At 43.6% G+C, this 144,179-nt stretch overlaps 3 protein-coding genes across 13 annotated transcripts in view; all 3 read left to right on the top strand.

The window, feature by feature from the left end:
* ndor1 (NADPH dependent diflavin oxidoreductase 1) overlaps positions 1 to 33,636 on the top strand; it is a 43,825-nt gene extending 10,189 nt beyond the window's left edge. The window contains exons 3-13 of the mRNA XM_059638273.1: positions 624 to 722; positions 4,613 to 4,714; positions 5,523 to 5,732; positions 10,580 to 10,701; positions 14,324 to 14,544; positions 15,807 to 15,914; positions 17,455 to 17,569; positions 18,816 to 18,962; positions 20,420 to 20,538; positions 21,729 to 21,823; positions 31,022 to 33,636. Of these exons, the coding sequence (XP_059494256.1) occupies positions 624 to 722; positions 4,613 to 4,714; positions 5,523 to 5,732; positions 10,580 to 10,701; positions 14,324 to 14,544; positions 15,807 to 15,914; positions 17,455 to 17,569; positions 18,816 to 18,962; positions 20,420 to 20,538; positions 21,729 to 21,823; positions 31,022 to 31,166 (1,483 nt within the window). The 3' untranslated portion in view covers positions 31,167 to 33,636. The remainder of the gene's footprint in view (positions 1 to 623; positions 723 to 4,612; positions 4,715 to 5,522; positions 5,733 to 10,579; positions 10,702 to 14,323; positions 14,545 to 15,806; positions 15,915 to 17,454; positions 17,570 to 18,815; positions 18,963 to 20,419; positions 20,539 to 21,728; positions 21,824 to 31,021) is intronic.
* An 11,979-nt stretch (positions 33,637 to 45,615) lies between these two features.
* alad (aminolevulinate dehydratase) lies at positions 45,616 to 73,093 on the top strand. Of its 3 annotated transcripts, none has more exons than XM_048558794.2 (12): positions 45,616 to 45,732; positions 51,758 to 51,901; positions 52,108 to 52,158; positions 59,677 to 59,773; positions 61,807 to 61,942; positions 62,989 to 63,072; positions 65,062 to 65,150; positions 65,750 to 65,805; positions 66,225 to 66,312; positions 69,689 to 69,775; positions 71,202 to 71,331; positions 72,414 to 73,092. In XM_048558794.2, exons 2-12 carry the CDS (start codon positions 51,789 to 51,791, stop codon positions 72,473 to 72,475), a joined length of 993 nt encoding a protein of 330 aa, XP_048414751.1. In that variant the 5' UTR covers positions 45,616 to 45,732; positions 51,758 to 51,788; the 3' UTR covers positions 72,476 to 73,092. The 3 variants fall into 3 exon arrangements, with proteins under 3 accessions (XP_048414751.1, XP_048414753.1, XP_048414754.1); XM_048558796.2 differs by lacking the exon at positions 45,616 to 45,732 and adding an exon at positions 46,392 to 47,170 and having other exon boundaries at positions 72,414 to 73,093; XM_048558797.2 differs by lacking the exon at positions 45,616 to 45,732 and adding an exon at positions 49,749 to 49,766 and having other exon boundaries at positions 72,414 to 73,093.
* A 4,266-nt stretch (positions 73,094 to 77,359) lies between these two features.
* LOC125465370 (tubulin beta chain-like) lies at positions 77,360 to 142,000 on the top strand. Of its 9 annotated transcripts, none has more exons than XM_048558793.1 (5): positions 77,360 to 77,416; positions 111,692 to 111,800; positions 138,012 to 138,122; positions 140,869 to 140,948; positions 141,807 to 142,000. In XM_048558793.1, the coding sequence occupies exons 1-5, from the start codon at positions 77,360 to 77,362 to the stop codon at positions 141,924 to 141,926; spliced, it is 477 nt and encodes a 158-aa protein (XP_048414750.1). In that variant the 3' UTR covers positions 141,927 to 142,000. The 9 variants fall into 9 exon arrangements, with proteins under 9 accessions (XP_048414750.1, XP_048414748.1, XP_048414749.1 ...); XM_048558791.1 differs by having other exon boundaries at positions 140,869 to 140,960; positions 141,567 to 142,000; XM_048558792.1 differs by having other exon boundaries at positions 140,869 to 140,991; positions 141,718 to 142,000.
* Positions 142,001 to 144,179: the final 2,179 nt, after the last annotated feature.

Below are 144,179 nucleotides of genomic sequence, written 5' to 3'. Positions count from 1 at the left end.
TGAAGAGTTATGGAGAGAAGGCAGGAAAGTGAAGTTGAGGCTGAGATGACATTGCCCCTGATCATATCGAATGGCAGAACAGGTATGAGGAGTTGAATTATGTACTGCAGCTGCTGGATCTGATTATCTTCGTCCTTATCTCAACCTATTAATAGAATGGTCATTCTTTCAGAAATGTTCCTCGCAGACATTTGGCTTGTCTTATTCCTGAGCACAAGATATAGCAATCCTTTCATCCAATTTGGATTGAAAACTACTGGTCAAGAGAGTTCTCCTGAACACGTTTCCTTTTACTTTACTCTGTCATAATCCCAAGTGATATTTGTATCCATAAACGCTCCTGATATTACTGCTACGCATTTCTTGGAAAGTTGAGATTTTTCTGTAGATTTGCTCCCCTATCGCTCAATAATTCTGAGAGGTGAAGAACCCTGAGAGTACAAAGTCTGAGCAGATCTGAGTGATTCTAAAAGTATTTAAATATTAACACTGTAAAGAATATGACTAATACCGTAAGTTGAGGACTTTTTTTTGAGCCTAATCAACTTTTAACATGACTTGAGTTTCTAGAGAACTTATTTCTCATTTATAAAGAATTGATTGTTTTTTGTTCTAAATTAAAGGTTTAACTTTGTTGCCAAGAAGCTGAGTAAGCGGTTGATTCAGCTGGGATCTAATGGATTGTTGCCTGTGGGATTAGGCGATGATCAGCATGACCTGGGGTAAGATTGTTCGATAAGTATCTCCTCCATTTTCATCCAGATCTTTCAAGTACACTGGCTGTTAATGGAATGGGTTTGAAAGCACACTAAAAATAACATACCAAGTAAAAGTGAATATTTAAACATTAAGCCATGTCTTACTTAAATCTTTTTCAGAACTTATTAATTTATCCATAAGTGTCAGTTCCTATCCTATATACTTTTTATGCCATACAGTGACTAAGTTTTAATTTAATTTACTTTGTGAAGTTAAAGACATCAAAGCCTAGAAATAACTGTTCAGTGTTTATTGCCCAAATCTTAACATCTTTACGTGGCTTCCCTTTTCCATTATTCACTGACAGGTTTTGCTTTTCCCTTGTATTTATGTTGTGACGCTGTCTAGTCTGGCCATATTATGTATCCCTATTCTCCTTTGATCATGCTCTCACCATTCATGCTGACTACAGGGAGAGACACATTGTGTAGTGTGGAACGAGCTCCAATCACACAGGGATAAGGAAACTAAAGTTGAGACATGCTAGCAGAATGGGAATTCTAAAAGAGTAATATCAAAATGACAGTAACTCCACACAAGGCTAAAAGATCGCAATGATGCATCTGTATTACTTTGCTAATGTCTTACCACTCTAAAGCTTCTATCATACAGTTTCAGCACAGGCATACGCAGAACAACCATCATGTGGTCTATAAATAAAACAAGGCCATATTTAATGATAATAAAATGTGAGGCTGGATGAACACAGCAGGCCAAGCAGCATCTCAGGAGCACAAAAGCTGACGTTTTGGGCCTAGACCCTTCATCAGAGAGGGGGATGGGGAGATGGAACTGGAATAAATAGGGAGAGAGGGGGAGGCGGACCGAAGATGGAGAGTAAAGAGGATAGATGGAGATAGTATAGGTGGGGAGCTAGGGAGGGGATAGGTCAGTCCAGGGAAGACGGACAGGTCAAGGAGGTGGGATGAGGTTAGTAGGTAGATGGGGGTGCGGCTTGGGGTGGGAGGAAGGGATGGGTGAGAGGAAGAACAAGTTAGGGAGGCAGAGACAGGTTGGACTGGTTTTGGGATGCAGTGGGTGGGGGGGAAGAGCTGGGCTGGTGTGGTGCAGTGGGGGTAGGGGACGAACTGGGCTGGTTTAGGGATGCAGTTGGGGAAGGAGAGATTTTGAAACTGGTGAAGTCCACATTGATACCATTAGGCTTCCCAGGCAGGGTTCCCAGGCGGAATATGAGTTGCTGTTCCTGCAACCTTCGGGTGGCATCATTGTGGCACTGCAGGAGGCCCATGATGGACATGTCGTCTAAAGAATGGGAGGGGGAGTGGAAATGGTTTGCGACTGGGAGGTGCAGTTGTTTGTTGCGAACTGAGCGGAGGTGTTCTGCAAAGCGGTCTCCAAGCCTCCGCTTGGTTTCCCCAATGTAGAGGAAGCCACACCGGGTACAGTGGATGCAGTATACCACATTGGCAGATGTGCAGGTGAACCTCTGCTTAATGTGGAAAGTCATCTTGGGGCCTGGGATAGGGGTGAGGGAGGAGGTGTGGGGGCAAGTGTAGCATTTCCTGCGGTTGCAGGGGAAGGTGCCGGGTGTGGTGGGGTTGGAGGGCAGTGTGGAGCGAACAAGGGAGTCACGGAGAGAGAGGTCACTCCGGAAAGCAGACGGGGTGGGGATGGAAAAATGTCTTGGGTGGTGGGGTCAGATTGTAAATGGCGGAAGTGTCGGAGGATGATGCGTTGTTTCCGGAGGTTGGTAGGGTGGTGTGCGAGAACGAGGGGGATCCTCTTTGGGCGGTTGTGGCGGGGGCGGGGTGTGAGGGATGTGTTGCGGGAAATACGGGAGACGCGGTCAAGGGCGCTCTCGATCTCTGTGGGGGGAAAGTTGCGGTCCTTGAAGAACTTGGAAATCTGGACCGCAACTTTCCCCCCACAGTGATCAAGAACGCCCTTGACCGCGTCTCCCGTATTTCCCGCAACACATCCCTCACACCCCGCCCCCGCCACAACCGCCCAAAGAGGATCCCCCTCGTTCTCACACACCACCCTACCAACCTCCGGATACAACGCATCATCCTCCGACACTTCCGCCATTTACAATCTGACCCCACCACCCAAGACATTTTTCCATCCCCATCCCTGTCTGCTTTCCGGAGAGACCACTCTCTCCGTGACTCCCTTGTTCGCTCCACACTGCTCTCCAACCCCACCACACCCGGCACCTTCCCCTGCAACCGCAGGAAATGCTACACTTGCCCCCACACCTCCTCCCTCACCCCTATCCCAGGCCCCAAGATGACATTCCACATTAAGCAGAGGTTCACCTGCACATCTGCCAATGTGGTATACTGCATCCACTGTACCCGGTGTGGCTGCCTCTACATTGGGGAAACCAAGCGGAGGCTTGGAGACCGCTTTGCAGAACACCTCCGCTCAGTTCGCAACAAACAACTGCACCTCCCAGTCGCAAACCATTTCCACTCCCCCTCCCATTCTTTAGATGACATGTCCATCATGGGCCTCCTGCAGTGCCACAATGATGCCACCCGAAGGTTGCAGGAACAGCAACTCATATTCCGCCTGGGAACCCTGCAGCCTAATGGTATCAATGTGGACTTCACCAGTTTCAAAATCTCCCCTTCCCCAACTGCATCCCTAAACCAGCCCAGTTCGTCCCCTACCCCCACTGCACCACACCAGCCCAGCTCTTCCCCCCCCACCCACTGCATCCCAAAACCAGTCCAACCTGTCTCTGCCTCCCTAACCTGTTCTTCCTCTCACCCATCCCTTCCTCCCACCCCAAGCCGCACCCCCATCTACCTACTAACCTCATCCCACCTCCTTGACCTGTCCGTCTTCCCTGGACTGACCTATCCCCTCCCTACCTCCCCACCTATACTCTCTCCACCTATCTTCTTTACTCTCCATCTTCGGTCCGCCTCCCCCTCTCTCCCTATTTATTCCAGTTCCCTCTCCCCATCCCCCTCTCTGATGAAGGGTCTAGGCCCGAAACGTCAGCTTTTGTGCTCCTGAGATGCTGCTTGGCCTGCTGTGTTCATCCAGCCTCACATTTTATTATCTTGGAATTCTCCAGCATCTGCAGTTCCCATTATCTCCAAGGCCATATTTAATGTTGGCTCCGCACCAACATGACATTCGCTGTCCTGGTTAGTCATGTTACACCAACTAATCACGTGAACACTAGCCTGTAGACTACTGCGTTAATCAAATAGTGGCTGGTTAGATGGCTACCATGTGGTTCAGAGCAATGTCAGCAGCACAGGTCCGATTCCCATGTCAACCAAGCTCCCCTGAGAGTGTAAGCAAGACACCACTGAAAGACAGCCAAGAAAATGGCAGAGTGAAGCATCAGCGAGTAATGTTTCAAGGACCTACCTTTGGGAAAAGCAAATCTGAATGAACAAATATTTTGTCTGTGGAATTTCCCAGTATTGTACAACTCTATGACTATGACTCAATGAGTTAGATTTTTGATTGTTCCCATAAACCTACCTGCCACCATCAGAGAGGAGAGTTGAGTTGAGATCATAACCAGATCAGGCATGATCTTATCAAATGGCAGAGCATGTTTATAGCACTGAATGGCCAACTCTTGCTCCTATGTTTATATTCTGCAACTTTATTTAGACTGTTGCCTAGAGCTCACTCTCACATAAGCATTGTTCCTCATGAAGTATTTGAGCCACATGTTACTAGTGTCTGTCATTGTCTCAATATCCTTGATAAACAGATTGGACCTTACCTCTCAGTGAAGCCTGCCCATTTTGTTTGTTCTGTTTTCTAAAAAAATCTTCACAACACCTCTTAACAGAGTGGTTTATAGCGTTTTCTCCAGTGCAATGTATTGATCTTAATTTAACTTGTTTCCTCTGTTCAGACCCGATGCTGTAATTGATCCCTGGTTAAAGCAGTTTTGGGAGCAAGCCTTGAATCTCTACCCTCTGCCGCCAGGGTTAACCGTGCTTGGTGATGATGTCATGTGAGTATATTGCAGTGAGGAGCTGCAGGAGGGATGCAGACTTTTTCTTCTTGGGCTTGGCAGGTGTAAAACCGCATAGATTCCTGAAAGAACATTGGATCATTATGAGAAAACTGGAAGATTAGAATATGTATGTCTCTGTGCTCCATAATACATGTGGGGTTCAGATAGCTCTCTTTTTGTTTTATTTTCATAATCCACAGTCCAATTTCCCAGCATTAGTCCGTGTACAATGGGTTCAAGTAAAATGTAATTTCTTGTTGCAGTCACTTGTCTTATTATGGGTTACTTGCTCAAGCTGGGCTTTACCAGGAGGACAGCATATAACGGCCAAGGCGTGGGTCCCTAAACCTCTGACCTTCCATCTTCTGCAAGAAGGAAGCTGTGCAGATCCTTGAAGGAAAGATTCTAGACGGGTCAGAGATCATGAAGTAGAAAACATGTTGTTAGAGGGTAGATATGCATTACCATTAGAACAAATCCAGGATTCTGATCTCAGCTTAGCTTTGATGGAAGGTTACCTCCAGCAGGAGACTGTGCAGCAGGTTGTTCGCAGGTGGAGACTATGATGACGTTGCAGTGGATAGTAGCACAGTCACTCCATGACCCACATTGCGATGCTATGGTTTTGCATCAGTGTCATTGGTCCTATGCTGTGTAAGGTATCTACCTTGTGACTAGGATGGCACTGAAGATGGGATTTGTTTCCTTTTTGTCATGGGAAGTGCCATACCCTGTGTGCATTATAGATATATGGTCCTATCTGTACAATATCTATGCAGTGTGCATCATTTTGTTCCTTTGGTAGATTGCCTTCAAAATACAGCTTTCAGTTTGAGGATGATGCAACCAGTGGTGTCTCAGTGGAACCATACGACAAAAATGCTCAAGATAAATATCCACCCTCTCAGCTCCACCCATTTCCTGCTCAGATGATCTCGAATGAAAGGGTCACAGATGAAAAACACTTCCAGGATGTTCGGCTCATCACCTTTGATATCACTGGTTCCAGCATTGAGTAAGAACTGTTTGAATCTCTATTCCAAATGAGCAAATAGAATGCTTAAAAAAACTGCAGAGTACACCCAACGCAGATCAGAAACTGCAGTACGTGAATCTCTATCATTGCAATAGTACTTTCTCCAGGAGCTACTGATTGACAGTAATATTACTAGCTTAATGTTAATCAAGGAAGTTGTTCCATTCTTTACAACTCCCGTTTATCATTTCAAGTATGCTTGACACAGCAGCACTCCCTCAGCACTGACTTTACAATAGTGCAGCACTCCCTCGGTCCCACACCTCTGGTCGTGCAGCAGTCCCTCGGTCCCACGCCTCCAATAGTGCAGCCGTCCCTCGGTGCTGACCCTTGTCGGTTCTAAGGTACAATTCAAACTTAAATCTCAATATTTATTTCTTTGTTTGAGGTTTTAACCAACAGAGGTCACTCTGCAGGGATCTTATGTTATGAATAACAATTATCAGTTCAGGGTAGTTAACTTTCTGAGCATACTGGTGTTCTTACTGTCTGGTTTAGCTTCGGGTGCAGTCAGTATTCAGTGACTGGTCTCTTGCAAACATTTTCTGGGTCTTCCAATTGAGCAGCAGGCTGTTAGTTTTAGTTTCGAACTTGGCACATGCCTTGGTGATGTAGCTTTAGTAATTTTCCAAACCACAACCCATAGCATTAAAAAAAATATAAAATACTGCAGATGCTGGAAATCAGAAACAAAAACTGAAATTGCAGGGAACAAACTCAGCAGGTCTGGCAGCAACAGTGGAAAGAAAACAGAGTTAACATGTCAGGACCAGTGACCCTTATTCAGAACTGACTGTAGCTCGGAAAAGTTTGATAACTATGCTGTAGATTGTGGTGGGGGAGAGGAAGGAGTAAATGATAGGTGGAAATGAAACAGACAGCGAGAGAACAGCAATTGGACAGAGGAAAGATGAGTAAAGGTCAGTTTGGGAGAATGAATACATAGTAATGGGGACCCTTAGTGGCTGACAATGGGTTGGTTGTGGTAGCAGCCCATGTGATGACAAAACCTGTTGGGATTGGGGTAAGAACATGGGTGAAGGTGGTGAGGCCCAAAAATTACTGAATTCCATACTGAGTCCTGAAGGCTTCAGGATCCTCAAGTGGAAACTGAGGTGTTGTTCTTCCAGAATGTGCTGAGCTTCGCAGGAGCACTGCAGCAAGCCAGAGACAGAGATATTCTCCAGGCAACATGACAGTGCGTTGAAGTGGCAGGCAACTGGAATCTCAGGATTTTTTTTTCGCAGATAGAATTTAGATGTTCTGCAAAGTAGTCGGCCAGTCTACAGGAGGAGACCACATTGTGAACAGCGAATACAGTATAGTAGATTGAGGGAAGTGCAGGTAAAGTGCTGTTTCAGCTGGAACGTGTCTGAAACCTTAGATAGTGAGGATGTTGGAAGTAAATGGTCAAGTATTAGACCTTCTGACGTTGCAGGGGAAGGTGCTGTAGGGTATGGGGAGTTGTTGGGAGTGGAGGAGGGAGAGGAGGAATAGACCAGGGTATCCCAGAGGGAATGGTCTTGTGGAAGGCTGACAAGGGAGGGGGAGGGGAATATGTGTCTGATGATAGCATCCCACTGGAGGTGGTGGAAATGGTGGCTAATGATCCTTTGGATATGGATGCTGGTGGGGTGGTAGGTCAGGACAAGGTGGGACAGAAGAGAGGGCGTGAAGGCCGAAGTGCAGAAGATGGGTGGGACACAGCTGAAGACCCTGTCAGCAACAGTGGTGGGAATTCCTGGTTGTGGAAGAAGATGAACATTTTGGAGGCTCCTTTGTAGAAGCTGGCATCATTGGAACAGATGCAACAGAAATGGAGGAACGGGGAGAATGGAATAGAGTCTTTACAAGAAGTCGGGTGTGAGGACGTTTATTCAAGGTAATTTGTGAGAGTTAGAGATAATAGGAACTGCAGATGCTAGAGAATCCGAGATAACAAGGTGTAAAGCTGGATGAACACAGCAGGCCAAGCAGTATCTTAGGAGCAGGAGTGTTGAGTGTTTGTGAGTGTTGGTGGGTTTGCAGTGGATATTGGTGGGCAGTCTGTCCCCAGAAATGGAAATGGGCACGTCAAGGAAGAGAAAGGAGTCCATAATGGACTTGGTGAAGGTAACAAACAATGTTCCATGTACTGCACAAAGACTGGCATAACTGGGGAAGCAAAATTAGAATTAGAATTATTGTCACGTGTACTCAAGTACTGGAGTAGGACTGCTGTGAAAAGTGTACAAAGTCGCTATACCGCAGTATCATAGAATCCCTACAGTGTGAAAGCAGGCCATTCAGCCCTTCAACTCTATACCAAACGTCTGAAAAGCATCCCTTCCAGATTCCCCCGTCCCCTCGTAACCCTCTATTTCCCATGGCTAATCCAGCTAACCTGCGCATCTTTGGACTGTGAGAGGAAACTAAAGCACCCGGAGGAAACCCACGTGGACACAGGGAGAAAGTACAACATAAGCTGTCACCTGAGGGTGGAATTGAACCCATGTCCCTGGTATTGTGAGGCAGTAGTGCTAACCACTGAGCCGCCATGACACTCACTTGGTTAAAAAAATCATAAAATTAAAAGGCAAAAAAACAACAATAATTTCTTTTAAAAGCTAAGACTTTTGCTGAATATTCGGCATCAGATGGGGAAGATCATAAGGTATCATAAATATGTAACACGAAGTGGGGTTAGGAGAGGGGATGGAGACAGAGGGAAGGGGAGTAGTGGCAGAATCTAGAAGGGCACAGGTATCTTGAAGTTGTTGCAACTTCTGTCCCTTAATACCTGAAAGGAAAAGAAAACTTTCTTTTCAATGAACTGGAGCAGGGCAGCTCTAAGCTAGCATGAAGTGGTATTGACGGGGAGAGAGATCAATAGTGTGCATATGATGACTCATGGCACTGAGTGTCGACCTCAGGATGTGGTGAGTGCAGATATCTGAGAAGCATTGTACATCATGGAGGTATCTGTGATCCTGAATGGATTCAAAACACGAAGAATGAATGAAGCCGGAATCCATCTGGGGTGAGCCTGAGACTTGGGCAGTCACAGAGGAATATGATATGGCTGTGGAAGCAAGTTTTGACAAATACTTGTCAAACACCTGAAATGGCAGTGACATGAATGACAATGAATAAGAAAACAGATTGGAATGGATATCCTGACAGAGAGAGGAGCAGAACCTCTTCTGGGTGGGTTTACCTGGAAGAGATGTGGCAGTGGGTTAAACATGAAACAAAACACTAGGAAGGGTCAACAGACCTGAAATGTCAACTCTGATTGTCTTCACAGGTGCTGCAGATCTGCTGAGCTTTTCCAGCAACTTAGCTTCTGTGGCTCTGAATGCCTTAGAATGAGATTTTTTAAAGACAAAGAATATATTAGGAAAGATTGCTTGTAAGTTCAAAACTATGTAAAACTAATACAGATCATCACTAATAACAAAGACTGTGTGTGCAGAAAGAATGAAATTGTGAGAAATCCTTACATATTCAGTCAGCTCAAGTCCTGAGTAACACTTTTAAAGATTATATGTTTACAATTTAAACACATTGCTACGAAGTTAAATATGATAAAAAGGTTAAGGTTAGTCAGAACTAATTGCTTCTCTTCTAAGTCACTACAAATCAAAACCAAGAACTGCAGATGCTGGAAATCTCAAAAAAGCATTAATTGCGAGAGAAATTTAGAAGATCTGGCAGCATCTATGGAGAAAAAGTAGAAACTAGGATCTAGTTCTGAAGAAGTGTCACTGGTCCCAAAATGTTAACCACTGCTTTCACTCCACAGATGCTGCCAGACCTCCTGAGTTTCTCCAGCAAATTCTGTTTTCTTTTCCAATTAAACCAAAGCCAGTGCAGGGCATAGCTGTTATGATTTACTTGGTTCAGTATCTCCGTTTCCTCTGTTCTCCTAAAGGAAGTAACTGGAAGGATGTTAACTCACCTTATTTAACCTTGAAGGTTGCAGATGGTTGCAGTCTGATTCTGTGAATTCGAAATGAGCTGAATAAGGGACCTTTATCTGTTTACAATCCTCTGGTGTATTCTTTCTGATTTGAGTCACATGAAATTAAGGAACTAAAATCTAAATAGTTACAGTTAAGCAGAATAATAATTAATCAATGAAAATACTTTTAGTGAATATAACAGAACTAATTTAATCATGAAATATTATTTTCTCTGCACCTTCAAATAGTGCAATACTCCCTCAGCGCTGGCCCTCTGACAGTGTAACACTTCCTCAGCACTGACCTTCTGACAGTGCAGTGCTCCCTCAGCACTGATCCTGTGACAGCACAGTTGCTTTTAGCCATTCACCATCAACCCTGCAGTCATTTATTCTCTCCTGACTTGTTCCCTTCCATGATTTACCCGTCATTTTTTTTCACCCTTGCCCTCCTACTTCACTTGCTCAAAATTTGTTTCACCTTTAAGTGCTGAAAATTTAACTTCCTTAAATCTGTGTCCTCTGATTAGCCTAATCCGAGTAAAAAGTCGATAGTATCAAAACCCTTTGAAACTCTGAAACCACTTTCAAATCTCCCTTAACTCTCTCCTCTTAAAGGGTAACAACCCTTGCTTCTCTGATCTATCCACATAATTGAATTAGAATTAGATTTTATTGCCATAAGTACTCAAATGAGTACAGTGAAAATTATACAAAATCACCATTCTCTGGCATCGTCACGGTTACAAAACCAGAATTTTTAATAATGACAGAAAAATATCTTAAAAGAAGAGGCAAAAAGTAAGACACCATCTACTTATCTCCGTAAAGGTGTTTGGAACGGATCCTGCTCTCCCAGTTAATTTTTCCTTTTCACCTTCAGGTACTCTGCAGGAGATGTGGCCATGATTGAACCACGAAACTCACTAGACAGTGTTGAACAGTTCTGTCAACTCCTTCGACTCGATCCATGCAAAAAGTTCCTGCTGAAGCCCAATGATTCCGGTTTGATATCTTGCCCATTGATTGTTGCCTAGTATTGTTGATTTTAGTGGGTTTATGATCATAGTTACCTAATGTAGGCAGCCAGTGATTTATAGTAAATATCTGAAGTATATTGAGAAGCAGCAGTTTAGATATGGTACGTTAGTTAATTAGACAAAGGAAGGAAATCTACGACCCAAAACAGATGAGAATGCTTTACTGATTCCAGAGCCGCTCTGTAGAATGGAGGAGAGGCAATGCATTCCTACATTCCTGTGGTCCCTATATGCTGGTCTTTGGCTGTCTCGGTGCAAACAGACTTTGTTCTTCCCTCAGGCTGAGCCCCTGATCTTGCCCCTGGGAGATGGTGTGTTTCTTCTTGCCCTTCCTCTCCTCCTGACCCTGTTAATAAACCTTTATCTTTGGGGCTGGCATTCAAAGCTATGTCAGTCACCCATCTTGGTCAATAGACATGAAACTGTTATTCATGATGGCAGATAACTGCTGTTTCCCTGCCCACGCCTGTCTGAAGATTAGTTTTCATTTCTTTGGAGAACAAAACCTACCTATTTTTGTTCCACTGCATTGATAACGGAGTAGGGTGGTGCCTGATTAATCTTTGATATGAATCAACATCTTCATGATACTTATGACCTCACCTCTGTTTTCATACAGAAATTTCTTTACATTTACAAAAGACAAAGTTACTAATTAGATGAGGTTTCATGCTATACAGGAAGTACTAAAATTTGGAGTGCTGGGGTAACACAGGTTTAAAGAGATCCCTGATTCTTAGTAGTATAGAATTTGCGAGTTAATTGTGGCATCTATTCACAGACACTAAGGTGAATCTTTTTTAAATAAGGAACAGCTGTTTCTGAGAAATAAATTTGCCTCTGCTAACTAATTATTCTTGCAATCTAATCTATCAACAGATGAAAATAAAACCTCTGCCACGTTTTGTTCAGCTTATTAAAATTATATACCTCTTGAGGCATTTCCTTGCCTGGTTGATGCTCTATAATTACAAAGCTAAAAAGAGGAACTTTTTTTTTACTAATCTGTTCCATCTTATTGGCTTTACACCAATCCACATCCAACAACCTGTTCTAGAAACTGAAACTTGCATTTTAATAGCTCAGATCAATTGCACTCCAACAGGTGAGACAATCCACAACATTCTAAATAATACAACCCACAAACTACTTGGGGCAAATTAACTGTTTTCATATCCCCAATGTCAGCAGATGCTGTAAATTCTACAATCCACATCCAGATAAGCATTTTTGCTAAAAACGGACTAGTTTCTCCTAAAGAAAGCTCTATCTATGCCAGGTTTCGTTGAAATAATCCTTTAGTTTTTGAGGTGGCCACGTTTCATAAGAATGCTTTGTCTCAGTGCTGCAATGATCATGTGATGTGGAAACTCCAATTGGCAGTGTTGTGTCACTGCAATGCACAGCTGCCCTCTACTGTGCCAGCTCCGAGGCAATCGGTGAAGGGTGTGTGTGTAAGAGACTGTCTGTCCACAGTGCTGTCAGCAGCTCTCATTTCGCCACCCTGCAATCCCAAAGTCTAGACTTGTTATCTTTGTCTCACCCAGTGTTTGCAGCTGCCCACCTGAACAACTGGTGCTACTTTGTGACATTTGTCCTTGCTTCCAGCTCTGACTTTTGACGGGCTCCTGGCTTGTGCCTCTGCTCCTAGATTCTCCGACCCCAAGACGTAGAGAACCTTGGGCAAAACGAAGAACTGTGGATGATGAAAATCTGGAACAAAAACAAAGTGCTGCAGAAACTCTGCAGATGCAGCAATATCTGTAGAGGATGAAACAGAGTTAATGTTTTGAGTCCAGTTCTGAAAAAGAATCTTTGGACTCGAAACATTAACTCTGCTTTCCCTCCACAGATGCTGCTGAGTTTCTCCAGCAGTTTCTGTTTTTAATACAGAACCTTTGCCTCAGTCTGGTTATCTATGCATACACAACCAGTGTTACATTATTACACCCACAGAATAGTGATGTTGACCACACATATAGCTTAAGGATGTCTATCACCAGTAACTAATGTCACATTTACACATACGCAGGTGGCCGTCTTTGCATTCATGCCAGTCTCTCCATTGTGAGCTATATTGTTTACAGCCAAACAGACGCAAAAACACTGAAGGTGGGAAGATGTACAATTTTACTCATTCGCAGTGTTTGGGTATCTCTCGCTAGGCCAGCACGTATTGCTGATCCCTAATTTTTAAGAGTCAACCACATTGTTGTTGGTCTGGAGTCACATGTAGACTAGACCAAGTAGGGATGGCAGATTTCCTTCCCTAAAGGACATTAGTGAATCAGATGGAGTTTTCCTGGCAGTGGTCACCGTTAGACTTTTAATTCCAGATTTTTTGATTTGCTATAAGTCTTTCAGATAGGATGCAGTCCCTGTGCATATTACCCTTACAGTGTCATCACATCAACTTTTAGGATGTATACATTACAGGTTGACATTTATAATATGAGAATGCTGCATTAACATTTCACTTTCACACTGATTCACATTGCCCAGTTCCTTCTACTCTGCTGACCATGGACCCATGGTTTGCTGTCAGGATAGTTAAATCCAAGTATTCTGTTAACCAATCAAGAACTTTGCACCTCTTTCATTTCTAATCTCTTCAGTTCCTGCTAATTCTTCTTTTGCCTAATTAGCCGAATGGCGACCATTGTCGATTGTTATAAAAACCCATCTAAACCACTAATGCCCCTTTAGGAAAGGAAGTCTGGGGTCCTTTCCTGGTTTGGCTCACATGAAATTCCACACTCACTTTGAAGAGGTTGACTCTAGACTGCCCTTTGAAAGGGTCTGGAGAGCCAATCAGTTCGAGGGCATCTGTGAATGGGGAACAATGCTAAGGTCAGCAGGATCCACATACCATACAAGAATATAAAAATGTTGGGAGACAGCATTCCCATCCTCATTGTGCCAAATGGAGTAACTGTGATTAATAAGGTTCTTTTCCTTCTCACTGTTTGCTTTAATTGCTGGTCTGTCTGCCTTTTATCTGCACTGACCTTTCTGCCAACACGAGGCAATGAAGTATACATCCCTTTGATCTGCACTTCATAGGACAATGTGGTCTATCTCTTACAAATATCCATTGGCTATTGGGCAATTTGAGTAAACGCCCACCCAATTCCCATAGCGACGGAGGTAAACTCAGTCTCTCATTTGTCTAAAGGAAGTAAGTAGTGTTCATTTGTGTTTCATTATCCCACCCTTTACACTTCCTGTTCCCCACCCCCCACTCCAAACTTCTGTTCACTTTGTTGGAATCAGAGTCATTAGTGACATTTAAGCGACTGCTGGACATGCACATGGACAGCAGTGAATTGAGGGGAATGTAGGTTATTTTATTTTTGGATTAGGATTATTCCAAGGCACAACATCGTGGGCTGAAGGGCCTGTACTGTGCTGTACTTTTCTACGTTCTATGACGTATGGTGCATGTACTGCTGTGATTTTTTGACAAAATCTTTCTTGACAATTTAGTCATTGAATGGGAAAAATGATATGGGAGTAGTTTCATTGTGATTTGTGATTGAACTTCCTTCAGCTGCCATTAACTAACATGCCTGGCTCTCTCTGTTCAGCTATTCCACTTCCTGCTCGATTGCCACAGCCCTGTACTGTCAAGTTCCTGGTGGAGCGTTATCTGGATATTAACTGTGTCCCACGACGTTCGTTCTTTGATCTTTTGTCATACTTCTCTCCTGATGAGATGGAGCGGGAGAAGCTAAAGGAATTCAGCTCAGCTGAGGGCCAGGATGAGTTGTATAGTTACTGCAACAGGCTTCGCAGGACTACCTTGGAGGTAAGCCAGATGGTACCACTGGTCTCGTTTCATATTGTGAAATATCCCAAGGTACTTCGCAGGAGTGTTATCAAACAAAATATTTGACACTGAGGCATGTAGAAAGACTTTGGGAATGGGTGGCCAAAAATTTAGTCAAGGAAATAGATTTTGAGCAGCATTTTAATGGAAGAGAGGTCAAGAGGCATAAAAGTTTACATGATCACAGAAGTGCTACAGCGTGGGAGGATGTCATTTGGCCCATCAATTCTGCCCCAGCTCTCCAAATTAAAGTAATAACTGAGTGCCATTCTCCTACCTTTTCCCCATATCCTTGTACATGGTTTCAATTTAAACAATAATCTAATGCCCTCTTCACTACGACCTCTACCTCCATTGAACCTGCCTCCACCATACTGTCAGGCAGTGCATTCTAGACCTGAATCAATCATATGAAAATCTCACAACACATTCGATACTTCTGTACATCACTTCAAATCTGTGCCCTTTTGTTCTCTACCCATTTGCGAGAGGAAACAACTTCTCCTTATCTACCCTTCCCACCATTCATGATTTTGAACACTTCCATCAAATCACTCTTAAGCTGCCTTTTCCCCAAGGACAACAGCTCCAACTTCTCCAATCTATCCTCATAATTGAAGTTTCTCATCCAATGAATTGTTACTTTAAGTATTCAGTAGCTTGTGGACAGACTACATAAATAGAAAGAGTGATTTAGGGAGGGAATTTCAGAGGCCAAGGGAGCTGAAAACTCAGCCAATAATTGAGCAAGAAATCTGGGAACATGTAAGACACAAGAATTTGAGGAGCACCAACACCTCTAAGATTGAGAGAAGGTGGGAAGTACTGTGAAGGTTATGGGTTAAAGTTTCACAGCCCACAGGACTACCCAGTGGACAGTAACTGCTTAAGATATTCCACTGCTGAGAGAGATTGTTCATGTGCCTTGGGCAGCCATGGTAGTACTGTGGGGGGCATCTGTTCACTTGGAGGAAGGGACTGTGCCTTGAGAGAAAGGAGGAATCTGGCAGAGATTGAGGCAACCAACAATTCAGAGCCAAGGAAAGACTCCGGAGATAGAATGTGATGTTTCTTTTACTTCCAGTTTTCTCCTTCAAAATGAATTCAGGACAAAGATAGTATTTTCTAGAATGTTCTTAGAAAAGTATAATACTTTTTAGCCCTGTATTTGTTTTTGTTGTCACTGGGTGCCTGTTACTTATGTAAAGTTCTGGCCAAGAAACTTGTTTGTTCTTTCCTAGATTCTGTATGATTTCCCTCATACCACCTCTGCCATTCCGGCCGACTATCTCTTTGACCTCATTCCCGAAATCCGACCACGAGCATTCTCCATTGCTTCATCACAGCTGGTAAGGTTCCCACTGTTCCACATGATTCATTTCGGTCACTGTTGTTCAGGATGAGTCAGATTTTTCACCTTTCAGTCCATCTATCAAACTGGTTTTGCTCACAATTTATAGAAGCCATCAAAACTAAAGATTGGGTGGTTTCCTGTATTATGGAACCAGGTGATTTATTGTGTAGCAGGTACATCACTGGATTGATTTTTGTTTCAGATAATGGGAGTTCCAATTCTAACAGTGGCTGCTTCAGATTTTGTGTTTGGAGAGGTATAGCGCAGTCAGTTTGATAATGTTGGAAATAAAAAAGCGGGTGGGAGTGAAATTTGTGACAAAGAGTTGCAAAGAGCCAGCCAGTCGACCACTTCAGTGAAGGGAACCTGCCGCCCCTCCTCAGTCTAAACCTGTAGCAGCAAAGTACAGTTTATGTTGAAGGTTAAAGAAAAACAGAGCAAGTCCGAGGGGTTGCATGGCGAACTTCTGCTCTTGTCTCTATGATTCTTATAATGTGACACCACTGAAGTGAAGCTGAATCTCTGAATAAGTCTAGTAAGATCCACATTTTATACTAAAACCCTATTTTGGCAAAGATGGATAGGCCTAATGAAGTGAAGCCTAATGACACTGAAACCCACAGTCTGGGAATGATTACCAACAGAGCAGAAATACTGTAACAGCCAGGCACTGAACAACAAACACCCTGTCCCACCAGCAGAAATGAGAAGTTATAGCATAGGAACCAGTTTCGGCCTCCTGATTGGAAAGTATTGGTATGTTGTGGTGTGTTTGGCTACAGGGACTAGTTTGAATCTGTCACACAAAAGTACTTCTCGTGGACCAAGTGTGAAACTCAGCCACTTTAACTGCAGAGATAGTAGGAACTGCCACTGCTGGAGAATCATCCAGCTCTACACCTTATTATGTCACTTTAACTGCATCTGGAGGAATTTTACCACATTTTATTTCTGCTGTTACCTCTACCTAACCTGTGTGAAGGCAGTGACTCTTCCTAAGCTGCAGATTCCTCAGACCAGCAGCCTCCAAACGTAATTAAGCAGCCATCTGCATGTGCCTGCAGGTAATAGACCATCCCAGAATATCTCACCTGAACTCAGTCTTGTTTTACTTGGATGTCTGTGCGTTTATCCTTCCAACTAGATGTGAATTTCACTGGCTGAGTTATTTTTTCCTTCAACAATCTGTACACTGGCTGCAGAATTTGATCCTATCCCTGTATGTTTTCCATAGATTAGCAATATTCATTTGTTAGTTTGATGCCATGCAACAAAGTTTGGCAGCCTGAGTAATGGTGTGGATGAATGGTAACTGCCCAAGGGGTATTACCTGAGGAATATTATAGTTGAGAGAGATACAGGAACACAAGAGCAAGGGAATTGGCTGATTGCACTGCTACAGAATAGTGTCTCATGATTGCCAGAGGACCTGCACAGAGTTTCTCCCTCCATCCCAAAAGTGCCGTTCAGAACTGCCAGTGATCAGTGGAAATCAATGTGAAGAAAAGATTCTTAGTCCATTGTCTGTTTTCCAGGCTTATCCCAGTCAGATTCAGATTCTGATGGCTGTCGTTCGGTACAGGACCAAGTTGAAAAAGCCTCGTTGTGGCCTTTGTTCCAGTTGGCTAGGATCCCAGAACCCACAGCACAGTAAGTCTCACATATTGATTCTCTAACACCCCCCAGTTTTCAATTGTTACTTGAAAGCTGGCTGTCCCTCCATATCTTGTATTTTGACAGTGGGACTGCACTGTGACGAAAACAGAAATTGCTGGAAAGGCTCAGCAGGGCTGGCAGCATCTGTGGAGAGAAATTAGAGTCAATGTTTCATGGCCTTTTCTGAGAACTCATTTTATTATTTGATTTAAAGTTTATTCAAGTTTATTAGTGATATGATTGCATCCTATGAGGATTTACATCTTAGATGCTTCTCCATCATCCTCCTGTTAGGATCAGGATGTATTGTCCTCTCAACACACAGTGACCTGGTGAGTCTTCAGTTTGTTTTTTCTCTCTGCGGGAAGGAGATTCACACCAACCCTCGGCATTATGCCCGATGTCATCGACGTGGTGGAATAAAGGATCAAACTTATTTTTGTTGTGACTTTCTCTTTGATGTGATATTGACCACGCCATCACTGATGTGAGAGTCCATTCCTGTCTGTTAGGTGTCAGTGGTGACGCACCTCAGTCAGAAAGTTGTGACTCAATCACCTGTATCTTTAAACCCTAGTGTCCGACTCACCTATGGCTCAGTTCTCACTGTATTCCAATACCTGTCTATAAATAAAGACCGAAAGAACTGAGGATACTGAAAATCAGAAACAAAAACAGAAATTGCTGGAAAAGCTGAGCAGGTCTGGCAGCATCTATGGAGAGAAATCGGAGTTAACATTTGGGGTCCAGTGAACCTTCTTGAGACCACCATCTTAGCAATTTCTCTTTTTGCCTCTGATTTCCAGCATCTGTGGTTCTTTTGGGTTTTTATAAATAAACGCAGACTGGTTGGCTCAGGAAGAACTCTGAAATTAAATATTTCCTCCAGTTTTGTCCTTCACAACTGGCCTTATGGATAGAATGTGCTCGGCAAGTATCTATTGCACATGTCTGGTGAAATTCCTTTCTGTGTAGCTGGTAGTAAGCTATTTAAAATATTAAACTTGTGCTGCCGAAGTGCCCTGTTCAAGACGCTTCATTCTGAGTTTAGGAGATTTGTAGAAAGATTGTGTGCAGAAACTCCGTGTTTCCTGAAGCTAACAATCTATGTTTTTCGGATCTAGCAGACTGTGTTTCTTGGTGCTGACTGAAAAAGATCTTAAGTCCCCTGTTTTGAGTACTGACTTCATTTGGGAAAATCAACTGTTGTGACTTAATACACCTTTCGTTCTACATGCAGGTGCTGTGTATGTGCCATTGTGGGTGAAGAAGGGAGTGCTGCAATTTCCTACAGACACCAACACCCCCGTAATTATGGTTGGACCCGGCACAGGAGTGGCACCATTTCGAGCAGTAATCCAGGAACGTGTGGTAGAAAGAAAGAGAGGTCAGAGGTTGTTGGCTCAAACACATGTTTGCTATGTGAACATTGTCATTAGTTCCCTCACAACCTGTTGAGATAGTCAGTGTTCTTTTTTTGGTGGTCCATCAGAGTGAAGCAGGTGCTTACCAAGGGGTCCCAGATTAATGAGAGGTAGAGAGGAAGGCAAGAGGCTGGGAGAGATGGAAGTGAAGTCAGTGAAATTTATGATCAGAGATAATGGGAACTGCAGATGCTGGAGAATCCAAGATAACAAAGTGTGTAGCTGGATGAACACAGCAGGCCAAGCAGCATCTTAGGAGCACAAAAGCTGACGTTTCGGGCCTAGACCCTTCCATGAAGGGTCTAGGCCCGAAACATCAGCTTTTGTGCTCCTAAAATGCTGCTTGGCCTGCTATGTTCATCCAGCTACAGTGAAATTTATGTCTGGTTTTCTGCCTATTTACAGGAAAAGAAAACAAAAATTGCATTTTCATTTCTATAGTTCCTTACACAAACTCAGGATGTCCCAAAACACCTCACAGCCAATGAAATAGTTCTGAAGTGCAGGCGTTGTTTTAATGTAGGGACAGCCAATTTGTACACAACAAAATCCCACAGATTGAAATGACTTCGATATTCTGTTATTAAACTGATATTGCATGTCAGTTGAGGACAATACTAAGTGGGCATCCAGGAAAACTCCCCAGCTGTTTTGGCCATGTCCTCCCAAGAAAACAAATAGGGTTTCAGTTCATCATGTCTAAGAGACAGCCTCTGCAGCAATGCAGTGTTCCCTCAGTTCTGTCAGTTTCAATATTATACTTGAGATTATGGAGTGAGGCTAAAACCCTAACTTGCTAACTCTGAGGTGACAGTGCTTTCCAGAGCGTGGTCACTGCGAACTTGATAGCCAGGGCTAGGCATGTAACAAAGAACTGTTCCTTGGTTTGCAGTGGACCCTGTGTATCCAAGATGAGTGCTCTTTCAGTTGTGCTGAATCACCAAACTGATACTAAAAGTGGTGCTGGTTAGTGAGGCTAATAAGTTACTTTATTTCCCCATCACAACTCTGTTAGTTTCATGTTCAACTATAGCTCACACGCTAAAACACAAATTAACACTTCAGTATGTTCTTAGAGACTGAGCCTCTCCCTCTGCGTGTTCCAGCCTACAGCTCTCTGATTCTTACTGTCCATGGTAAGGCAACTCTTTAAAACAAATTAAGTGACAGAAAAGCACATGATACCTTCTGAGACATTAGTAACCAATGAGATCTGTCCAAGACAATTGCACATTCCACAATTAAACCACCTTTTGTTCACCTATAACTGGCCAAACTCAGCATGGGTTCTGCTTGGGGAGATTAGAGCCCACAGTCACACTTTAATACCATTGGTAAGTTGTTTTGGTGATGGTGGAAAGAGTGGGAGTGAAAATTATCGCAGAATCCCATGTTCTGACACAGTGATTTTCACCATTAGGCAATTACCTATTTTTTGGCTGCCGAGGGAAGTCCAAGGATTTCTTCTGCCAAGCAGAGTGGGAGGAGCTGAACCAGAAGGGCTTGTTGACCCTATTCACAGCCTTCTCTAGGGATCAGGTAAGGTGTGCAACGGGACCGTTCGGAAGAGCTGGAGGCTGCGCCTGGAGTTTTCAGGCTGTTGTGGAAATGGCAAAAAAATCTTTTATATACAGCCGGTGTCTTTGTGTCCAAAACCATCTGCTGCTACCTTTGAGATACTTTTTTATTGCAAACATATACTTTATGCACAAAAAAATCTATAAGCATCCATAAAATGGTTTTCCTTTCTGTTCTGTATCGAGCTACTGTGCAATTGAAGATAACAAAGGCACTTTTAACTCTTGCATGGAAAAAAAGTTATGTTTTGAGGCAATGACGGGTTCTGACAGCTGAACAGAATCTGGTTATACGTTGATAGAAAGGTGTTAGATGGTGGTCTTTCCCTACTGCGACTTAGTGGTAGCTGCCCCAACTTTTAGTGCATCCCTCAGCACACAGTCCCAGACTATTTTATATGATGTTTTAATACTTGTCGGCAGGGTTTGGTGATGAGTCTAATGAACTCCCAAAATCCAAGATAGTTTCAGCTGTTTAAAGGGTTTCCTTAAGGTCTTGTTGATGTGTTGATAATGCAGTAGCTGGCCTCTGCTTCCCTGGAGAGTTTCACCCATCACCCCCGACAGGCTTCAAAGTGAGCTCAAGCAGTCTTGGTCCTGAACTGAGGCCCAGTGAAGTGTACAAGATAAAGTGTGTGGTCATCAGCACATTGTTAACCACTTGGAATGTTAGGGATGTGAGTAAAGACTGTAAAGCCGACTTTACTAAAGCAGAAGGAAACATGTCAGTTCCACAAACAGCAGTAAGATAAATAATCACAGAAAAAGTTTTACTAATATTGGTTTTGAGATAACTGTTAGGCACATAAAGCATGCCCCTGCCCTTATTCAGAATTATGGTTCTGAGATCTTTCATTTCCTTGTTAGAGTTTAGAAGGAGCTTTGGTTTCAGGTGTCGTCTACAAAGACAGTACCTCAGATAGTGCAGTCTCCCTTCAATACTGTGCTGGAATGTGACTTGAACTCTCAATCTCCGGACTCTGACAAAAGCGCAATACAGCCAGCCACAGCTGTCATTGAGACAGAGCCAAAGAAACAAGGTGTATGTGCAGGATTGTTTGTCTCACTCCCATTGTAATCTTTCTCACTCCCTCCTGATGTGTTTCTGCTCTGTGTGAAATAACAACAGCCCTGTGTGTGTTTTCAATGTAGGAGGATAAGATCTACGTCCAACACCGGATAAAGGAGAACGGATCTCTCATCTGGAAACTAATTCAGAATGAACAGGCATATTTCTACATAGCAGGGTGAGTGGGTTAGTGCTGGTCATTGTACTGGACTGTGCCATTGCAAATGTGTCTGTAACACCCATTGGTGAATGGAGAGGGCGAGGGATCAAATTTGGAAAGATGCGGTAAATCAAAACAAACATATTAATATGGAATTCATGAGCAGACAGTGGGAGGAAGGGATAGAAAGTACAAATCTGTAAGTTTAACTAAACAAATTGAGGTTATAGAAATAATAAAAGTATCTAATTAAAGGCACTACATTTGAATATGTCATTTTAATTAATTAGGTGAGCTTCATCTCAAAGAGTTAAAGGAATTGGCTTGAGAGGTAGTACATGCAAATAGAAATAAGTAGTAAGAAATAATGGGAGGCTGTCAGAAAGTTACAACAATAATCATGGGAGTTTTCGTCTACATATGTGCGGAAGTGATGACCTAGTGGGATTATCAATAGACTGTTAATCCAGATACCTGGGTAATATTCTGGGGACCCAAGTTCAAATCTTGCCATGTTAGATGGTGCAATTTGAATTCAATAAAAATCTGTAATTATGAATGTAATGACTTATGAAACTGCTTTCAATTGTCTGTAAAATGCAACTACTTCACACATATCCTTTAAGGAAAGAAATCTGCCATCCTTACCTGGTGTGACCTATGTGTGACTCCAGACCGACAGAAATGTGATTGACTCTTAACTACCTGCTGATATGGCCCAGGATGTATTTATCACTAGACACGTTTTTCTTTTTAAAAAAAAGTGAAACCAGATGGACCTCTTGCTGATTACCATATACCATCCTCCCTCGGCTGATTAATCAATACTTCTCTATGTTGAACAATACTTACAGGAAGCACTGAGGGTGGCAAGGCTGCATGTACTCTGGGTGGAGGATTTCAATGTCTATCACCAAGAATGGCTTGGCAGTAGTACTACTGATCGAGCTGACCAGGTGTTAAAGGACATAGCTGCTAAATTGGGTCTGTGGCAGGTGGTGAGGGAAAAACATACTTGACCTTATCCTTACCAATCTGCCAGCTGCAGATGCATCTGTCCATGACTATCGGTAAGAGTGACCCACTTCATGGTCCTTGTGGAGACGAAGCCCCACCTTCACTTTGAGAATAAGCTCTATCATGTTGTGTGGTATTATCACCGTGCTAAATGGGGCAGCCTTTGAACAGATCTAGCAACTTAAGACTGGGCATCCATGAGCCCAGCACAATCTGCAACCTCATAGCCCGGCATATCCCCCACTCAACAATTACCATCAAGCCAAGGGTTCAAACCTGGCTCAATTAAGAGTACAGAAAACCATGACAGGAGGAACATCAGGCATATCTAAAAATGCAATGTCATTCTGGTGAAGCCATTAAACAGGGCTACTTGTGTGCCACACAGCAAAAGCTGCAAGTCACAGTGATCTTACAACTAACAGATCAGATTTGTTTTTCTTCAACTCGGGACATTTGCAAGAATTTCAATTCAAGTGGAAAAGAGGCATTTATACTGCCAATCAGCACTGTCCTCCCATGCAAGTGGAATTTGATTGGTAGTGGTATTGCCATGGAGAATACTCCCATCAATGCTAACTGACAGTTAACTGCCAGGCTTTGTTTAATTCTTAAATCAGGCACATTGACCGTGATTGGTCAGGGCAAAGCTCTGAGAAGTGCACCAGCTTTTAAACTTAAATAGAGGCAATTATCAGTCCATAGAAGTAGACATAGCTAAAGAATAGACAAACTACAATGAGAAAGGTCCTTGTCATGGAATTCTATCAATGGTTAACTAAAAAAATGTTAAAGAAACTATCAACCTCAAAGAGAAAGTATATGATTATGTAAAGATTGATGCAGGTCAGAAGATTGGAAAATTCTTTTAAAAATTGCAAAGAATGACCAAAGAATTAATGGAGGATAAATTAGTGAATAAGAGCAAGCTGGTTGGAGATAATAAAATGAGCGCTGGTTTGATAGAAATTGAGCTGGAATATTAATAACAGGAAATAAGTAGATGGCAGATGAATTGAACAGATGTTTTGTTTTGCTCTTCAGTATAAGAGGATAAAGTGACATCCCAGAAATAACTATAAATCAGGAAATGATAGGGAAGGAGGAACACAAAATTTAATCACCAGGGAAACGGTACCAAGCAAATTTTAGGCTGACAGGTTCCTGAATCTTGTTGGACTTCAAAGCAGGGTTTACAAACGAGAGATTAATAAGATAGTTGATGTGTTGATTTCAATTTTTCAAAATTTCCTAGATTCTGAGAAGGTTCTGTTAGATTGAAAACCATTGAATGTAACTCCGTTTATTCAAAAAGGGAGGGGCAGAAGGCAAGGAACTATACGCCAGCTAGATTAATATCTGTCCAAGGGAGCACGTCAGAAACTATGCTTAAATATGTATAGCAGGATGCTTAGAAAAGTACAAAGTAACTAGGCAGTAGAACATAGAACATACAACAATACGGCGCAGAACAGGCCCTTCGGCCCTCAATGTTGCGCCGACCTGTGAACTAATCTAAGCCCCTCCCCCTACACTATCCATCATTATCCATATGCTTATCCAAGGACTGTTTAAATGCCCCTAATGTGGCTGAGTTAACTACATTGGCAGGCAGGGCGTTCCACGCACTTAACACTCTCTGAGTAAAGAACCTGCCTCTGACATCTGTCTTAAATCTATCACCCCTCAATTTGTAGCTATGCCCCCTTGTACAAGGTGAAGTCATCATCCTCGGAAAAAGACTCTCACTGTCCACCCTATCTAATCCTGTGGTCAATTGGTTGTATAACCAGTATAAACAAAGTCTTGTGAAAGATAAATCATGCTTAGCAATTAATTAGAGCTATTTGAATTAACATGCTGTGGATAAGGTGCCACATCAAAGATTATTGCAGAAAATAAAATGTCATCGTGTAGGGCATAACATAGAGGCATAGATAGAACCCGAAAGAATTGCGGATGCTGTAAATCAGACAAAAATAGAAATTGCTAGAAAAGCTCAGCAAGACCGGCAACATATGTGGAGAAAAATCAGAGTGACTTTCCCAGACTTTGCTAACAGGGAACAGTGAGGAGGCTCAAATACGTCTTTTATAGATTGTTAAGATGAAACCACTTGGCGTGCTTCGATGACCATAGAGTCATACAGCATGGAAACAGACCCTTTAGCTCACTGACCTATGCTGACCAAGTTTCCCAAACTAAAATAGTCCCATTTGCCTGCGTTTGACCCATATCTCTCTAAACCTTTCCTATTCATGTACTTGTCCAAATGTCTTTTAAAAGTTCTAACTGTACTGCATCTACAACTTCCTCTGTCAGTTTGTTTCACACACAAACCACCTTTTGTGTGAAAAACTTGTCCCATCGCATCCCTTTTAAATCTTTCTCTTCTCACCTTAGAAATATGTCCTCCAGTTTTGAACTCCCCTACCTTTGCTATTCCTCTTATCTATGCCTTTCATGATTTTATAAATCTCTACAAGGTCATCCCTTAACCTTCTCCGCTGTAGTGAAGAAAGGCAGCGTATCCAGCTTCTTCCTGTAACTTAAACCCTCAAGTCCTGGCAACTTCCTTGTAAATCTTTTATAATATTCTACCTCTAGCAGGGAGACTAGAACTGTACACTACTCCAGAAGATGTCTCACCAACATCCTGCATGACCCAAACATGACATACCAACTCCTATACTCAAAGAACAAAAACAGAGTTGCTGAAAAAGTACAGAGTTAAACAAAGTAAACGTTTTGGGTCCAGTGACCCTCCCTCAGGCCTGATACTCAGAACGCCGTTCTGAGCAAGAGTCACCGGACCTGAAATGTTCACTCTGTTTTTTCCTTCACAGATGCTGCCAGACCTGCTGAAGTTTTTCAGCAACTCTGTTTTTGTTCCTGATTTACAGCATCCGCAGTTCTTTCAGCTTTTATCCTATACTCAAACATCTGAGCAATGAAGTCAAGCATGCTTAACCACCTTCTTAACCATCCTCTTTACTTGAGACTTGGCTTTCAACAATCTGTGTACCTGAACCCCCTAGGTCTCTCTGTTGAACAACATTACCCAGGGTCCTACCATTAACTGTATAAGTTGTGCCCTTGTTCCTGTTATCAAAATGCAACACAACATACTTATCCAAATTATATTCCTTCTGCCACTCCTCAGTCCATTGACCCAATTGATCAAGGAGACAATAAGGACTGCACATTCCAGCAACTACAGTCCTTATTGTCTCAAAGTCGATGAAAACCAACACTGCCAAGTCCCTTCTAAGGATGCCTATTGAAGAAGTTTTCCTCCTCCCTCCATAGAGAGCTCAGTGAGTCTCTCTCCCACTGCAATCTCCGATTGTCTCCTCTGCCCTGAAGCTCTTCAACCACATTCTGTAGCAATATCAATACTAAACCCATGTCACCTTCCTCAGTGCCTGTCTGCACAGACAGTCCATCCCCCATGGATTCCTTTCAGACCTTCACAATTTGGACCCAATCATTGTCTACAGTGCCTGTAGAGAAAAACTGCAAGAGGTGCAACACCTGCCCCTACACCTCCCCTCTCAGCTCCAACCAAGGCACCAAACATTCCTTCCAGATCTGGCCGAGATTCACCTGCCCGTCATCCAACCTGATATATTGCATCTGTTGCTTCTGATGTGGCCTCCTTTATATCAGGAGACCTGCACATGTCAAGCAACCTGACTTTCCAGTTGCCATCCATTTTAATTCCCCTTCCCACTCCCCGATAACATATCCATCCTTGGTTGCCTCTACTGTCAGAGTGAGGCCAAATGTAAATTGGAGGAACAACACCTGATATTTTGCCTCGTGGGCTTACAGCCCAGTGGACTCAACATTGACTTAACCAGCTTCAAAATCCCCCCATCCTCAGCCCTATCCCATGTCCAGCCCTCCCCCTCACCTCCCTGACCTAACCCAACCTGTCCATATTCCTACTCACCTATCTGCTTCACCCCTCCCACAGACCAATCACAACAACCCCCTAACCGCATCCATCTATCAGCATCTCTCCTACCCTTCCTCAGCCCCACACCCCTACCTGTGTTTATTTCTGGGCTCCCCTCCCCTGTCCCAGCCCTGAGAAGGGTTTCAGCCCGAAACGTTGACTTCCTTGCTCCTCCGATGCTGTCTGACCTGCTGTGTTTTTCCAGCCACACACCTGTAGACCCAATTGAGCAAGATCCCTTTGTAATCTTAGATAACCTTCTCCACTGTCCACTATACCATCAATTTTGGTGTCATCTGCAAATGTATTAATCATGGCTGCTATATTCTCATCCAAATCAATTATATAAATGAACAGCAAAAGTTGACCCACCACCAACCCCTGTGGAACACCTGGTCACAGGCCTACTATCAAGCCCATTTTGTATCCAGTTGGCAAGCTTTCCCTGAATCCCATGTGATCTAACTTTACTAACCCGTCTACCATGTGGAACCTTGATAAAGGCTTTACTAAAGTCCAGGTAAACTACATATACTGCTCTTTCCTCGTCTGTCTTATTGATCATGTCCTCAAAAATACTGAATTAAGTTTGTGAGACATGACTTCCCACACAGAAAGCCAGGTTGACTATCCCTGATCTCGTCTTGTCTTTCTATCCCTTGTCTTTCCAAATGTGTGTAAATCTTATCTCTCAGAATTTCCTCCAACGACTCATCCACCACTGATGTCAGACTCACCAGTCTGTAGTTCTTGGGCTTCTCCTTAAAGCTTTTCTTAAATAAAGGCCCGACATTAGCCACGCTCCAGTCCTCCAGCACCACACCTAACCAGTGCTGGAGCCTAAACATTTTATAAGTTGCATAAGTAACTCGGATGAAGGGATTTGCTGATTACCTATAGATAGGAAAGTAAATTATGAAGAAGACTTAAAGGAGGCTACATGGGGATGTGAATAGATTAAGTGAGCAGGCAAAGATCTGGTAAGTGGCAGATAATGTGAGAAAATATGAAATCATCTACTTTGGTAAGAAGATTACAAACAGAAGCATATTATCTAAATGATGTGAGATTGCAGAGCTCTTAGATGCATTGGGATATGGGTGTCCTAATGCACGAATTGCAAAAGGTTAGCAACAAGGTACAGCAAGTCATGAGGAAAGCCAATGCCATTGTCAATTGCAAGGGGAATTGAGCACGTTCACAGGGAAGTCATGCTTCAGTTAAAGAAGGCATTAGTGTGTGAAATGAGAAAGCTGAGTTTAGGTGGTAGACAGCTGATCCAGTGTCAGCTGCGCAAATGTGAATCCCACTCCCATCGCTGCTCCCATAAAGCTTATAAGACATTAGTAAGAGCTCTTGTGGTGCAGTGCTAATGGCCCTATGCCTGGACCAGGAGGCCTGGGAATCCAAGTTGGACCTGCTCCAAAGATGTGTAATAACGTCTCTGAACAGGTTAATTAGAAAAGAAAAAATATGTATACAGGGCATTAGTGAGGCCACATCTGGATTGCTGTGTACAGGATTACGTTACTAATTTTCCTTTTTACGTATTCATAGAAGCTTGTACAATCTACTTTATGTTCTTTGCAGCTTGACACGCTACTCTGTTCCCCCTCTTAATCTAAGTCCTGATTCTCATTTATTGAATTCATAAACCATAGAATCCTTATAGTACGGAATTCTAAACTGCTCCTGGTCCTTAAGCTTGCAGTTTCTTTTCCAGCACCTTTATATAACTCCTAAAGTGATACTTGGAATGAATAAGTTGTCATATGACGATAAAATGAACAGGCTAGGCTTGCTTCCACTGGTATTTAGAAGAAAAAAGATGATTTGATTGAAGTGTACAAGATCCTGAACCATCTTAACAAGTGAACATGGAAAATGTGTTTCTTCTTTCTGTGTTACTCTGAACTAGGGTTTTAAAATTAGGAGTTGCCGTTTTTAGGACAGAGATGAGGAGAATTTTTTTTCCTGAGTGTTTTGACACTTTGGAATTTACTACCTCAGAAGACCACAAAAGCAGGGTCATTGAATATTTTTAAGGCAGAGTTGGGTAGATATGTAGTTGAATCAGAAATTAGCAGGGTAGATGGAATTCAAAACATGAACAGATCAGCCGTGATCATATTGAATGGCAGAGCAGGCTTGGAGGGCTGAATAGCCTACTTCTAATATTTTGTATTCACATATGTATGTCTCCTTTTTATAAGAACAGATATAAATACATTGGGAACAGTTGAAAGTTGATTTACTTGAATTTACTTGACCTGACATGGGCAGATTGTCTTATCAGAAATGTTTGGACAGGACAGAGTTGTATCCACTGGAATTCAGAAGTATAAAAACAACTTTCTGTTGTGGGAGAATGTAGATGTAGCGGTTACCGTGTAAAAAGAAGAGATTGCCCATTTAAGACACAGATGAGGAAAATAATTCTCACAATCTCACTCTTTCAGAAGATCTCAGTTAGAGGTCCTTGAATGTTTTTTAAGGGAGATGTAGATCAATTCTTGATAGGGAACTGGGGAGGGCCGGGGTGGGTAGTGAAAGGTTGTTGGAAATGGACAGGAATGTGGAGTAATTGGATCAGCTGTGATCTCATTCAGTTTTGGAGTAGGCTTGAGAAGCTGATCAGCCTACTCCTGTTCCTAATGAGACGTTCATGATTCAGGTTCAATGAATGCTTGTAATGTCGTAGCTAGGTCTGTGTACCTAGCACTGAACCCTCCGTTTACGTCGCCAGCACTGACTCAGATATATACTTTGTTTCAGTCAATTATGGAGATTTGTTTTGTCACTTATCTTTGCCTCTTTGGACACAAGTCCCTTCACAACAGCAGATAGATGGTAGTCTGGGTCACAAACAGAACCAAAAATTGCTGGGCAAACTCAGCAGGCCTGGCAGCATCTGTGGAAAGAAAGCAGAGTTTGTGTTTCAGGTCTAGTGACCCTTCGCAGAACACCACCTTCAGTCGTCTGGGTCTCCTGACATTTGTTGCAATGGGCCAGAATCAAAGCTTCATAAAAATATCAGCTGCAAAGGAATTCATGATCCTTTCGACCTTCAAGGAGATGCTGAAGTTGGGATGATCCTGCTTCATCATGTTCTAGACTATAAAGTATTTATAATGCAAACATGCCATTCTGACCTATAGGTTTGTGTCAGTGCTGACATATTACACGAGGATTCTCCCATCATACACATTTGGGTATTTATTTGCTCTTGAGATGAGGGTATTAGAGGCTGGGTGAGCATTTATTACCCATCCTTAATTTGCCCTGTAGGTGGTGGTGGTAAGCTGCCACCTGGAACCACAGCAGTCTGTGTGGCGTCAGTACAACCCCGAGTGCTGTTCGGGAAGGAGTTTCATGATTTTGAACTAGCAGCACTGAAGAAACAGTGATATATTTCTGAGTCAGGATCATGAGAGGCTTGAGGGGGAACTTGCAAGTGGTGTTCCCACGTATCTGCTGCCGCCTTTATCCTTGAGGTATAGGGGTCATGTGTTTGGATGATCCTGCCAAAGGAGCCTTGGCAGTGTGCTACAGTGTGTCTTGTATATTAATGCACTGCTGCAGTTGTGTGTCAGTGGTGAAGTGAGTGAATATTGAAGGTGGTAGAAGGATTTGCCAATCAAACAGACTGCTTGGCCCAGTATGGTGCTGAGCCTTTTGAGTGTTGTTGAAGCTGCACATGCCCAGGCAAGTGGAGAATATTCCATTACACTCCTAAGTCACTTGCCACTTAATTCCAAGCCACTGATCTGGTTTAATAGCCACAGTATTTAAACTGTTGGTTCAGTTCAGTTTCTGGTCAATGATAACTCCAGGCTATTAATCATGGGGGATTCAGTGATGGTAGTGCCATTGAATATCACGGGATGATGGAAAGATTCTGTCTTGTATGACACAAATATTGCTCGCTGCCTAAGAGCCCAAGAAGCCTGAATATTTGTCCAGGTTTTGTTTTATGAGGGCACACTGCTTCCGTGTCTAAGGACTCCTTTACAGCATGCTGGTTTCCTTTCACGACTCACCTTTCATTTGAGATTCCACTTAAATGCATCTCCACTGTTCCCTTTGCTACTGAGTTCCTCATTCTAAACTACTGTCTGGGAAAAGTTTTTTTTCCTGATTTTCCTATTATATATACTCAAAGCTTGTTGTTTAAGATATTTCTGCTCTTGTATGACTCTTTGCCAAATCCGCATTGTTCTATTTTCTCTTGCCCACAGAAATGCTAAGATGATGCCAACACAGGTCACAGATTCCCTGCAGTCTGTTTTCCAGTCGGAAGGTGGCCTCTCAGAGCCCGAGTCTGAGCAGCTTCTCATGGAACTGGAACGATGTGGTCGATTCCAAACGGAGACCTGGTCCTGACCATCCCAGGGTGTATTGGGTACAGACAGCTGTGTGTCACCCAGACCAGGTTTGGAATCCAAGCTGTACATTCTGTCCTTCTGAAATGGAGTGACAGCGAGTATAGTCCCATTGCATAGAACCTAACTCTGGATTGGTTCCCAACTTGATCGCGCACCTCACCCCCCTGCCAAGGGACTGAAAAGAAAGTGATTGTGTAGTGTTGTAATTTATCATTCACAAAATTGTTTCAGCAAATCACAGATTCCTCAGTCAACTGTGAGGATATTGAAGATTCCAAATAAAATGGAGACATATACCAGTGGGCTGAAGATTGAATACTGATACTTTTTGTATGTGATATTGATGCTGATTATGATAAACTCAAAGACCACATCTTCAAGAAACTCCTCCATACTTCTGCTGCTGGAACCCCAGCCATTCAGGGAAAGCTTCCAAATGAACTGTGGCTTACCTGTCGTGTTTTTTTACCCTGACACAGCTTCCACATAGAGGCTGGAGCTGTGGAGCAATGAAAGGCTGGATCTGATGACAACCTTGTGTTCATTCCTGGAAGTGCATGCTTCTTGTCCTCTCCCATTTCAGGCTACCACTCCACCCTCAACCAGAGTCAACTATTACCCACTCTCTCCAAACAGGTACAACAGTGACACGCTGTTCCAGAGCCAGCAAGCTGCTCCACCCCAGCTGGACTTGCTCCTGTGTCAAATCTCTGTACAGGAGAAGGGAAAAAAACTGAGCACCTGACAGATACCATCATCCCAAGGCAACAGGGTCAAAGACAGCCTGGACACTGAGCTGATGACAAGGTTAATGGCTGCTCTTGAGATCAGAAGACTACAATAACTGAATACTGGAGCAATACGTTGCAACAGAAAGCAAGAATGAGCTAGCCAGTAATGATACACCAGAGATGAATAGACAGATGAAGGGACAATTTAACCTAAAGGAAAGGAAACACAGTGGTTACACAGACACTAAAGACATTGATAACAAAAGGGAATATGAAAAGATTGGGAAGAAAGTCCGAAAAAAAAGTCAAAACTACAAAAATTAATGAAGAGTATAAAAAGAAAAACTAAGATATTCCAAAAAATACCCAAATAGTAAGTAAAATCAGGATGAGTTTTATAGGTCACACATGATAAACTCTTTCATTCTTCCAGCCATTGTGATATCATTATTTATCAATGGATGTTAGAGTCGTAGAGTGATACAGCACAAATTCAGACCCTTCAGTCCAACTAGTCCACTCCGACCATGTTCCCAAACCAAACTAGTCCCATTTGCCTGCGTTTGGTCCATATCCCTCCAAACCTTTCCTATTCAAGTACCTGTCCAAATGTCTGTTTAAATGTTGTAACTGTACCTGCATATGCCATTTCCTCTGCCAGTTCACACACAAACCACCCTCTGTGTATTAAAAAAAAAACTGTCCCTCACCTTAAAAAGTGCCCTCTAGTTTTGAACTCCCCCTCTGTAAAGAAAAGACCCTTGTTATTCACCTTATTTACACCCCTCATGATTTTAGAAACTTCAGTAAGGTCACCCTTCAACCTTCTACGCTCCAGCAAGAAAAGTCCCAGCCTATCCTTATAATACAAACCCTTAATAATGACTAATCAGTAATCTTTGGTGTTTACAAGGGAACTGAGTTGACGGAGCATGACATGAGAATAAAAGATCAAAAATATAACCAGAAGGGAAATAATCAACAAATAATGGAACCTGAAAGCACAGAATGTAAGTATTGCTGTAAATGAAAGAGACGCGCTATCAAATGCTTCAGGAGAGATCTAAGAATACCAAATCTCAAAGGGAACAATATATTGCATGAGAAGAGGGTGCTTGCAAATTCATTGGTAGCTGGACTCTGCTTGGTTGAGGTATTGCCATGGAGAATGCAAAGTTATTAAATTGGGAAAGTTGTTGATCCCAAGGTTTAATTTAAATTGAAAACGGGAAAATTGACTCTGGTTGAGGTGTGGCTAGGGGAATGAAAAAAGGCACAGTTGCCTCTCAGGCCTTTGTTTAATTGAATGAACTTGTTCTTTCTGTTTGCAGAGGACAAGATGGTGTGTGTGAATAAATATAGTTTCTAGCACATGTAAGTGAGTCATTCTGATGATCTTAATTTGGTGTTAGTATAATTCTGGGTACATTTGGGATTGCTGGAGAAGTGATGTTCAGACGTGGAATCACATCTAATGAAGGACCCTAAGTTCTTAGATTTGGAAGCATGGACTGATTGAGTACAATGTGTTGCAAACAGGTTGTTGGGTGTGAGCTACTAGTCGTTGGGGCTCATGGCCTACATATCTGACACCACACTGGCACTGAATTGCATGCACCATATTACTCATTGTGATTCCACGAGTTGACTCTCAGCCTTTCTTGATCCAAAACCATGGATTTTTGTAAATCATTATAAGCTGTGAACAAATAGAATAAATTCTTTTTCATGCCTTTACTGCTTTGCTGTGTTTTAATTCAGCATTTGAATCCAGTGTTTTTGACACTGACTACATTTGTAGGCAAGTTAGGTTACAGGAAGATAACAAAGTGTGTAGCTGGATGAACACAGCAGGCCAAGCAGCATCTCAGGAGCACAAAAGCTGACGTTTTGGGCCTAGACCCTTCATCAGAGAGGGGGATGGGGAGAGGGTTCTGGAATAAATAGGGAGAGAGTGGGAGGCGGACCGAAGATGGAAAGGCACTTTGTTATCTTGGATTCTCCAGCATCTGCAGTTCCCATTATTTCTGATACAATTTTAGGTTACAGGAATCTCTGCTTAGCCCACACTTGGAGACAGTTCCATGGAATTCAACCTGAGATGTTATTATTCTCAAAATCATGCAGGATCTCAACAAAGTAGATTGGAAGAAGTTGTGTGCGTTGGTGGAAATGTTGAGAGTATAAGGGTCAAGCTCAGCTCTAGAGGATTACAGGCAGGCGAGGAAAGAGCTCAAAAATGGTCTGAGGAGAGCCAGGAGGGGGCACGAGAAAGGCTTGGCAGAACGGATTAGGGAGAACACAAAGGCATTTTACACTTATGTGAGGAATAAGAGAATGGTCAAAGAAAGAGTAGGGCCGATCAGGGATAGCATAGGGAACTTGTATGTGGAGTCTGAGGAGGTAGGGGAAGCCCTAAATGAGTTTTTTGTTTCTGTCTTTACGAAAGAAATGAACTTTGTAGTGATTGAAACCTTTGAAGAGCAGGTGTGCATGCTGGAATGGATAGAGATAGAGGAAGCTGATGTGCTGAAAATTTTGTCAAACATTAAGATTGACAAGTCGCCAGGCCCAGACCAGATTTGTTCTCGGCTGCTTTGGGAAACGAGAAATGCAATTGCTTCGCCACTTGCGAAGATCTTTGCATCCTCGCTCTCCACTGGAGTCGTACCCTCGGACTGGAGAGAGGCAAATGTAATTCCTCTCTTCAAGAAAGGAAATAGGGAAATCCCCGGCAATTACAGACCAGTAAGTCTCACGTCTGTCGTCTGCAAGGTGTTGGAAAGGATTTTGAGGGATAGGATTTATGACCATCTGGAAGAGTATGGCTTGATTAAATGCAGTCAACACGGCTTTGTGAGGGGCAGGTCATGCCTCACAAACCTTATCGAGTTTTTTGAGGATGTGACTAGAAAAGTTGATGAGGGTCAAGCTGTGGATGTGGTGTATATGGACTTCAGCAAGGCATTTGATAAGGTTCCCCATGGTAGGCTCATTCAGAAGGTCAGGAGGAATGGGATACAGGGGAACTTAGCTGCTTGGATACAGAATTGGCTGGCCAACAGAAGACAGTGAGTGGTAGTAGAAGGAAAATATTCTGCCTGGAAGTCAGTGGTGAGTGGGGTTCCACAGGGCTCTGTCCTTGGGCCTCTACTGTTTGTAATTTTTATTAATGACCTGGATGAGGGGATTGAAGGATGGGTCAGCAAGTTTGCAGACGACACGAAGGTTGGAGGTGTCATTGACAGTATAGAGGGCTGTTGTAGGCTGCAGCGGGACATTGACAGGATGCAGAGATGGGCTGAGAGGTGGCAGATGGAGTTCAACCTGGATAAATGCGAGGTGATGCATTTTGGAAGGTCGAATTTGAAAGCCTGAGTACAGGATTAAGGATAGGATTCTTGGCAGTGTGGAAGAACAGAGGGATCTTGGTATGCAGATACATAGATCCCTTAAAATGGCCACCCAAGTGGACAGGGTTGTTAAGAAAGCATATGGTGTTTTGGCTTTCATTAACAGGGGGATTGAGTTTAAGAGTCGTGAGATCTTGTTGCAGCTCTATAAAACTTTGGTTAGACCGCACTTGGAATACTGTGTCCAGTTCTGGTCGCCCTATTATAGGAAAGGTGTGGATGCTTTGGAGAAGGTTCAGAGGAGGTTTACCAGGATGCTGCCTGGACTGGAGGGCTTATCTTATGAAGAGAGGTTGACTGAGCTCAGACTCTTTTTATTGGAGAAAACGAGGAGGAGAGGGGACCTAATTGAGGCATACAAGATAATGAGAGGCATAGATAGAGTTGATAGCCAGAGACTATTTCCCAGGGCAGAAAAGGCTAACACGAGGGGTCATAGTTTTAAGCTGGTTGGAGGAAAGTATAGAGGGGATGTCAGAGGCGGGTTCTTTACACAGAGAGTTGTGAGAGCATGAAATGCGTTGCCAGCAGCAGTTGTGGAAGCAAGGTCATTGGGGACATTTAAAAGACTGCTGGACATGCATATGGTCACAGAAATTTGAGGGTGCATACATGAGGATCAATGGTCGGCACAACATCTTGGGCTGAAGGGCCTGTTCTGTGCTGTACTGTTCTATGTTCTATAATTTAAGGTGATTGACAGAAGAACCAGAGACAATAGGGGAAGAACCTTTTTATGCAGTGAGTGGTTTGGATCTCGACTGCACTGCCAGAGACTGAGCGAGACAGGTTCAATTGAGGCTTTCAAAAAAATTGAATATCTGAAGATAAAGATTTGTAAGGCTGTGGAAAAATGCTGGGGAAGTGGGACCAACTCAGTTCCTGTTATGGAGATCTGATGAGGATACACAGTCTAAATGGCTTTATGTATGGAAAGTATTCTATTAATAAAAGTAGAAGCAGTCCCAGAGAACCATCAGATAGTTAATGTGTTTCCTATATAAAGTGATAGAAAAGTTGAACCTATTAACACCTAACACCTTAATTAGTGTTAGGAAAAGCAATATCTGAGTTGACTTTCCTACTAGTTGGGACTCCTTTCTCCCATATAACTGGTAATTGTTGGAAGTTTTGTATTCTTGCATTTGTTCTGATAAGCTCAAGATAACAAGCTTTGACAAAATGTTTATCAGCAAAAACAAGGAGAGGTTATGTTGCATTTATATAAAACACAGTTTGGCTTCATGATATATTATGTGCAGTTCTTGGTGATATACTTTAGGATGGATGTGAAGGCAACACAAAGATTCAGAACAAGATTATGGGAATTGTTTGGAGATGAGGAACTTCCTGAGAGGGAGAAGAGAATGTTACCAAGTCATCCAACAATGCAAATACTGAATTCCTTTTCAATTCACCATGGTGCTCAAAATTGAGTTCTGGACAGAGTGCATGGAGAGAAACCATCCCATTAGAGGAAGAATTGTAAACCAGGGGATACACATTTAAAATAATTGACAAAAGAAGGAAATGCAACATGAGAAACTTCTCGTTGCCATTGGCTTGAATCTTGACTACACTAATCTCTTTGGTATACCTTGACTATCATCATATCTTCCATCTGGAAAAAGACCCATTTATTCCCAATTTCTGTTTTTGGTTTGTCAACAAACTCTCCACTGGGTCAAAATCCTGGAATACCCTCTCAACAGCATTATGGGTATATTTAGCTGCAGCAGTTCAAGAAAGCAGCTCACTGTTACTTTCTCAATTGCAATTAGGAATGGGCTTAAAAAGGCTGGCTCAGTCAACAAAGACCATGTTCTGTGAATGAATAAAAAAATCAGGTATCTGCTGAACAAGCTATGTCTGCCAAGACTCCGGGGCAACCATGTGATGAATGACTTGACTACATGTGCCAAAACATCAGAAATGACAGGCCTCAATGTTCTATGTTATCACTTTTGCTTTCAAGAATAGCCAGAAAGGTTTTTTTAATATTGAACATTTTCATATTACACACTGCGAATGCTAGCCAGATGTTGCATCTTCATTGAATGCATTTTGATTTGATAATAAACCAATTAAATGTCTTTAATAAAGAAACATTGATAACATAGCTTCATAAAATCTAAATAAATAAGGTGTTTAACTGGCCAACTTGGTAACACATTTTTATTTTATATTGTGACCTATGGACGAGAGCTAAAGTGCGTACCTTCATCCTCAGTTGTAATAAGGCTCCTTGTCTCCAATCATTCTTCACAGTCTCCCTGCTAACCCCACTCCCTTTGTGGCATCCACATCTCTCTCACCACCAACATTCCTAGATTCATCAGGCGGATGTCTGATTTATCCTGGCCTTGGGAAAATGGTATATAGCTCCCAGAACTCCTCAACCTCTTACCATCCACATTACTCATCTACGCACTCTGAATACCCACACTACTGCTCCTGTCATACTCCCCAGTCCTGCTCATTGCTTCTCCAATCACAGCTCACTATCTCCCAGTATTTGGTGCTGATAGACTTAGTATTGAGCCTATCAGTAACAAACACAGGAGAAACAGTGGCTCAGTGGTTAGCACTGCAGCCTCACAGCACCAGGGACCCGGGTTCAATTCCTGCCTCGGGTGACTGTCTGTGTGGAGTTTGCACATTCTCCCTGTGTCTGTGTGGGTTTCCTCCGGGTTTGATCCACAGCTGATCCTTATCTTCACTTTTGGGCTCCTGCTGTTTTTCTATTCTGAGACCTTAAGCAGGTAAGATGGAGGGAAGGAGTAAAATAATTTTGCACAACAAAATAAACATAAGAGACACAGCAAGTATACTAGCTATGGTGATGGTAAGATGATCAGAGGATTATGTAGGGTGGACAGTGAGAGTCTTTTTCTGAGGACGATGACGTCAACTTGTACAAGGGGGCATAGCTACAATTTGAGGGGTGATAGATTTAAGACAGATGTCAGAGGCAGGTTCTTTACTCAGAAAGTGGTAAGGGCGTCTGCTAATGTAGTTAACTCAGCCACGTTAGGGGCATTTAAACAGTCCTTGGATAAGCATATGGATGGTGATGGGATAGTGTAGGAGGATGGGCTTAGATTAGTTCACAAGTTGGCGCAACATTGAGGGCCGAAGGGCCTGTTCTGTGCTGTATTGTTCTATGTTCTATGCTCTATGCTCCGGTTTCCTCCACAGCCCAAAGATGTGCAGGTTAGATGGACTGGCATGCTAAATTGCCTGCAGTGTTCAGGGGTGTGTGGGTTATAAGGGGATGGGTCTGGGTGGGATGTTTCAAGGGGCGGTGTGGATTTGTTGGGCCGAAGGGCCTGTTTCCACACTGTAGGTCATCTAATCTAAACCCAGCCTGGGATTGGAAGAGCAGCTCACGCCTGTCTTCTCTGGTCAGAGAGGACTAACGAAGCAAGGGAATACACATTGACTGATGGAACCCCAGGAAGTACAAGGGATCAGAGGGACCTTGGTGATCAAGTCGCGCAGATCATTGAAGGAAGGGTACAGAAAGTGGTTAAAAGGTGCTATAGCATACTTTATTAGTCAGGACATTGAATACATGAGCCAGTATGTTATGATGGATATGAATTATATCATTAGTTAGACCACAGCTGGAGTATGTCTGCAGTTCTGGTTACCACAGTATAGGAAGAATGTGTTTGCACGAGAGAGGGTGCAGAAATTTCTAAGGATATTGCCCCGTTGGAGTAATTCAGCTATGGAGAGAATCTAGTTAGACTAGGAACAAAAACAGAAATTGCTGGAAAAGCTCACTATGTCTGACAGTATCTGTGGAGAGAAATCAGAAGGCCTGGTGCCTGAATTCAAAAAATCTAACCTGGGCTGCAGAGAAACTTGGAGTGGGAGGGAAACTGAAAAGATCCAGTTGACATGATCGAAATAGGTAGACTGAGGAAACATGTTCCGCTGAGGGAATATGAGCAGCTACGAGCTAAATTAAAAATCAGAAACATAGAGGTAATAATCTCCAATTACTACTCGAACCATGACCAGTTGGAATAGGGTCAACATGATTAAAGAGGTAAACATATGGCTCAAAGGTTGGTGTTGGAGAAATGTGTTCAAATTCATGGGACATTGGCATCAGTACCGGGGAAGGAGGGAGCTGTTCCAATGGGCTGGTCTCCATGTGAATCATGCTGAGTCCAGAGGCATGGCAAATTGCATAACTAGGGCTGTGGATAAAGCTTTAAACTGTATAGTGGCATGGGGAGTTCACTTGCATGGAAAATTATGGAAAACTTAAAGGAGGAGGGCTCAGCAGGGGTTATTAACGAGTTTTGAGAAGATTTTTAGCTCAGGTTGAGGTTCTGGACATGAGATTGCTCGCTGAGCTGGAAGGTTAGTTTTCAGACGTTTCGTCACCATTCTAGGTAACATCATCAGTGAGCCTCTGATGAAGCGCTGGTGTTATGTCCCGCTTTCTATTTGTCTGTTTAGGTTTCCTTGGGTTGGTGATGTCATTTCCTGTTCTTTTTCTCAGGGGATGGTAGATTGGCTCCAAATCACTGTGTTTGTTGATGGAGTTCCGGTTGGAATGCCATGCTTCTAGGAATTCTCGTGTGTGTCTCTGTTTGGCTTGTCCTAGGACGGATGTGTTGTCCCAATCAAAGTGGTGTCCTTCCTCATCTGTGTGTAAGGATATGAGTGATAGTGGGTCATGTCGTTTTGTGGCAAGTTGATGTTCATGTATCCTGGTGGCTAGCTTTCTGCCAGTTTGTCCAATGTAGTGTTTGTCACAGTTCTTGCAAGGTATTTTATAGATGACGTTCATTTTGCTTGTTGTCTGTATAGGGTCTTTTAAGTTCATTAGCTGCTGTTTTAGTGTGTTGGTGGGTTTGTGGGCTACCCTGATGCCAAGAGGTCCGAGTAGTCTGGCAGTCATTTCGGAAATGTCTTTGATGTAGGGGAGCGTGGTTATAGTTTCTGTGCCCGTTTTGTCTGTTTGTTCGGGTTTGTTGCTGGACAAACAGGCAGAAAGGTAGCCACCAGGATACATGAACATCAGCTAGCCACAAAACGACATGACCCACTATCACTCGTATCCTTACATACAGATGAGGAAGGACACCACTTTGATTGGGACAACACATCCATCCTAGGACAAGCCAAACAGAGACACGCACGAGAATTCCTAGAAGCATGGCATTCCAACCGGAACTCCATCAACAAACACATTGATTTGGAGCCAATCTACCATCCCCTGAGAAAGAACAGGAAATGACATCACCAACGCAGGAAATGACATCACCAACCCAAGGAAACCTAACCAGATAAATAGAAAGCGGGACATAACACCAGCGTTTCACCAGAGGCTCACTAATGATGTTACCTAGAATGGTGACGAAACGTCTGGGAACGAACCTTCCAGCTCAGTGAACCAGCTTACATCCGGAACAAAATAAAGACCCAGTCTTTTGTGGACGGAGAGGAGGAGTGACTGTGTTGGAGGTGGAAGGAAGACGTCGGGTTGGCTGTGCACCCTTGCAACCGGTGGATCTTAATGCTGGCTTCGGCCTAACACTGGTTCGGGGGAGCAGCCAACCTGCAACGATGGCTGCGGCGAGTGCTCGTGCCCCGGGTCAGAGGGTCCGGAACACCATCCGTGTTTCCGTGAAGAAGGTGGATGAAGGTGCACCTGTGGACCGCACCTTCTTCGTGAAGAGGGTCCTGTTGGACTGTTGTGGGTTCGCTGCTGCAGACATTTACTGCCTGCAGGATTTCCCTGGAGGAGGTTTTTACGATGTAACCTTCAGGAGTGCCAAGCTTTGCGAGCGCTTCCTGGAGGTTTTCAAGGAGAAAGGAGGTGAGGGCCCCCTCTCTGTATTGACCGCTGTCCCACTGTTTGTGATGCCAGCACAGAGGAGCCGTATGGTGACTGTACACATGTACAACCCACATGTGCCAGCAGTTGATTTCCTGACCTTCCTTGGAAGGTACGTGAAGGTAGAAGGGGACCTAACCAACATCATGGACCCCTTCGGGATCTGGACCACTAAGAGGCAGGTCAAGGTGACGCTGAGGATGGACGCGGACAGGAACAACGTACACCCACCGTCCGGCTTCGCGATCGGCAGGAGCAAGGGCTACCTGACCTACGCAGGGCAACCTAAAGTCTGCCAAGCCTGTGGTAGGTCAGGTCACGTGGTGGCCGACTGCGAAGCCACCATCTGCAGGGAGGAGGGACACCTTGCAAAGGATTGCCCAAAAGAAAAAAGCTACAACCTTTGTGGGGAAACGGGTCACCTCTATAGGGCATGCCTGCAGCAGGGGAGCACCTACGCCCAGGTTGCCGGCAGGGGCAATGCAGGGCCAGCCCCCCTGGAGGAGAGGAAGGCACCAGGCCCCTGCAAGGACCCCACTAATGTGCAGGAGGGCCAGGTCGTGCAGGAGGGCCCAGCCCCGCAGGATGGGCCCGAGGCCAGCAAAGCGCCCCTACAGGCTCCGCACCCCCCCCCCCCCCAAACAACCCGGAGTCGATGGAGGAGGCGACAGGTGACCCAGGGGAATGGACAACGGTCCAAAAAGCGAGGAGGAAGGCGCACCGGCGGGCCCCAGCACCGCAACCATCAGGCGGGAAGAGGCAGCTACAGGGGGGCTATAAGAACTCCTCCGACGAGGGAGATTCAGAGGAGGCCCGCCCAAAGCAGAAGCTAAAGATCTCAAGGGAGAAGGAAAGCAGTACCCCGATTCCAGGTGACGGGAGGCGTCCTGAGGCTCCCTCCGACACCCAGCCATGTGCCACTGGGGCCCTAGATGGCCCCCCAGAACTTCCAGGCGGGAAGGAGGAAACAGCACGTCTCCAGCCTGACCCAGAGCCGGACTCTCCTGCCTCCATACCCCCGACGGGGGGGGATGCCACCCGGAAGGCAGCACGGACGGTTTCCTGAGCCCGGAGAGCATCCAGCAGTTAGCCCGGGCAATGGGCATGAAGGGACAGATGGAGGGGCTGGACCTTGGACTCGGGGAGGGTACTGCGGTCACTGCCCACAATGGGGGTTCGCGTTGCGAGCATTAATGTGCGCAGTGTCAAGTCCACTGCAAGATGTGTGTCCACGTTGGCCTACCTGAACACCGTCAAGGCGGACCTCCTGTTTCTGCAGGAGTGCGGGATACCGCACCTCAGCAGGTTCGGGAAATGGTCGGGCGCCTGGACCTGTGGGCCTTCAATCTGGTCGGGGGGTAACGACTGTCGCTCCTCGGGCCTGGCTATTCTGCTGCGGGGGCGCAACTTCACCATCTCTCAAGTTCAGGAGGTGGTCGGGGGGGGCGCCTCCTAGTGGCTGACATCACCTATAGGAACGCTCCCGAGGCTGATCAACGTGTACGCCCCAGTGGTACGGAGTGAGCGGTTGGCCGTCCTGCAGCGGCTTCCACCCCTGCTGGCTACGTCCAGGCCGGTCATCCTAGGCGGAGACTTCAACTGCATCATCGATGCAGATGGAAGATCCGGCGTGGGGACAGCGGGTTGGGGGAGTCAACTGGACGTCACGTCCAGATTCCTGATGGGCACGGTGAAGGATGCCAAGCTGCTCGACGTCTTCAGCACCCCTGCAGACGGAGCACAGCGGAGATACACCTGGTCGCAGCCAGATGGGTCTATCCGCTCAAGGATAGACTTCCTGTTTGTGTCACGGCCGTTCTCGGTCAGGTCCACTGGCGTTGAGCCAGTGTTCTTCCCTGACCACTGCCTCCTGCTGGCCGACTGTTACTTACAGGACGACCAGCAGGCCGGCAAGGGGACGTGGAAGCTCAACACAACTCTGTTGACCCCAGAGAACATCGAGGAGCTTAAGAGGGAGTACGCCGGTTGGAGAACTGTGAAATCCCTCTTTGAGTCTCTGGGCGACTGGTGGGAGACGGTGAAGGAGAACATCAAGAGGTTCTTTGTCCTCAAGGGTGTTCGGAGGGCAAGAGAGAGGCGGGGAAAGCTGTTGCAACTCCAGAAAAGGGTGCAGAACCTGCTCCTTCTGCAGTTGATGGGGATGGATGTCACGGAGGACCTCCACGAAGTAAGGGGCCAGGAAGCCTCGCTCTTCGCCGCGGAGGACTCCAGGATAATCTTCCGGTCAAGGGTCCGCTCCGTGGAGCAGGACGAGACATGCTCGCGTTTCTTCTTTCAGAAGGTGCACAAAGAGAGCTCTGTGCTTAGCCGGCTGAAGGAGGACGACGGCTCGGTGACGTCGTCTCGACCCGACATTTTGAGGATCAGCAGATCCTTCTACGCCGGACTGTACGACGCGAAGCCCACGGACAGCACGGCCTCCGAGTCGTTCCTGTCGTCTATCACGGAGGTCTTAGACGACAGCATGAGGGAGTGGCTGGACCGGCTGATATCCTTGGACGAGCTGACCAGAGCCCTCAACTCCTTTGAGAGGAATAAGACTCCCGGGACCGACGGCTTACCGGTCGAGCTGTATTCCGCTCTGTGGGACCTGGTCGGCCAGGACCTGCTGGAGATGTACGATAGTGCGCTTCGGGCAGGGGAAATGTGCAAGTCCATGAGGAAGGGCATCAACACCCTCATTTACAAGAGGAAGGGGGAGAGGGAAGAAATTAAGAATTAGCGTCCCATTTCACTATTGAACGTGGACTACAAAATCCTGGCCAAGGTCATAGCCAACCGGGTCAGGTCTGTCCTGGAGTCGGTGATTCACCCTGACCAAACCTGTGCTGTGCCGGGCAGGAAGATCGCTGAGAGCCTCGCGCTCATCAGGGATACGATCGCCTACGTGCAGGACAGGCGGGTGGACACCTGCCTCGTCAGCCTGGACCAGGAGAAGGCCTTCGACAGGGTCTCTCATGCTTACATGAGGGGCATCCTCTCCAAATTGGGGTTCGGGGAGGGCATCCGCAATTGGATCCGGCTGCTCTACACAAACATCATTAGTGCAGTCTCGATCAACGGGTGGGAATTGGACAGTTTTCCCGTCAGATCTGGAGTCAGGCAGGGCTGCCCGCTCTCTCCTGCCTTGTTCGTGTGCTGTGTGGAGCCCTTCGCCGCATCCATCAGGAAGGACGTGAACCTGAAGGGCGTGACTATCCCAGGCAGCGGAGGCCTTCAGATCAAGACCTCCCTGTACATGGACGATGTCGCCGTCTTCTGCACTGATCGTTGGTTGGTGAGTAGGCTGTTGGACATCTGCGGCCAGTTTGAACTGGCCTCGGGAGCCAAAGTCAAATAGGGTAAGAGCGAGGCCATGTTCTTCGGGAACTGGGACGACTGCTCCTTCATCCCCTTCGCAGTCAGGACAGACTACCTGAAGGTGCTGGGTGTTTGGTTCGGTGGACCTGGGGCGTGCACTAAGACTTGGGAGGAGCGTATCACCAAACTGAAGCAGAAGTTGGGCAGGCGGACGCTCCGGTCCCTCCCCATTGCGGGTAAGAACCTGCTTGTCACGTGCGAGGGGCTTTCGGTACTGTTGTATGTGGCGCAGACCTGGCCTATTCCCTGGACCTGTGCCGCTGCGGTCACCCGGGCCATCTTCCACTTCATTTGGTGGTCGAGGATGGACCGGGTCCGCAGGGACACCATGTACAAAGACCTGGAAAATAGGGGAAAGGGCGTACCGAACGCCACCCTCGCCCTGACGGCTACCTTTGTGTGTGGCTGCATCAAGCTGTGCATAGATCCTCAGTACGCAAACACCAAGTGTCACTACTTACTGAGGTTCTACCTGTCCCCGGTGTTGCGAAGGATGGACCTGGCCCTGTTGCCGTGGAACACTCCGAGTAGTTGGACCGTCCCGTACCACCTGTCCTTCGTGGAGAAATTTTTGAAGGGAAACACCTTTGACCATAAATGCTGCCAGGCCTGCTGAGCTTTTCCGGCAAATTCTGTTGTTATTCCTGATTTGCAGCATCAGCAGTTCTTTCTGCTTTTAGGTAGGGTGAAACTTCCCTTTGTGGTGGGATCAATAACCAAGGATCAGCGTTTTTAGGTAGTGAGCAGTGGGTTTAGAGAGGTTTTTTTCTCACCCAGAGTTTGGTGGACACGGTCTAAAAGAGTGAAACAGGCAAGAACCACAAGACATGTATTTATTTATCAATTAACATTGATTTAGATTTATTTATTAACATTCATTTACATAACGCTTCAAGTGCCCGTGAAGAGTCTAGGCCCGAAACGTCAGCTTTTGCGCTCCTCAGATGCTGCTTGGCCTGCTTTGTTCATCCAGCTCCACGCTTCGTTATTTTGGATTCTCCAGCATCTGCCGTTCCCGCCCCCGGCCACACCGCTTACCTGATTGGTTAGATCCTGACCCGTGATTTGTACGGAGCCAATCAGCGATGCTTCAGGCCCATTCACAAAAAAACGAAGGCTGGAGGCGGGGCCTGCCCAACATTCCTTCCGGGTTGTGGCAGACAGAGAGAGGCAGTGAAGGTGAGAGAGTGACCTGAATGTTAAGAGAATTAATTATAATTGTTAACGAATGATCTTAGCGATACCGTCACCAACGACAGTACATTTACTGCTGTAACTAACTGCAGGAGCCAATAGAGAGCTGTTTTAGGGCCTGTCACTAGCTGAAATCACCAATGGAGAAAGGATTGTAATATAGAGTTGCTGGAAAATTGAAATAGAAACAGGGAGAGTTTCGTAGAGACTTCGCAGGTCTGGCAGCTTTTGTTGCGTGAGAAATAGTTACCATTTCAGGGTAGAGTTAATGAAAGATATTTTAAACATTTCCTCTTCAATCGGTAAATACTAACGAATATAGGGAGGTAACCTAATTGGTTAGATTCTAACTAATAATGGCTGCAGAGACGGGAACTGCAGGTCCCAAAAGGGAGCTGGGCAGAGAGAGACACTGCTGTAACCAATGAGGACCGGATAAAAGAGATTATAACTATAGGAACCAATAGGGATCAGGGGAACTGAGACTATAACTACCTGCCGGAAATAATAGGGATTAAAACAGAAGTTACTGGAAAAGCTCAGCAGGTAATTGTGTTGCCTTCTGCGGAAGGGTCACTGAACCCGAAAGTTAACTGATTTCTCTTCACAGATGCTGCCAGACCTGCTGTGCTTTTCCAGTAACTTCTATTTTTGTTTCTGATTTCCAGCATCTGCAGTTCTTTTGATATTGTTTACGAAATAATGGGGAGCTTGGTATAGAGCTAGTGACTGTAAACAGTATGGAACTGGGCAGAGACTGTAACTCCAGTAACTAGTAGGGATTTGGGTAAAGAGATGGTAACTTCAGTAACAAATAGCGGCTGGGTACAGAGACTGTAGCCACAGAAACCAACAGGGAAGAGGAAACACAAATTTTATCTACCTACAGCAATCATTAGGGAGCTAGAAAAGAGACTCTAACTACCTGCACCAACCAATTCAGAGTTGTGTCTATGGACTGTAACCACCTACGGGAACCAATAGGGAATAAAGAACACAACTGTAACTACCTAAAATACCCAATAGGAACTGAGTGGAGAGACTGTAATCACCTACAGGTAGCATTAGAGAGCTGGGTTGTCACTGTAACTACCTGCACCAGCCAACTGGGAGCAGGACAGAGGGGACTACAGACACCCATATGGAGCTGAGTATAGAGACTGTAACTACCTGTAGGAACCAATAGGGTGCTGGATACAGAGACTGTATGTACCCACAGGACCCAATAGGGAAATAATAGCAAATTCCTGTGTTGGAAATCTGAAGAAAAACAGGACTTGCTGGAGAAACTCTGCAGGTCTAGCACCGTCTCTGCTGAGAACAGTGTTAATGTTTCAAGGCCAGTTTGACGTCTTTGGAGCAAATACTGCTGTATTGAGCTGGGCACTGAGGACAGAGACTGAGAGACTGCGTCATGCTCCAGGTACTGAGACCATGCTGGAACACCTGTTCCTTGTAGAGAGGTTTACCCAAAAAAATCACCTGGGACCACAAGTCCAACAGACGGTGCTCAGCAATAATACGGTCCTTAAGTTGCATGTGCCAGTTCCAACATACTGTGCATTGTAGTCAGTGTGCCAACGTGGGTCTCTGCATTGACTCCCAGTAAAAAAAGAAGTGCAAACACTTGTCAGCATGTAATGTTGCTAGGCTTTTCAGCAAAAGCAGAACATTGATCCCCAAACAGATGTCAAAGACATTTGGCTGAATGGCTCAGCTTCAGAATTTACAAAGATGTGCAAAGACATTGCTTAGTGAAAAATATACTTTACATATTAACTCTTTATGTATGTACACAGATACTAAAGCAGTTCTGTGCAGTCTTTGAATATCAAGAAAAAACAATATTAGAATTTGTCTTTCCCTGCAGTTACAAAAATCAAAGGCTTTTCCTCCTCATAAAGGATACTATTTACATTGATTTTTGAGGCAAAATGAAGTCCAAAAAACTGAAAAACTCTGTTGTACTTTGGCAGAAAGACCTTAGACATTGATCATGTCCCACAGTGTCTTGGCGGCAGCTGCCCAAGCTTTAGCGCATCCCTCAGCACATAGTCCTGGACCTTGGAATGTGCCAGTCTGCAACACTCAGTCGAGGTCAGCTCCTGAATCTAGAAGACCAACAAATTTTGGGCAGACCAAAGAGCATCTTTCACCAAGTTGATGGCCTACCAGGCACTGTTGATGTTTGTCTCAGTGTGTGTCATGGAACTGTTAAGGACAAACCTCAATAAAAAACACTGCATTTCTTTCTAGACTTCCTTTGCAAAGGCACATTCCAGCAGGAGTAGGGATAATAAGAACTGCTGATGCTGGAGTCAGAGATAACACAGTGTGGAGCTGGAGGAATTTCTGAAGAAGGGTCCTGACCTGAAACGTCAGCTTTCTTGCTCCTCTGATGCTGCCTGGCCTGCTGTGGTTCCACCAGCTCCACACTGTTACATTCCAGCAGGAGATGTGTGACAGTCTGTATCTCCTCACTCAGCCATTTTGAGGACAGCATGTGGTGGCACATAGACTCTGGGCGTACATTAAGGATCTCGTGTGCAGTGCCCTTCTCACCACCAACCAAGGAGGGTCATGGTGCTGGTTGGAAAGTTCTGGCAATGAGGCATTCTGCCAAATGTTTTTGACAGTCTGCTCAGAGAACAACCAAACGGGATCCACCCTCTCCTTGTCCCAGAGGGTCTTGAGGACACTACATGCTGACCACTTCCTGATAGACATGTGATCAAAGATGTTTTTCTTTGCAAATTTCTCCAAGAAGAACGGATGATACAGAATGGTTCAACTACTTTGAGTGTTCTGCAGTAATGAGGGTGTCCCATCCTTCATAATACCGGGGACAGGTGGAACCTGAATACATTTTGACACTTGGTGTTTGCGTACTGAGAGCCTACACACAGCTTGATGCAGCCAAGCACAAAGGTGGCCGTCAGGATGGGGATAGTGTTGGGTACATTCTACGCCTACCCCCCCCCCCCCCCCCCCCCGGCTTAACCAGAGCTCTGTCATGATGTCCCTGCAGACACAGTCCACCTTTGACCTCCAGATGAAGTGGAAGATGGCTCAGGTGACTGCAACAGAGCCGTTTCAGGGAATGGGCCAGACAACACACAAATAAGGCAGGAGAGAGGGGGCAGCCTGCTGCCTGCCTCCAGATCTGATTGTGAAACTTTCTGATTCCCACCCACTGAGGCAAGACATATCTGCTACTTGGAACCCACAGCAATCCAGGAGGATCCTCTTCGTGAAGCGGGTCTGATCAGGCGTTCCTGTCTCGGCCTTCTTCACGGTCATGCTGTTCCAGACAACCTGGCCTGGGGCTCAGGTGATTGCAGTGATTGTAGCTCTGGTTTGCTGTACACTGATTTGGTGTTAGACTGAAGCCAGCGTTAAGGTTAACCGATGATCCTCTGATGACCACTGACAATCCAGCGATGGTCTCAAAATCCTCCGACAATCCGCACCTTGGAACTTACACTTGGTCTGAGTCAAAAGGCTGAGAAGAAGTATCACAATGTGCACAGATTCAGAAAGGCTCTTCCTGTCAGATCCCTCCTGCATGCTTAGAGTCTGCCTCTCCCCACAATTTGCTGTTGAGATAATTGTGGTGGAGAAGATGCCTCTTTGGAAACAGGAACTGGAGAGAGACGCAGTATTTTGATTTGTAGTTTCTCCAAAGCAGCTTCACGAAGTAGGACTTTGTTCTTAACAGGCTGCTCCGAGGGACGCAGAGAGACAAACGTCAACTACTGATGGAGGGCAAACAACGCAGTGAAAGATTCTCTGCGGTCGGTCTAACACTTGCTGATCATCCACTTCAAGGAGTTGACCTTAATGAAATTTTGCAGACTGACACGTTCCAGGGTCCAGCACCATGTGCACTAAGTCTGGAGGCAGCCACTGAAGAGGTTCAATGGTGAAAGTTCGCTACCTGGCACTTTACAGCCATAGTAATTGAGGGGCTGGAAACTTGCCCTAATTCTAACCCTCAGGCTGTGTGCATTACAGAGAATGTACGTTGTAAATCAAGAGTATTGAAAATCTGTCAAGACTCCTCAGTGGAATATCTTGTAGAGAAGAATGTATTATAGCTATTTCACTTTCTGTAATTTCTAATTTGAATTGTTTTGTCCTCAGGCTGAATACCTGACATGGAACATACTTTATACAGATTGTTACAATTACATGTTGAGGGGTAGAAGTTGATCTTCCCTGTAAATTCTGTAGTATTTAAGTCACATATTACAAATTTTGTGAATAAGGTATATTTTTGAAAACAGACTAGCCGGAAGCTGGTACAGTGACTGTAACCTTACTCAGGAGCCTGCCAGCTGCTGGGTATGGTAACCAATTCATTTTACCAAATTTGCAGCTTTGAAGACAGTTGTCAGAGAGCTCCTGGGTTCTGTGCTTGGTTATGGTCCCAGAGAGTGTTCTGATCATGTGCTGAACAGTGCAACCTTATAAACTGAATCCGAGAAGGGTCTAGGCCCGAAGTGTCATTTTTCCTGCCCCTCTGATGCTGTTTGGCCTGCTGTGTTCATCCAGCTTCACACCTTGTTATCTCTGTCAAGAAAACTGCTCTTTATAAAATAATACATTGAGCAGTTCTTTAAACTAATTCAGATCTGGCAGCATTTGTGGAGGGAAAGAAACAGAGTTAACGTTTTGAGTCCAAAGACTCTACGTCAGAACATTCTCATGAAAGGTGACTGGATTCAAACCATTAATTTAATTGTTTCTGTCTCCACAGATGCTACCTGCTGCGTTTCTCCAGCACTTTCTGTTTTTGTTTCACATTTCCAGAGCCTGCAATTCATTGTTTTAACTTCAAAATAATTGCCTGGGCTGTAGCCTGCACCTAAATGACTTCTTGATGTCAGATTTGTCCGATGCTGACAAAGTTGAACTCATTGCCTATCCTGTGTGTACATGTCTTTCTGACTGAGTAGCTTGCTGGATGGATGAAATGGCATTAAGGACCAACTATTATGGTTAGGCCAGACTGAGTGAGAAATAGCAGGTGCCCTTCTCCCCACTGTGCTTTTTAACAAAACAAATTTGAAAGTCTGTAGAGTAATTTTTCAGGCATTAGTTTCTAGAATCACAGAATCCCTACAGTGTGGAAAGAAACTGTTTGGCTCATCAAGTCTGCACTATCCCTCTGAAGAGCATTCCACCCAGACGTCTACCCTATCCCCTAAAGCCCACATTGACCACAGCTAATCCACCTAGTCTGCACATTCCTAAACAGTACAAGGCAATTTAGCAGTGGCCAATCCACCTAACCTGCATATCTTTGGACTGTGGGAGGAAACCCATGCAGGCACAGGGGGAATGTGCAAACTCCACCCAGATAGTCGCCCGAGGGTGAAATCAAACTGGGGTTTGTGGTGCTGTGTGGCAGCAGTGCTGAGTGACTGTGTCGCTGTTCTAGACTGGTCAAAATCCTCAATCTTTTCTGGAAATCCAGAGGTTGCAGGGGTTGTGGTGATTAGAAGCAGAGTTAATGGCATCTTTCAGGACCTTCATCTGACAGGACTGGCTCAATGCAAACTGCTCTGGGACGTGGGTGTCTAACTTTGTGGGAATGATGGCTGTGCTGTTGGAAAGATCTGTGCATGTCCATGACCACGTGACAAAGCGAGAAACTACATTCTGAGCTGGTCTGTGAAAAGGAGGCCCCGAGCGATGAGCAGTGAATTAGACCTTGTCAGCGTTAGTTAGATATGAGCAAGGATTGTATTTTTAAGTTGCAATGCTGATCCTGTTTAGTTGCAGTTGAGCTGGAAATGTCTGGCAGAAGAGAAATAGTGGGAGTGACACATAATGCAGGGTGGGGTGAAGTGATAGTGTTCCTGATTAGTGGACTGCTTTCTGCTGAGGAATTTAAAGACCTCCCTCTGGTGGATTTGAGAATCTGAACATTGCTCCTTGCAGTGTGGCTCTAGGCTCTGTCTGTCTGTAGTTTGTCGTTTCCTCATCGCAGTTTCCTTAATTCTAGATTCCTGAGTTCCCTGCCGAGCACAAGGACAATGCAGACTGAATCCCTCTTACACAGCGGCTACTCTCACCCTCTGCTCCGTGCCTGGCAGACCTGCACTGCCACCTTCAATGCAAGCAACCTCATCTACCCCATCTTTGTAACGTAAGTGTGGGTGAAAGGAACTGTGATCCTGAAGTTTGTCTGATTTTAAAACGAAAGTGAGTTGATGGAATATTCACAGGGAACCACATCTGCTGCTCCATCATAAATGGCTGCTCCAAGATTGAGCTCTGTTTAAACCAGGGCCCAGGATGCGTGATAATTCTGTGACATTGTCCAAACCAATCTTTACGGCCTTTCTATTTCAGTGATGATGCCAATGCGGACGAACCTATCGCCAGCCTCCCAGGACAGGCCAGGTAGGACTGACTCTCTTACAGAGTGAGCGAAGGAGTGAATCGGACGGAGAGGGGAGAAAATGGGGAGGGGAAGTAGCAAAATGAAGACAGTAACAGTGTGGTCCTGATAAGAATCCTCAATAATAAGAGAAAATTTAAGGGCAGCACGGTGGCTCAGTGGTTAGCATTGCAGCCTCACAGTGCCAGGGACCCGGGTTTGATTCCAGCCTTGGGCAACTGTCTGTGTGGAGTTTGGACGTTCTCCTCATGTCTGCGTGGGTTTCCTCCTGGTGTTCCGGTTTCTTCCCACAATCCAAAGATGTGGAAGATTGGCCATGCTAAATTTCCTGTATTGTCCAGGGATGTGCAAGCTAGGTGGGTTAGCCATGGGGAATGCAGGGTTACGGGGATTGGGTATGAGGGATGGTCTGGATGGAGGGTTATTGTGAACTCACTGGGTTTGAATGGCCTGCTTCCACACTGTAGGGATTCTATAACAGGCTGTAGTTTCATAAGAGTTTTAGAGATTAAAGATGTTTCCCTGAAAAATGATGAAAAAAAAGACAAACTAGTTTTTGTGAGCAACTGTGTCTTAGGGACTTTCCTGAAATTTCCACCAGGAGTCAAAGCACATCTCCTGAGTAGATTCCATTTTAAATCATGAAAATGATTTATATTTCTTTTGTACAGTTTATAATTGGGAGACAATTTTGGGCTTCTGCTGTCTTGGGGCAGGTTTTCACTGAACTAGTCCTGTCAGGGTCTGGGATCCTGAGAGATGGCTGTTAACTGTTGCTTTCGTCTACAGCAATTTCCGGATTCAGTGCAAAATATATTGGAAGACATTGTGTGTCCACACTGAATAAATCTCACTAACCCTCCTCTTACACACGCTCTCACTTAAACCCCCTGTCTGCCCTGAGACCCTTTCTCTGATATGTCTCTGCTATCCCCCTTTCTGAAAACCCCCCTCACACGTGTCACACCCCACCCCTGTTGTGAGACCCTATCTCGCTGACCTTCTCACTCCTGCCCCTTCTCTTTCAGCATCCCCTCCTCTTTCTAGGCCTTCCCTCACCACTGTCTTACCCCTTTTTCTATCTCTCTTTCTTTGCCTCTTTCTCTGTGCCTCTCTCTCTGTCTCCCTCCTCCCTCCCTCTTGTGTCACCTTCTCTGTTCTTTCTCTCTTTCTCTCTGCCACTTTGTCTCTTTTTTATATCTCTCTCCCTCTGTGTCCCTCCTACTTGTGTCAACCTCTCTGTTCTCTCTCTTTCTGACTGCCTCAGATTTTCACCATATACTTCCTAACACACGAGCTGTGGTTTAATCTGAGGCTTTAGAGTTGAAGTAAAGCCTTTTATATTCCACTTCTTGAGATATAACACTCCACTAGCTGTTTGAGTTATGTTTTTTGAAGTATGTACAACTTGATTATTTTACAGGAGTCAGTGAGCAATGGGTTTTGTGTTTTTGCTGTGCAAGTGGTTTACTGCTTGTTCACATAATGTATGCAATACTGCCCAGTGAACTTGTGAAGATAACAGCAAAGCCTATCAGGAGTGGGACACATGGTGTAGGAACAGTCTCACAATCAATCAAACAATGAATTGTGTGAGGCTGTCCCAGTGGGTGACTGTCTGTGTAGGAGTTGATATACCTTCACACTGTGGTCCCTTGTGCTGTTTAGTGTGTGTGGCTAACTGCAGTTAGATGTGGGCAGTGAGATAGCAGAGCTCCCTTCCTGTCAGTCTCGGTAACCTTGGAGCAGGGCAACTCTATGCTGATCTCCAGATCCTGATTTTCTGAGTGACATGCTCCTGATATGACACTGCATCTCCTGAAAAGGATATGACCACCCCAAGCCAGATAGTAAACTGCTGCGCAGCCAAAACTGCAGAGAATGAGCAAACTCTGCTGTTGTGTTCACTGTGAGCTGCTGGGTCTCCAGTAATTTGATTAAAAATTGGATCTAGTGGCAAACTGTTTCCAGATAGTTCACTGATCTGGATCTAAAGTTTCAAAAAGATAAACTTACTCTGCAAATATGATTTAAATATTTTTACTGTTGCAAACAAAGCTACACAATAACTTTAGTTTTACACAGACCTGAGTTAATTCCCCCAGACCCCTGAACCTGTGTCTTCACCAGCTCAGAGGTCCCCCAGCCTAGTCTCCATTTGGAACCCCATGTTGAAATCTGGAAGAAGCTGCCATTGTGCCAGCTCCCACCTCCATCCAACTCCTCCTAATCTAGAAGACTCCACTGCTCCCGTGCCACAAAGATCCCCATTTAATTCACCTGGAGTCAAATCAGGTTGAGCAAAACTGGTCGTAAGGGTGCTCAGTGAATTGCTTCAACAGCTCAGTGAACAGCTTGCCTCTCCTTGGGTGGAGGGGTGAGTGTACATGGTAATCTACCATTGCTGATAGCTTGTGCTGGGAGAGCAGGTACAGTGATGGATATAGACTTGATGGTATATTGTTGGGGCAAAGTGAAAGAAGTCTTACTTGGCCGTGCCTAATGCTGACCATGGCTCAGTGACATGAGGTTTCCTTTCCAGAAAGACCATTCCTCCCTTTGGTAGCTATAAATCTCTGAGAGAGCTGTTTAATTCCAAAATTCCATAGATTCTTTCTGGCTTTATGAGTGGAGGAGCTTTGATTCTCATTCACTTGTGATCTGATTGGTATCAATGAATGCTGTAGAGTTCAAGCTGATGACATAGAGTAATACAGCATGGAAACAGGCCCTTTGGCCCAAACTGCTTCATGTTGATCATGGTGCCCACTCAGCTCGTTCCAATTGCTCACATTTGGTCCATATCTCCAAACCCTTCCCATCCATGTACCTATTCAAATGTTTTTTAAAATGTTGCCATTGTACCTGCCTCAACCACTTTCTCTGGCAGCTCATTCCATATATGCACCACTGTCTGTGCGAAGAAGTTGCCCTCAGTTCCTTCTTAAGTCATTCCCCTCTCACCTTAAACCTATGCCCTCTAGTTTTCAATTCCCCATCCCTGGACAAGAAGACTGGATGCATTCATATCCCTATGCCGCTCATGATATTATACACCTCAATAAGATCACCCCTCATTCTCCTACATACCAAGGAATAAAGTCCTATCCTGGCCAGCCTCTCCCTCTAACTCAGGCCTATTGGTCCTGGCAACATCCTTGTAAATCTTCTTTGCACACTTTGCAGTTTAACTATGTCTTTCCTAAAACAGGGTGACCAAACCTGTACACAATACTCCAAGTGCAACCTTACCAATGTCTTATACAACTGTAACATAATGTCCCAGCTCCAATACTCAGTGCCTCGACTGATGAAGGCCAGCATGCTAAATGCCTTCTTCATCACCCTGTCCACCTGTGATGCCGCTTTCACCGAACTATATACTTGTACTCCTATGTCCCTCTGTTCCACAACACTCCCAAGGACCTTACCATTTACTGTTTTAAACATACCTTGGTTTGACTTTCCAAAGTACAGCACCTCATATTTATCTATATTGAATTACATTTACAAATCCTCAGCCCATTTTCCCATCTGATCAAAATCCCTCTGTAATTTTTGATAACCTTTCTTGCTATCAATGATACCTCCTAATTTTGTATCATCAGCTAATATACTAATCATGCCTTGTACATCACATCCACATCATTTATGTAAATAGCAAATAACAAAGGCCACAGCATGAACCCCTATGGCACACCACTAGCACGGGCTTCCACTTCGAGAAACAATCTTCAACCATTACCTTCTGCTTCATACTGCTGTGCCAATTTTGAATCTAATTAGCTAGCTCTCTCTGGATCCAAAGCATCCTAACTTTACTGACTAGCCTGCTGTGCAGGACCTTGTCAAAGGCCTTACTAAAGTCCATAGAGACAACATCCATCGCCCTACCTTCATCTATCCTCTTGGCTACTTCTTCAAAAAACTCTAAAAGATTTATCAGACATGACTTACCGCACACAAATCCATGCTGGCTATCCCTAATCAGACCATGACTATCCAAGTGTCAGTCAATCCTGTCCCTCAGTATCCTCTCCAATAACTTGCCTATCACTGGTGTCAGGCTGACTGGCCTGTAGTTCTCTGGCTTGTCTTTGCTACCTTTCTTAAACAACAGAACAACATTAGCCACCCTCCAGTGTTCTGGAACTTCCCCAGTGGCTAAAGATGAAGCAAAAATCTCTGCAAGATCCTCTGCAATTTCTTCCCTTGCCTCCCACAATGTCAAAGATTGGATTTGATCAGACACGGGAAATTTATTCACCTGAATGCGCTTTAAGGGTGCAGGCACCTCCTCTCTGGTAATTTGTGTGCGGTCCAAAACATCTCCACTTGTTACCCTTATTTCTTTAGCAGCCATGATTCATTCATCAGTAGACACTGAGGAGAAATATTCATTAAAAATCTCCCACCAATCTCCTGTGGCTCCACACTGATCTTTAAGGGGACCTGCTCCTTCCCTAGCCACCCATTTAGTTTTAATATAGCTACATATTATAGAATTTTCCTTAACAGCCTCTCGCTTTGAGTGTGCAACCGTTTGCAATCAGAGCATGAGTAGGCTATTTGGCCCTCGAACCTGCTCCTTTATTCAATAAGGTCATGGTTGAATTTTCATTACTATTTGTTCATGAGGTGTGGGCCCCACTGGCTGAGCCAGCACCTAGAGTCACAGAGCATGGAAACAGATCCTTTGGTCCAACCAGCTCATGCCGAACATAATCCCAAACCAAAATAGTCCCACCCACCTGCTCCTAGCCAATATCCCTCCAAACCCTTCCTATTCATGCACTTCCAGTAGTGTCTTTTAAGCATTGTAACTGTATCTGTATCCACTATTTCCTCAGGAAGTTCATTCCACACACTAACCATGCTCCATAAAAATATTGCCCCCTGTGTCTTTTTCAAATCTCTCTCCTCTTACCTTAGAAATACACCCCCCCCCCACTCTCTAAAGAGCCCGTCCTAGAGAAAAGACCCTGATCATTGACCCTATCTGTACCCCTAATGATTTTATAAACCTCTATAAGGTTACCTCTCAACCTCCGACACTCCAGTGAGAAAAGTCCCAGCCTCTCCAGCCTTTCTTTATAACTCAAACCTCCCATACCCTGCCACGGCTTGGTAAATTTCTTCTGAAGTCTCTCTACCTTAACAATATCCTTTCTATAACGGAGCGACCAGAACTTATTGATTATCCCTAATTGTCCTGAAAAGGTAATGGTGAGCTGCCTTCTCAAACTTATGCATAAGAAAATCGCACCTCAATTCCACTTTCTCACCCAATCCCCATGACACTCGATTCCCTTGGAGACCAGAATTCCACGAACTTTGTCCCGAATTCACTCAACGATTAAAGCAGTCACAGCTCTCTGAGGTAGAGAATTACAAAGTTACGTGTCTCTGAGGGAAGATGTTTTTCCTCATCCCAATGCTAAATGGCTGACTACTTACTCTGAGACTATCACAGTAGCTGTAGGGGAAACAGCCTCTTGGCATCTATCCTGTCAAGTCCTCTAGTTACAGTGAGATTACCTACATTTTACTAACCCACAAAAAATGAGAGCCCATTCTATTCCATCAGCATCTCCCAAAAAGCCTCTAGGTATCATCACTCCTAACAGCACCGTGGTTGAACCCACACCCAATGAAACCTCAGTGGCACTAGAAGGCAGGCAATTGCCAGCTGCTCCAGGGCAATTAGAGATGGACATTAGTGATCCCATGCATAAATAACACAAAGTGGTGATGCCACTCAACTGGTAATCCAGAGGTAATGATCTAGGGGGAAAAGAAGAACTGCTAATGCTGGAAATCTGAAACAGAAACAGAAATTGCCAGAGAAACTCAGAAGGGCTGGCTGCATCTGTGGAGAGAAAGCAGATCTACACAGATGATGAAGGGTCTGGGCCCGAAACGTCAGTTTTTGTGCTCCTAAGATGCTGCTTGGCCTGCTGTGTTCATCCAGCTCCACACTTTGTTATCTCTACACAGAAGCTGCCAGATCTGCTGAGTTTCTTCAGCAATTTCTGTTAACGTTCTGGAGACATGAGCTTAAGCCCCACAACAGTTTATGTACCGTGGAGAAAGAAATCTGCCACACTTACCCAGTTTGGCTTACATGTGACTGTCTGTCCACAGAAAATTGATTGACTCTTAACTGCTCTCTGAAATGGCCAGGTAAGGCATTCAGTTCAGGAGCAATTAGCGTTGGGCACAATTGATGCTAACATTATACGAAAACAGGAAAAGTCCCTCACTATGTTGAAGAATATTTTTTTCCTCTGTTGTTCCTCTCAAAATTAATAATCTCCTAATTACCCACATTATATTCCATTTACCACATGCATGGGAATATAAGAACAGGAGCAGGAGTAGGTAATCCGTGTCCTAGCATTTATCACACTGTGGGATAGTAGATTCCACAGATTCACAACCCTTTGAGAGAAGTAATTTCTCGTTTCTGTTTAAAATCTGCTCCCCAGTATCCCAAAACTATGACCTCTCTTCTAGATTGTCACATGTGAGGAAACATCCTTTCTATGTTGTCAGTCTCCTTTAGCACTTTATACACCTCGATTAAGATTCCTCTTTTTTTCTAAACTTCAGAGAGTATCGGCCTAAACCACTCAATCTCTCTCCATAAGAAAAACCCCTAATAGTCATACAACACAGAAACAGACCCTTCGGCCCAACGTGTCCATGCCAACTGGGTTCCCCAAACTAAACTAGTCTCATTTACCTGTATTTGGCCCATATCCTTACAAACCTCTCCTATTCGTGTACCTGTCCAAATGTTTTTTAAATGTGATAAATGAACACTGCAAATAGTGCTCAAAGTCGCCATTCAGTTGGGTCCAGTTGGTTACAAAAACCAAAACTAAAACTTTTAACAGAGCCAAAAGGTAAACAAGGGAAAGAAAACCCAGATCTCAGAGTCCCAGGTCCCATCTCCATAATGGTGCAGGCCCTGCTCCAATTGCTAGGCTGCTGGGAGCTTTACTGTCCTGGCTCTCACCGCCCACTGATCCCGGCTCTCAGCGCCCACTTGGCCCACTGTCCTGGCTCTCACTGCCCACTCTCTCCACCCACTCACCCCCGCTCTCACCGCCCACTGTCCCACTCACTGTCCCGGCTCTCACCGCCCACTGTCCCCCTCACTGCCCCCGCCCACTGTCCCCCTCACTGGCTTCACTCTCACCACCCACTGCGCCCTCATCAGCCCCAGTGTCACCACCAATGTTGCTCTGGCTCGCACTAGATCCACTGTGGCTACAGGACACGGGTCCTGTGACGTCATTCCCAATCGCAACCCGACTCCTCCTCGATTCAGTATCTCTGCGGGCGCCTCTCTTAGAAACCTCCTAATATTAATCACTTTAAATTCCTTCACATTTTGTAGGATGGCGGAGCAGTTCATTTCTCAGTTTGTTTAAACAGAGCTGATGTGTGCTAGGGTCAGGCTAGGTGTAATCAGAAAGTATTTGTCTCGGCCTCATCATATGCTCATTTCCCAGGTATGGTGTCAACAAACTGGAAGAGAAGCTGAGGCCCCTGCTGAACGATGGCCTTGGTTGTGTGTTGATCTTTGGAGTTCCAACTAAAATCGCTAAGGTAGGACTAGGAACCATCGTATGAAGTCTGAGCTTGGACTGGGGGTCAGATTACTGGGGAGGCGATGGCCTGGTGGTATAATTGCTGGACTGTTAACCCAGAAACCAAGGTAACAATCTGGGGACCAAGGTTCAAATCCTGCCACAGCAGATGGTGGAATTTGAATTCGATAAAATATCTCGAAGGAATGATGAATCCATTGTCAATTGTCTTGAAAAACCCATCTGGTTCACTAATGCCCGTTAGAGACGAAACTGCCATCCTTACCTGGATTGGCCTACATGTGAATCCAGATCCACAGCAATGTGGTTAATTCTGAACTGTCGTCTAGGCAATTAGGGATGGGCAATAAATGCTGCCTAGCCAGTGACAACCTCATCCCATTAATGAATTTTTAAAAAATCACACTTTGATTTCTATCACACCTTTCCAACCTTAGGATTTCCCTCCAAACCAATCAACAATGCCTTTGAAATGTTTGTAATATAGCAGGCAGTTGATGCAAAGTGAGATCTTATGTGCAGCATTTTAAAGGGATCTTTAGTCTGTATCTAACCCTCATGCAGCTCCTGTCCGAGGAGTGTTTGATAGTAACACTGTGGAGAGAGCTTTACTCTGTATCTAACTCATGCTGCACGTGTCCAGGGAGTGTTTGTGGGGACAGTGTAGAGAGGACTTTACTTTCAGTTTAAAAGAGTAGAGGAATCCTTACACTGTATCTGACCTTGTGTTTTATCTGTTCAGGGAATTTTTTATGGAAACAGTGTACAGGAGGTTTTCCTTACAGTCTTCTTTCAGTTTGAGATTAGAGAGAGCTCTAGTCTATTATCTTATCCCATGCTGCCCGTGTCCTGGGAGTGTTTGGTGGGGATATTAACTTTCAGTTCAAAAGAGTCGAAAGAGTTTTTTTGGTTTATTAGATTAGAAGGAGCTTTACTGTGTATCTAACCTCATGCTTTACCTGTCCTGGGAGTGTTTGACAGGGACAGTATTGAGGTAACTTTACTTTCTGTTTACTTCTAGTTTTAAAAGAGTAGAAAGAGCTTTATGCTAAATCTAATCTGTTTGAGGGGGCTCAACTTACAGTGTTCTTTCATTTTACAGTAGAGGCAGCTTTACTCCATATCTAACCCCATGCTGCACCTGTCCTGAGTATTTAATAGGGACAGTATCCAGGGAACTTTACTTTCAGTTTACTTCCTGTTTAAAAGAGTAGAGGAACTTGTACTCAGTATCTCATTCCTGTAAAGTACCTGTCCAGGAGGAGAACAGTGTAAAAGTAGAATTACTTTCAGTTTAAAAGAATAAATAGAACTTTATGCTCAGATTGCATAATAGAGGAAGCTTTTCCCTGCATCTTACCCTGTTTGTACCTGTCATTTGAGTGTTGATAAGCAAAGTGTAGAGAAAGCTTTATTTTGTTTAGAAGAGTAGAGGGAACTTTATTGTATAGTTAACCCTGTGCTCTGAGTGTTTGATGGGGAAAGTGTCAAGGCGGCTTTGCCCTGAATCTAAGGCAAAGGTAAAGTTAAAGTTGCCGTAGTCTTAAGGGCCGCGCTGTCATTAGAGAGATGACTGGTGATGGTTTAACCTGAGGGTCACTGCACCTCAGACACTGGGAGAGGCTGAGAAGGAGAATCCTTCATGGTGACCTCAGCCAGAGTGGGAATGAACCCACACTGTCGGCATCATTCTGCATCACAAACCAGCTATCCATATAACTCAGCTAATCAGCCTCCTATCCATATCTAACTCTGTGCTGTACCTCTCTTGGAGGTGTTTGATGGGGGAAATGTAAAAGGAGGTTTATTTTTGTATCTAACTCTGTGCTAGTCCCTGTCCTGGGGGTGTTTGATGGGGACAGTGTAGAGGAACATTTACTCTGTGGGTCTGTGCATATGTGAGATAGGATCGTCTCAAATTCTTTCTTTCAGAAGTGTTTTTGTGGGGATTACGTAGAGTCCCACTGGGTAATGGATTGAGGTTAGTGATTTGCTGGTAGTTATCTCATGAAGTTATGTTCTCCCTGCCAGGATGAGAGGGGGTCTGGAGCTGACTTGGAGGATACACCAGTCATCCTGGCCATTAAAAAGCTGCGGAAGATGTTCCCAACATTGGTAATTGCCTGCGACGTCTGCCTCTGTCCATACACGTCCCACGGGCACTGTGGTAAGCAAACACTGGGGGTTAAAACCTTCTTCTACGCTGACCCCCACCAGTTGCAAGCCACTGTGACCTCTGAGCTCACTGTTACAGAATGGTATATTTCAGAAGCAGAGAGTTATCTTAGGTCAGATGATCAGTGAGGGATACTGCGTGTCTGGGTTGAGCCAAAATAGTTTGCTTTTTCATGGGATATGGCATTGCTGGCTGAGCTGCATTTTCTACCCATCCCTAATTATCATTATAGAGGTTGGCGCTATGCTGCTCCTGTGCTGGTAGGGGGTTCCAGGATTTTGACCCAGCCATAGTGAAGGAACAGCAATACAATTCCAATAATCCTTTGTCTCCTGCCCTTTTCTTCCTAGTTGGTAGATTTTGGAAGTGTAGTTGTGCGAGACAGTGGCTGGAGTTGTACAGGGGTGTGGGGTGGGTTTGGCCAAGGGTGGGTACAGTGAGTTTGATTCTCAGAGTAACTAGCACAATTGAGGAGGCTGGGAAACATGAATAGTTAGCCCATCTTAATGATCAGTGTTCACTGCTGTAACCTCTATCAGAGTCCTTTTCAAATCGGACCTGAGCTACAAACACACGGAACTGCAAGTTTGGTGGCAAGATGCCACAGCAGGCAGCTGGACGTATACTGTAGCTGGGGGATGGACATAGCTCTGGTGTCAAGGAGGGGAGGGGGGAAGCCCAGGGCAATGTGGTCCCACAGCCTCCATATGAGGCTAACAGCACTCTTGCACTTCCCAACCAACAATGAATTAAATTTGTCAGATTTGCCAGATAGGGTATCTTTGGATCCTTGATCCTGTCTTGATTGCTTTAGCCTGATGGTGAAGCCATATTCCAGGTCCTTACTGACCACCAGGCATAGAGACAGGTGATGGACATGGGATAATAGGCAGAAAATAGACCAAAGTTTGGGGTAGGAGTAGGTAATGTGCACCATAACCAGGGATAATAGGCAGGTAACACACTCTATACCAGGAGGTAACAGCAGGTAATAGGCACCATACTCAGTGGTAATATGTTTGGTTTGTTTATTCTAGGAATACTGCGGAAGGATGAGACATTGAATAATGAAGCAAGCTGCCAGAGGCTGGCAGAGGTGGCACTGGCGTATGCCAAGGCAGGTGCGTGCAGAAACTGACAGCAATAAATTCTCCAAAATCAGTATTTTTATAACATGGCAAAACACAGGGTGGCAGGACAATCAGGAAATCCCTCCTGTATTTCTCAAATATTAACATGTTCATGGATATGTGGGGCTTGAGTGTAGGAGTAGGCTATTTAGCCTATCAATATTGCTGCACCATTCTGGAAGATCATGGCTAATCTCAGCTCCATTTTTCAGTCTATTTCCCATATCCCTTGATTCTGTTTTTTGCCAAAAATCCATAAAAACAAATTCAATGACTGAGCTTCCACTACTGTCTGGGGTTGAGAATTCCACAGTGTAATGACCCTCTGGGTAAGTTCTCTTCATCTCCAACTTAAAAATGAGACTTCTTATTCTTAAACTGTTCATCTAGTTCTAATCTTTCCCTAAAATAAGCCACCTTCCTGGTATCCACCATATTATAGATTTATTATGTTTCAATGAGCTCGCATTTCATTTTCTAAACCTCAGTGGATGCAGGCCTGTCCAATTTAGCTTTTCCTCTTTAAATAGCTCCCTTAATAAGCTCTACCCTCATTGACCGCCTTCGTCACCATCTCAAAAAAGATCAATCAAGTTCCTAACACATGACCCACCCCTCTCAAAGCCGTGATGACTGTCGTTAATTAGGCTGTGCTTTTCCAAATGTGCATAAAACCTATCCCTAAGAATCCTCCTCAATAGCTTCCCAACCACCGATGTTGAGACTCACTGGTCTCTTGATACAGAAGCAGTGAGAAATAAATGGTGAAATTGAAGACCCTGTTGATGTTTTGCAGTGAGTCTGAAATTGGTATCAGCTCAATATTTATACAGGGAGGTACTGGTCATGTGAGGTTCCGCTGAAAGACATCCTATTATGGGTCATTCCAAAAGCCTGCTGTGCAATTCAGTTGAACAAAGGGAAAGAGTTTCATTATAAAACCAGTGAAGGGGCACTAAGCTACTGAGAGGCTTTAAATAGTCATAATAGCAGGCTTAATATTTTAGTTCTGTACTGACAGCTTTAAAACTTTAATGTCCCCCACTTTTGCTAGAATCCAGCCCAGACCTAGACAAGGACAGATGCTCCGCCCTCTGATGACAAACTGGGCACCACGAGGGTCCTACAACAGTGGCATTTGAGACGTTGGTGTGGTGTGAATATCACTGGATTAGCAATCTTGAGGTCCAGGCTAATGTTCTGTGGACATGGGTTCAAATGCTACTAACAGCATTTACTGGAATTTAAATTCGGTTAATCAATCTGGAATTGAAAGCTGATTTCAGTTAATGTGACTGTAACCATTTGTCATTAAACCCTTCTGACTCACGAATGGAAGGAAATCTTGCCTGGTCTAGCCTATGTGTGACTCCAGGCACACAGCAATGCAATTGACTCTTAAATGCCCCCTGAAATAACCTAGCAACTCCCTCAGTTCATGTGCAATTAGAGACAGGCAATACATGCTGGCCTTGCTAGTGATACACATCATGTGAAAGAATAAAGAAGAAAATATCTTGGACATGGGAATGAATCCAATAGGAGGGAACAAGTGTCTCCTGATTCTGTAAAGGAGCTGACAGAGTGTTGGCAGCCAGGCCAAGGATTAGCGCCAGGCAGAATAGGGGAATGCCATCAGTGTAATGAGACTGGATCATCTCAATCTAGTTCTCAATGGACAGAAATCCATTGTTCAAATTCCTGTCATTCACTGAGGGTACTAAACAAACACCACATGTGCTCCATTGGCTAGAGAAACCCAATTATTCAAAGATTTTGACTAAATTGTATGAATCTGGATGAAGATCTAATCCATTACTTGTGTGCACATTCTTTCTGCCCAAGCCAGCCTTGAAATCCCTGTGTTTTTAAAAAGACAGCTACGCTACAAATGGATTGCACTGTCTGCTCAAGTGTCCCCTTATGTGGAAAAGTTCCTCACTATGTGTGACTAAGAATTTGCAATCGGTATGCTTTCAGGATGCCATATTGTAGCTCCGTCAGATATGATGGATGGCAGAGTTGGAACAATAAAACAGGCTCTGATTGCCAATGAGCTGGGAAACAAGGTAAAGAAGCTCTTAATTCAAATCCAACTGGGCTATGTATACATGTCATTGCTTGCCCCTCATTCTGAGATTTTTATCCTGGTAGACTGCAAGTTCCAAATATGAGGATTTATTTATGTTGATGTGTAGTGCTGTTTGTTCAATGCCCAACTGTCCCCTCCTCTCCTGAACACAACAGATTTTACAGAGGAATGGTTTTATATATATAGTCTTCACTATATCACTAATAATGGATTCCCAAACTTTCAACCAGTGATCGTGGCTAAACTCCTATCTTATTTATCATTGTTCACAACTGCAAACTCTCCAGCAAAACCATTCAGTGGTGAGCAATGGTAGTTATGGATAATTTTCCCCCTTTCCCAGCATGATGTCACTGAGTCCAGTGTGACCTCAGCCAAGAACACAGCTCAGTAAGGAGCAAGGAGTGAACTTGTGGCTTTAAGTTTTAGTGTTTAATTTAGGACATTGGTCAGGACATTAGGTCAGGGCAAGGGGTCGACATTGATTATGTTACATGGGGTCCAGTGGGAATGGGACATTGAAATGTGAAATCTGTGGTGTTGGATCTTTAATACTGTTGAGCTGTTTCCCTGTAGGTTGCATTGATGAGCTACAGTGCAAAGTTTGCTTCATGTTTTTATGGACCTTTCCGGTGAGTCACAGCACTTTAAATCTCAGTTTGAGTTAATTCAGCTACGTGAGCTGCAGTGTGGGTCTGTTTGGATCTATGAGTTGCAGTGTTGGTCATAGGCTGCATTAGTCTGTGCGCTGCACTGTTGGTCTATACGATGCAGGGTGGCTTTGTCCACCATTGAGAGATCAACTGAAGAATTTACGACGTATTTCTTTACACAAATCAACTATGAGGAAGCTGTTGTCATGTGGACCATGTGTAACCAAGAGCATTCACAATTTAATAGATATGCTTATTTGCATACATGAAGGTTAATGGAGACAGAGGTATTAGGTTTGGGTATAGTGTGGACAGTTAAGCTTGCACAGACCTGTTGAGTGAAATGACCTTTTAGATTGAATGCAGATTCTTTGTAATTTTGTGCCCTTTGTCCCCAGTGATGCTGCCCAGTCTAAACCAGCCTTTGGAGATCGGAGGTGTTACCAGTTGCCACCAGGTGCCAGGGGACTGGCGATTCGAGCTGTGGTAAGTCTACATCTGTGTCATTAATTCAGTAAACATACAAGATGTGTTTCAAAGTTAAAGCCCTACGTTTTGGGTAGAATCATAGACAATGTATGACCAGAAGGAGCCATTTAGCTCATTGCTGGGCGTTGAAGATGGGTGGCCTCCTTCTGCATCATAAGAATTTTGTGTCAGGCCTCCCAGTCTAATCCCACATTCCTGCACTCGATCTGCAGCTCAAGTACCAGGGTCATGACTCTTCAAATGAGATTCATCCACGTGCTGAGAGTTTCTGCCTCTACCATCCTTTCAGGCAGTGATTCCATGTACCACAAACCTCAAATTAAAATAAAAATCCTCTTACTTTCCCTCAAATCCTTCCAATTATTTTTCCCCCGGTTTTGATCCCTATGCTGAGCTAAGTAGATCATCCCTCTCTAACTAGGCCTAGCATCACTTTATACACCTCAATTCTCTATTCCAATCTCTAAAATTTCCAGCCTAGCAATATTTTCCTAACCTTATTATGAACCCTGTGCAGTGCAGTTACATCTGTCCAAGAATGTGACTAAATCTTTGATCTCACTATCGTGTACAATTTTGGTGTAACCTTTACATTCTCATATTCAGTGCCTTGACAAATAAGGGAAAGTAGAGCATATATCTTCCTAACTTCTTACTGACCCATCTTGCTACTTTTAAGGATCTATGGGGGCATGCGGTCGAAGGTCTCCATGTTCCTCCATAATTTCCTCCTATTTATTGCTTGTTGCACCTCCAAAAATGCATCATCTCACCTTCTCCAGATTGTATTGCATTTTTCACTTTCCTGTCCATCACACAGTCTAATGTTTTCTTCCCACGGCCAATGCATCTGCAGATCGCTTTATCATACTCTCTACTTTTGAGTCCAAATTATTACAAGAAGCTTACATCCGTGTACTGAGCTCTGTGAAACTCCACTGAAAATATCCTTCCAATTGCAAAGCATCCAGCAATCATTACCCTTTGTTTCCTAACACTAAGCCAATTTGCCTCTCCTGCTTGGAACCCAATTGCTTTTACTTTCTGCCATGTGGGACCTTGCGAAAATTCATGTCAAGCACATCCACCATACTTTCCTCATCAATTTTAATTGTTACCTCCTCAAAAAAAATTCAGGCAAGTTAGTTAGACATGACCTTCACAGAACAAATCAATGCTGACCTTACTTGGTGACTAATACCTTTTTAAATGAAGGTTTAGATTATGTCTCAAAATTGATCTTGATAAATTTGCTGACAACCAAAATTAAGCTAACTAGCCTATAGTTACAAGTTTATCCCTCCTTCCACTTTAACAATGATACTGTCTAAGATGTTATGAGTACAGGTCTGTAATGTCCATGCCAATAATACCAAGATAACAACTTCACCACATGGAATGTGAAAGTAGGAGTGTGAGAACAAAACCCTGTTGTCATTCCTTCAGCAAACACAGTTGAGCAGGATATTACCTGCCTTGCAACCAACACCAATATCCCTACAATTAATTGTAAAATAATTGCAAGGGTATGGCAGGGAAAGATCATGTCTGATGGGAAAGTTTTTGACAGGGTCTTGCATGGAAGACTGGACAAGAAGGTAAATGGCTCATGGGATCCAGGGCAATTTGGCAAATTAAATCCAAAATTGGCTTAGTGGTAGGAAACAGAGGGTGTTGGAGGGTGTACCACCAGGTTTGGTACTGGGTCCCTCACTGTTTTTGGTATACATTAAAGATCTAGAATTGAATGTAGTAAATTTGATTAGTAAGTTTACAGATGACACAGAAATTGGTGCGGTAAATAGCAAGGAGGAAAGCCTTAAACTCAAGGGTGATATAGATGGGCTGATCAGATGAACAGAACAAATAGAATAGAATTTAATTCTGAAAAGTGAGAGATGATGCATTTGGGAGGGCTAACAAGGCAAGAGAGAACAAAATGAAGGTTAGGACCCTAGGAACTAGAGAATCAGAGCTACCTTGTTGTGCAGGTCCACAGATCCTTGAAGGCAATAGGCCAGGCAGTTAAGGTGGTTATAAAGGAATATGGGATACCTACCTTTATTAGGCAAAGCATTGAATACTGAAGCAAGGAGATAATGATGGAGCTGTATGTAATGTTAGTTAGATCAGAGCCAGAGTACTGTATGCAGTTCTGATTGCCACACTATAGAAAGGATGTGATTGCACTAGAGAGGGTACAGAGGAGGTTCACCAGGATGTTGCCTGGGCTAGAGCAATTCAGCAATGAAGACAGGCTGGGGTTGTGTGCGTTACAGCAGAGAAGGCCAAGGGAGGACCTGATTGAGATGTACAAAGTTCTGGGGGGCATAGATAGGGTAGATAAGAAGGAACATTTCTCCTTAGAGGCATCAATAAACGGGGCCATTGATGTAAGCTTACAGAAGAATTCTTTCACCCAGAGAGTGGTGGGAGGTGGATGGTGGATATCTGAAATTCATTCCCTGGAAGGGTATTCAAGGCTGGAACTGTCACAACATTTAATAAGTAATCTGCTGACCACTTGAAGTGCCAAAAGCATAGAAGGCTACAGGCCTAGGGCTGGAAAATGGGACTAGAGCAGATAGCTGCTTGTTGATTGACGCAGACACAAAGGGCTTCTTTTGTGCTGTAAAATTCTAAAATTTATGTTGGGTGTAGAGAGTTTTAGGGTGCAGGTTGTGTGGTTGTAAAGGTTATTGTGCGATTGTAGTCGTGCTTTTTGTACTTTTGCCAGGTAATATACATCATATACAATTTTGCAGGTTTAGTAGTTGTGATTTCAGACTGCCAGTCTGAGCTTTGCGTGTTGAAATCTCACCATGGTAGATTGTGCAGTTGAATGCATTAAATCTGAAGAATAGAATATGCACAGAAGGAGCCGATTTGCTCATGTCTGAGACCAGCTGTTCTAAGTTAATCCTAATGCCCCCTGAAATGAGTTAGTAACTGCTAAAGCCCTTCATAGTTTTTAAGGACACCAATGATTGGCAAAGAGATATTCTGCTAAAACTGGGATTACTATCTCAGTTTTTTTGAGAATATGGGTTGTAATCTCTTCAGAATTTTGGGTAAGTGGGCAGTCATCCACAGCTGTCTAGTTACTGGGTATATGGACAGTGATCCATAGCTGGCTCTGATTATTAGAAATGTGAGCACTGATCCACAGCTGTCTGATTCCTGGGAATGCAGATTGTGATTCCCAGCTCTCTGGTTTTTGGGAATACAGGCAGCAGCTATTGACTCTTTCTGGTTATCGAGAATGTGGGCAATTATCCTGGGATTTGTCTTGTTATTAGAATTGTACACAATTGAGATGTGAGTCTATCTGTATATCAGTGCGTGACTAGAATCAACCGATTGCTTGGTGCAGGACCGTGACGTGCGTGAGGGAGCAGATATGCTGATGGTCAAACCAGGAATGCCGTACCTGGACATCGTCCGAGAGGTGAAAAACAAAGTAAGTTTGTGTACATACCTAATCCATTAGTTGCATCAGGGTGACTGGTTGAGAAAAGTTTGAGTCGGTTGAGCTTCTATACATTTGCAGTTTAGAAGAACAAGAAACCTTGCTGAAATATATACAATTCCTGAGAAGACATCATAGGATAGATGCAGAGAGGTTGTTTCCCCTTGTAACAGAGTGCATAATCTCAGAGTGAGGTGTTCATCCATTTAAGACAGAGATGAGGCAGAATCTTTTCTCTGAGGGTAGTGAATCTGGAATTCTTTACCACAAAGGGCTATAGAGGTTGGGTATTAAGTATATTTAAGGTAGAGATAGATTTTTTTAACAGCAAGGTAATTAAGGGTTATGGGAATAAGGCAGGAAAGTGGACTTGAGGATGATTAGATCAACCATGATCTAATTGAATTGTGGAGCAGACTCAGGAGGCCAAATGGTCTATTTTTGCTCCCAGACCTTATGGTCTAATAGGTTCCAAGTGTTTTGGACCCCTCAGTTGACAGTGGGATTAGCTACAAAAGTTTTTTTTCTTCAATAACTTATTCTGTGTTCTCAATAATACTGATTGATGGAATGACAGAAGGAGCGTATTGGCCCATCCCAGCAACGTTGAGGAATTTGACACAAGATGTTGGTTTCACAGGCACCACAATTAGTTATATCTTGTCCAAGTGATCTTTTCAATGCCTGAGTTGGTCAGCACTGGCTCAGAATTCTGTCTGCTCCACATAAACCAAAAGCTGTATATGGTCTAGAACTATCAGGCCAAGAAACTCTTCTCATCACATGCCTCACTGATGTTAACATATTCAAAACCTTCAAAGTTGCTGGGAAAAGATATTTTAACTTTAATTTTAGGAAGTTTTGTGGCATTGGGCAGTGAACAGAGCATGCACGTTAGTCAGAGGAAAAGGTTATCTTCAGAGCTGCTGTTCTTCTGGCCTTGGAACATTGAGTCCCGTTGCTATGGTTTTTATTAAGCAGGCAGACTCTTACAGCATATTTTAATTTGTTTCTGAGTGACTTGTTTTGTCACCTTACTAAGTCAGGAGTATTCTCGTCATGATGAAGTGACACTGAGCAACATTCTAATTGGCTTCCTTCTAGTCTGGCCCAAATGATGTCAGTTTTTACTTATGAATTCAGCGTTCTGTGTGCTTCTTTCTCACTTTACCTGCTGAAGGGACTACACTCTGAAAGCTTGTGTTTTCAAATAAATCTGTTGGATTATAACCTGGTGTCATGTGATTTCTACCACTGACTGTGAAGTAAGGCTCACTACAGCCACTTGGGTATGCTTTCTGGGATATGGGTTGCACAATGCATCAGAACATCATGATGATTTCGCTGAATTTAGTAACTCGTTGCAGTTACTGAATGCTTGGCTTTAGCAGTTAGTTATCTCTGTCATTCCTTTCAGCACCCCTCATATCCACTAGCAATTTACCATGTCTCAGGAGAGTTTGCGATGCTGTGGCATGGATCACAGGCGGGAGCGTTTGACCTTAGGACAGCTGTCATGGAGGCTCTGACCAGCTTCAGGAGGGCAGGTAACAGTCTTCACTACATAATGAGTATTTCTTACAACTGTAATTTTATTGATGTTTGCTTTTGTTTTCTATTAGCTATGGCTCTACGGCTCTTTAAATGGATGTGCTTCAGCTTGTTTTTATATCGATGATACTGGAGCAGTTCCCCTTAAGATGTCCACCTAGGGAATCTGCTAGAGAAGGATATAATATCTGTGGCCTAACAAATAGAACAAAGGCAATGCGGTTTTCTGCCGATCAGAAAGCTTCTATTGGGTACTGCTGATATGCTGCTTACCCCGACTATTTCCTCTCCTCACTCCTAAAGAACAGTTGCTGGGTGATGGTTGATTGGCTGTGACAATGGGCACCTTGACCACTTTACCTTTCACCAGATGTGAATCTGGCCAACACAATTTAAACAGCCATTCAACTGTCTACACATCACCACTAAGGCAGGACCCATACCCAATATGCATGCACACTGACAGGGTTAAGTGGACTGAAGAGAAACTCTGATTTACTTTTTTTACTCTTCAATGTTTTGAAGTTGGCATTTGCCACTGGGTTACTTAGCTCCGTATTGTGCCGAGTTTTAGAATCTTTGCAAATATCTTTTGGGTGTCCAGGAGCCAGGGAGTGGTTGGTTTACATATATAAAAGTTTACCAGTGCTCCCTGAAAAGATTTTACATGTTCTCTAGGTGGGACAATGGACAGGTTGGCTGGGGCCAAGGGTTGGAAGGGCAGGCTGAGCCAGTGACTAGTCCCGCATACCATTATGTCAATGCAGCACTTAGCCAGACAAACTAGTAAGTTATTTTACACATTTCATAAAATGATTTTTCCTGCCATGGCAGTGTATAATACTGACCAGTTTTGGATAGCCAGATTTGAGACATCTATGCAGTGGACTGGTCTGGATGGGATTTTCTGTAGCAGATTGATTTTTTTTTGTGGGATCAATTGCAGTGATATTCCCATCATTTCCTATACATCTTCAGCACACGAGGATGTTGAGGTAGATGGCTTGTGGTATGGGTTTATCAAGTCCAATATTTACTGTAGTATAAAGTTAACATACCTGTGTGTTGTGCTTTATAGGTGCTGATATCATCATCACGTACTATGTGCCACAGATCTTGAAATGGCTGAAGGATATTTAATGCAGCCTCCACTGGGATACAGAATATACAGGGTTAAGCTTTAAACTATTCCCGCAGACCGCTTTCTCCTGTTCATGTATGCCATGTCCCCCATTCACCCCTCTCCCATGCAACATTCCTGTTCACTTGCTCCTTCCTTTTTTGTTCTTGTCTACTATCACAGCTGATATTATACCAAAAACATGCTTTTAAACCCGTACTCTTGTGCTAGACCAAAAATGGATTTTTACAGAAATGTTTAGCATCTTTTCTGATGTTTAGTTACATAACGTGTGTAAATTGAAGAGAAAGTGAGAAAGTCAATGAAGTGAGCTGTAAGTGGTTTAAAGATTGTTCAGCTGATTATTTAGTTGATTGACTGTATTTATGTTCAAGTGTCTGATTTTTAAAATATTGGATCTGTTGTGCATTGCAAGCACACAGAGCATCAGGGATCTTAAACTAAATAAATTGACAGAATTTGTGAATAAATCATGTGACAAAGATTTTATTGTAACCGCTGTTGCCATGTGCCTTTGATGCGTTCTGACATGCATTATCAATATTAACTATAATTGAAATGTGAAACCCTGTGAATAATTGCAAATTAAATAGAATTTTCTGTTTTAATAAAACAAATTAAAGATCTGAATACTATTCAATCTGCCTCTTGCAGCTGGATTGTGTCACTTTTTTTGAGTTTCATCCTAATAATTCTCTGCTCCATTTATATAACTGCAGCTATGTTTGTAATTGTCATAAAATCATGGAATCATACAGCATAGAACAGACCCTTCAGTTCAACTTGTCCATGCTGACCATATTTCCCAAACTATACTAGTCCCACATGCCTACATTTGGCCCACATCCCTCTAAACCTTTCCTATTCATGTACTTGTCCAAATGACTTAAATGTTATAAATGTACCTGCACCTACCACTCCCTCTGGCAGTTCATTCCATACACGCACCACCCTCTGTGTGAAGATGTGGCCTCTCAGGTCCCTTTTAAATCTGTTCCCTCTCACCTTAAACCTATGCCCTCTAGTCTTGAAATGCCCCACCCTAGAGGAAAGACTTTTGCTGTTCACTTTTGAGGATGGAGTTTTTTTTTGATGTCCATTGGGAAATTTGGGTAATAAAAATGAAAATATGTATTTCCCTCCACGGTGCGATTATTATTTATTCGCAGAGAGTTGGTCCTGTACAGCCAGCTGTTACGTTGAATCTTTACAAGACAGTAGATTGGTTTCAATTGGAATATTGTGTTCAATTCTGGACTACACCTGAGCTGGAAGGATTTGTAAAGTGTGCAGAAAAGATTTAAGAAGCAGGTTTCAGTCATGTGGATAGATTAGAGAAGAGCAAATTGAGAAATTTGATAAAGGTGTTCAGATTGAAAGAAGCAGTTTTGATTGGTGGAAGGTTTCAGAAGTAAAGAATACAGATTTCAAGTGATTGCCATAAGCAATTTAAGCAAAATGCAGAGAAACATTTTCATGCAACTGTTCGTTAAGATCCAGAATCTGCTGACTATGAGTGTGCTGGAGGCACTTTGAAATTAAGTTTTCAAAAGGCAATTAGATAATGCTTTGCTGGACCCTGGTGAAAGAGCCAGGGAGTGAAACAATTAGTTGAAGAGTTTGGGATGGGTTTGATAGGTGGAATGGCTTCGTTCAGTGCTGTAAAAATGCTGTGATTTTGTCCTGACAGTGAGATCTCTGAGCAATGCCATGATTTCCCTGTCTGAATAATCTAGATCTCAGAAACATATTCTGGGGTAAGGTACTGGCTATTTAGAACTAACTTGAAGAATTCTCTTCATGTAAAAGGGCTTGTGAAACTTTGGAATTCTCTGACTGAGTTGCATGAATCCAATGCCGAGATTGATTGAGAGATTTTTGAACATTACGAAAAATCAAAAAAGATATAGGATAGAGAACTGGAGTTGAAGATGAGTGAGGATTTTAATAAATGAAGAAGTGGGATATGCATCATTCTCTACTTTGCTCCTGCCTTAATTTTTTACATTCTTATGGAAATTTGTCAAAAGTTAGGTGCAGTACACAGTGATACAGAAATATACATGAAACAGAAGAGATATCGAGTTTTGAGAAGATTTGTAGCTCAGGTTGAGGTTCTGGATGTGAGATTGCTCGCTGAGCTGCAAGGTTAGTTTTCAGACGTTTCGTCACCATTCTAGGTAACATCATCAGTGAGCCTCCGACAAAGCGCTGGTGTTATGTCCCGCTTTCTATTTATCTGGTTAGGTTTCCTTGGGTTGGTGATGTCATTTCCTGCAACACATCCATCCTAGGACAAGCCAAACAGAGACACACACGAGAATTCCTAGAAGCATGGCATTCCAACCGGAACTCCATCAAAAAAAACATTGATTTGGAGCCAATCTACCCATCCCCTGAGAAAAAGAACAGGAAATGACATCACCAACGCAGGAGATGACATTACCAACCCAAGGAAACCTAACCAGATAGATAGAAAGCGGGACATAACACCAGCACTTCGTCAGAGGCTCACTGATGATGTTACCTAGAATGGTGACAAAACGTCTGAAAACTAACCTTCCAGCTCAGCGAGCAAACTCACATACAAAAGAGGTATAAAAGAGAATGAGAGGGAAAGAATAAATGAAATAGATTAGTGGTTAATGAGAGGGAACACACAAATAGTCTAAGGAAAATTTGGGCTAACTGATTTCCAAAAGAGAGGTGATTTTTTTGAGGCAGAGAGCATAGCTGATCTACTGAATGATGTATTGAATTTTATATCTGTCTTCACTACAGGAGAGGATACTGCTAATGCAGCAATAAAGTTGAACAAAATAGGTTCAGGGGTGACACTAAAACTCTCAAAGGACTCAAAACAGCAGTCTAAATGAATTGCATCCAGGGATACTAAGGGAAGTAAGGGTGGAAACTATGCAGGCTGTGACAACATTCTTTCAGTCTTCTGGTCACAGGAGTGGGATTAAGAGGGGAGACAGATGAATTCTGTATCTCCTCCTTTGGGCCCAATCAGGCCCAAAACACATGAAATGGTAAATAAAAGTAACATTCTGTGGATGCTGGAAATCTAAAATAAAACAGAAAATGATAGGGAATCACAGCAGGTCAGGCAGCGTCTGCAGAGAGATACAGAATTGAGGTTTTGAATGCATATGAGTTCACAGGAATTGAAAGGGGCTGAAAAATGCTATTTTTTATGCTGTAGGCAGACCACCAGGAGGAGCAAGAGGAACATATTGTGAGAATGTTGAGAGCAAAAGTCAAAGGCAATGATAGTGGTGGTAAAGGAAAATAAATATATAAAATATGTGTGAAGCCAGTTTATTTTCCCTCACCAGTTGCTATAAGCTATGCCCTTTAAACAGTAACTAAGAGATTTTTCAGTTAGTGTACCAATTATTGTATCTCCTGTGAAGAAGTGAGAAGAATCTGGAGAAGAGAAACTTAAAAACAGAAGATCCTGACAAGTAAAAAGGACTTTCACAGCTAACCAAAAGTGCTCTTACATACAATTACATGTTTTTATTTCCATCACTGAATCACCTGTGACACTTTTCACCCATTATCCACCACAACTCGATCACCCATGTTTCCAGTACATGGCAAGGGTCACAGCACCATTCTAGTGTTTTTCAAATCAATCTGTTTAGCGACCTTATTATCTGTTTCTGGAACAGGTGGGATTGAACCCAAGTCTCCTTGGTAAAAGGGGTAGGAACACTCTAACTGCATTACAGGAGCCTTTAAAACATTTAAATTTCCTTTTTATTTAACCTACTTTTTAGTCAACCCATTCAGAGTTAACACTTCTACAGTAGGTGGGACTTGACCTGGGTCTTTAACAACATTCAAAAAAAAACTTTGCATAAATTCCAAGCACCTGGTAATTGTTCAATCACCACTTTTGAGCATTGAGAAAGAGTCACCCAACCCGAAACGTTAACTCTGATCTCTGTCCATTTATGCTGCCAGGCCTGCTAAGCTTTTCCAGCAATTTGTTTTTTTTCCACTTTACATGTTGTTTATTGTAGTCACATATTGCTGGGTAGATTAGATAGTAATTCATATGACCGGGTATGAATCGGAAGCAAGTCAAATTCCTGCTCATACGCAGATATTCAATGTTACTTATTAAGCATGCAGTGAAATAGTACATCTCAGTAACTGAACTGTCAATGGAAAAAGTCTGCACACACTGACCAACATTTGTATATGGTGCAATGGGACTGTGTCAGATAGTTCTGGAAAGCAAACAAAAAGGATAAAACTGAGGAGGCTAAAATGCTTGATGTAATTTCGTGCAATTAATGAACACATAATAAACTTCTATATTAACCAAAAGAAACGATATTATTCGCATGTTAATAAGTAGCTCTGACATCATAATCTCTTTGCTCAATATATCATGTTTCATCAGGGATGGTAGCTTCCTAACTGCTAACTATCAGAACTGTGTTCAGTGGTCAGTACCAGAGAGATATCAGTGAACATTTCACTCTTCACCATTTACACATCAGATTCTTCGCAGCTCCCAAACATTGCAAACTAATGATGATTTTTATTTTGTTTTGAGAATTTGAACCTTGAGGCAGTTGAGTTGTTTTATGAGATGATGAAAAGGACTTTGTGAAATCACAACAGTTATTATGACGGACTGGGGGAGGCACCTGTTACCAGGCAACAGTCACTCAAAACTAATCAAGTCAAGCCCCCGCGGACCTAAACCAATGGGAATGCGAGATCGTTGATTGACAGGGGACATTGACCAATAGGAAGTAGGTGGCAATGACGCAGCAGAACATAAACAATACAGCAAGCGTTGGCCGCTCATTTGAGCGAACAGCTTTCCCGGTTAGAGTAGTTTAGGCAGAGCTTTCAGTATGCGAGAGATCGTGCATCTTCAGGCGGGCCAGTGTGGCAACCAGATCGGGGCCAAGGTTTGTACAGTTAGCCACCTCAGGATTAGGGCGTCTCGGGCATTGGGGAAGGGGTGGAGAAATCGAGGTTATGGCCTGACCCGCCCAGGGACGTGCCGCACACTTTCCTTACCCCGAGCGATCCCGGATCTGAAGCGCGGTTCCGATGAAAGCCCTATTTGTGGAGGTCCCTCGGGCCAGGGTGACCGTTACATGGGGAGGCAGTGGCCGGATGCCGACGACGTGCCGCTTGAGCCGTGCTGCCAGGACGCGCATGCGCGATATCGGCCCCGCCTCCCGCCAGGCGCGCATGTGCATTGGCTGCAGCTCCAGGGGAGTGAGAGCCTGATGGTCTTTTCAGAAAGTCAGACTTCTCATCGCGGGCTGCAGGGTCTCCCACCCATCTAACCTCACTTGGACATGACTGACACACAGATATTCAGGTTGATGCTCCACACGTCAGTCAGGATCATGACCAGGCACACTGCTGGAGGGTCAGGGCTGAGGGAGTGAGCATTATCGGATAGTGCTGAGAGTGTGGAGGTGGTCAGAAGGTCAGTGCTAAGGGAGCGCCGCACTGTCGGAGGGTCAGTGCTGAGGGAGCGGGCACTGTCGGAGGGTCAGTGCTGAGGGAGCGGGCACTGTCGGAGGGTCAGTGCTGAGGGAGCGCCGCACTGTCGGAGGGTCAGTGCTGAGGGAGCGCCGCACTGTCGGAGGGTCAGTGCTGAGGGAGCGGGCACTGTCGGAGGGTCAGTGTTGAGGGAGCGGGCACTGTCGGAGGGTCAGTGCTGAGGGAGCGGGCACTGTCGGAGGGTCAGTGCTGAGGGAGCGGGCACTGTCGGAAGGTCAGTGCTGAGGGAGCGGGCACTGTCGGAGGGTCAGTGCTGGGGGAGCGGGCACTGTCGGAGGGTCAGTGCTGAGGGAGCGGGCACTGTCGGAGGGTCAGTGCTGGGGAAGCGCCGCACTGTCGGAGGGTCAGTGCTGAGGGAGTGCCACACTGTCGGAGGATCAGTGCTGAGGGAGCGGGCACTGTTGGAGGGTCTGTGCTGAGGAAGGGCCGCACTGTCGGAGGGTCAGTGCTGGGGAAGCGCTGCACTGTCGGAGGGTCACTGCTGAGGGAGTGCCACACTGTCGGAGGGTCAGTAGCTGAGGGAGAGCTGCAGTGTTGGAGGGTTAGTGCTGTGGGAGTGGGCACTGTCGGAGGGTCTGTGCTGAGGGAGCAGGCACTGTCGGAGGGTCAACGCTGCGGGAGTGCTGCACTGTTGGAGGGTCAGCGCTGAGGGAGAGCTGCAGTGTCGGAAGATCAGTGCTGAGGGAGTGGGCATTGTCGGAGGGTCAGTGCTGAGGGAGTGCCGCACTGTCGGAGGGTCAGCGCTGAGGGAGAGCTGCAGTGTCGGAAGATCAGTGCTGAGGGAGTGGGCACTGTCAGAGGGTCAGTGCTGAGGGAGTGCCGCACTGTCGGAGGGTCAGCGCTGAGGGAGAGCTGCAGTGTCGGAGGGTCAGTGCTGAGGGAGTGGGCACTGTCAGAGGGTCAGTGCTGAGGGAGAGCTGCAGTGTCGGAGGGTCAGTGCTGAGGGAGCGGGCACTGTCGGAGGGTCAGTGCTGAGGGAGCGGGCACTGTCGGAGGGTCAGTGCTGAGGGAGCGGGCACTGTCGGAGGGTCAGTGCTGGGGAAGCGCCGCACTGTCGGAGGGTCAGTGCTGAGGGAGTGCCGCACTGTCGGAGGATCAGTGCTGAGGGAGCGGGCACTGTCGGAGGGTCTGTGCTGAGGGAGCGGGCACTGTCAGAGGGTCAGTGCTGGGGAAGCGCCGCACTGTCGGAGGGTCAGTGCTGAGGGAGTGCCGCACTGTCGGAGGATCAGTGCTGAGGGAGCGGGCACTGTCGGAGGGTCTGTGCTGAGGGTGCGGGCACTGTCGGAGGGTCAGTGCTGGGGAAGCGCCGCACTGTCGGAGGGTCAGTGCTGAGGGAGTGCCGCACTGTCGGAGGATCAGTGCTGAGGGAGCGGGCACTGTCGGAGGGTCTGTGCTGAGGGAGCGGGCACTGTCAGAGGGTCAGTGCTGGGGAAGCGCCGCACTGTCGGAGGGTCACTGCTGAGGGAGTGCCACCCTGTCGGAGGGTCAGTAGCTGAGGGAGAGCTGCAGTGTCGGAGGGTCAGTGCTGAGGGAGAGCTGCAGTGTCGGAGGGTCAGCGCTGAGGGAGTGGGTGCTATCGGAGGGTCAGAGCTGAGGGAGTGCCGCACTGTCGAAGGGTCAGTGCTGAGTGAATGCCGTGCTGGAGGGTCAGTACTGATGGAGTGGCGCATTGTCGGCAGATCAGCGGGTGCTGAGGGAGCGCCACTCTGTCATAGAGTCAGTGCTGTGGGAACCTTGCACTTTTTAAGGGATTTCTTTAAGGACTAGTATAGCTGAATATAAGGTGGGAGTCAAGCATTAACTTTTCAAGTGAGTCAGTATTAAATATATACAGTAGAATGTGATAAGTACTCTTCTTAAAAACGATGTGTTGGGATATTTGCAAGGGGTACAGTTGGATGAGTGAAGTTTGAGTGGAGCTCCAAGGGATGGTGCTTACTTCCTCTACATTATTTATTTAAACCATCTGTATAAGGTTCTAGTCTGAATCCAGGCCTCTGTAATATGTCATTTGGCATTTACCACAGCATCCAAAAGCTGTACCTCTTTACTTGATTATAAGGATCTAAAATTTATATTGAACCATTGCAGTGCACTGGCACAACAATGCTGGAAGTACAATTGAAGAAGCCACATAAATGATGCATACGTCTTCGACAGGAGCCCTGCTTATTTACACACTCTGAGTGTCCTCTAAATCATGGCTGATATTACCATGGTCAGCAGAATTTCTCTACTCCTGAGTGGAAGTACTGTACATAAACAAAACACACCAGTTAACTTCAAGCAAAGTATTTCACCAGGAGCGTCTCAGGGCTGTCCATGTCTTCCCAGAGCAAAGACCTGAGCCATCCTCACCCTCCACCACCATCTTCTGCTTTGCTGAGCTTGACCTCACCCTCAACAACTTCTCTTTCCACTCCTCTCATTTTCTTTAGGTAAGCGGGGTTGCCATGGTACCCACGTGGGCCCTAGTTATGCCTGTCGTGTCATGGGGTACCTGGAACATTCCTTGCTCCAGTCCTATTCCAGTTCCCACCCACAACTCTTTCTCCAATACATCAATGATACCATTGGTGCTGCCTCCCTCTCTTGACTGAAATTGGAAAACTTAATCAATTTCGCCTCCGATATCCACCCTACCCTCACCTTCATCTGGTCTGTCTCTGACACCTCCCTTCCCTTCCTCGACATTTCTATTTCTGTATCTGGGGATAGACTGGCCACTAAAATCCATTACAAACTCACCGTCTCCCACAGCTATCTGGACTGTACATCCTCACACCACACTTCCTGTAAAGACTCCATCCCATTCTCTCAGTTCCTCTGTCTCCGTCACATATGTTCAGATGAGGCCAACTTCGACAAAGGAGCTTCTGAAATGTCCACTTTCTTCCTCAGTTCTGTTGTCGACAGGGCCCTCAACCAGGTCCGACCTATCACTCACACTTCCTCCCTCACCCCTTCTCTTCCGTCCCACAACAGCGATAGGGTTCCCCTTATCCTGACCTACCATCCCACCAGCATCCACATCCAGAAGATCATTAGACGCCATTTCCACCACCTCCAGTGGGATGCAACCACCAGACATATATTCCCCTTTCCTCCCTTGTCTGCCTTCCACAGGGACCGTTCCCTCTGGGACATCCTAGTCCACACTTCCTTCACCCCCCACACCTCCCCACAGCCCTACGGCACCTTCCCCTGTAACCAGCTACACCTGCCCATTTACTTCCTCCCTCCCCTGTATCCAAGGGCAACACTACACCTGCACTTCCCAGAATCTAGTCTACTGCATTTGCATGCTGCATACTCACAATGTGGTCTCCTGTACATTGAGGAATCGAAGTGTTGACTTGGCAAGAGCTTCGCAGAACATCTACATTCTGCTTGCAAAAAGGACCCTGAACTGCCTGTTGCCTGCTATTTAACGCACCACCCTGCTCCCTAGCCAGCATCTCTGTGTCTGGCTTGCTGCAGTGTTCTAGCAAAGCCCAACACAAGCTGGAGGAACAACACCTCATTTTCCACCAGGGGACCCTACAGCCATCAGGACTCAATACTGAGTTCAATAATTTTAGGGCCTAAACTCTCCCATATCCCAATCCCCTACCCCATACACCATGCCTTGTTACCACATAGCTTGCCATTACATATCCTCTATTAGTCACTAACAGTCTCCATTAACAACTATTCACCCTCCCAGCCTGATCATTAGCAACTCCTTTGTCTGTCCAACTGTCTTTCTCTCTCTTTTGGCTCTACCCTATCATTTTACTCCCTACCCCACCCATCTCCCTATTTTCTGCATACAAACTGACGTTTTCCCAGCCACCATCAGTTCTGAGGAAGGGTCACCAGACCTGAAATGTTAACTCTGTTTTTTCCTTCATAGATGCCAGACCTACTGAACTTTATCAAAAACTTTGTTTTTATTCCAAATATCAGTTAGTGCAAAGTAAATTCCACAAGCCCTGTTGCACAGGAAAGAATGGTTAAATGTTACATTAATCAGGTGACGGGAAAATCAATTATATCTTACAGGTATCAGATATGTATTTTCAATCTTCTACCCCCACAACAATTAATGTAGTTACTTTATGGGTTAGCTACTGTTAGGGAGCCTGTTACACAACTCTGAAAAGTGACCCCTTGCCTTTATCATTCCCTATCTCATCTACAGATTGCTTCTATTTACTGAATTTAGGTCATCTGTCTCTTGTGTGCTAATGCTATCTTTAATTATCAGAGCCATTCATCCATCATTTCCTAGCTTCCTGTCCTTCCTCAACGTTTTGTATTCAGATCCCAGCCTAGGTCATCCTGCAGTCATGTCTCATTAATGGCTACTAGATCATAGTTATTTATCTAAATTTGTGCTACTAGTTCCTCTTTTTTGTTTCGAATGCTACGTGCATTCAAATATAGTGCCTGAAGTTTTCTCCTTTCATTACTTTTGTAACGTCTAGTCTTAACTAATGATTTGCTCTGAGGATCTCAATATTGTGTCAAGCGTGATCATAATGTCTGGTGGAGCAGCTTTGAGGAGCAGTAGTTTGCTTTCATTCTTTATTAATAGGGCTTGTATTTATATTTCCTCTGACCAAGCTGTTTATCATCTGCCCTAATGCCTTTTGATATCATTTTGCTTCGAGATGCTTCTGTTAAATGCCTTTGGATGTTTTATAACATTCATAGATGTTCTTGTTTAAGTTGGATCTGCTTTGGTGAGGAAGATACCAGGAAAATATGATTGCCTTGTGCTTCTCTGCTTAGCATTTTTTTTTTACTGACCTGGTCTAGAAGTATGAGATATAGCAGAGCAATGCTGAGAATTGTACATCATGGAAGATCATTGTGCTACCTCTTTGCAAGACTGATCCAATTTGCCAGTCTCCCCTTTTCTCCATTATGCTATGATTTGTCTTAGTGTGTGCACATGAATGAACCCAGTATCCTGCTGAAATCACTGTTGAATTTGCAACTGTCACCCCACGAGACAGGGTATTCCAGATTACAGTTTGCTGCATTTAAAACAAAAAAGATTGTTCCTCTTCACCCCTAGCTCTTTGATAATTAATACTATCCAATTTACAGCACAGGAACATGCCCTTCAGTCCACCAAGACTGCACTGATTCCTATTCCTTATTTACAACCACTACTTATTGCCCATATATGGTTTCTATCGCTCTGTTTGTCTGCCATTCATGTGTTTATCAAGGTACATCTTAAACGTTGCTAGCATGCCTGCTTCCACCATTTCTACTAGTTCTAAGCACTCACCAGCCTCTGTGAAAAATTTGCCCCACACTACTCCCCTAAACTTTCTCCCTGTCACCTTGAATCTGTCAACTTTCATAGTTGACCTTTCCATCTTGGGAAGATGCCTCTGACTTTCCACCCTATCCATGCCTCTTATAATTCTGTAGGCCCCTCAGCCTCTGTCTTTGCAGAGAAAACAATCCAAGTTTATCCAACCTTTCCTCATAACTAAAACCATCCAGACCAGGTAACATCCTGGTAAACCTTCTCTGCAAACCTCTCCAAAGCATCCACATCCTTCTGGGAGTGTGGCGGCATGCTATTTCCAAATGTGGCCTAACATTTGTTGAAACATAACTTGCTAACTTTTACTTCTGATGCAGTGGCCGATGAAGGAAAGTGTGCTGTATGCCTTCTTGACCACCTTAGCCACCAGTGTTGTCACTTCCAGGGATCTGTGGACCTGTATGCCCAGATCACTCTGTATTCCAGTGCTCCTAAGGGATTGCCATTTATTGTATAATTCACACTTGAATTTGATTCTCCAGAATGCATTACTTTGCATTTATCTGGATTAAACTCCTTCTGCTATTTCTCCGCCCAAATCTGCAATCTATCTATATCCCGCTTTATCCTTAGATAAACCTCCTCACTATCTGCAACTCCACTAATTTTGGTATCATCTGCAAACTTACAAATCAGACCACCTACATCTTCCTCCAGATCATTTATTTAACAAACAACAAAGGTCCCAGCAGAACTAATCGCTGCAGAACATACTAGTTACTGATTTCCATTCTGAAATGCGCCCTTCCACCACTCTGTCTTCTATGACCAAGCCAGTTCTGTGTCTGTCTAACCAGCATACCCCAGATGCTATGAGACTCTACCTTTTCTACCAGTCTGCTTTGATGTTCCTTATCAGATGCCTTACTCAAGTCCACGAAGACAACATCCACTGCCCTTCCCTTATCAATCATTGTTGTCAGCTCCTCAAAAAACTCAATCATGTCGGTGAGACATGACCTTCCCTGCACATGTTGCTTATCACTAACGAATCCATATGCTTCCAAATGTGAATACATCCTGTCTCTCAGTATCTTCTTCAGCAGCTTCCTCGCCATTGACATCAGGCTCCCCAACCTGTAATTACCCGGATTATCTCTGCTTGCCTTCTTAAAGGAACAATATTAGCCATTCGCCAGTCCTCTGGAACCTTGCCTGAGGTTAAAGAGGATGCAATGATATCTGTCAAGGCCCCAGCTATTACACCCCTTGCCGCCTACGTAATCCTGGAATAGATCCCATCTGGTCCTGGGGACTTGTCTATCTTAATGCATTTCAAGACATGCGACACTTACTCCTTCATTATGTTGACCTAACCTCAACATCCCTCTCTTAAACTCATTAAGGATCTCACCCATCATACACATCCCAGAACATTAAGCTGCTAATCTTGTCCCTCTTTCAATCATGTCTCTGTGATAGTAATAACATCATAATTGAAAGCTTTGATCCAGGCTGTAAATTCATCTGTTTTACTTGTTATACTTCTTATACTGAAGTAAATATAGTCCAAGCCTGCAGTTCTGCTGAGCTCTGCAATCTCTCCTTGACTGTTCGCCCTCTTAGCGATATTTACATTCGTCTCAAGCACTTCCCCAGTCTCTATACTTACCTGACCTGCTGCTCCAGTTCCCACTCTCCTGCCACACTAGTTTAAACCCTTCTGAGGTTTTGTGTCCATCAGTGCTGGTCCCTGACCATCGTGCCATGAGAAACCGTTTATCTCCATATACTTTGTCAAAATAGCCCTTCCACCATCTTTCCAAACTCTTCTAAATAGAACAATTCAAGCTTCACCAATATTCCCACATAAGTGATTCCCTTATCTTTCAGGTCAATCTATAAGCAATAAAAATAACATCACCTGGAAGCCTATCACTTGATTATTTTCAGCACTTGAATTTGAAAACATCAAATAAAGATTTATGGGTGGTGGAAGTAAGACATGAGTCCTGTTCAACCCAGTGGACTCCCTTTTTAAAAATGTTAATTAGCAAGTCACATATAGCACAGTGTACATAATAAATTGAATTGAAAAATGCCTTTTAGTAACCACACAAAATACTTTAATCGCAAGATTAAAGAAATGGATGTTGAAGTATCTGAATCTTGAAGCTATGGATGGGATGTTAGGCTGTAGAATGTCACTGGCATACGTTTAGCAAGAGTACACAAAGCTGTTCAAATGCGGTACCTGTAGTTAGTATCTTTTCAGGCAGTACAGTTTATTCATAGGTATATTATGAAACAAGATTACATAAGGTACTGAAGCAGATGAACAAAAAGCTGGTCTCACAGACAGTTTTTAAGGAGCACCTGACAGAGTAAGGGAACAAGTAGAGGTTTATGGAGGGAGTTCCAGAGCTTAGGGTTTTGGCAGTTGATGGCATGGCCATCACTGATGGACTAATTTGATATGCAAGAGGCTGGAATTGAGCAGTGCAGATATCTCAGAGGGTAATTGGTGGAGGAAGGAGTTAAGTGGTAAGAACAGATGAGGTCATGAATGGCTTTGAAAATGAGGCTGAGAATTTTAAGGTTGAGGTTTTGCTCAAACAGACAATGTAGATCAACGGGCAATGGATCGGTAAGTGAGAATTGGTGTGAATTAGGACTCTGTCATCAGATTGAACCTGGTAGAGTGTGGGACACCAACTAGGAGTGTGTGTGTGTGTGTGTGTGTGTGTGTGTGTGTGTGTGTGTGTGTGTAAGTCTAGGGACAACCAGTGCATGTTGAGCTGAGGCACAGCAGCATCAAGTGATATTACATTTGTGGGAATGGATCGTCTTAGGGTTGTGGTTGAAAGCTTGACCCTAAATGTGACATGGTGCAGAAATTGGAAACCATCTGGTTCAGCCTCAGTCTGTTACCAGGGAGAGCATGGAGTCATAAGCTGTTGAATAGATTTTGTGGCATATACTTAAAACAATGCTTTTGGTTGTCCCAGCATTGTAATTGGACAAAACTTATACTCATCCAGTAGTGGATGTCTGATAAGCCATCTGATTGAGAGTGGAAGGGATGAGAGAAAAGGTGTGTGTGACAAAATGTTCAAAGATTTTCGAGAGCAAAAGGATATTTTGAGATGGGATGACAGTTTATAAAGAATGGTGGTGTAATGGATTAATTTATTCAGAAGTGGAAGAGTGATAATGGCAGATTTATAAAGGTGGAGCAGTACTTGAGAAAATTTAATCTTTACTAATATGGAATACAGGCAGGAAGATGAGTAGTCAGTAGTTTAGAGGGAATAGTGTTGATAGAGGGAGATAGGGTTTCATGGCAATATGTGCTCAGAGAATGCATGATGGAAGTTAGAGTATTGTGAGATCAGGACCTTTATTGTTTCTGGATTTAACCATTGTAATATACATTCTACTCTCCATAAATGCGAAATCAATCAAAATCCCACTACTGGGGTTCTAGTTCATGCTAAATCCTGTTCACCAAATATAGGGAAAATGGGGAAAAATTTAAACCATTACTTTGTCTGTGGCCATGCAGGAAGATAAAGAAAAATTCCAGAAGTGCTAGGGAACCAAGATCTTGTGAAATTGAGAAATGGAACGACACTAATATGAATAAAGAGCTAGCACTTAAAAAATATAACTAGTTCAAAGATCGATAAACCTTTCCAGAGTATTGAAGGAGGTGACTACAGAGATGGTGCCTACATTGGCAGTTATCTTTTAAAAATTTCATTGATTGTGGAAAGGTTCCTGTCGTCCAGCAAATAGCAAGTATAACTCCACACAGAAAATGGGGAACTACATTCCTGTCAATTTGATGTCAGGAATACCATTATGCCATTGGGATAGGAAACCAGACCAAATCAAACTCATAACACTGGATTTACATCACAGTGAAATTAAAACATTTGATGCCTCTCAAAATTGCTCAATTGTTCGTAACCAGACTTTACAAATAACTGATCTTGGACACCAAGTTTATAACTTGATCAAAATGAACATTTTATCGTTAAAAATGTAACTTTAGCAGAACACAGATTAACTATAAGGCAACCTAATAAATATCTATGATCTACGCCCAATTTTCTTTGTTCATCAACCCCACACTCACACTGACAGACACAGTTAAGGATAAAAAAGAATTGTAAGTTGCCAGTTCAATACCATTTCAGCTGATGAATGCCAAACTTTTTGAAATCTAATGGGTTATATTACAGGTACAGAGGATTGTATCTTGCTTGAATTCTGAAGTCACCAGTCAGTGCAAACAGCTTCTGCAGACATCTGGAGACTTTTCTTTGTCTTAAGACAGGGGTTCTTTTTGCAGAACTTTAAATAACTGGATAATAACAAGAAAGGGCAAAACCTAAAAAAACCCCTGCAATTTCAAAAGTAACACTGTCTCCTGCCCAAAACCCCTGTCAAAACCAGATCATCTTTTGATTTCTCTTCCTTATTCAATATTTTCTGTGGTTATTTGGCCAGCACAGTCCTCTCTTGATTGACCAACTGAACATCCAACCAGCTACCAATCCCTGAGCATGACCACATCCCAATGCTGGCCTCTCTGTAGAGTTTTGAGAGCAGTACTTAACCTGCATTATCCTTCTAGGCCAGTTCCCAACAGCAAAGCTCAGTCTTTTATATTTATTTTTTAACAAAAGTGAATTGTTGTTCAAGGTTCAGTTCTCAACTGCAACTTTCAATTCCAAACCAAAAAAGGGAAAAATAAAGAAGATCTCAACAGTAAGGAAATGTCAACATGGATTTATGGAAGGGAAATTTAAGTTTTATAAATCTGCTTGGATTTTCAGAAGGCTTTTGAGAAGGTCTAACATGGGAGGGGTTAGTAAGCAACATTAGAACACCTGGATTGGAGTAGTCTACTGGTATAGGTTGAGATTGATTGACTGTCATAAAGCAGACTAGGATTAATCTGGTTATTCTCAATATGGCAGGCTGTGACTGGGGGATACCAGAAGGAATGCTGGAGCCACAGCTGTTCAATGATTTGGATATAGGTTTGAGATGTGATATTTTCAAATTTGCTGATGACACAAAACTAAGTGGGAATGTAAGGAAGGTACAAGGGTGTCACAAATGGACATTGGCAGGCTAAGGAAATTGGCAAGAACATGGCGCATGGAATATAACAGAACAAGTGAAGATTTTCCACTTTGTTAGAAAAACCACAAGGAGGAATATAAATGGTGGGAGGTTGATAAATGCTGGTGTCCAAAGGGACCTGGTGTGCTTGTACATGAGCTACTAAAAGCAGTGCAGCAAGCAATTAGGAAGGTGTGGTATATTGGCCTCCTTTGGAAGGAATTTAAGGACAAAAATTTCACTGCAGCTGTAGACAGCCTTGGTGAGTCTGTATTAGAGTACTGTGTACAGTTTAATCTCCTTACTTAAGAAATAATACTTGACAAAGAGGGAATGCAACAGAGGTTCACCAACCAATCCCTGGGATATTAGCATTGTTTTCTGAGTAGAGGTTGAGGTACCTGGATCTGTACTCCTACAATTTCAACGAATGAGGTGATCTCGCCTGGCAAACTAACGTCATATAGGCTGTGACAGGATTGATGTGGGTAGGATGTGGCTGGTGACTAGAACCAGAGTAGACAATCTCTGGATAAGTGGCAGGTCATTTTAATACTGGGATGAGGAGGAATTTCTTCACTGAGGGTGGTGAATTCTTGGATTTCTCTATCCCTGAGGTATGTGGAATCAATCACTGCAAGTGTTCAACATAAAAATCAACAATATTTTTGAGATTAAAGATATAAAGAATAAAGGGCAGCAGCTACATCTGCTCCAAGCCTCATAATATCCTGACATGAAAATATATCTCTGTCCTCAGTGTCCCTGGGTCAGTATCCTGAAACACCCTCGCTAACAGCACTGTGGGTGGACCTATACTGTGGAATGCGGTGGTTCAAGGACGCACCTGACTACTACCATTTCATGGACGAGAAGTGCTTGCTGAGCCGTTGATGCCCATCTTGTGAATGAGTAAAAAGATAAGGAGATAGCACAGGAAAGTGATGTTGAGGTAGATGATAAATCATGATCTAACTGAATGGCAGAGCAGGCTGGATGGACTGAATAGCCTGCTTCGACCTCCTGTGTTGCTGGCCCTAGGTTCACTGATCTACATGGCTTCTGGCTTAGCAACAACTCAATTTCAAACTCTCATCATTGTAGAAGAGGAAAGGGTTGTGAGAGAGCAGAGTACCTGACAGGCAAATGAAAGGACAGGTTCAAGAGGATAAATAGGCAGGCGAGTAAAAGAGTAGAAGGGAAAAAACAGCAAATAAAATAGGGGAAGAGTAAACCAGTCCAAATTGGGAAGAATTACTGATTGTGCAAGACAAGATATGGCAAGTGGGGTTTTGGAAAGTCTGGATCTCTGAAAGATAGAGGGCCAAAAAAGATGATATTGAGAAAGGTGAAAGTGGGTACTGTACAGACACATGAGCCTTCTGAGTAAGATATCTTGGTGATCAATATGGTTGAGTCAGTATCACTTTGCAATAAATAGGCCTGCATGGTTTTGTTCTACCGATGTGCAGGACAGGCATGTATGTCATGGAAGTGAAGTTTCGGCTCATGGCTGAAAACAAAGTTTTAGAGGTCTTTAATGACATGAAGTCTGAGATCCAGACAGCACTGTAAGCTGGCAACATACAGAGCATAAAAATTGTGCTTTTCATGTGGAAGATGTCACCTGAAGGACAACGTGCATTTGATATGCTTGCTTTTTTGGACAATGCATTGAGTATAGGAGTTGGGAGATCATGTGCTGGCTGTACAAGACATTAGTTAAGCCACTTTTGGAATACTGTGCGGAGTTCTGGTCACCCTGCCTTAGGAAGGATGTTGTGAAACTTTTGAAACAGTTCAGGATGTTGCCAGGGTTGAAGGTTTGAACTAATAGGGAGAGGCTGAATAGGCTGGGGCTATTCTCCCTGGAGCATCAAAGGCTGAGGGGTGACCTTATTGAGGTTTATAAAATCATGAGGGGCATGGATAGAGTAAATAGATAAGGTCCTTTCCCCTGAGTGGGGAAGTTCACTAGAAGGCATAGGTTTAAGGTGAGAGGGGCAACTTTTTCATGCAGAGGGTGGCATGTGTATGGAATGAGCTGCCAGAGAAAGTGGTGGAGACTGGTACAATTACAACATTTAAAAGGCACCTGGATGGTTATATCAATAGGAAGGATTTAGAAGGATATGGCCCAAATTATGGCAAATAGAAATAGATTTATCTAGGATATCTGGTCAGCATGGGCGAGCTGGACTAAGAGTCTGTTTCCATGCTGTACGTCTCTATAACTCTATGTAGACAGCCAATTTTCCAGGTTGAAAAGATAAACTTTTGCTGGAGATATGTTGATTTCATTGACCAATATAGTGAAACAATTCTGTTGATCTGTAAAATAGAACGGGAGTGAAGGACACAAATGAGTCTAATCATATACTGAAGAGAAATTGTGAATAAGTGAGGATGAAGCACTGTGACTGGTAAATGTGCTTGAGCATCTGAGAACAGTTGGGCTTGGAGAGAATAGATGGAAAAATAAAGAGAAGGCCTTGAGTGGGTGCAGAAGAAATTTACTGGAATGGTTCTAGAAATGAGGAATATTAGAACATGATTAGATGAGAGAAGATGGGGTTATTCACCTTAGGGCAAAAGAGATTGAGTGGAAATTATTTGCTAAGCCAAATTTGGATAAAGTAGATAAAGAAAGGTGTTCCCAGTCGCTGATGGCGTGTGGATTAGGGAACTTAGAATTAAGGTTTAAAATACAAGATGGGAATTGAGGCAAAGGTGTCTATGAAATGAATGGGGTTGGGTTTGAACTTTCTGCTGATAAGGATGGTGGAAGTGGAGACAATCAATGATATCAAACAATGATTAAACTTGCAGAGTTTAATCATTGGTCTAACAGCAAAGGAATTGGACTGACTAGATTGCTGCAGAGTTTTGTCATGGATTTGATGTGATGAATGGCCTCGTCTGCTGTAATGACTGACACTAAGCTGCAGTATGGCAGAAGTGAATGCTAGATTGCTAGGAAGATCATGATAGAGACATCTCTAAATATGGTCTCAAATGCTTTAAAACATTTGTAATCACTTTACACTTATGTAGGGTAAGAAATTTGCGCAGACATTCTGTATTGAATTAGGAGCCTTGGAATAGCTTTTCTGTTCAAAATGAGACTGAAGTATTAGGATTCAGCCAATTATAATAATGAGCTGCTGAGTTTTAAAATGTCTACCTTTTAATGTACAAGGTGCATATCCATTTACAACTCTTGAGATTGAATTAAGTGAAAGTGTAAATAGTTGTGTAGGTTAGCAGTGGCAGGGGTATTGTGATGGGTTAGGGAATAGTGGCATTTTGGAGTTTGAATTCGGGAGAGAGCTGGGTTTTTTCTCTGAATGAGGCTATTGGAATTAGGGGAGGGATTTTTAGCTACGATGATGTCTTCTGGCCACCTTAAATGTCTTTTTTGTTACTGCACAATTTTAGGCAACTTTTTTTTTCAATGATACGAAACAAGTAATGTTAAACATTGCAAGAAGTACCATGCTTTCATTCACAGAAAAGAATATGTTTATGCGTGGTCTCTTGTTTTTGTATTACCTGGGTGTCAGGGACCTTTCTCCATGGTGGCAATTTGATCAATCAAGCAGCACCATCTTTCCTGTAGTAAAAATTGTGATCATTTGAAATTTGGCTTTCTTGTGTTTGTCCTGATGAACACAAGATGAAAAGTTTTGGCAACATGTTCCTCTTTACAGCAGTCTTCCTTGCTTGTCTGGTATGATTTGGGGTATAGAGGAGGAGTTGGTGGTGAGTGACAGTTTTGTGAAGGATGAGTTAAGTAAGCAGAGGGTTACTGAATTTGGAGGTGGGTTTGAGGGATTTTAGGTGTCAGTGAAAGCTGTTGAGGATGAGTCGCTGGTCATAAAGGAGTGTCTCTCTGAGATTTTTATGTGATCATGCTCTTTTTCTAGGAGTTTGCTCAGTACACATTCATTCATCTAAAGTCGATGAGAATGTGCTTATGAATATTTTTTCCATTTGAACTTGCAAATGGACATTTGATAATATTCAATTTCAGTTGTTTGGCAATAGAGGGAACACAGAATTGAAGGGAACCTTTTGTCTTTGGTTGGTAATTATTTAGGAGGTTGGGAAGCAGCACTTGAAGGGTACTAACTGGATGATAAGTGGTCCCCAGGGATCTGTACTCAGTTCTCTGTTTTTCATTCTTTATTAATAATTTTGACAAAGGAATAACTGTATATCTAATACAACATGAAACTGCTAAGGGAAATGGATGGATTAAATGTGGCCAAACCTGGTAATTTAATTGAGGACAAATGTGAGGTCATTCATTTGAATACAAAAAGAGAAATCCAAGTATTTTCTAATTCATTCACTATGAGAATGTGGAGATGGTGATTTTAGAATCCCAAGTACACGTCATTAGTCGGGATTGAAGTGTGATGAATTTACTCGTCCTAAAAGTTCCGTGTCAAATACTCAGAACCTTGCAATAATGTAGAAAAAAGGAATTTGGATGTAAATTGCATCTTTTTCAGAAAAGAGGCTTTCTGCCTGTTTCTGCTACATTCCCATGGCATCACTCTGACCAATCAGAATCTACCTGCCTGTTCTGAGAATTAAGATGGACTGTTCTAGCTGCATTCTGATGCCAGTGATGGCCCAACCAATCTGCATCCTATTCATATGCCGGATAAATGGTACCCCGTTCTCAAGTCTGTTTCTTGTGTAATGGTTCTGATGAGTGCAAGATGAAGAGCTCAACTTCCTGGATCCTTTTAGCAATTTAGACAGAATCAGAAAGCAATCAAAAAATGGAGGATTGGCCTTTACCGCAAGAGGCTGGAACAGAAAGTGGATAATATTAGTTAATTCTTGAGTGTTTTTGTCAGTTACCATATGAAGTACTATACTCAACTCTGGACAAGGGACCAAACAAGGAATACCCATTTACCTTAGGGTGCAAAGCAATTTCATTTGCATAATGATGTAGTTTACACGATTAAATTATGAGGACAGGTTTCATAAATGTGGCTTGTAAAACCTCTCGAGTACTGGTGATTGAGAAGTGATCCAATCAAGATGTTTAAAATGTTAAAAGAATTTCATGCAGAGAAACTACTTTTCTGCGATTAAGAACAAAATAACAATCTAGTTACAACGATACCATACCAAAGGGAAGAGACAGTAGGAACTGCAGATGCTGGAAATCTGAGATAACAAGGTGTAGAGCTGGATGAACACAGCAGGCCAAGCAGCATCAGACGAGCAGAAAAACTGACGTTTTAGGCCGAGACCCTTCCCCTGAAATGGGAGAGGGGAAAGGGGCCTTCCTGCTCTTCTGATGCTGCTTGGCCTGCTGTGTTCATCCAGCTGTACACCTTGTTATCTCAGTCCAAAGGGAACTTCTTTTCACCATCATTATCTGAGCATGGAGGACTTGTTTTATGTATTTTCGAAGCAGAAAGAGTTAAATATGTATGATGCTGAGAAATATTCCAAAGTAGAAGGAGTTTGAAGCTGGGAACTAAATATTCAAGGGTATGAGACTGTTGAGTGCCAAGAAGGACCAGGACACTGAAGCATTAAACAGCAGGAGCTTTATTATGGAGGTGTTCACTCTGTAGACAGTAAGGTTTGAGAAGTGTCTGCCCAAAACAACTGATAACATCATTGTTAAATCACATGATTGGACTCTTGAAATGGTAGCCCACTGAACTTACATACATGCATAATAGTCCTCCCCCTTTATCGTAAGTTCTGCAATGAAAATATTCACAATGTTTACAATCACGTATACAACAGTCAGTAGGTAAGACACTCGGAAGGAAATCGCTTCTTGTGGACCCCTCAAAACACCTGTTTACCTTTTCCATGGAATTGAACCTCCAAACAATGTCGTGGTGATATGTCCGATATTCTACACTCAAAATGTCATAAGAAATAGGGCAGGTGTACGCCATTATGCCTATTAAGTCAATTAGATCACAGCTGATTAGATTGTGATTAAAAGTCTAAATATATTTGAACCCAGCCTCCACTGCTTGCTGGTGCAGAAAACTGCAAAAATTAATGACCCGAGAGAAGACCAGATCTGCTCACCTTTTTGTCACAAGACAATCTCTACATCCAGGAATCTGTCTAGTGAAACTTTTCTGAAGCTGTTTTCAATCCAAGTATATCCTTCCTTCAGCAAGGAGACTCCTTGGATCTTCCTTACAACTTACTTCCTTACCTATGTTTGGATTATAACCAAATCCAACTAAGTGCCATTAGTCTCTTCATCTGTGTCATTTATAAAGATTGTGAACAGTTAAACCTCACACCAGTGCTGCACTCCACTGGTTAATGTTCGACAATCTTAAACCAATCCACTGGACCACAATGAGATTAAATGATCATTTAACCTCCCTTTGTTTCTGCAATAGTGGGTGTGAGCAAAAGAGATTACCACATCTGTTATTATTATAATACATAAGATAGATCATATAACATTTGGACAAAAGAATGCCCAGTAGGGTCCACTCTAAGTAAAGGATTCCACAGATTCACTACCTTCAGAAAAACATCCTCATTAGTCTTAAATGGATAAATACATCAAACCTATCAAATCCCCTAAAGAATCTTATTTGTTTCGTTCTTCTAAATTCCAATAAGCACAACCCCAAGCTATTCAACCCCTCCTCAAAAGAAATTTCCTCCATACCTGGGATCAGTCGAGTGAACCTTCTCCAGAATACCTCCAATGTCAACGTATCTTTCCTGAGATAAGAGGATCAAAACTGCTCACATTATTACAGCTCTGATCAACTGGTGCCTTGTATAGTGAAATAAGTCCCATCCTATCCCAACCTTTCCTTAAAACTCAAACCCTCCATCCCTGGCAACATCCTGTTAAATCTTTTTTGAACCCCCTTCAGCTTAATAGTATCCTTTCTATAACACGGCGGCCAGAACTGAACATAATACTCCAGAAGAAGCCTGTACAACGTCCTGTACAAACTCAACATGATGTCTCCAGTGCCTATACTCAAAGGTGTCAGCAGTGAGGTGTGAACAATTAACAAGTGCTGAACATGTCCTTAACTACCCTGTCTACAAGTGAAAAAAAATTCAAAGAATTATGTTCCTGAACCCCAAGATCTGTCTGTTCTACAACACTACCCAAGGCCCTACTTTTAATTGTGTAAGTCTTGCCCTTGTTTGATTTACCAAAATGCAATATCTTGCATTTATCCAACCTAAACTCCATTTGCCACTCATCAGCCATTGATCCAATTGATCAGGAGCTCTGTAATCTTAGATAACCTTCTTCACTATTCACTATACCACCAATTTTGGTGTCATCCACAGAATTACTAACCATGCCTTCGATATTTTCATCCAAATCATTTATATAAATGACAAATAGCACCGATCTTTGTGGAACACCACCAGTAACAGGCCTCCAGTCAAAAAAAACCCCTTCACCACCACTCTAAGTCTCCTGCTGTTAAGACAATAGAACAGCAGTTTCCTTTTTTCTGACAATAGACCATGACTCATGGTCTTTGGTACAGTCTTAATTCCAATTTTTTTTAAAAAATTGAATTCAAATTTCGTTTTTTGAACTCAAGTCCTCTGCATATTTTCTGGGTCTCCGGTTTAAACACTCTAGCAATAATGTCACCACACCACTGTCTTCCCACATATGTTGTAAATAGTTGTGGTCCTAGCACTGATCCCTGTAGAAATCCACCCCTCAGGGTTACATCCTGTAAGTGTCCCCTTTAACCCCAGATCTGTCTTCTATTAGTTAGCCAATCTTCATTCCACGCTAACACAAATCTGCAACACCTCAGGCTCTTATCTTAGTAAGCAGCTTTATATATGATTCCTTATTGTTGAGGAGGGTTTGTCTACTGATTCAGTATGAGTGGAAGTCAGAAACAGGAAAGGGAGTTTTCCACAATCGCAACAGAGACTGTGACGAGCAGATTGGGAGGCAGATTTTGGAAAGGTACAGACGTAATAATGTTGTTGTCATGGGTGACTTCAACTTCCCTAATATCAACTGGAACCTCCTTAGTGAAAATAGTTTGGATGGAGCAGATTTTGTATGCCCAGGAAGGATTTCTGACTCAATATGTAGATAGCCTGACAAGAGGGAAGGCCACATTGGATTTGGTGATTGGCAACGAACTAGGCCAAGTGTCAGATCTCTTGGTGGGAGAACATTTCAGTGATAGTGATCACAACTTTCTGACCTTTACTATTCACGGACAGGGTTAGGAGCAGACAGTATGGGAAAGTAATTGGGGGAGGGGCAATTGCAATACTATCAGGCAGGAACTGTGGAGCATAAATTAGGAATAGATGTTCTCAGGGAAATGCACAACAGAAATGTGGAGGTTGATTAGGGAGCACTTGCTATGAGTACTGGACAGGCTTGTCATACTGAGGCAAGGAAGGGATGGTAAGGTGAAGGAACCTTAGATAACAAGACATATGGAACATCTAGTCAAGAGGAAGAAGGAAGCTTACGTAAGATTCTGGGAGCAAGGACCAGACAGCACTCTACAGGGTTGCAAGGTAGCCAGAAAGAACCTGAAGAATGGACTTCTAGCTCACCTAAGGGGGCATGAAAAAGCCTTGGTGGATAGGATTAAGGAAAACTCCAAGGCATTCCATACTTATGTGAGGAACGGATGGCCTGGTGAGGGCAGGGCTGATCAGGGATGGTGGACAGAACTTGTGTCTGGAGTCAGAGGAGGTCATCAATGAATACTTTGCTTCAGTATTCACTAGTGAGAGGGACCTTGAAGTTTGTGAGGACAACGTGAAATGGGCTGATATGCTCCAACAGGTTGATGTTAGAATGGAGGATGTGCTAAAATTTTGAAAAACATGAGGACAGACAAGTTCTCTGGGCCAGATGGGACATACCCAAGGTTACTACTGGACGTGAGGCAAGAGATTGCTGCCCTTTGGCGATGAGCTTTATATCCCCACTGTCCACTGGAGTAGTTTCAGATTATTGGAGGATGGCAAATGTTATTCCTTTGTTCAAAAAAGGAAGTAGGGATATCCAGGGAATTACAGACCAGTCAGTCTTACTTCTGTGGTGGGGAAATTATTAGAGAGGATTCTGAAAGATAGTATTTATGATTATTTGGAAAAGCACTGTTTCATCAGAAATAGTCAGCACAGTTTTGTGATGGGCAGGCCGTGCCTCACAAGCTTTACTGAATTCTTTGAAAATGTGACAAAAGATATTAATGAAGTTAGAGCAGTGGATGTAGTGTATATGGATTTTAGCAACACATTTGATAAAGTTCCCCACGGTAGGCTCATTCAGAAAGTATGGAGACATGGGATTCAGGGAAATTTGGCTGTCTGGATACAGAACTGGCTGTCCAATAGAAGAGGGTGGTAATAGATGGGAAGTATTCAACCTGAGGCTTGGTGACCAGTGATGTTCCACAGGGATCTGTTCTGGGACCTCTGCTCTCTGTGATCTTCATAAATAACTTGGATCAGGAAGTAGAAAGATGGGTTAGTAAGTTTGCCAATGACACAAAATTTTGGTGGAGCTGTGGACAGTGTGGAGGACTGTTATAGGTTCCAGTGGGACACTAATAGGATGCAGAACTGGGCAAAGAAGTGGAAGATGGAATTCAATCTGGAAAAGTGTGAAGTGATTCATTTTGGAATGTCGAATTTGAATGCAGAATACAGGGTTAGTGGCAGGATTCTTGGCAGTGTGGAGGAAGAGAGGGATCTTGGGGTCCACGTCCATAGATCCCTCAAAGTTGAGAGGGTTGTTAACAAGACGTATGGTGTGTTGGCAATCATTGGGAGGGGTGTTGAGTTCAAGAGCTACAAAGTTATGCTACAGCTCTATAAAACCCTGGTTTGACCACACAGGGAATATTGTGTTCAGTTCTGGCCGCCTCATAATAGGAAGGATGTGGAAGTTTTAGAGAGGGTGCAGAGGGGATTCACCAGGATGTTGCCAGGACTGCAGGGCAGATCTTATGAGGAAAGGTTGAGGGAGCTAGGGCTTTTCTCATTGGAGTGAAGAAGGATGAGAAGTGATTTGATAGAGGCATAGATAGAATGGATAGCCACTTTTTCCCAGGGTAGAAATGACTATCATGAGGAGGCATAATTTTAAGGCGATTGGAGGAAGGTATGGGGAGATGTCAAAGGTAGGTTCTTCACACAGAAAGTGGTGGATGTGTAGAATGCATTGCCAGCAGTGGTAGTGCAGTCAGATACATTAGGGACATTTATGTGACCCTTGGACAGGCATGATAGTAAAATGAAGGGTATGCAGGTTAGTTAATCTTAGAGTAGGATAATAGGTCGGCACAACATTGTGGGCCAAAGGGCCTGTACTGTGCTGTTCTATGTTCTTATCGACTGCCTTGTGGAAATCAAATATATTACATCTCCTGTTCATCTTTACCTATCCTGCTTGTTACTTCCTCAAAGAACTGAAATATATTTGTCAGGCATGATTTCCCCTCCATGAGGCCATGCTCACTGTGCTGATTATATTACATATTTCTAAATATTCTGCAATTCCATCTTTCATAATAGCCTCTAATGTTTTCTCAGTGGCAGGCATTTTATGACTGTCAATTTTTGAATAAATGTATTATATGGGCAGATTTTCAGTCCTCTGGGACTTTTCCAGAAGCTAAGGATTCCTGGAAGCTTGCAATACTAAGCTCTGTAGCTACTTCCTTTAAAATCCTAAGATGCAACCTATCAGGTCCAGGGCACTAATTATTCTTTTTTTTAAGTCTCTGCGTGGGACATGGGCTTTGCTGGCTAGCCAACATTTACTGCCTGTCCTTAGTTGCCCTTGAGAAGTTGGTGATGAACTGTAGCTAGACTATGATTTTGACCTAGTGACACGGAAGAAATTGCCATATATTTCCAAGTCAAGTTGGTGAGTGGCTTGGAGGGGATCTTGTAGGTGATGGTGTTCCCATATATCTGCTGCCTTTGTCCTTGTGGATGATAGGTTGTGAGTTTGGAAGGTGCTCTCTAAGGGTCTTTGGTGAATTTTTGCAGTACATCTTGGAGATAGTACACACTGCTACATCCACTTGTGGATGTGGTGCCAATCAAGTGAGCTGCTTTGTCCTTGACCTAGATGGTGTCAGGCTCCTTGAATGTTGTTGGAGCCACACTTATCCAGGCAAATGGGGAGTATTCCATCACACTCCTCCTTGTGCCTTATAGATAACGGACAGGCTTTGGAGAGTCAAGAGGTGAGTTACCTGCCACAGTATTCCTAGCCTGTGACCTGCTCTTGTGGTCACTGTGTTTGTGGTGAGTCCGGTTGAGTTTCTGGTCAGTAGTGATCTCCAGGTCGTTCAGAGTGGGAGATTCAGTGATGGTAACATCATTGAATGTCGAAGGGCAGTGGTTAGATTATCTCTTGTGGGAGGAAGTTACTGCCTTGCATTGTATGGCACTTAGGTTACTTGCCTCTTGTCAGCACAGGTCTAGTTACTGTGCAGATCTTGTTGCATTTAAACGTGGATTACTTCAGGTTCTGAGGAGTGGTGAATGGTGCTGAATGTGGTGTAATCATTGGCAAACATCCCACTTCTGACCTTATGATGGAAGGATTGTCATTGATAAAGCAGCTGAAGATGGTTAGACCTAGGACACTACCCTGAGGAATTCCTGCAGTCATATCCTGGAGCTGAGATGACTGACTTACAACAACCACAACCATTTTCCTATGTGTCAGCTATGACTCCAACCAGCAGAGAGCTTTTCCCCTGATTCGCATTAATTCAAGATTTTTTGGGGCTCCTTGATGCCACACTCAGTCAAATGTGACCCTGATGTTAAAGGCTGTCAGTCTCACCTCACCTTACCTCAGCAATTTTTAGCCCCATAATTTCCCGAAGTACTTTTTCCTTCATGTTATTGTGTTTATTTCTTCCAAACCCCACCCTTGATAATTTTGTTGATTTTGAACGTTATGGGAACTTCTGTCGTAAAGGGATAGAAAGATTTGTTGAACATCTGTCATTTCCTGGTTCCCTAATATTTCCCCTGCATCATTCTCAGTAGGAACTCTGTTAGGTTGAAACTCAGGTTATATAGCACTGTCAATTTCTAAGGCAATCTACAGATCTTGTACCATCAAACAATGACTTGGACGTAATTCTGTTAGGTGAAAATCCATTCTTCTCCTCACTGCTTATCAAGAGTCCATGTTGAACCTTTTTCTTGTGACTACCCTCTGGAGTAGTTGACTATTGACAGATGGGATTATCTGACCACATGATTGAAAGCAAAGATGGTAAAACTCCTAGTAGCTAGCCTTTCCGTTGCTTCCTTGTTATCAATTTTTAATCAATGCATACATCCTTGCACAACATTTTGCAACATTGTCTTCCTTGATAAAGACAAACACAAAACATACATTTAGTATCTCAGCCACGCCCTCCGTCTCCAGGCATAGGTTCCTTTTTTGGGCCTTATGAGCTATCATTTACTTTTTCCATGCCTATTGAAGATTTCTGGATCTCCTTTTAAGTAAGCTGCTAGTCTCTTCTTATACTGTCTTTGTGTCGCATTTCCTTCTTCACTCTCTGCTGAACATTCTACATTCAAGAATGTTTTCACTTGCAAGTACAATCTGGAAAACGCTCTTGTTTCAGCTTTTTCTGTCGTTTTGACTGTGGTTGGTCTATCTTACCCTCTTGTGGTAAAGTACCTTGACTGTACCTGAACCATTATTTTCTAAAGGCAGTCCACTATTCTGTTATAATTTTTCCTGCCAATCTTTGATTTCAGTTTAATAAAAGCAAAATACTGTAGACACTGGAAATCTGAAACAAACACCAAGAATGTTGGAGAAACTGAGCAGGTCTGGCTGACCATAAGATAATAGCAGCAAAATTAGGCCATTTCAGCCCAATGCATCTGTTCCACCACTCAGTCATGGCTGATATGTTCATCAACCTCATTCTTCAACTTTCTCCCTGTAACTCTTGATCCCCTTACCAATAGGGGAGGCAATGGCCTGGTGGTATTATTCCTAGTGGTATTAATCCAGAAACTCAGCTTATATTTTAGGGACCTACATTCAAATACTGCTATGGCAGATGGTAGAATTTGAATTATCTTGAATTAAGGGTCTAATGATGACCATTGTTGATTATCAGGAAAAACTCATCTGGTTCACTAATGTCCTTTATGGAAGGAATTCCATCATCCTTATCTGGTCTGGCCTATCTGTGACTCCAGATCCATTGCAATGTGTTCGACTCTTAACTGCCCTCTCGACAATTCAGGATGGGCAAAAATGCTGGCCAAACCAGAGACGCCCAGAGACGTGAGAAAAATAATCAAAAACCTATCTATCTCTCTTAAATACACTTAAATGGCTTGGCCTCCATAGCCCTCTAAGGCAATGAGTTTTACAGATTAAGTACCATCTGGCTGAATAAATTCCTCCTCATTTTAGTTCTAAGGGGTCTCCCTTCATTCCAAGGCTGTGCCCTTGGGTTTTAGTCTCTCCTACCAGTGGAAACATCTTCTCTATGTCCAGTCTATCCCGGGCCTATCAGTTTCAGTAAGATGTCGCCTCATACATCTAACCTCCATGACGTACAGACCCAGAGTGTTCAACTTATATGATAAGCTCTGCATTCCTTGGGATATTCTTGTAAACCTCCTCTGGATCCCTTCCAAGGCCAGCACATCCTTCCTTAGAAATAGGACCTAAAACTGCTCACAATATTGCAAATGCAATCTGACAGCCTCAGCAGTACATCTCTACTCTTGTTTTCTAGCCCTCTTGAAATGAATGCTAACATAACATTTGGCTTCCTAACTGCCAGCTGAACCTGCATATTAACCTGAAGAGAATTCTGAACGAGGATTCCTTAGTGCTTCGGATTTTTGAAGCCTTTCTCTGTTCAGAAGATAGTCTACACCTCTATTCTTCCTAGCAAGCATACACTCTAGGTACATAATTGCCTGGTACAACAACTATTCTGCACAGGACTGTAAAACTACAGAAAATTGTGTGCACAGCCCAGACCATCACAGAAGCCAGCCTCTATCCATGGACTCCACTTACAACTCTGGAAGCTGCAGACAGGCTGCCAACATCATCAAAGACCCCTCAGACCCAGTAATGCACTCCTACAACCTCTTCAGAAGCTTGATCACATGCACGAATGGGTTCAAGCACAGCTTCATCCCTACCATTATCAGACTGATGAATGGACTATCTACTTCAAACAATGTTGATCTTCATGTTGATCTTGTTTCGTGTACCTCATGTGTAGTGTAACCTGTATGCCTTGCCTTGTCTAAGCAACCTATGATCTGAATATCCTTGCTTACTATGATCTACCTGTGCTGCTTGCAAACAAAGCTTTTAACTGGAGTTACACGTGACTACAATAAATCAAGTCAAAGTGCATAACCTCACAGTTTTCCACATTACATTCCATCTGTGACTTCTTTTCCTGCTCTCCTAGCCTATCAATAGACAATAGACAATAGATGCTGGAGTCGGCCATTCGGCCCTTCGAGCCAGCACCACCATTCATTATGATCATGGCTGATCATCCACAATCAGTAACCTGTTCCTGCCTTATCCCCATAACCCTTGATTCCACTATCTTTAAGAGCTGTATCTATCTTTTTCTTGAAACTATCCAGAGAGTTGGCCTCCACTGCCTTCTGGGGCAGAGCATTCCATATATGCACCACTCTCTGGGTGAAGACGTTTTTCCTCAACTCTGTTCTAAATGGCCTACCCCTTATTTTTAAACTGTGTCCTCTGGTTATGGACTCACCCATCAGCGGAAACACGCTTCCTGCCTCCAGAGTGTCCAATCCCTTAATAATCTTATACGTCTCAATCAGATCCCCTGTCATCCTTCTAAACTCCAGTGTATACAAGCCCAGTTGCTCCAATCTTTCAACATATGATAGTCCCGCCATTCTGGGAATTGCCCTCGTGAACCTACAGTGCACTCCATCAATAGCAAGAATGTCCTTCCTCAAATTTGGAGACCAAAACTGCACACAATGCTCCAGGTGCGGTCTCACCTGGGCCCTGTACAGCTGCAGAAGGACCTCTTTGCTCCTATACTCAATTCTTCTTGTTATGAAGGCCAGCATGCTATTAACTTTCTTCTGCTGTACCTGCATGCTTACTTTCATTGACTGATGTACAAGAACACCTAGATCTCGTTGTGCTTCCCCTTTACCTAACTTGACTCCATTGAGATAGTAATCTGCCCTCCTGTTCTTGCCACCAAAGTGTATAACCGCACATTTATCCACATTAAACTGCATCTGCCATGCATCCATCCACTCACCTAGCCTGTCCAAGTCACCCTGTATTCTCATAACATCCTCCTCAGATTTCAAACTGCCACCCAACTTTGTGTCATCAGCAAATTTGCTAATATTACTTTTAATGCCTTCGTCTATATCATTAACATATATCGTAAACAGCTGCGGTCCCAGCACCGAACCTTGTGGTACCCCACTGATCACTGCCTACCATTCCGAAAGGGGCCCGTTTATCACTACTCTTTGCTTCTTGTCAGCCAGCCAATTTTCGAACCAAGTCAGTATTTTGCCCCCAATACCATGTGCCCTAATTTAGTTCACCAATCTCCTATGCGGGACTTTATCAAAGGCTCTCTGAAAGTCCAGGTACACTATATCCACTGGTTCTCCCTTATCCATCTTCATAGATACATCCTCAAAAAATTCCAGAAGATTCGTCAAGCACAATTTCCCCTTCGTAAATCCATGCTGACTCTGACCTATTCTGTTACTGCTATCCAAAGGAGTCATAATTTCAGCTTTTATAATTGACTCCAACATCTTTCCCACCACTGACGTCAGGCTAACCGGTCTATAATTTCCTGTTTTCTCTCTCCTTCTTTCTTGAAAAGTGGGACAACATTTGCCACTCTCCAATCTGCAGGAACTGATCCTGAATCTATAGAACCTTGGAAAATAATTACCAATGCATCCACAATTTCTAGAGCCACCTCCTTAAGTACCCTGGGATGCAGACCATCAGGTCCCAGGGACTTATCGGCCTTCAGACTTAACAGTCTACCCAACACCATTTCCTGCCTAATATAAATGCCCTTCAGTTCGTCCATTACCCTAGGTCCTTCAGCCACTATTACATCTGAGCGTTTGCTTGTGTCTTCCCTAGTGAAGACAGATCCAAAGTACCTATTCAACTCTTCTGCCATTTCCTTGCTCCCCATAAGAAATTCACCCGTTTCTGATTTCAAGGGCCCAATTTTAGTCTTAACCATTTTTTTTCTTTTCACATACCTAAAAAAGCTTTTACTATCCTCCTTTATATTTTTGGCCAGTTTTCCTTCATAGCTCATTTTTTTCTCTGTGTATTGCCTTTTTAGTTATCCGCAGTTGGTCTTCAAAAGCTTCCCAGTCCTCCGGCTTCCCACTCATCTTTGCTATGTTATACTTCTTCTCTTTTGTCTTTATACAGTCCTTAACTTCCCTCATCAGCCACGGCCGCCCCTGCCTCCCCTTAGGATCTTTCTTCCTCTTTGGTATGAACTGATCCTGCACATTCTGCATTATATCCAGAAATGCCTGCCATTGTTGTTCCACTGCCATCCCTGCTAGGGTATTGAACCATTGAACTTTGGCCAGCTCCTCCCTCATAGGTCCATAGTTCCCTTTATTCAACTGTAATACTGACACTTCCGATTCTCCCTTCTCCCTCTCAAACTGCAGATTAAAACTTACCATATTATGGTCACTACCTCCTAATGGCTCCTTTACTTTGAGGTCCCTGATCAAATCTGGTTCATTGCACAACACCAGATCCAGAATTGCCTCCTCCCTGGTAGGCTCCAGTACAAGCCGTTCTAAGAATCCATCTCGGAGGCACTCCACAAACTCCCTTTCTTGGGGCCCAGTACCATCCTGTTTCTCCAAGTCTTATCCGCATGTTGAAATCTCCCATAACTACTGTAGTGACAGGCCAATTTCAACTCCTGATTCAACTTACACCCACATCCTGACTACTGTTTGGGGGCCTGTAGATAACTCCCAGTAGGGACTTTCTAACCCTTAGAATTTCACAGCTCTATCCACACTGACTCTACATCTCCTGATTCTATGTCCCCCCTCGCAAGGGACTGAATATCATTCCTCACCAACAGGGCTACCCCACCCCCTCTGCCCATCAGTCTCTCCTTTCGATAGCATGTATAGCCTTGAATATTCATTTCCCAGGCCCTGTCCACTTGAAGCCACATCTCAGTTATCCCCACAACATCATACTTGCCAACTTCCAACTGAACCTCAAGCTCATCCACCTTATTTCTTATGCTTTGTGCATTCATATATAATATTTTTAATTTGTTTCTCCCCTCACCCTTCCTATCAATCCCTATTTCACTTGGCCATACTGTACGATCCCTTCTTGAGTTTTCTGCTCTGTTGATTCTGTTGTCCTTCTTAACTTCTCTTATTCTCACTTTCCCTTTAACTTCATTCTTAAGTTTCCAGTTTGCCCCCCCCCCCCCCCGCCCCCGTTACTTAGCTTAAACACACCTGTGTTGCAGTGGCAAACCTGCCTGCCAGAAAGCTGGTCCCCCGATTATTAAGATGCAAACCATCCCTCCTGTACAATTTATTCTTACCCCAAAATATACCCCAGTGATCCAAGAATTTAAATCCTTGCTTCCAGCACCAGTCCCTCAGCCACACGTTCATGTCCATTATCTCTCTGTTCCTGCCCTCTCCAGTCCGAGGAACTGGAAGCAAACCGGAGATAACCACCCTGGAAGTCCTGCTTTTCAGCCTTCTTCCAAGTTCTCTGAAGTCCCGCTGTAGAATGCTCCTCCTTTTCTTCCCGACGTCATTCGTGCCAACATGCACCACCACCTCTGGGTCTTCACCTTCACCCTTGAGGATTCTCTGCACTCTATCAGTGATGTCCTGGATCCTGGCAACAGGAAGGCAACACACCATCTTCAAATCTCGCCTGTTGCTGCAGAAACCCCTGTCAGTCCCTCTCACTATGGAGTCCCCTATTACCACAGCTCTCCGTGATGTCTGACTTCTCGGCTCTGCCTCTACACCAATTTTTGTCTCGCAGACCTGTCCACCTCTCGGACTGGCAGTGTCATCTGTCTCGACAGTTTCCAAGACAGTCAGCCTGTTTACAATAGGTGCTTCCCCTAGGGTCTCTTGTACTTCATTCATGTCTTCCTTCGTCATCGACATTCCCCTTCTCTCTTCAGGTATCATCGACTATCCTAGTCCTTCTGCAGCCTCCAGCTTCCTCAACACTACCTGACCCTCCAGCTACCTTAGTGTCATCTGCAAATTTAGCAATAGTGCCCTCAGTTCTTTATCCACATTTTTAATATATAACTCCACTAGTCATCAGCTGCCCTGAATCTGAGACCTCCCTTTCAGACCATCATGCATCAACTGTTTCAGTCTCCTATTTCTGCACTCACCAGTGCCTGGCACTGGCATAATTTGGAGATAACTGAACTAAAGAACTGTGGATGCTAAAGATCTGAAATAAAAACAGAAATTGCTAGTAAAACTCAGCAGGTTTGGCAGCATCTCTGGGAATAAAGCGGTTCTGATGAATCACTGGACTCAATACATCAACTCTGGTTTCTTTCCACAATGCTCCCAGGCCTCCTAAGTTTCACCAGCAATTTCTGTTTTTATTCTAGAGAATTGCCTTTGTGGCCGTAATTTTTGGCTTTCTTTGAAATCCTACTATAGGATCTCATCCATCTTCTCATCCATGTCATGGGTACTGATGTAGACCACAAACTCTGTCTGTTCTCCATCTTCTACCCACCCCATCCACCACCCTAGCCTGGTATTCTAAAGATGTTCAATGGCAACATTGATCTCGGCACTAATGAGGAAACATACCAGGTTTCATCGTGTTTGCTGGCACAGAAATGCTTGGTCAATAAGTGAGGTGGATTCCTGTGGATTCTCACACTAACTGTAAGATCCTCCTTGGGAATGGAACTACTAAGCAATTCAGAAAGAAGCAAAAATAAGCATTTAAGGCCAATGGTTAGAAATTAAAATTGATTCAATACTAAAAGGCATGCCTTGGGGCTAAGATGAGCATCAAAATAGCAAAAAACACTTGTATTCATTTGTACTAAGTAAGGGCAGAGAGGTTAATGACTTTTTTTTGTATCCAAGAGTAGGGCCTCTGGGTGTGAAACTGAGTGAGATTGGGATAATTGATGCTACACAGACTACAAAGGTGCTAAATAATTCTTTTACTTAGGGAGATGAACAACCTATTTAGACCTGGAAAATGATCCATAGTGTATTTCTGAGGTAAGTTGTGACACTTTCCACGTTGCCACCACCTCATTTGCACATCTGTTTGTAAATCTCTAGTGAATGCGAGCTAGATAAAGCCCATATTTGGATCATTAAGGGATGATATTTCGGGAACTCTGGAACAAATATTTCAGAAATTACTGAATACTGGTAAAGGTAGCTGTAGAAAGTTAGCCAAGTGAGTTACGCAACTACAGTCTAGTTTGATATCCATTGTGGGTAAAGTTATGAAAATCCAACTTAAAGATAAAAATTGTTATGCATCTTGTTGGAAATACAATGTGTGTGCATAAGAGGCTACCTCCTAAATCTAGTCTTTGTTTTAGGGTGAACATAAGAGATCGATAAGCATAAAGCAGTAGAGAGGTTCTATACAGTGAAATATTTATGTAGAAATAGATTCTGACGAGTTTTGAGAAGATTTGTAGCTCAGGTTGAGGTTCTGGATGTGAGTTTGCTCGCATTATTTATATAAATAGAAAGCGGGACATAACTCCAGTGCTTCACCGGAGGCTCACTGATGATGTTACCTGGAATGGTGACGAAACGTCTGAAAACAAAACTTCCAGCTCAGCGAGCAAACTCACATCCAGAAATAGATTCTGCTGACTAATCAAAAATGCCACTTAAAAGTTACATTTACCAATAGATATTGCACAAATACTTTTAGGATGAACTTCAAAAGAATGAAATATAAAATTATATGTAAATATTCAGGAAGTTAAGAAAATTTTCTTTTACTTCTAAGCTTCAACAGTACTTTAAAACACAAAGTAATGACAACATACAAATACTCGAAAGGAACTAATCCTTAGCTTCTCTTACAACTGTTCCTGAACATGTCAAAGGAGGAATTAGGCACTAATACAAGCCCTAGAACATTTATTGAATAAACTACTGACATTCCTGTTCCAATTTTTCTTCTACCTTTACTCAAAGTGCCACAATTCTTCTCCATTTCCATCTCAAGGAGGAGTTTGAGAAGATAGGATATGTAACTCTTGTGGCTAAAGGGATAAAAGGATTGGGGGGGGGGGGTGGATTTGGATATTCAGCTTGATGATCAGCCATGATTATACTGAATGGGGGAGCAAGCTCAAGGTGCTGAATGGCCTACTCCTGCTTCATAGATACTTCAGAATTCCTACAGTGTGGAAGTACCATTCAGCCCATCAAGTCCATAATGACCCGCCAAAGTGCATGCCTCACAGACCCAACCCCCTCTACCCTATCCTTGTAACCCTGTATTCCGCATGTCTAATCCACCAGCTTGCCTGGATACTGTGGACAACAGGGCAGCACAGTGGCTCAGTCGTTAGTACTGCTGCCTCACAGCGCCAGGGACCCAAGTTCAATTCCACCTTTGGGTGACTGTCTGTGTGGAGTTTGCACATTCTCCCTGTGTTTCCAGGGTTTCCTCCCACAGTCCAAAGATGTGCAGGTAGGTGGATTGGCTATGCTAAATTGCCCATAGTGTTCAAGGGATACCTAGATTAGGAGAGGTTAGAGGGGTGATGGATCTGGGTGGGATGCTATGAGGGTCAGTGTGGACTTGTTGGGTCAAAGAGCCTGTTTCCACACTGTAGGGATTCTATGAACTTGGCATGACCAATCCACTTAACCTGCACAACGATGACTGCCCAAGGCTGAAATTATATCCAAGTTCCTGGCACTGTGAGGCAGCAGAGCTAACTACTGAGTCACCATTGCTGACCCTTTACGTTTCCGTTACAACTTTTCTCTGATTTAATTGATGTTAATAATGGCAGGCTGAACTTAAGCATTAACAATTATAGTGGTGGCTGTCATTAGAAAAGATTACCATCACCTCTACCACGAGCTTGCAGAGCAACACCAAGGTGATTTAGGACATCTTTGGGTTCTAGATAGCTCTCAAAATGATAAAGTGATGATTCGCATTAGGGGAATATCAGAAATTCTGTTGTTAGAGTACCAGATAACAAAGTTTACTGTGCTTGGATTTTGCTAAAATTTAAAATATAGCTCCTCTGGAAAGGCTGAGATTTAAAATAAAGCAGGATCAGTGCTAATATTTTATAATGAATACATAATTTGTTGATCAATGGAGGCCAGAGGTTAGTGATACAGCAATTGCTCTGATCTTGGGAGTCTAGTGTTTTCCCACAGACACTTCTACTTCACCCTCTTATTTAACTTTTTTTCTGGAGTTTTTTGGAGTCACAAACAATGGATACATTTGCAAATATTACAAAGCTGATGAAAGTATTAAACTAAGACTGAACTGAATAAACAAAAAGAGAAATTGAATCTCCTTGGGAAAATTAGGTGTCATGTACAAATTGTAGAGAAATGCAAGAGTGTTTCATATAGGGACAAAAATTGAGAAAGGATCCAGTTGCTGAATGGAAAAAAAATGCTGGGGCCCTGGACTGACAACCAATTCAATTCCCAAGAAATGGTAGAAAGCAATTCATAAATAATTGGCAGCCAGGCTTGAAATAATGTACAGCTTTAGTTACTGTAGTATGAATTAGATTTCACAGTACTTAAATGGGTGTGCAAGAGAATAACCAGAATTATTGAGGGGATTGAATTAAGTGGCTATGTAAATTGGTCTCACTGGAAAAATAATCAGCAATCACTGCCTACCACTAATTACTCTTGAGAAGGTATTCATGAGTTGTTACTTTAAAGTGCTACAGTTCATGTGATGCAATCCATCCCATCCCTAAAATGAGATTGGAAGGGAAATATCGCTTGAATAATATTGTAACAGTACTGCTACAGACCAGTGATGGATGGATATTAGACACTTAATTTGTGTTTGGCAAGTGGAAGATGAGTTTGTGGAATCAGAAACAGCCATTCACAAAGAATACTGAGTCTCTGACCTGCGTGAGTAGCTCTGACACTCAAGTGACTGGATCTGTGCAGTTTCTGGTCTCAAGCCATTTGGTCCACAGGCTGTTGATGATGGGAATGAGATGTCATTGGTAGATGATTAGACTTGTTGGAGATAGTTATTGTCCAGTGCAAATGTTACTTTGCCACTTAGCATTCCCAGTTTGGATGTTTGTCCAGGTCTTGGTGCATTTAGGAATGGACTCTTTCGTGTCTGAGGAATTGCATGTCACAGTTGGGTTTGAATATAGTACATTAATAATCATCATCAGGTCAGAAATGAAGCAGCTGAAGGTACTCGAACACAGTATGCTGTTCTTCAGTGACTGCCTGACTCTGAAATAATTGGCCTCCAATAACCACAGTCATATTTCATAATGGTACACGTAACACCAGTCACTGGAGACTGTGCGCCAGAGTTCTTGAATTCAGCTCTTTCTCCATTGTAGCAGTGGGGTTGAGATCTATGTAGTTCTAATGGACTGTAAACTGAGCAGCAGCAAGCAGGTAATTGTTGAGTAAGGGAGGAAAAGCATTCTCATATGAGCAAATGAAATTTAATAATTTGATCCAGGAAGAGGTTTCTTCCTGCTGTTTTCCTGATAATAATTGTTCCAACTTCATAGTAATATTGCTTATTGAATCACATTATGAAATAAACTTGGCTGAAGAAAGTCTTTCAGTTCATTTTATCCATTTCAGCGTAACATCCTGGCTGTTTTTCCATTTAGCTACTCCCTATTGGCGTTCACTATTCAGGCCTCAATCTTCCTGTGTCATCCTTTTCACCTTGAACCTGTACTTGATTCCTTTTTATTTGAAGCGCACATGGTAGATATTGTTTCATTTGTTCAGATGGTATGGTGAGAAAAGTAAATTAGAATGAAGGAGCAAAATCCTCCAGGGATCAGAGATAAGTGTGCCCCTCTTAATGATAGTATCCATGCATACTAAAGTTAGTCCTCTTAAATTATGTTGAACCAATTTACATATGTTAATATTGACTTTATACTCTTTTTAGTTCTGGGAAGTTATCAGTGATGAGCATGGCATCGATCCTACCGGAACCTACCATGGAGACAGTGATCTCCAACTGGAGAGAATTAATGTCTATTATAATGAGGCTACAGGTATTAATTGGCATATTTTATATATTTTAGGTTGTATAATATAGATAAGAGTAGTTATTTCTCCCAACATGCCATTCTTGTCTCAATACCACCTCTTTAAAAAAATTGCTTTATAGGGAGTTTCTGTTTAAAACACTGTTGAAATTAATAAGTCTGGTCCTTAATTTCTGGCTTGTGAAAACAAGTGCTGGTATCAGCTGGAGAACTGTAACATGGCTGTATGGTATCAGATGGAGTTTGGCACACTGTTAATCTAAGTGCACTGTGAGTCTCTGCTATCTTTAAATTGTAGAATTTCACAAACAAATTTTTAGCCAATGGAATTTTAAAAACGTATAGCTTTCAATAGTATAGGCAGGGATGTTTTCAGTGACAATCACAAGTTTGTGAATTAGATCAAAGCTTCCAATTTTGCTGTTGAATAAACCACAGTTATATCGCTGAGGTATCTATTAAACTTAAGTGGTATGCTTTCAAAGGAGATAATGAGTGTGGAAATTCCTCCTATTGACAAGCGTATTTCCGAGTAGTGTAATCGAGGAAATCAGTGGTTTGATATTAAATTAATGGGTTTGTAAAAAATTCCTCTATTTTAATTGAAACACAAGATGGCTTAATATGTCAGAATCTAAACAAACGCAATGATTGTCAGAAGATGAATTTGGATGTTGAGCAATATTTTTTGATGCCAAATAGTAAATGTGTCAGTCTGGTGGACAGGGAAATAAGATGCTGGATGGGCATTGAACAGTTCACAGGTGCAAATAAAGATGCCTAACGCCTGTCTGAGGCCTCCCCTGCTAAGACAGGTTTGCCTTGAGCCAGTTGGTGTCTACTATGCACAGTAAACCAACTTTGGACTAATTGCTCCCAAAAATGGTATTTTGAAATTGACTTTAGCTGAAATTAGAGCCAAGAGGAGCAATAGTGTGATCCCAAACTGACATTTAAGGAATCTGGGCTGTAGCTCCCTAATCCACTTCCCTCTCTCCAAGTCCAGCTGTTCCACCTAGGGCTGTTATGACACAAACCTCATCTTTTAAGTCAGGCTTTTGTATCATATCAGCTTAATATTATTGAAGAGTAAGCCTAAATAAAAAGGGTTATTATCTCATGCTGGGATTTTAGCTTCCACCTCCTGCAAGCTGAAGGCAGGTATGTCCACATTTCTACCCCAAGGCTATATTTTTAAGCTGTGCAGAAATATTACTGCCTGTATGAAATTACCTTTCAAACATGAATTGCCTCAGTGTTTCCAAATTATCTGGAAATTCTAAACCCCATCAGTGACATCAAAATTGACATCCAGTTTGAATTTTACTTGCTGACCAGAGATCTTTAGAGCTGTATCCTGCCCTTTTTGTCTTTCCTTTGAATTATTTGACATTCAGATTTTTTTATGATTTTGTTGCTCTGTGGACTGAATATTCCAAATGGACAAAAATCTAACTAGAGGTAGGTTGCATCATGTCACCAGAATAGTGGGAATTGAACATATGATCCCAGCTGATGGTACTACTGAACATGTCAGATCCCAGAACAAGATCTGTCTGATAGGTTTTCCAGGCACGTGAATGAATATTAAAATTAAAGAGCTGGAGGATTAAATGCCAATGAAACTGCCATTAGAACTTATCTTGAAATTTTTCCAAAGGAAAAAAAATCAAAGAATGTGTAAACAACAGTTTAGATTCAAACTGATGAAAAGTCAACACAAGATGTAATATTTTTCTCTACTGTCAAACATTTCTGTTAATGTACATTCATTTACTTCAAAATAAAACCGACAGGCTGTTCAAACCCCATTTTGAAATCTTAAGAGTAAAACAGCACCCACGACTATGTTGCTAGCCTCAACAGGTCAACTAATTGGCTAACTAATAGAAGACAGAGAATTGAGGTAAGGAAGACATTTCTAAGATAGCAACCTCTAGCAAGTGGAGTACCACAGGGATCAGTGCTGGAGGCACAATTATGTATTAGATACAATATATATTAATGACTTGGATTTCACAACGCTTGGAACTTATGCTGTCTGGTCCATTATGGTGAATAGTGTCATTTCCGGTTTTGATCTGTATGGTTTTGTATATAGGGTCCAATTCTGTAGGTTGATTGCATTACGGGTGGAGAACCATGCCTCTAGGAATTCCCGTGAGAGTCTATGTGGAACGCCCTGCCTGCCAATGTAGTTAACTCAGCCACATTAGGGGCATTTAAACAGTCCTTGGATAAGCATGTGGATGATGATGATGTAGGGGGAGGGGCTTAGATTAGTTCACAGGTCAGCGCAACATCGAGGGCCGAAGGGCCTGTTCCGTGCTGTATTGTTCTACGTTCTATGTTTGGCTTGGGTAACTATGGCTACCATGTCCCAGTTAAACTGATGGCCTTCATTGTCTGAGTGCACTGACATTAAGGAGAGTTTGTCTAGCCGTTTTGCTGCTAGCTATGTTCATCGGATGGACAGGAAGGAACCTAGCCTTCAGAATACACAAAGACTGCAACAAACACTACATTGGATAAACAGGATAGAAATCAACCACAAATGTACACGAACATTAACTGGCAACAAAAAGACACGACGAATACCCACTCATCTCCATCCACATGGATAAGGAAAAATTTGATTGGGACAACACCAGGATCCTAGGACAGGCATGGCAGAGACAAGCACGGGAAGTCCTAGAAGCCTGGTACTCCACTAAGAAAACCATCAATAAAACACACAGAGCTAGACCCCATATATACTCCATTGCAAAGGAAAACTGGAAGTGAGGTAATCCAGCTCAACGAACACCAGAGTTTAAATAACAGGTGGGAAAACACAACAGCACTTCATCAGAGACTACACTGATGATGTTACCCGGCAGAGTAATGAAACATCTGCAGAACAATGAACCAGCTTGGTGAGCCAACCAATCACAACATCCACAACCCAAGCTACCAATCTACTCTAAAACCTTAGAAACTTCACATAGACAGATTAAATGAATAAACAAAAAACTTGGCAGATTTATTATAATGTGGGAGACTGTAAAGTATGCACTTTAGCAGGAAAAACAGAAGAGCTGAATATTATTAAAATGGAAAAAGACTAAAGCTGCAGCACAGAGGACTCATCCATAAATCTGGCTGGAGTCATATGTGGCACATAGTAAGTTGGTTGTGGTTATTGGAGGTCAGTCATCTCAGCTCCTGGACATCTCTGCAGGAGTTCCTCATTTTAATGTCCTTAACACAACCATCTTGAGCTGCTTTATCAAGGTCAGAACTGGGGATGTTTGCTGATGATTGCACAATGTCCAGCACCATTTGTGACTCCTTTGACATGGACTGCTTCAGAATCTAAGTGCAACAAGACCTGGACAAAATCAGGCCATGGGCTGAAAAATGGCAAGTAACAAACGTACCTCACTGATGCAAGGCAATGATAATCTCCAATAAGAAATACGCTAACCATAAGAACATCACCCCCTGACATTCAAAGGTGCTACCAACACCGAATCCTTCACTATGAACATCCTGAGGCTTACCATTGATCAGAAACTGAGGTAGACTAGTTATTTCAATAGAGTGGCTACAAGAACAAGTCAGAGACTAGGAGAATTGCAGAAAGTAACTCAGTTCCTGACTCTCCAAAGCCACCATCTACAAGGCACAAGTGAGGAGTCTGATGGAATACTCCATACTTGCCTGGAAGAGTGCAGTTCCAACAATACTGAAGACGTTTGACACTATCTTTGACACAAAGTAGCCTGCTTAATTGGCAGCACATCTACAAACAGTTCAGTGCCTCTACCACTGATGCCCAGTAGCAGCAGTGTGTACCATCCGTAAGATGCTCTTCAGAAATTCATCAAAGCTCTTTAGACTGCACCTTCCAAATCTCCGGAGGCTATCATCTTGAAGAACAAGGACAAACAGATACAAGGGAACACCACCACCTGTATGTTCACCTCCAAGCCCCTTAACCATATTGACTTGGAAGTACATTGTTGTTCTTTCATGGTTGCTGGATCAAAATCCGGAATTACCCTCCCTAATGACACTGTGGGTCAACCTGCAGCTCATGGAGTGTAGGAGTTCAAGAAGGCTGTTCACCACCACCTTCTCAAGGGCAGCTAGGGACAGGCATTAAATGCTGGTCCAGCCACTGATGCCCACATTTCAAGGATGAATAAAAAATTTACAAAAAGCTAACATCCAAATTCAGTGGGTAATGGGCCTTTATTACAAAGGGAATAGATTATAAAAACAATGAAATTTTGCTAAAACTATACAGGGCACAAGTTAAACCATACCTGAAATATTGTGAATAATTTTCATCTGTTTATTTAAGGAAAGAAGTATTGGCATTGGAGACAGTCCAGAAATGGTCTACTAAGTTGATCACAGGTGTGCAGGGATTCTCTTATGAGGAGGTTGGAATTCAGAAGAATGAGATGTGATATAATTGAAACATTTGAGATTTTCAGAAGACTTGATAAGGTTGATGCAACAAGGTTGTTACCCCTTGTGAAAGAGTCTAGTACCAGAAGGCACTGGATTCACCCATTGAAAACAGAGATTAAGAGAAATTTCTTCTGAGGGTCGTGAATCAGTGGAATTCTTCTTTTCAGAAGCTTGCTTATGTATTTTCAAGGCTGAGATAGATTTGTAATCAAAGGGAATTAAGCGTTATGGAGGAAAGACAGTTAACTGGAGTTGAGGATTGTCAGATCAGTTGTGATTTTGTTGAACGGCCTTCTTATTGCTTCTATATCCTATGGTCTTGGAGTCTGAATGGTTTTAGTACCACTGATCTACAAGAAACCTGTGTGATTGCTAGCACAGCTTTAGGTTGTCAAAGGCACTCTGACATTCCTATATCCAAATTTTCTTTCTTCACCAAATCTGTGAAAGGAAAAACTTCCAACAAAATCCACTTGGCCTTGTCACACAATGAGGCCCAACCTTTGCTCTGGAAAATTACTTTTCACCAGGTTTATACTAAATTGTCTATTTTCAGCTGATTAAACAGTTCAGTCAGGTGATGTAAATGGTCCTGCCAGATGTGGCTGAACACAATTTAGGCATTGATGTAAATAATAATTACATAGTTCCTTGATGACTTTACTGTTTAATCATTGGAACATTGTTGCTGCCTTTTTTATTTTACACAGTATCACTTTACATTGATATGGTTAATCCAATGTTACAATAGCAGTCAATGCAGCTTATCAGTATCCTATTAGTAAATCAATTTTGATGATGAATCACACATTCAGTTCCTTCAATACAGTCCTCCAGTCTTTAATTAGGGCATGTTTTGTGTGTTGGTTGTTTGATAATCAATAGAAGCTTTTAGCGACCCATCCAGTTTAGACACCATCACAGTTGTAGACCTCCAGGTGCTCTGGCTTGATTCAGTAATGCCATCGTATATCATGGATTTAGTCCCTTCCCTCATGCGGCTGATCTTCTGGATGGACTCTATAAGGGAGCTGTTTTATAGGTAATACATCAAGAACAGCCAGAGACATTGTGGCTTTCCTGTTCATATAAATCAATGAATTAGTCTGTAAAAGCCTTTGTAAGGCATTTCAGTTGTTTTTGGGAAGATTAAATATTATGCTCCCTCACCTTATTATCCAATGTGATTGCCAGGGGATCAGCTTTTGAATTTTCAATTTCTGATTCATTCACCAATTTTTCTCATTTTCATTTCACTCTCTACTTCATCCAATAATTTTCTCTTGGCTTTAATCCCCACTCCCTCATCAAAATATCTCTTTAACATATAAACATAACAGACTAGTGACTCTTGTTCCTTCTGTCTGGAGTTTGTGATTTGATACAGTCCAGAAAGAGTTGCATTCAGTGACCCTCCCTGAGGCAGGTAACAATACTAACAGTAGCAAAATGTTGAGTTTGTGCCTTGTTATCTGCTCTAGATTTCATTATTTGTTGAGCATTCCTCAAATATTTTTGGCCAACTCACATCATTTAGTTAGTTTTTCTCTGAAACTCAAAACAGAGGCTGGAAGCATACTCTCTAAACTTTGGTTGATCATTTCTTTAATTAGTTTGAGTGGTCAAAACCTTGAGTTCATATCAATTCCAAAGATCGATGCACTCATTAGGAACATCCCCAATGGCAAAGCATGACTGGGGAATTCCTTCATTGCAATAAAAATCATTAGAAATTCCTGACAATAAGCTATAATCACAGTCTTCAAAGTTTGATATAACACGGTGAAGCTGGATAAACACAGCAGGCCAAGCAGCATCAGAGGTGCAGGAAAGTTTGACGTTTTGGGTCAGGACCCTTCTTCAAAAAACTTGTTCAAAGTTTGATGGCAGCTTCCCAACATACATTGAGATAAGCAGGAGATGAAAATTATTTGATGCCAAACAGGTCATAATTTCTTTGAGTAATTTGTACTTTGTAAAGTAAATTGAACTTTTCCATTCTCACATTAGCAGCATTTTTTCTGAAAGACACTGCTTCTGAAAATCTTGTGCAAACATGCAAAATTGTTTAAAGATTCCTGGTTTTCAGCTGGGGTCCTATGCATTCTGTTAAGACCACGGTAAAAAGGTTCTTAGAAATTTCACATTGGGGTGAAAGACAAAGGTTTAGATAATGATAATGTGTTTTCCCACTACTTGACATGTATGGAATGTCAGGCAAAATATGACCATATCTTTATGCATTCTGGCCAATAACAATATAAGTATTTTAGTCTGTGTTTTCCTAATACCCAAGTGATGTGTTATTGGAATTTTGTGAGCCAATTGCAAAGATTTGCTGCCACTCTTGAACAGAACTAGCACATTCCATAACTCATTTGCTGGTATCTGGTACATGAGGTGGTCTCCCATTTCCTCATTAGTGTGTGTTTTTAAAGAAATAACATTGGGTATCGGCTGTGATTCAGATTCTGAGCAAGCTGTAGATGTAACTCTTTTCAATTCAGTATCCATTGCATTCTGTTAAAGAAAATGGGGTAACACTGTCAGCCCCACACTCTTCACCTTTAACACTTCTCTTTACATTTTTGAAAATTGTATCTAATGACTGAATTATCAAATCATCTCTCTTTTTCATAGACTTTGCTTCTCTCAGTCTAATTTTATGTGATCAGATCTCGTCACAATACAATTAGGAAACAATCTGGGATGTTCCTTCTCAGTTTCTTTTCTTTTCCTACTAGTTTTTTCACTACTTCAGTAAAGCTAATCTGGATGGGAGTTTGGTCGCTGAGCTGGAAGGTTAGTTTTCAGACGTTTCGTCACTTTTTTTTTATTTGAAAAAACATACTTTATTCATAGAATGTACAAAAAATAAAACATTTATACACCTACCCAGTCATGCAAGCCACTCCGGGTTACCCGGGGGTACGTACACCAACTAAAGGAAAAAAAACAAAACAGGGAAAAAAAAACAAAGCAAAGAAACCGCCCCGGCAGTCGTCACCCCGCACAGTCCCAGTTGGCCCCCTGACCAGTTGGGGAAGGCGCCAGCTGGGCCCAGTTACCAGATAGGATTCTTTTCCCTTTTCTGGACGAGGGGGCTCATACGGTGGTCTTTCCCCACCGCGCCTTGGCGGCGGCTGCCCCAAGCTTTAGCGCGTCCCTCAGCACGTAGCCCTGGACCTTGGAGTGCGCCAGTCTGCAACACTCGGTCGGGGTCAGTTCTTTCAGCTGGCAGACCAGCAAGTTGCGAGCAGACCAAAGAGCGTCTTTCACCGCATTGATGGTCCTCCAGGCGCAGTTGATGTTGGTCTCGGTGTGCGTCCCCGGAAACAGCCCGTAGAGCACGGAGTCCCGCGTCACGGAGCTGCTTGGGACGAACCTCGACAAATACCACTGCATCCCCCTCCAGACCACCTGCGCATAGGCACACTCCAGAAGGAGGTGATCAACAGTCTCGTCCCCCCCGCAGCCACCTCGAGGGCAGCGTGCAGTGGTGCAGAGATTCCGGGCATGCATAAAGGATCTCACTGGCAGAGCCCCTCTCACCGCCAGCCAAGCAATGTCCTTGTGCTTGTTTGAAAGTTCTGGCGATGAGGCATTCTGCCAAACGACTTTGGCAGTCTGCGTGGGGAACCACACGACGGGATCCACCCTCTCCTTTTCCCGAAGGGTCCTGAGGATACTACGTGCTGACCACTGCCTGAGGGCCTTGTGGTCAAAGGTGTTTCCTTTCAAAACTTTCTCCACGAAGGACAGGTGGTACGGAACGGTCCAACTACTCGGAGCGTTCCGCGGCAACGAGGCCAGGCCCATCCTTCGCAACACCGGGGACAGGTAGAACCTCAGTAAGTAGTGACACTTGGTGTTTGCGTACTGAGGATCTACGCACAGCTTGATGCAGCCACACACAAAGGTAGCCGTCAGGGCGAGGGTGGCGTTCGGTACGCCCTTTCCCCCCCATTTCCCAGGTCTTTGTACATGGTGTCTCTGCGGACCCGGTCCATCCTCGACCCCCAAATGAAGTGGAAGATGGCCCGGGTGACCGCAGCGGCGCAGGTCCAGGTAATAGGCCAGGCCTGCGCCACATACAACAGTACCGAAAGCCCCTCGCACCTGACAACCAGGTTCTTACCCGCGATGGAGGGGGACCGGAACGTCCACCTGCCCAGCTTCTGCTTAAATTTGGCAATACGCTCCTCCCAAGTCTTAGTGCATGCCCCAGCTCCACCAAACCAAACACCCAGCACCTTCAGGTAGTCTGTCCTGACGGTGAAGGGGAAGAAGGAGCGGTCGTCCCAGTTCCCGAAGAACATGACCTCGCTCTTACCCCTATTGACTTTGGCACCCGAGGCCAGTTCAAACTGGCCGCAGATGTCCAACAGCCTACCCACCGACCGACGATCGGTGCAGAAGACGGCGACATCGTCCATGTACAAGGAGGTCTTGACCTGAAGGCCTCCGCTGCCTGGGATAGTCACGCCCTTCAGGCTCACGTCCTTCCTGATGGAGGCGGCGAAGGGCTCCACACAGCACACGAACAAGGCAGGAGAGAGCGGGCAGCCCTGCCTGACTCCAGATCTAACAGGACAACTGTCTGATTCCCACCCGTTGATCGAGACTGCGCTAACGATGTTAGTGTAGAGCAGCCGGATCCAATTGCGGATGCCCTCCCCGAACCCCAATTTGGAGAGGACGTCCCTCATGTAAGCATGAGAGACCCTGTCGAAGGCCTTCTCCTGGTCCAGGCTGACGAGGCAGGTGTCCACGCGCCTGTCCTGTACGTAGGCGATCGTATCCCTGATGAGCGCGAGGCTCTCAGCGATCTTCCTGCCAGGCACAGCACGGGTTTGGTCAGGGTGAATCACTGACTCCAGGACAGACCTGACCCGGTTGGCAATGACCTTGGCCAGGATTTTGTAGTCCACGTTCAAAAGTGAAATGGAACGCCAATTCTTAATTTCTTCCCTCTCCCCCTTCCTCTTGTAAATGAGGGTGATGATGCCCTTCCTCATGGACTTGCACATTTCCCCTGCCCGAAGCGCACTATCGTACACCTCCAGCAGGTCCTGGCCGACCAGGCCCCACAGAGCAGAATACAGCTCGACCAGTAAGCCATCACTTCCGGGAGTCCTATTCCTCTGCAAGGACTTGAGGGCTCTGGCCAGCTCGTCCAGGGATATCGGCCGGTCCAGCCACTCCCTCGTGCCGTCGTCTAAGACCTCCGTGATAGACGACAGGAACGACTCGGAGGCCGTGCTGTCCGTGGGCTTCGTGTCTTACAGTCCGGCATAGAAGGATCTGCTGATCCTCAAAACGTCGGGCCGAGACGACGTCACCGAGCCGTCGTCCTCCTTCAGCCGGCTAAGCACAGAGCTCTCTTTGTGCACCTTCTGAAAGAAGAAACGCGAGCACGTCTCGTCCTGCTCCACGGAGCGGACCCTGGACCGGAAGATTATCCCGGAGGCCTCCACGGCGAAGAGCGAGGCTTGCTGGCCCCTCACCTCGCGGAGGTCCTCCGTGACATCGACCCCCATCAACTGCAGAAGGAGCAGGTTCTGCACCCTTTTCTGGAGTCGCGACAGCTTTCCCCGCCTCTCTCTTGCCTTCTGAACACCCTTGAGGACAAAGAACCTCTTGATGTTCTCCTTCACCGTCTCCCACCAGTCGCCTGGAGACTCAAAGAGGGGTTTCACGGTTCTCCAACGGGCGTACTCCCTCTTAAGCTCCTCGACGTTCTCTGGGGTCAACAGAGTCGTGTTGAGCTTCCACGTCCCCTTGCCGGCCGGCTGGTCGTCCTGTAAGTGACAGTCGGCCAACAGGAGGCAGTGGTCAGAGAAGAACACCGGCTCGACACCGGTGGACCTGACCGAGAACGTCCGTGACACAAACAGGAAGTCTATCCTTGAGCGGATAGACCCGTCTGGCCGCGACCAGGTGTACCTCTGCTGCGCTCCGTCTGCAGGGGTGCTGAAGACGTCGAGCAGCTTGGCGTCCTTCACAGTGCCCATCAGGAATCTGGACGTGACGTCCAGTTGAATCCCCCCACCCGCTGTCCCCACGCCGGATCTTCCATCTGCATCAATGATGCAGTTGAAGTCTCCGCCTAGGATGACCGGCCTGGACGTAGCCAGCAGGGGTGGAAGCCGCTGCAGGACGGCCAACCGCTCACTCCGTACCGCTGGGGCGTACACGTTGATCAGCCTCAGGGGAGCGTTCCTGTAGGTGATGTCACCACTAGGAGGCGCCCCCCCACCACCTCCTGAACTTGAGAGATGGTGAAGTTGCACCCCCGCAGCAGAATAGCCAGGCCTGAGGAGCGACAGTCGTTACCCCCCGATCAGATCGAAGGCCCACAGGTCCAGGCGCCGGACCATTTCCCGTACCTGCCGAGGTGCGGTATCCCGCACTCCTGCAGAAACAGGAGGTCCGCCTTGACAGTGGTCAGGTAGGCCAACGTGGACACACATCTCGCGGTTGACTTGACGCTGCGCACATTAATGCTCGCAATTCGTACCCCCATTGTGGGCAGTGACCGCAGTACCCTCCCCAAGTCCAAGGTCCAGCCCCTCCATGCCCATTGCCCGGGCTAACTGCTGGACGCTCTCCGGGCTCAGGAAACCGTCCGTGCTGCCTTCCGGGTGGCATCCCCCCCGTCAGGGGTGCGGAGGCAGGAGGGTCCGGCTCCGGGGTCAGGCTGGGGACGCGCTGTTTCCTCCTTCCCGCCTGGAAGTTCCGGCGGGCCCTCCAGTGCTCCAGCGGCACTTGACTGGGTGTCGGAGTGAGCCTCAGGACGCCTCCCATCACCTGGAAGCGGGGTGCTGCTTTCCTTCCCCCTCGAGACCTTTAACTTCTGCTTCGGGTGGGCCCTCTCCGAATCCTCCTCGTCAGAGGAGCTCTTATAGCCCCCCTGTAGCTGCCTCTTCCCGCCTGATTGTTGCGGTTCCTGGGCCCGTCGACGCACCTTCCTCCTCGCTTTCCGGACTGTTGTCCACTCCCCTGGGTCGCCTGTCGCCGCCTCCATTGGCTCCGGGTTGTCGGGGGAGATCGGAGCCTGCAGGGGTGCTTTGCTGGCCTCGGGACCATCCTGCACGGCCTGGCCCTCCTGCACATTAGTGGGGTCCTTGCTGGGCCCTGGTGCCTTCCCCTCCTCCGGGGGGGCTGGCCCCGCATTTCCCCTGCCAGCGACCTGGGCATAGGTGGCACCCCACTGCGGGCATGCCGTATAGAAGTGGCCCGCTTCCCCGCAAAGGTTGCAGCTTCTCTCTCGTGGGCAATCCTTTGCAAGGTGCCCCTCCTCCCTGCAGTTCCTGCAGATGGTGGCTTTGCAGTCGGCCGCCATGTGACCTGACCTACCACAGGCGTGGCAGACTTTAGGTTACCCTGCATAGGTCAGGTAGCCCCTGCTCCCGCCGATCGCGAAGCTGGACGGTGGGTGTGCGACATTCCCGTCTGCGCCCATCCTCAGCGTCACCTTGACCTGCCTCTTACTCGTCCAGATGCCAAAGGGGTCCACGATGTCAGTTAGGTCCCCTTCCACCTTCACATACCTTCCGAGGAAGGTCAGGCCATCAACTGCTGGCACATGCGGGTTGTACATGTGTACAGTCACCATACGGCTCCTCTGTGCTGGCATCACAAACAGTGGGATAGCGGTCAATACAGAGAGGGGGCCCTCACCTCCTTTCTCCTTGAAAACCTCCAGGAAGCGCTCACAAAGCTTGGCACTCCGGGAGGTCACGTCGTAAAAACCTCCTCCGGGGAAATCCTGCAGGCAGTAAATGTCCGCAGCAGCGAACCCACAACAGTCCAACAGGACCCTCTTCACGAAGAAGGTGCGGTCCACAGGTGCACCTTCATCCACCTTCTTTACAGAAACACGGATGGTGTTCCGGACCCTCTGACCCGGGGCACGAGCACTCGCCGCAGCCATCGTTGCAGGTTGGCTGCTCCCCTGAACCAGCGTTAGGCCGAAGCCAGCATTAAGATCCACTGGTCGCAAGGGTGCACAGCCAACCCGACGTCCTCCTTTCACCTCCAAGACAGCACTCTCCTCCTCTCGGTCCACAAGAGAGTGGGTCTTTATTGTGTTCGAGATGTAAGCTAGTTAACCGAGCTTGCCGGTTTGTTCCCAGATGTCTCGTCACCATTCTAGGTAACATCAACAGTGAGCCTCTGGTGAAACGCTGGTGTTATGTCCCACTTTCTATTTATCTGTTTAGGTTTCCTTGGGTTGGTGATGTCATTTCCTGTTCTTTTTCTCAGGGGATGGTAGATTGGCTCCAAATCAATGTGTTTGTTGATGGAGTTCCGGTTGGAATGCCATGCTTCTAGGAATTCCTGTGCATGTCTCTGTTTGGCTTGTCCTAGGATGGATGTGTTGTCCCAATCAAAGTGGTGTCCTTCCACATCTGTAAGTAAGGATACGAGTGATAGTGGGTCATGTCGTTTTGTGGCTAGTTGATGTTCATGAACATCCATCCTAGGACAAGCCAAACAGACAAACAGAGACACGCACGAGAATTCCTAGAAGCATGGCATTCCAACCAGAACTCCATCAACAAACACACTGATTTGGAGCCAATCTACCATCCCCTGAGAAAAAGAACAGGAAATGACATCGCCAACACAGGAAATGACATCGCCAACCTAAGGAAACCTAACCAGATGAATAGAAAGCAGGACATAACACCAGCGCTTCGTCGGAGGCTCACTGATGATGTTACCTAGAATGGTGACGAAACGTCTGAAAACTAACCTTCCAGCTCAGCGAGCAAACTCCCATCCAGAACCTCAGCCTGAGCTACAAATCTTCTCAAAATTCGCTAGTAGAGCTAATGTTTTCAAGCCATCCACATAATTTCAAGATAAAAATCAATTTCTTTTACAGGGATTTATTTTATTACTCCAACTACAATTTCTCTGTTTACTAAGTCACTCTAATCTCACTCTCTAAAATGACAATGTTTTGTAATCTTTACACATACCTGCAATTAATAGACTTGCATTTTCTCCTCCATTAACATCCCCCAACACCACCGCCCCCCCCCCCCGAAGACAAACAATATCATCAACCAGAATCAATGACTGACATGGTCCAGTATCTCTCAATAACTTTATTGGTTCACCTTCGTAAGTGTAAGGAAATGTAAGGGAATAGAACATAGAACAATATAGCGCGGAACAGGCCCTTCGGCCCTCGATGTTGCGCCGACCTGTGAACTAATCTAAGCCCCTCCCCCACACTATCCCATCATCATCCATATGCTTATCCAAGGATTGTTTAAATGCCCCTAATGTGGCTGCGTTAACTACATTGGCAGGCAGGGCGTTCCACAACCTTACCACTCTCTGCGTAAAGAACCTGCGTACTTCCCCTTCGGAGATAAAATTTTGAGAACATCCTGTTGACCTCTTCTTTTTATCAATATTCAAGGAAGAATTTTCATGACTGACTGCAGTCATCTCCCCCTTCTTTGTACATTATAAGGAAACATTCTTTTGGTACTACCATTGCAGTTTTAATTCCCAGTATCCTGATCACTGTTTTTCATTTTTTTAAAGTATGTCCAGTTTTTTTTAATATCAGTTCTTAGTTCTAGTCTTTCTCCTTCATTGCTTTGATATCCTTCTGTTTGTTTCCCCCAAACCTGTACTATTTCTATTGCAGATTTTATATTGCTCCAATTTCCTCAGATTTCCATGTGATCCCAGTTGTAACCATGTCAGATATCATAGGTATCAGCCAGAACTGCTGCTTCTCTGATCATTTATTCTTGATGCACATCTAGGTAAGTTCTTAGGTTTGCAGGAATTACTATTTCTGAATTTTTGCATAATCATAATTTATTTTACTTTCTCAAACTTTTCCTCAAACTTCAGTGAATGAAACCACAAATTCTGCAAATGTCCAATTTAAGTTTCTATCTTGTTGTTCTAAATTTTCATTAATAGACCACAGGGACAAGTCCATGAGGTTTTTTTCAAATCTGTTTCATAATTGGCAGGTTGTTCTTCTGACAAATTTGCATACATGATCATAGCTGTATTTGTTGAAACACTTCATAAGATTTGGATCCAAACATCTTCAGTCACTTTATTTGCCCAACTACCTTTTCAAATAAGTTGAAATACCTTTCAACTCATCCTCAGTAAATTTAAGCACTAAGTGCGAATTTTTAGTTAAATCAATTCATTGGAATCCAAATAATTTTCTAGCTGCTACCTTGTATCTCTAAGTTTTAAGCTAATAAAATGTGAGGCTGATGAACACAGCAGGCCAAGCAGCATCTCAGGAGCACAAAAGCTGACGTTTTGGGCCTAGACCCTTCAGAGAGGGGGATGGGGTGAGGGTTCTGGAATAAATAGGGAGAGATGGGGAGGCAGACCGAAGATGGAGAGAAAAGAAGATAGGTGGAGAGAGTATAGGTGGGGAGGTAGGGAGGGGATAGGTCAGCCCAGGGAAGACGGACAGGTCAAGGAGGTGGGATGAGGTTAGTAGGTAGATGGGGGTGTGGCTTGGGGTGGGAGGAAGGGATGGGTGAGAGGAAGAACAGGTTAGGGAGGCAGAGACAGGTTGGACTGGTTTTGGGATGCAGTGGGTGGAGGGGAAGAGCTGGGCCTGTTGTGTGGTGCAGTGGGGGGAGGGGACGAACTGGGCTGGTTTAGGGATGCAGTTGGGGAAGGGGAGATTTTGAAACTGGTGAAGTCCACATTGATACCATTAGGCTGCAGGGTTCCCAAGCGGAATATGAGTTGCTGTTCCTGCAACCTTCGGGTGGCATCATTGTGGCACTGCAGGAGGCCCAAGATGACGTTCCACATTAAGCAGAGGTTCACCTGCACATCTGCCAATGTGGTATACTGCATCCACTGTACCCAGTGTGGCTTCCTCTACATTGGGGAAACCAAGCGGAGGCTTGGAGACCGCTTTGCAGAACACCTCCGCTCAGTTCGCAACAAACAACTGCACCTCCCAGTCGCAAACCATTTCCACTCCCCCTCCCATTCTTTAGATGACATGTCCATCATGGGCCTCCTGCAGTGCCACAATGATGCCACCCGAAGGTTGCAGGAACAGCAGTGTAGAGTGATGCCAGGAATGTGAGTTTAATTCTTGAACTGGCTGTGGTTACCATGAAAACAGGGAATCTGGTGCCAATCAAAAGGGTTGTTTTTGTCTTGGATAATGTTAAGCATCTTGAGAGTTGTTGAAACTCCAATCATCCAGGCAAGTGGACAATATTCCATCATACTCCTGACTTTTGGCTTGTAGATAGTGGGCAGGCATTGGAAAGTCAGGAGGTGAGTTACATGCTGCAGGATGCCTGGCCTCTTTCTTGTTCTTATAGCCACTGTATTTATACAGCCAGTTCAATTTTTGCGAGACCATGTGTGAATATAAAACAGAATTGCTGGAATCTGTGATAAATGATTTCCAGAACTCTTGAGTCAGCAGTAATGAAGGAATGGCAAAACTATTTCTACATCAGGATGGTGTGTGACTTGGAGATGGTGAGTCTACAATATTCTACAGAGTTGAAAGAGGACAGAGGTGCTGTTAACATGTGCATCCTTGCTGATGAGCTGCAGTCAGTGTTTCAGGGAAGGGGCAGATGCCAAGCTTCCAGGATGCTATTCCAGGATTTTCCTAGGTGCTTATGAAGGAAGGTGTTATATAGTCACATCAGGATGGTGTGTGACTTGGAGAGGAACTGGGAAACTGTGGAGAGGTGTTTCTTTTGCATCTGCTGCCCAAGTCATACAAGTTAGAGATCTACTAGCTGCTTTGGAAAACTGCTGCAGTGCATGTTGTTGGAAATGTCTCATCCTCTTATAGCAATTTTGTATGCTGGAGAATGTCATTCCACATATCAACTCTAGCCTCCAGCAGGCCCTGCTACATGTGGCCATTTCATAATCTGCTTCATTAACTGAGGAATTGCCAATGAAACTGAATTCTACAATAATCAGCAAACAGCAGCCAAGTCTGACCTTACGATGGAGGGAAGATCATTGGGCGAAATAGCTAAAGATGGTTGAAGCTAGCATACGATTACATTGCTAACCATCTTTTTACCAAAGCAAGAATCTGTCTGTCTCCCACAACTGTATTACATATTTATATAATATTACTCGTATTTCATAGTTCAATACAAACTCCAGTTTGTTCTCTCCTCTTCCTGAGCAACTCTTACTGGAGAAAACCAAACCTTAATTATGCGCTGCACTGAGAATCAGCTTCTCGCTTGAACATGGCTTTGTTCTCTCTTAAAGGGACTATTATTTACAACATTCTCAGATACTATCCACCTTTGCATAGGTTTCCTGCAGCTGGGATAACTACAACAATAGTAACTTTGTTCTAGGTATGAACTAGTAGACTCCTTCATCCTTGATAATGTTAAGAACATGAGAAATAGGAGCAGAAGGAAGTCTTTAGCCCTTTAAGCCCACAATGCCTGATCTTCTACTTCCATATCATTTTCTTGTAATACCCTCATATCCCTTGATATGTTAATATTTAGAAATCTATTGATTTCTGTCTTGAACAGATTCAGCAACTGGGCCTCCCAACCCTCTGGGGTAGAGAGGGTTCTGAAGATTTACTGTGAATGAATGAATGTATTCACATTATCTCATCCTATATGGCTTATATTTTGTTCAGAGACTGTACCTTTGGATTTAGATGCTTTCAGTCAGGGAAAACATCCTTCTTGCATCAATCCTGTCAAGGCTTGTAAGTATTTTGTATATTCAAATTAAATCGCCTCTCATTCTTCTAAACTCTGAAGAATAAACAATGATTTAATCTTTCCTCTTAGACTAATTCCAGGGATGGAGGAATTGGATTGATGAATCTTCATTGCATTTCCTCTATGGAAAATCTTTCTGTAGAATAAGAAACCAAACTGAACACAAAACTCCAGATCTGGTGTATATGTAGCACAGATCTATACAAGTGCAGTAAGGTATCTTTACTCCTCATCCAGTTACAGCAAAGGCCAACACACCATTTGCCTTTTTAATTGCTTTCTGCACCTGGATGTCAATTTTCAATGCCTCATGATCAAAAATACCCAAGTCCCTTGAAATTCATTGCTTCCCAATCCCTCTTCATAAAAAAAAATTTTGTTTTCCTAACAAAATTAATAACACCTCACGTTTTCCCACACTGTAGTCCATCTGCCAAATTCTTTCCAGTCAGTCACTTAGCCACTCCAAGTCACATTGAAGTGTCTTTGCACCCCTAAAAACTCTTCTGCCACCTAGTTTTGTATCATCTGCAGACTTGGAAATATTACATTTCATCCTAAAATCTAAATCATTGATACAGATTGTGAATGGTTGGGACCTAAGCGCTGATACTTGCATACTTTCACAGCCTGCCAACCTGAAAATGACTGATGTTTTCTTACTTTCACGTTTTCTATCCATTCACCAGTTCTTGGTCCATGCCTTTTCAGAAGTTCTAAACGTACCACATCCACTGGTTTTCCTTCATGTATTCTGCTAGTTACATCCTCAAAAAACTCCCGACAAGATTAAACATGATTTCCCATTTATCAGTCTGTGTTGACACTACCCAATTCCCTCCCTGTTTCTTAAGTGTCCCATTATCACAGAATCACTGAGATGTTATGGCACAGAAGGAGGCCCTTTGACCCACTGTATCTGCGCTACTTGTTAATGATCATCATAAGCTAGTTCCAGTCTTCTGCATTTCTGTCCCTTACCCTTGCACATTCATTTTTATCTAAATGATCATCCAGTGCCTCATTTGAACCTGTCTCCATCTCATTTCCAGGTAGTGCATTCGGTACCCTAATTACTTGCATAGTAAAAAAAGTTTTTTCCTCACTTCACCCTTTTTTAAAACAGATCATTTTAAATCGATACCCTCTTGTTCCTCTTACAAGCAGAAACAGTTTCTCCCTTTCTGCTCTGTCCAGCCCACTCATGATTTTGTAAACTTCTATCAGATCTTTTTCCAACAGTCCCAACTTCTTCAGTTTATCCTTATGCCTGAAGTTTCTCATTCCTGGAACCATCCTGGTAAACTGCTTTTTCCACTGTCCAATGCATTCACATTCTCCATATAATGTGATTCCCAGAACTGGACACAATACTGCAGCTGTGGTCTAATGAGTGTCTTATACAAGTTTAACCTCACCTCCTCGCTTTTGTACTCAGTGCTATCAATAAAGCCAAAGATACTGTCAGCTTTACTTACTGATCTCTTGACCAGTCTTGCCAATTTTAATGACCAGTGCACGTTTACACTTAGGTCCCCCACTCCTGCACCACCCTTTTAAAATTGTAGCCCCTATCTTATGTTGTCTTTCAATATTCCTCCAAAGTGCATCATCTAGTACTTGTGTGTGTGTGCGCGCGTCTCTCAACTCACCTGGTACCCATCTGCCCATTCCAACTTGTCTGTGTCCGTCTGGAGCTCTACACTGCCTTCCTCGCAGTTTAAAATTTTTCCAAGTTTTGCATCATCTGTAACCTTTATAAGGCTTTCTGTACACCCAAGTCAAGGTGATAATGTTTAATCAAGGCCTCAGTTAAAACTGGCACAGTTTAAATCAACACAGATAACAACACATCTTAGATAACAAAGTGTGGGGCTGGATGAACACAGCAGGCCGAGCACCATAGTAAGAGCACAAAAGCTAAAGTTTTGGGCCTACACCCTTCATTAGAAAAGGTCATTTTCTGACGAAGGGTCTAGACCCGAAACATCAGCTTTTGTGCTCCTAACATGCTGCTTGGCCTGCTGTGTTCAGCCAGCTCCACACTTTGTTATCTTGGATTCTCCAGCATCTGCAGTTCCCATTATCTCTGATAACAACACATCTTATTGGGGTGGAAATAGATACGGTCCACTGTCCAGGCATGTCTGATTGCTATAAATTTAATAGAGATGGATGTAGTGTTAATCTTTTGAGGAAGCAGCACATCGATCTCTGCTACGAACAGATGGGATCACTTCAGTGCTGAGAGGTTTCTTCTGGAATACAGCAGTGAATCATTTCATATAATTCTACCACTTGAGTTAGCACTCTGATATTGAATACCCTGACATCAAAATTGGATTTTGGCTACCCTGACATCAAAACAAATTATGATGGACATTTGGCAAACAAAATTTGATTTTTAATTAAAACTGTGGTTGCTCTAAACTTTTAGTTATGCTTGCACAAATTTGTAAGTAGCTTTCATCTGGTGACATAATTGGGAGCCATTTGAGTTGATGTGCGCAGAGAATAGTTTGCATTTGATATCAACTTTGGTATAGATGGAGAAGATAAACTGTAATGCGGCAAGTTTGGAAGGCAGTGTTCTTCTGCAAGAGACTGAGACAATTAGCCTGGTATCAGAGGAGTGTCTTTCACATCCTTTTTGGTTGCTTTTCCTGCTGATCCTATTACAGCCTTCTTCTTCCACTGCTTATCTAAATGGCAGAGTTGTGCACAATACAGTCTCTGACCAGCCTGCTTAATAATTTCTAGCTGCATTGTCCAATGTCCCAAGATTGAACCATGCACATCAAGCGTGTCTTCATCATGTTGGTGATATTTCATTAGTTGTCAACTGTGCTAACAGCCCTCCTTCTCTTGGAGGTAAGCTAACATCCTGACATGTTAGATAGTTATCAGGAGCCATGAACATAGATAAAGTCCGAAAGAACTGTGGATGCTGTAAATCAGGAACAAAAACAGAAGTTGCTGGAAAAGCTCAGCAGGTCTGCCAGAGTATCTGTGAAGAAAATAAATCAGAGTTAACGTTTTGGGTCTGGTGACCCTTCCTCGGAATTTCTGTTTTTATTCATGAACACAAATAACCCTAGTGTTTCAGAGACTATGCTGAGATTGGTTTCCAAGCCGTAGAGTGCTACATTATGCACTCCTTTCAAATGGAAGTATTGTAAATGCTTGAGGAAGTTGTTTGAATTGACTTGCATAATTAGTGGAATCATTTGCTATTTTAGTAGGTAAAAACATAGGGAGAATGTAGGTTCTATAAACATGGGCTAATGAATATTTGGACTGTTACATATCCTGCAAATCTAAAATTGCAGTGTCCTGCACCTTGTTGTTATTGTCAATGGAGAAGAAGATGAAGCCATTTTCAATGACAGCAGTTTGCGATCATCCCAGGAGTCAACCAATTCAGGCCACTAATATTAATCACTGGCTGTGCTCCCACACAGAGATTTTCAAATAGCAATTGAGACAACCCATGTTCACTGTATCCAATCTCACCACCTGTCCAAACTGACACTATAATGATATTTGGACCGACATCGTACAAGGATAGGGAGAGCCTTTTTCCTAGGATGGTGACGGCGAGCACAGCTTTAAATGGAGGGGTGAAAGATATAGGACAGATGTCAGAGTTAGTTTCTTTACTCAGAGAGTAGTAAGGGAATGGAACGCTTTGCCTGCAATGTAGATTTGCCAACTTTAGATACATTTAAGTCGTCATTGGACAAGCATATGGACGTACATGGAATAGTGTAGGTTAGATGGGCTTGAGATCGGTACGACAGGTCGCACAACATCGAGGGCCGAAGGGCCTGTACTGTGCTGTAATGTTCTATGTTCTATAATAATTAGACTGACACTGTATGATGCTCAGGCTGACATTATTATCATGCTTAGACTGATACTGTGTGATATGTAGACTAACCACTGTATGACACTTGACTGACACAATATGATGCTGTAATTGATCCTGTATGATATTAGATTCCCTACAGTGTGGAAACAGGCCCTTCGGCCCAACAAGTCCACACCGCCCCTTGAAGCGTACCATCCAGACCCATCCCCTATAACCCACACACCCCTGAACACTACGGGCAATTTAGCATGGCCAATCCACCTAAACTGCACAGCTTTGGACTGTGGGAGGAAACCAGAGCACCCAGAGAAAACCCACGCAGATGCAGGGAGAATGTGCAAACTCCGAGGCTGGAATCAAACCCAGGTCCCCGGTGCTGTGAGGCTGCAGTGCTAACCACTGAGCCACTGTGCCGCCCCAGACTAACTGCTGTTCAATATCAAACTGAAAGGACTGCAGATGCTGTAAATTAGAAACAAAAACAAAAGTTTCTGGAGGAGCCTGGTGACCCTTCCTCAGAATGATACAATGCTGTACAATGGTCAGTCTGATGCCATATGATAACAATGTCTAATATGCAGACTAAACGCTGTATGGTACTTGGACTGACACAACATAATGCTCAAACAGACATTGTACAAGGCTGAGACCAACTGATTTATTATACTCAGAATGACAGTACACTACTTTAATGGTGTATGATATGCAGACTCTCTGTACAATGGTCAGTTTGATGCTGTATGATACTCAGAGTGACACTGTATGATGCTCTGACTGATACAGTACAATGCAGCTTCCCTGCTTCCTCAACACTATCTGTCCCTCGACTTATCTTTATGTCATCTGCAAACTTAGCAACAATGTCCTCAGTTCCTTCATCTAGATCATTAATATATAACATGAATAGATGTGGCACCAAACCTGACCCCTATGGAACTCCACTCATAACTGGCTCCCACACTAAAAATGAACCCTTTGTTCCCACTCTCTGCCTTCTGCCTGTCAGCCAATCCTCAATCCATGCCAGTACTGTGGCTCTTATTTAGCAGCATTCTGCACAGCATTTTGACAAAGACCTTCTGGAAATCTAAGTAGATCACATCTACTGCCTCTTTGTCTCACTTGCTCATTACCTCCCCTAAAGAATTCCAACAGATTTCTCAGCCATGACCTCCCATTGACAAAGCTATATTGACTCAGCCCACCAAATAGGTCTGAGTCAGCACAGCTACATCAAGGGAGGTAATCAAAGGTCCTTTCTTTTGTGGTTCCTCAACTCTACCCACATAGTTCCTACACCTTCTAACTCTATATCACTTTTTGATATTGATTTAATTTCATTTCTTATTAAGAAGTTAACCCTGCCCCCTCTACCCATCCCATCTGTCTTTTCAACCGTCCCACAAATGAAAACAATCACTTCACATTCAGCCTGTCAAACCCTTAAAGAAGCATGTATTTTTCAATAATGTCTCCTCTCACTCTTATAAATGCAAGTGAGTACTCAACCTCTCCTCATAAGAAAATTCCACCATACACAGGATCAGCCTCATGAAACTTCTCTGGACTGCTTCCAATGCCTGTATATCTTTCCTTAGACAAGGGTCTAAAACCGTTCACTGTGGTCTAACTCTTGCCTTGTACAGTTTAGCGAGATTTCTCTATTTTTGCACTCATTTCCTTTGAAATAAAAGCCAACATTTACTTTCCTTATTGACTACTGAATCTGTATATTAACTTTGTGTAATTTTGCGTAAGGACTAGATGCCTATGCTACAGCTTCTGCTGGCTCCCTCTATTTAAATAATATTCAACTCCTCTATTCTTTCTGCCAAAGCGCATGACCTCACGTCTTACCATTTTATATTCCACTTGCCATGGTTTTCCCCACTCAAACTGTCTATAACTCTGCAGGCTCCTTGCGTCATTTTCGTCATTTGCCTTCCCATCTATTTTGTGTCATGTACAAACTTGGTAATGGTACATTCACTTCCTTCAAACTAAATTAGCAAATAACTGTGGCCCCAGCACTGATCCCTGTGACACTGCTTACAGATTTGTATTCTGAAAATGCCTCCCTTATCTCAACCCTCTGTCTTCCATGAGCCAGTTCACTATCCAAATATATTACCATCACCACCATGGACTTCTAAAAAATGAAGTTGTGTTACGGACAGTAACTTAGAGAGAGCCAAATATGACATCAATTGGTTTATGTTGTCACACTAGTTACCGCCTCAAAGAATTCTCGTAACTTTGTCAGGCGTGATTTTTCCCTTCATGCAGCCATGCTGACTCTGCTTCATCATATTATGCATTTCTAAATGTTCTGCTATCACATCCTTTTTAATGGACTCTAATATGTTCTTTCCCTTCCCTACTGAATAACTTCAGCAGTTTTCCACTCCTCTGGCACTCTTCCAGAATTTACATGTGTTTAGAAGATTACAACCAATGCACGCACTATTTCTTCTAACATCCGAGGAAGCAATCCATCCTGAGGGCTTATATAGAGTCACAGTCTTATCAGCTTTTAACCTCATTAGTTCTCCTAGTACTTTTTCTCCAGATTGTTATTGTATTTATTTACTCCTCGCTTTTGCCCCTTAATTATTCAGTAATTTTAGAATCCTATTAGACACCTGTATCATGAGGCAAGTATTTATTCAACTCCTCTACCATATTCTGGTTCCCCATTACAATTTTCCAAGTCTCATTCTCTAAAAGCCCTAAGAAAACTTTGGCCTCTCCCTTCTTTTTTTATATTTAAAGAAGGTCTTACTTTTTTAAAAATATACTATTGCTAGTTTAGCTTGAATGTTTATTTTTTTCCCTGTATTATTTTTGGTCATCTTTTGTTGGTTTTTAAAACTGTCCCTGTCCTCTAGCTTGCTACTGATTAATCTTTGCTGCATTGCATGTTTTCGTTTTCAATTTGACGCTATCCTTAACTTCTTTAGTTTGCTATGCAGTCCATTAAACTCCTTGCTTATTCAATTCATCAAGTATGAGCCCCCCTTTTTTTAAAAATTACCTATATTTAAGTTTAACATGGATATCTCTGACTCAGATTCATCACTCTTAAACTGAATGCTGGATTATGTTATCATTCGATGGAACTAATTCTTTTCATGGTAACATAGAACATTAGAACAATACAGCGCAGAACAGGCCCTTCGGCCCTCAATGTTGCGCCGATGTGTGAACTAATCTAAGCCCCTCCCCCTACACTAACCCACCATCATCCATATGCTTATCCAAGGATTGTTTAAATGCCCCTAATGTGGCTGAGTTAACTACATTGGCAGGCAGGGCATTCCACGGCCTTACCACTCTGAGTAAAGAGCCTGTCTCTGACATCTGTCTTAAATCTATCACCCCTCTATTTATAGCTATGCCCCCTTGTACAAGTTGAAGTCATCATCCTCAGAAAAAGACTCTCACTGTCCACCCTATCTAATCCTCTGATCATCTTGTATGTCTCCATTAAATCCCCTCACAGCCTCCTTCTCTCCAATGAGAACAGACCCAAATCCCTCAGCCTTTCTTCATAGGGCCTGCGCTCCAGACCAGGCAACATCCTGGTAAATCTCCTCTGCACCTTTTCCAATGCTTCCACATCCTTCCTATAATGGGGGGACCACAACTGCATGCAATATTTCAAATGACGCTGCACTAGCATTTTGTACAGTCGCAGCATAACATCACAGCTCCTGAACTCAATTCATCTACCAATAAAACCTAACACACCGTAAGCCTTCTTAACAGCACTATCAAGTGGGTGGTAACTTTCAGGGATCTATGTACATGGGCACCAAGATCCCTCTGCACATCCACACTACCAAGAATCTTTCCATTGACCCAGTATTCTGCCTTCCTTTCATTCTTCCCAAAGTGAATCACCTCACATTTATCTGCATTGAACTCCATCTGCCATCTTTCAGCCCAATTCTACAGTTTATCCAAGTCTCTCTGCAACCTGCAACATTCTTCCACACTATCCACCACTCCACCGACTTTAGTGTCATCTGCAAACTCACTAACCCATCCACATATGCCTCCATCCAAGTCATTTATAAAAATGACAAACAGCAGTGGTCCAAAAAACGGATCCCTGTGGCACACCACTGGTAACCGTACTCCAGGCTGAATATTTTCCATCAATCACCACCCATTGCCTGCTTACAGAAAGCCAGTTTCTAATCTAAACTGCTAAATCCCCCTCAATCCCCTGCCTCTGTATTTTCTCCAATAGCCTACCATGTGGAACCTTATCAAAGGCTTTACTGAAGTCCATGTACACCACGTCAACTGCCCTACCCTCATCCACATGCTTGGTCACCTTCTCAATAAACTCTCAGGTTTGAGAGACACGACCTGCCCTCGACGAGTCCATGCTGACTATCTCCAATCAAGTTGTGCCAATTTTGCCAATTTGCACTATATAACGTTAGAGTGACACTGTGTAATACTCAAATTGCTGTATGAGGTTTGGACTGACACTGTATGGTGTTCAGATTGATGTGATATGATACTCAAGTTGATTGTTCAGGCTTTTGCTATATGATTCTCGGGCTGACACTATACAATGCTCGAATTCTTGCTGCATGATGCATAGACTGACATTGTATAGCACTGCTGAGCATCATACACTGTTCAGACTAATGCTACACAATGCTCAGCATGATGCTGTATGACACTGAGAATAATGCTTTATGATTCTCAGTGTGATGCTACTCAATGTTCAAATTAATGTATAGCATCGCCGAACATATCAGTGTTCATATGAATATGCTCAGAATGATGCTGTACAATGGTCAGATTAGTATTGTTTGATGCTCAGATAGATGCTGTATGATACTTAGAATGGCACTACAATTTTTAGTTTGATACAGCAATGTTCAAATTTATGTGATACGACACTCAAACTATGACACTAATGATGCTGAGATAATGCTGTAGAGTGCTCAAAACTGACTGTACTTACTTCAAATTAATGTATGATGCTCTGACTGACTAATTATGATGCTGAAATTGACATATGGAACACTGATGATGTAGCAGTGCTGAGAGATGAGGTATGATTCAGGTTTTGACAAGCTACTTACATTTAGCCTTTTCATCCAGGTGGCAAGTATGTGCCCCGTGCTGTGCTCATGGATTTGGAGCCTGGTACTATGGACTCAGTTCGCTCTGGTCCATTTGGACAGATTTTCAGACCAGATAACTTTGTGTTTGGTAAGTAAAGTCTATCAGGTAAGCAAGAACTTGCATTTATAATTGCCTGTCAGCCACTGAAGTACTTTTGAAGTATTGTTACTGTTCAGATAAACACAACAGCCAATTATAGCCTAAGTGTGGGCATCAGTTCAGTGTTAATTAACTGGTCAAGTAATCCAGAGGCTTAGGTTAACACTCTAGAGTCATGGGTTCAAACCCCACCATGGCAGCATTTAAAATAAATTAATAAGTCTGTAATTCAAAACTAGTTTCAACACTGGTGACCACAATTATTGTAAAAATCCATCTGGTTCACGAATGCATGTAGCGAAGGCAATCTGCTAGTCTTCCCCAGTCTGACCTACATATTAATCAAAATGATTGACTCTTAACTGCCATCCCAAATGGCCTCACAATCCATTTTGATCAGGGACAACGAGTGATGGGCCACAAATGTTGGCTTTGCCAGAATGCCCACATTTCATAAATGTTATCCTTTAAGCAACATTGACACATGTCAGTCCGAATAGCAGGAAATATTCTTTCACACCACGTTTTGCCAGGAAATCTTAGAATCAAGTGAAAAGACAAACAAAAAAATCCTTTAGTCTAAAATCTTTTAAAAGATAGTGCTTCCAACAGTGCTGTACACTGTCAGTCCACTCTCGTCTATTTGCTGAAATCTTTCCGGATTTGGATTTGAGTTCTGCATTTTTCAAAGATGTATTTCCTACACGAGCCCAATTAATTTTCATTAAACAACAAAAAAAAGCAATAGTTAAAAATGTTCCGAGGAAACATCCATTCACCAGAACTGTCTGCCTCTTATCAGTTATCCAATTATGCACCACATCATCTCCATCACTGTAATCCCTCCGTTCTCACTTCTTGAATAAATCTGCATGTGCTATTCTGACAGAATGCTCCTCCACATATAAAAGGTTTCTAGGCTCGTTCATTTTAAGCAGACTTTTATTGCAGTTATATTTTATTATAAGTAGTGTTTTCATTGCAGACTGTGAAATGCATAGTATGTTCTTTGTTACCTTCTGCAGGGGAAATGCCTGGCTCAGAGTGAGACCCTTCCTGGGAATATGGAAAGGGTACCTTTGGAGGGGCAGGTGCGGGTAAGGGTGCTAGATAGGTATCCCAAAAGTATGAGTCATTAACTGCAGGATGTCTTCTAATTTATTTCTGACAGATGTCCTGAGACCTACACAAGACTGCAGCTGAGGAACAGAGGCAGGGAGAGAGGGAGGGTACTAGGGATCAAGCTGCGAGGCCACAAATCATTGTTGGGATCATTGACAAGGTGGGAAATCAGCTGACTATACAAACACTGGGAAAATCACAACTCAGCAGTGAGACTGGAATCAGCAACAATGATCACAGCTTTATGTTGTAATGCCACTTCTTCTGTTGACCAGAAACACCATTAGTTGGCACTGATCTGCCTGCCTGCCCCAAGAGAATTTTTAAGGTGCCTGCTGCTGACTTGTTATATTCTTATCTTGATAGCATTATCAGTCTTTCTGGCTTTTCCTAATTGCATGCTTTCTTTGTTCATCTACATTCAAGACTTGATAGATCAGTGGTAACATCACAAGATTAGTAATCCAGGGACCCAGCTAATGTTTCAGGGACTTGGGTTCAGTGGCAGTTGGTGGAATTTAAATTCAATTAACAAATGTGGGATTTAAACTCATCTGAGTAATCATTGCAATGATGACTATCATTGATCTGTGTAAAAACCCAACTGGTTCATTAATATCCTTCAAGGAAGAAAATCTGCCCTTAATATCAACTCCCTCCAAAAGGTTCCTCACAAGTCATTTGGTTCAAGGGCAGTTAGGGATGGGCAGCAAAGACAGGCCTTGCCTGTGACATCTACATCCCATGAAAAGATCAGAACTCTCTATTTCGTCATGGTGCACAAGTGCCAGGGACTTGTAAATGTTTATCTTGTTTTAAGAAACAAACAGTCAGAAAAGAAAAAATAGAAGTAGCAGGGTCAAAGCAGAACTTGATGAATGAATAAACAAACTGAACAAAGAGGGTGTATGGTACAGAACAGAGAAAAATGCAGTAGCAATCATGAAGTCATGGCCATTAGTTCTAGAGACTCCAATCTTGCTGCTGAGTTATGATTACCCAGTGTTTGTGCAGCTTATATACTCTGGTCAGCTGATTTCCCACCTTCTTCATCTTGCTAGTGTCTTCTCAGTTAATCAGTTCAAAAGTGGTATTGATTATTATTATTCATGTAGTTTATTATTATTCATATTTGTTGTGGAGATTGGGGGATTGTGCAGCATATTAGATATTGACTTTTCACATTTAGGATTTGGAATTGAATTTAGTCCAGTTACTGTTAGGAGAAACTCTCCTGATAACTTCAAGAATTGCCCTACCATATAGTTACCCTTTGGAAATCCCAATTTTAAAGAGAAACACAGAGAAAAAACATAATGTAGGTATATAAACACGTTGTTAATTGTTGTGACGTGTGTGTAAGGTCATTGCTAAAGTAGCAATAATGCTACTCGTAATTGAGAACTTTATTCCTCTATACTTGTGCAATTCAAAAGTCTGGCTGTTGATGCTGCTGTAATTGCTGTTTATGCAGTTCATCCAGATAAAGCCAAGCTTTAAAAATAATGTATAAGTAACGTTGCTCTGCATAATTGTTCCAAAGAACAAAATCCTGGCTAATTGATGCATTGCCTAAGAGTTTAAGAATTGAAATTGTTCTTGTTTGTTGCAGGTCAGAGCGGTGCTGGCAACAACTGGGCGAAAGGACATTACACTGAAGGAGCTGAACTGGTTGACTCTGTCCTGGACGTGGTGAGAAAGGAGGCAGAAAGTTGTGATTGTCTCCAGGGCTTTCAACTTACCCACTCACTGGGCGGTGGTACTGGTGCTGGCATGGGCACACTCCTCATCAGCAAGATCCGTGAAGAATACCCTGACAGAATAATGAACACATTTAGTATTGTGCCTTCACCAAAAGTGTCAGACACAGTAGTAGAACCTTATAATGCCACCCTGTCTGTCCATCAGCTTGTGGAGAACACTGATGAGACTTATTGTATTGATAATGAGGCTCTGTATGACATTTGTTTCCGAACCCTCAAACTCACGACTCCCACTTATGGTGACCTGAACCATCTTGTGTCAGCTACCATGAGTGGTGTAACAACCTGTCTACGTTTCCCTGGTCAGCTCAATGCTGACCTGCGTAAACTAGCAGTGAACATGGTTCCCTTTCCCCGTCTGCACTTTTTTGTGCCAGGGTTTACTCCTCTGACCAGCCGTGGCAGCCAGCAGTACCGTGCCCTCACAGTACCTGAGCTTACCCAACAGATGTTTGATGCCAAGAACATGATGGCAGCCTGTGACCCCCGACACGGCCGGTACCTGACCGTTGCTGCTGTTTTCCGAGGCCGCATGTCCATGAAAGAGGTGGATGAACAAATGTTGAATGTCCAGAACAAAAACAGCACGTATTTTGTTGAATGGATTCCCAATAATGTTAAGACAGCTGTTTGTGATATCCCACCTCGAGGCCTCAAGATGTCTGCCACCTTTATTGGCAATACAACAGCTATCCAGGAGCTGTTTAAACGCATCTCTGAGCAGTTTACTGCCATGTTCCGGCGGAAAGCCTTCTTGCATTGGTACACTGGTGAGGGCATGGAAGAGACTGAGTTCACTGAGGCTGAGAGTAACATGAATGACCTGGTTTCTGAGTACCAGCAATACCAGGATGCCACATCTGGAGAGGAGGCTGAAGAGGAAGAATTAGGAGGAGAAGAAAATTAAGCTATATATTGTGATTTATCGACAAAGCTTCAGATGTGCAGTCCTCTTTTGCCATTCTGCGCTTTCTTGTTTTGATATCAAATGCTACTTTGTAAGGGAATAAATTTAAATAATTGCAATGCAGTTTCGTTTGGAGTGTTGTTTTCCAAGTTTGAATCCAATGTGTTTGTATTATTTAATGAGAGATCCTCAACCCCAGACAGCTATTGATCCATTGCTAAATTGATCTATAAGATGTACAGTAGCTAAGTGAAGATATTTTCATTATATGACGATTGATATGAGGTAAAGAAAAAGACTTTTAGTGAGATACATGCAGATATAAAGAATTACAAAAATTACTATTCTGTATCTTAATAAAAATCTTAAGCTGATCTTCTGGTCTACAAAACCTTGCTTCTTGCTGTCACACATTTTCATTACAAATTCCCAATACCACTTTTGTACTGGAAATTACATGTGTAAACTGATCATCTTGTAACTGCATCATCTAGTCCGTGGGTAACCTTTCCCACAGGTCTTCTCAATGTTTTTAAACATTTGCCATGAATATTTTTGATCCACCTTTTTTCCCCTCAGTAGCATAAATATCTATGTCCAAAGTAACAATTATACAAACTATATATTTTTAATGACATGATTTGTGATTAAAATGTATCCGTTGAATTGTCTTCTGTGTCTTTTAATGCCTTCTTAAATTTTTTATTTGAAACTGGTCAACTTCTCACAAAACTTTAAGTTTGGGCATTAAGGGGAAGAAACTCACTTTGTGTTCCTTACTCGTGGCATTACAGGCTACAACAATCTCTGGGACCAAGCAGCATCATGGGATGCACAGTTCGTGGCTCACAATACTGTGCTCCAGGAATTGGCAAACTCAATGTAGTACTGTAGGAAACAGCAGTCCATAAACAAATTTCTCCTACATTTTCACCCAACTGTGAGCTGAATTGTGTTGTACAGACTGAGCATACGCAATGTATAAAACTTGACAGGATGCACCTGTCTAGCAATGTTGGAAAATGTTTTTGCTTCAATAAATTTGTAATCAATTTTTCAAACAATTTGTAGAAAAATTGAAAAGCAAATTTCAAAATCTTAATTGAAGTGCCTACTGAGTACCATAAACAGAATGCATGTGAGAGAGTAAAATATGAAAACTAATTCTGTACAGAGAAAGCAGAAGACACTGATATCAGAAAGCTAGAGTTTTTGTCAAGCTAATATTCAACCAATTGATATTTAAAGGTATTAATTTATGCTAACTAATGCCAGTGAAATGGAAAAGAGCAGAGGTATAGTCACAAAGTCTTTTCAATTTAAATGTTTTAAAAGTTTATTTTTTTCATCTCTGAAGGAACTAGATGAGGGTCTTTATGCGAATTCCTGGGCAGAGCATCACAGGCCACTAACTGTGTCCCATGGTGCTGCTCTGGTCTCCAGTTGCCTATGGGGAAGCACGGATGCAAATATGTCTGAAGCAGTCAAAAGAAGGTTTATTAAACTCATACCTGGGATGGGTATATGTCTTATGAGGAAAGGCTAGGCTTACATTTGCTGGAGTTTAGAAGAGGTGACTTGATCAAGAGGGGTCTTGATATAGAAACAAACCCTTTGGTCTGTTTCTATGCCAAACAAATATTCCAGATTAATCTAGTCCCATTTGCTAGCATTTGGCCCATATACTTCTAGACCCTCCCCACTCAAATACCCATTCAGATGCCTTCGAAATGTTGAAATTATAACGACCTCCACCACCTTCTCTCCCACCTCAGTACATTCATGCACCAACATCTGCATAAAAACACTGCACCTCAGGTCCCTTTCAAATCTTTCTCCTCTCACCTTAAACCTATATCCTCTGATTTTGGACTCCCTACCTTGGGGAAAAGGTCTTGACTGTTCACCCTGTCTCTGCCCCTCATGATTTTATAAACTTCCTTAAGGTTGCCCCTCAGCTCCTGACACTCCTTTTGCACGTAGAAAGGATATTTTCTCTTGTGGGAGAACCTAGAACTAGACGTCATTTTAAAAATAACATTTAAGACATGATAGAAAAAAGATGTTTCCTAATCAGGGTTGCAAATTTTGGAACTCTTTCTCAAAAAGGTGATGTTACTCATAACCTTGAATACTTTTAACACAGATAGATTTTTGATAAGCAATGTTGGGGCAGGTGAAAGATTATCGGGTGAATGGGAGTGTGAAGTAAATCAGATCATTCATCACCTCAATGTCTGAGCAGGCCTGAAG

The sequence above is a fragment of the Stegostoma tigrinum genome, chromosome 29 (genome assembly GCF_030684315.1).
Source record: "Stegostoma tigrinum isolate sSteTig4 chromosome 29, sSteTig4.hap1, whole genome shotgun sequence".
NCBI lineage: Eukaryota > Metazoa > Chordata > Chondrichthyes > Orectolobiformes > Stegostomatidae > Stegostoma > Stegostoma tigrinum.
This window is presented reverse-complemented; position numbering and strand designations above follow the sequence as displayed.

Coding starts and splice junctions, on each gene's coding strand:
- alad (XM_048558796.2), top strand. CDS start 51,789: ATGCAGACTGAATCCCTCTTACACAGCGGCTACTCTCACCCTCTGCTC. Junction 65,806..66,224: donor TGTTTTTATGGACCTTTCCG/GTGAGTCACAGC, acceptor CTTTGTCCCCAG/TGATGCTGCCCAGTCTAAAC. Junction 71,332..72,413: donor GACCAGCTTCAGGAGGGCAG/GTAACAGTCTTC, acceptor TGTGCTTTATAG/GTGCTGATATCATCATCACG.
- LOC125465370 (XM_059638394.1), top strand. CDS start 77,360: ATGCGAGAGATCGTGCATCTTCAGGCGGGCCAGTGTGGCAACCAGATC. Junction 77,417..111,691: donor GCAACCAGATCGGGGCCAAG/GTTTGTACAGTT, acceptor TACTCTTTTTAG/TTCTGGGAAGTTATCAGTGA. Junction 138,123..140,868: donor ACCAGATAACTTTGTGTTTG/GTAAGTAAAGTC, acceptor TGTTTGTTGCAG/GTCAGAGCGGTGCTGGCAAC.